Here is a 135647-nt window from a genome sequence, read left to right on the forward strand (position 1 = left end):
GCCGCGGCAGGCGGCGGGGTGGCGATGTGGCGCCGCTCGGGCGAGGCCCGCGCCAGCCGGATCCCGCATCCCGCCGCTGCCGTGCGCCAGTGAGCCGGGGGTCCCCGCTCGCCGCCGCCGCCGTGTGTGCGTGCGCGGGTACCGGGGGGGGCCGGGCCCGGTGCGGGCAGTGCGGAGCGGCCCCCGCACGAGGCTCGCGCTCCCTTTGTGCCGTTGCCTGGCAACCGGGCGGGGGATGGGAAGCGGGATCGGGGCATGGATGCGCGCGCGGCCGCACGCCGATGAGCAGCGCCCGTCGGGCGGCCGCCGCCCCCGCCCCCCGGGAGGCCCTGCCGCAGCCCCGGCCGGCCGCCGCCCCCCCCCCGCAGCCCTCGGCCGCCCCGGGCCCGTCCTGCCAAAAACGCTCCGCCGGGCTCTCTCTGCCCCGCTTCGCCCGGCCTTTGTGCCAGCGCCGGGGGCCCAGCGGTGCGGGGCGCGGCCGCGGAGGGGGCCGGGCCGGTTGCTCGCCCCGCGCCCGCGTCTCCTCCTCCCCCGTCCCACGCTGCCCACGGGTGGGTTGGGGGGTGCGGGGCGTGTGGGGTGTTTCGCGGGGAGGGGCGGCGGCGAGCGCGGAGCGGAGGGGCGGGGGAGGGGGCTCGTTCTGGGCCCTTCGGAAATGGGAGGTGGCTAAGGCGGGCAGCGGTGGGAGCGATGGGAGGGCGGCGGGGCGCTGGCGGAGGCGCCTGAGCGCGGCGGGAGAGGGGGCGACACAGCCGCGGGGCGGGGGGGCCCCGCTCCCCGCCGCACCCCCCCTCCCGGAGCCGCTGTCCCTGCCACCGACCGGTTATTCCGGAGCCGCGAGAGGAAACGAGGGAGCGCGGAAAAGGAGGAGGGAGGAAAGGGAAAAAAAAAAAAAAAAAAAAGAGAAAAAAAAAAAAGAGAAGGGGGGGCAGCGTTTAAATCCCTGCCCCCCGCTCCTCGCCGCCTCCATTCCTCCCTTCATTCGACCTCCCCTCAGGAGCCGCCGGTGAGTCCCTCGCCCGCTCGCAGCCGCTCCCGCCCCGCTTGTCATTGTCGCCCACTCGCTGCATTCTTTCGCGGCTGGATTTTAGCCCTCCGGTCCGTCTGTCGGGATGGGGAGCGAGGCGGCGCGGGGGGGGGAAGCACCAAACTTGGGGGGGGCAGGAGGGGCGAGAGTGCGATTAACCCCCGCGGCGCTGGGGAAGGGTCCCCGGCGGTCCCTGCCCCGGCGCGGATGCGCCGAGGGGCCGGCAAGGAGCCGGGACAGCGCCGCGGGGCACGGGGGCTCGGCGGGGCGGGGGTCCCGGCCGCGGCTGGGGGCGCTCCGCCATCGCCGGGGGGCGCTGCCCGCCCGGGGCTCGCCGCCCGCCCGGGCTGCGCTGCGCTGGAGCTGGACGGCGGCGCGGCGCCTTCCCTCCGGAACGGGGGGCGGGGGTCGCGCGGGGCTCCGCGCCCGCCGCGGGGGTCCCGGGGCGGGGACACCCCCCGCCGCGCGCCCGGCGTGACGTCAGCGCCCGCGGAGCCCCCCTTCCCTGCGGCGGGAAGTTCGGCGGGGGCAGGGCCCGGGGGGCGCGGGCGGCGGGAGCTGGGAGTTTGCGGCCCGGCGCCGTGCGGGGAGCGGGGCGGCACAGCGCCCGAGGGGACCGGCTCCCGCCCCGCCTGCCTTCGCGGGGGGCCCGTATTGTCCCCGCTTGCCCAGGTGCGGCCGGGGAGCGGGCAGGAGGAGCTGGGAATAACGTTTCCATCGCGGGACCGAAAAGAGCCTCGGCTCTCCCCGCCGTGGCTGCAGCGGGCGCGGGTGGGATTCGCCCCTTGCCGCTGCCCCTCCGTTGGCACGCCAGGGTGCCGCCCGAGGACCTGGGCGCTGGCCAGACCCCGTACGGCCGGGTGGCATCGCGGTGGCCGCTGCGCTCCGCTTGAACCGGCCCAGATCCTCGGTGTGTCCGGCTGGTTGTCCGTTTGTTATTCAGAATTCCTGGAGAGGTGGCATTCCCACGTCGCCCTTTTGGCTATGCCATGGAGCCCGTGGCTGTTCTGGCTTGCTGGCCTGTGGCCGGCCCGGCTGCTGTTGCCCAGCGAATTGCCGGCTGTATTTTGCCGAGTGGCCGCTGTGCTGTTGAAGTGGCAGCCATTTGGTCACCGTGGCATTACTTTGCACGCCGCCTTTGCTCGCCGTGGAGTTGTGCCCTGATAGCTATTGTACGTTCCCGAAGTTGCTTTCCAGATGGGCAGTGTCTTTCCTTGCGTTTGCCTCAGTGCCGTGGCTGCCTTGAGTTCCGCAGCCGATTCCTCGTTTGCCAGGATGGCTACTGTAAGAATTTGTAGGGCTTTTGTCTGCAGGGTCTGTTTTTTCTGGGCTGTGCCTTGAGAAGCAGCGTGTCCTTACCGAGCTCGGCGCCCAAATCTGTTGTCATTATTTCTGGTTGTACTGGGTGGATTGAATCGGAGCTGCTATGCTTTCCAGCCTTAAAAAAGTGAGGAGAAAGTGGTGGGCCATTATCCTGAGGTGTGCAGCAGGAGAGCGAAGGAGAAGTTGGAAATGCCGTTCATTTTGTGTCCACCTGAGTGCTGGAGCATGGTTACACACCCTTCAGGTGTGAGCTGCCTAAAGCTGCAGAGTTCAGCCTTGACCTCCCACTGGAGAATGCCACAGCTGTCTTGAGTTGAAAGCAGGACTCTCTTTTCTTCTAAGCCCCAGGGTGTTGTGAATCACTGCTGTGCTGCACACGCATTCCCAAGGGGTTGGAGCTCCACGGTCATTACCCATGGATGGGACACTTGTAAATGTGAATGATCAAATTGTTCATTTGGAATTGTTCTCGTTCTCTCTTGTCCTGTTTCTTGGCCAAGTTGTTAATGTTATTTTGTGTCTGTTGTTAGTGATGGCACAACCAATCATTTGTGTGTTTCCCCAACTTCTTAGGAATGACCTGATCTTTGAAACCAGACTTTCCCAGTTATGATTCACCATGGAGCTTTTCAAGCATGGCCAAAGAGTGAACTTGTAGTACCACGGTTCATGCTGGAAATTATAAAAACCTCCAAACATTTGAAAATTAAATGTGCAGTGAATCTTAATGAACAAGATGAACAGGTTTAACCTGCTGCAGTGACCTGCCTTTACCTCTCTTCATATGCATTTGCCTCCTCCTCTGGGTTTTGTACCCCTTGGATACCTCTGAAAGGTTCTTGCATTCTCACCTTTAGGTTTGCCTGAACAAGGAGTTATGATGACATTTCTTGTGGATGTACTTGTATTCCAAAATGATAATGGTCATGCAAGGAACTGTGATTCTATAGCATGGTGAGATTGCTGTACTAAAAGCAGCCTGATCTGTATTGTTCTTCAAGAGGAGGAGGAGCATCTAGTCCAGTCAGACCAGGTGATCATTGTAGGTCCCTTCCAACTGAAATATTCCATCCTGATTTATTTTGTGGGTGAAATACATCAGGCAGGCTTTTCTCCTCCCAAAGCTCAGCTCCTGTCACTCCTTGTACACCTTCCCGGTTTGTCCTGGAGCCTTCTCATGTTCATCAGTGTTTTTCTTGGGATGGAGGTGGAGTTGAGAGGAGCAGTCCATGTGGAATACAGAGCTGTGTAGGGAAGGTTTATTTATTTACCAGGTCTGGGGTGTAATAATGTTTGCAAATGCAATCTCTGGAATTGGTTTGTGCACATGTTCAGCTGTGCCCCTCCTTAAATACCTACCTGAATGTTAGGCCATCTTATATTTTTCCTCCTTGTGTAATCCCTTTTCTTTTGAGAACCTGGTTTTCTCTTCTGTCAGACTTTATCTTCCCCAATTCATTTATTTCTCCCAGTGTCTTTTGGACAGATAAACTATTTTCTTGCCTTCATTGGATTTTCTGGTCTCATTCTGCCTCCATTAGGAGATGCTTTGGAAGCATGACATATATATTTCTTGTGTTTATCACTTTATCTCTTCCATCTGTACTTCTTGAAGACTATGTCTAGTGAAGTACAAAATAGCATTGCTTTACAAACTTCTTAAAGGCTGAAGGAGAAGGCAACACAAGTTCTGACTGTTCAAAAGAGAAGGCATCTCTGAAGAAGTCATGCTCTTAACCAAGAGAGCACACCTAGGGTAGGTATTCTCTGCAGAACTAATTCCCGATATCCCTGCTGGAGTCTGGTCACAGCGGATGGTTTAACATGGACATGAGGTGCTCCCTCTCAGTGTCTTCCCTGACCTCCTGAGGCTCAGCAGTGCCCAGGCCTGTGTGGCCAGGCTGGCCAGGTGCATGTCCCACTGCTCTTTGTCCCGTTGAGATGAGCACTGGCGAATCTTTCTGTCCTTCAGTCACGTGTTGGGCAGTGGTGGGCCCACAGCCCGTGTTGTCCTTGAGGTGTGTATGGAGCATGGTGAAACACAAGGGGATGATTCCACTTCAAGTGGCTTGAGCTTCACCTCCCTACCAGTCTGGTTGGCTGTTTGGGCTTCAGATGTTTGGGGATAACTTGGCCAAGTTCAACAGAAGTCAACTTTGTGAGGAAGCAGTCCCTTCAGAAGCAGTGCCTGGCTTCCAGCTCTGATAATCCACCTGCAGAAGTTTCTGTCTGTTTTCTGTGTCTGTTGTGGCAGCAAACACTGATTTGTTGTTGTCTCCTCCTGTAAAAATATCAATGTTTGATTGATCGTTGTGGCAGTATTTTCACCTACAAACCAAAGGCTAACTGCAATATCTTCTCCAGGCAATTTCAGCCAATGATGGTCTGTCTGGGCTTGGCTGAAGAAGGGGAGCTGGTTGCTCTCAATCTTGCTTCATGTCTCTTGCCCTGGTGACATTCTTCATCACAGAGAATTTAGCTGGAAAATTTTAGTCTTGTACTTGCCTGCTGTACAGTGCACTTGGTGATAGCTTGTTTCTTACACAAGGTCTTTCTGCACTATAGATCACTTAAGTGAAGGTTGCATTTGAGCAACCTTCTTCTGTTTGGATAGTGAATTGGATTTACTTTATGTGTATATATATATTTATGTGTGTGTGTATATCACAATATATATGGTAGTTTGTATAATATAATATATCTTGTATAAAATATAATGTTATATAGTTATTAAATTTTATATTGATATATATAGCAGAGTGTATTGGATATAAAGTGTATCTATAGCACAATATTTTGGATATACTGCTGTTTTTTTCTTTCAGGCAGTGCAACAGATGAAGTGATTTACCTCAGAATTATTCAGGGTTTGCCAGACACATAAAGAGGGCCCGCCCTCCATGAAGAATGGTTTATCCAGTCATGGTTATCCATCAGGCTTTCCTCATACATTGCTAGACCATTGCCTTCAAAGTCCATTTTCACCAGAGCTACTAGAACCCATCACCTTTTGGCCAAATTCTATGACTACTAATGAGTTTAGTATTGAAAAACCTGTTCTCATCAACTGGATGGTCTGTGCAGAAAATATAAAGAGCATTTATTTTACAATAAAATAAAAGAAAACCCTTAAAAATTTCAGTGATACGCTACTTGCATTCCTATGCAAGTTTTTCAAGTGAATAATTTCTCCTGCTTTTCAAATTTTGCACCATTCCTCTGTTCGATTTGTCTGGGTTTATCCATTGGATATGGGGGTCTTTGTTGTGTAGGTTAAAGAGCTGTCAGAAATCTTCCTTTGTAGTGCTCATAGGCCATCTTCAAGTCTTTTAACATTTTCTGAAGTAAGCTATACTTATTTAGCTTAAGGTTATAAGGGGGAGGAGTTAATCACATTTCTCAATTTGTCAGCATCCTTTTTGGAGTACACAGGTAAAAATGGCATGCGCTACTCCCATAATTGCCTTACCAATCCTGGGTGCATTCAGGTGAAAATCACCTCTCTTTTCCTGCTCCTGAAAAATATTCCTTTCTCTGTGCACTGGTGAATTTCATTCATTGCAGAATAGCCTTCTTAGAAGTCTTTTCAGACTTCTGGGATGAGAGATGAGGGATGAGGGCAGGATCATCCCACTTGGCCGGTCCTTGGCAAGTAGACCAAGGAGAAGCTGTGGGATCCCAAGCCTGGGAGTGACTCGAAGTTTACCAGTGACTCATATCTGCTGTACTGCTGTTCCTCTGGCCATTTCCCTGTCCCTAGTTCACTTCTTTCCTTCTGGATGTGTCTGTCCATCTTCATCCTGTTGACATGCTTGCCCTTGGCACGCGTGGCTCTCGTGTTGTCTTTGCTGTCATTCATGAATCCCTGCAAACAGAGAATCTAAAGGGTGTCCCTTGGGTCAGTGGCTGCAAAGTCATGGAATCCTTAGGTTGGAAAAGACCTCCGGGATCATTGAGTCCAACCATTAATCTAATAATGTAATTTTCTAATCTTATCTAATCTAGTCCAATCCAATCCTGTGCCATTTTCCCCTGATACTCCTACAGCTTCCAGCTGTTTCTAGCTATCCAGAAAGTGCCAGTGATTCTCTCTTGAATGAAACTCTCCAGTCTCCCATCAAACACATAGAACCTTCTAGCACCCATGGTGTCCTTTAATTGGAAATTCTGTAGCTATTTGTTTGAAGAACTACTCTTTTTAGCTGTTTTTGAACATGTTTCTTTGTAGTGTTGTTTGAGGGTCATCAAATTTGTACTGGAAAAGACAGGAAAAAAATATTTTCTACCTAACCTCTAATTTTTATATATGGCTTTAGGTCCCCAGTCACGTCCTCACTTCAGTAATCTTTTCTCTGGACAGAGATGTCTAACCCACTCAGTTGTGCCTCTTCCTTGCCCCTTCTGGTTCCTATGGAAGAAGCAGAATTGCACAGACATTTCAAGATGTGGGAAAGCCATAGGTTTGTGTGGGGGCATAATGATGTTCTCCTCAGGAAATTCTAACATGCAGTTTGCTTTCTCGATGGCTGCTGGATGTCAAGGTGCCATTTCATGGATCCACCTCTTATGTCCAAAGGATATCACTTTATATCACTTGATATCCAAAGGGCATCACTGTGAGTTGCACTGGTCAGCTCAGAGTCTGGATGTCCCTTCCAGCTCTGGCATCCTCCTTTGAGTCTCTGGGCAACCATCCTGTGATGTCTCTGAGTAATTTGCTTTGCATTCTTAGCAAAGGGACCTCTGTGTATCAGAAGAGGGCTGTGAGGTGTTACACAGATCCTGGGCCCCTAACAGCTCCACAGGTAAGGTGTGCTCTCAGGTGCTGCAAATATAGAAGATGCTGCACTTCATAAAATAGTGAGTGTGGGGAATGTGATGTGTCCTTCCTCTGGAGCATGCATCTCTAGGCTCCATCCCACTTGCAGAAGGCAGAGCCCAGTGTGGTTTTTTTCCTGATCCAGCACTGGGCTCTGCCAGCCTGTATCTCTGAGAGATCTGGAAGCCCTCCTCTGGGGAGACAGAATGATTCTGCTGGGATTTTTAAGTAAATCTGTTACATACTTAACAGTCATTTTACTGTGCCCTCAGGAATTGTTTTACGATTAACATAACCTTCTTTAGTACATCTAACCTTCATTTAGTGAATCAAACTTTATTTTCAGTTGCTTTTGCAAAAATTAATATCTTCTTCTATGCTGTAAATTAAGCTATTGTTAAATGCATGAATATTTTTATTATTTATTACCTTGCTTTAGCTTTGTTATTTCAGTCTGTTAATCGTAATTTTTTTTTAACAGATACATTTTTATTTGAATGGAGATTCCAGAATTAGTTTTCATACTCAAAATAACATTCTTGCTCCTCATGGTTGTGCAAAATTAAGAAAACAAAACATTAATATAGGCTTAATAAAATGTAAACTAGCTTTATCTCCTAAGACTGCCAGTGCTCTGCACAGTTATTTTTAGTATTCTTATTTGGCACCCTTTCCTGAAACATGAGCATTTTAATTTTTATTTATTATTTTACTGCAGAGAAAGAGCACATAGGTAGCTTGACAAGTGAATTTGCCAACAAGTACATATAAGAAGGATTGAAGCTGTTGCCTCAAGATGAATCTTTTTTTTTGCATGGGAGGTGTTATTTAAAAATAATTTTAGGATATTTTATACAATGATGGACTGGTGTGGATTGAAAGGGGCCTTAAACATCATCCAGTTCCATCCCTCCTGCCATGGGCAAGGACACCTTCCACTGGACCAGGTTGTTCCTGGTCCCTTGCAACTTGGCCTTGAACACTTACAGAGTTGGAACATCCACAGCTTCTCTGGGAAACCTGTTCCTGTGTCTCACCACCCTCATAGAAAAGAGTTTCTTCCTCATACTCAATTTAAACCTGCCCTCTTTCAGTTTAAAGCCATTGCCCCTTGTCCTGTCACTGCAGGCTCTGGTAAAAATTGTCACTCTACCTTTCTTATAAGCCACCATGCTTAGAATCTCAGAATCACAGAACCGTTAAGGTTGGAAAAGACTTCCATGATCATCGAGTCCACCCATTGGCCAAACATCACCTTGTCAACTAAGCCATAGCACTGAGTGCCATGTCTGGTCATTTCTTGAACACATTCCACTGTTGCCCTGGGCAGCCCATTCCAAGGCCTCACCACCCCTTCAATAAAGAAATGCTTCCTGATGTCCAGCCTGAACCTCCCCTGGCACAGCTTGAGGCCATTTCCTCTTGTCCCATTACTTGTTGCCTGGGAGAAGAGGCTGATCCCCACCTGGCTACCCCCTCCTTTCAGGGAATTGTCCCAAATCCCTGTGCTTGCTGTGCTGGAGACCCCAGAGCTGGCTGCAGCACTCCAGCTGGGGTCTTGCCAGGGCAGAGCAAAGGGGCAGAATTCTCTCCCTCACCCTGCTGCCAGTGCTGTTTTTGATGCAGCTTAGGACATTTTTTTGTCCACCTCTATTGGAAGATTTTTGCCACAGGGCTGCTCTCAGCCTCTTCATTCCCCAGTCTATACTGATCCTGGTGATTGCCTTGACCCATGTGCAAGACCTGCACTTCACCTTGTTGAATTTCATGAGTGTCACATGCTTCCACTCCTCAATCCTGTCAAGGTCCCTCTGAATGGCATCTCTTTCCTTTAGCCTATCAACCACTTGACTTGGTGTCATCTGCAAGCTTGCAGAGAGTGCACTCTATCCCACCATCTGTGTCATTGATGAGGATATTAAATATATTGGTCGCAGATCCTTGGGGGACACCACTGGTTCAAGGTTTCCAGTTTGACATTCAGCTGTGGACTGTAACTCTGGATGGAGCCATCCATCCAGTTATCAAATATGATGGAGACTGGCTTGGCAACTATGTCAGCCAGCTCCCTCAAGACCCTGGGATGCATCTCATTGGGTCCCATGGAATTGTTCATGTTCAGTTTCCTCAGGTGATCTCAAACCTGACTTCTTAGGATGGGATTGTGAATCAGCTCTTAGATAGATAGATGTAAATTGAGAGAGTCCATTCAGCTTGTGTATTAAAAGTGTGTGTGATTCACCCTCTGGCACAGAGTGGAGTTTCTGAAAGCATACATTTACATTTTTTGTTAATATTTATTTTAACACATCACATAGCGACCCATTCTATGCTATTATATTTTGAAGACAGAAGAATCCAGTGAAATTCCAGTACACTGCCAGTATGAAATCCGTGTCTTTATGGAAAATAACAAAAATTGACAGCTGTCACTATTTTCATACTGGATTTATATTTTGACCTCTTGAGCAGTAGTCAGAGTTTGCACTTGTGTTGTAGGTGTTTCTGCCTGAGTTTGCCACATAACACTGAGCTGCCAAACCTGGCTGGCAGGGCAGATCTCAGCCCTTCCTGCCCGTGCCTGATGGCTGCTGGAGGTTGGATGTGCCTGTCCCAGCCCTTGTGGAGGGCTCTGCAGAGGACTGGGAGGCGTGTGCTCTGATCCTGGGGTCTCTGGGTGCAGTGAGCTGCATGAGAGTGCCCTGCAGGAGTCCTGTTCTTTGATTAATTCACTTCCCAGCCTGCGTTCACAGCCCCTGCATCCACCCAGTGTTGTAGTTACTTTGTAGGAGATAGGAAAATGCCTTTGTTTGAAAACTACCTTTCATTTGTATACCTTCGTGTATTTATTCTTAACAAGATTTACTGAATATAGATTTGCCAGTCATGGCAATATTCACACCCAGGATAATATTGGCCACAAATGTTTGCCATCTTGGTATTCAACCATTTTGGCACCCTAATCCCTTTGCTCACAGAGTCATTTTCTCTTTTACAGTAATGTCGTGCTACAGGTATGTATCAAAAGATGGTGACGTGCAACCTTAACCCTGGCCTGTTTTCTCGTTGCTGTCCAACACTGAACATGGTGCCCTTCCTCTTCCTTCCCTCTCTTTCTCCATCATGCCCCATAGTGAAATGCCAGGGTTCAAGCATGAAATCAGGTAATTAGCCATTGGGAAATGCAGTACTTCATCTTGTCTGATTGTAGTGTCTGGGACAAAACTTAATGTTTTCAAGATTGTGTGCAATCATTAAAACTGATTAGGTTTCTGGAAAAATTCCCTTCATTTTACAAAATGAGGCAGATTGAGACAGGAGTTAAAAATATTTGGGACTATCATTCCGTCATTCATTGAGCAGTCATATATATATACACACATACTACTCTTCTTCTTAGTGATCTTTACCCATCAAGAAGGATCCATCAGTTAACATTCCAGCTTATTTTCAGGACACTTTTCAGCATCTGCAATGTGTTAAAAAGCAGCTGTGGTCGTTTTGCCACCCTGGTTCCTCCCTCCAGTGCTAGTCCATCTCTTTGTAGAAGTGGGAAGAGAAAAAACAGGATGGGAACAGAGAGCTATTGAATTGCAGAGAAGCAGACTCAGTTTAATTCTCACATCCAACTTCTGAATCCCTGCCTTTGCATACCAAATACCTTGGATTTCACGTAGGATTTTGGATGTGATTCCTACATTTCAGAAAATGACTTAAAGAGTAGTCACTGTGTACTTTAAACAATTCCCAGATGAAGAAGACAAGAGGTTTGCACTTCAGAACATCTGTACTTAGGTTAAAGCAGGCATTCCACTGACTCCTTGCTCCAAACTTCCATGGACTAGCATCTACTTGCATGGACTAGCATCTAGTGGAAGCTGGCTTAGTCTGTAGTAAATAAACTAAAAAAGGGATAATGTTAGCTCTTTTTCTTAAATGACACTGATGCATGAGCCTTCATCTCTCCCTTCTGCTGGCACTGGCCTCAGAGAGGGCTAGCTGGACCTTGGCTGGTGTTTGATCTTCTCAAGCAGGCTGGAGCCCTGGACTTGGGCTGTGCATCCTGGGGCTTGCTCTGCCACTGAGCACCTGCTGAAGTGTGAAAACCCTTCATGGCTCTGGCAGCATCTCCCTGTCTTCCTGGTCTCGGTGGAAACGTGTCCTGGCTGCTGGAGATGTGATGGGTGCAGCCCCAGCATGTGCAGAGCTTTGGTTTGTCATTTACACTTCTGGCCAAGCCCTCAAATACCACCCCAGAAACTTGGTTCCCATTTCCTCTGTTTCTGTCGTAGTCCAGGAAAGTTTATTTCCTCAAAGCCACAGCCTAATGTGTAAATGCTCTCCTGAGCCAAGGACAAACATTCAGCCTGCTTTTACGAGGTAAAACCTGAGTGCTTCTCATTTGAGATGGACTTGTTTCCAGTTTGGTTACCTGGAAGAATTGCTCCACATGACAGCCTGGGAAGGAGAGAACCCATCTGTGTCCTTCAACAAAAGAAAAGCCGAACCTCGTATGCTTGTGGCTGGTGGTGCAGGACGGTCCAGGCTTTGGGAAGGAGAATTACTTGGAGCTGAGGAGGAGGAGGAGCAGGATCCATTTTGAATGCCACGTGGGGGATGCCTGTTGAGTGTGTGTTGCTCGCAGGAGACTTCACCAGGGCTTGCAGGAGAATATGGAGGGGTTTGGGCAATAAGCCAAGCCAAGCTGGGCTGTATGAAACACAAACAGAAAATTGCAATTTGCAATGCCTCATAACTCAGTTGAACCTGTGAAGGGCTTCACAGGGCCAGGGAAAGGTTAACCCTTCCACAGCAGGCCTGTCACGTCTCACCTCCTAACCAAAACCATGAAGCCCTAAGAACCCTTCAGAGACATTGCAGGGATCTTCAGTGATGGGAAGGGTGAGGTGTAACTTACTAGTTGTACAGGCTCGCATTGCAGGCTTTAATTTCATAGATGTTAAAATTAGAAGATAGATTTGTGATCCTCTCATCTGGCCATAACAGTTGCTATACTGCTATACTAATAATGTGTGCATCAGTTCTCTTACATATTTTAGTGAAGTCTTCACTGTCTAAGTGACAGAAACTTCTGCCTCAGTCAGTGGTTGATTATGTCTCTTGAAATACCACTGCTTGTTTCTGGCTTTGTTTCTTACTGCATATTCAGCGGTTGGAATAAGTACGGAGTGGGTATCCCTTTGAAAAAGGGAAGTTTCGTGTGGCTGGCTGCATGTTATTTCCCTGCTGACTGACTTCTCTGGGAAGAGGATGGTAATTGTCATTCCAGGGTTGCTGGAAAGCTGAAGCGAGACCTGTGTGCTGCATTATCACTCTGGCTTTGGTGTGGGAGGCGTGGGTGGCATCCCTGTGGAATGCAGGGAGCAGTGACACTGGTAGCCTGCTGCTGTGCCTTCAGACTGACTGCAGTTTGCCACCATGGCATGAGTCAAAGTTGAGTTAAGTTAGGATCACCTTAGGTATGACAGTCGTTTGTTTCACATAAGAAATGTTGATACTGGATGCTTATCTGAAACAGCATCAGTGTAACTGGCTGAATTAGCAACCAAAGGCCAAAGCGTGACAGAAACATGAGCCTGTAAAACAAGTCAGCGGGTGGGGATTGGGAGTGGGCTCTGCCTCCATTAGGTCAGTTACAAACCACCATCAGCTATTTTCCTATTAAAGAAGAGGTCTCAGTTAATGAATTGATGTGTGTGGGAATTAATGCTGGATGAGTCCCCCTGGGGCTCTTGTGATGAAGGTCAAATAAAATATTAATGGAATTAAAACAAACAATCCCCTGATTTTCCTAAGTACCTTCCGGATGGGTTTCTGTAAGCGTTGGTCAGGGAAGATGTGGAGCCCCAGAAGAGACAGGCCAGTGTCATTACTCCCATTTCATGGTCAGGCAGATGAAGACAGTGGAAAGCAGTGACCCTGGGGCCACACAGGGCTGCACAGGACATCTGAGAGTTCTCCTGTCAGGTGCTTTTGCTCTGATCCCTGTTTTCAGTTCCCTTCTCAGAGGAATAGAAGTCATCCAGATTGCTCCTGCACTGCTTGGCTGGAAGGTGATTTTTCCAGGTGTGGGATGGTCTTCAGGAGCCCCAAATCCATAGGCTTCTTATTCACAAAATTCCTCTGTGCTTCCAGATGAGAGAATAAAACCCAGTAGTTGTAGCTTTTTTCTGCTGGTGCCTCTTCCATGGGACACATTCCCTTGTTTTTCAGATTGTCCATTCCAGAGGCTGAGTATAGCAACTCAGATGACAGGCTTAGGAAGGATAAAGTCTTTTTGGTTATGTGTGTGCAGTGCAGAGCAGTGCAAAAGGTCTTTAGCTTGCTGGATTCAAGCAGGCTAACCTCAGGACCAGTATCCCTGAATAATTTCCTCCAGTTCCCAGACTAACACAAACATGGTACTTTCATATCCAGGGTAGGAACTGTGTGATACAACAGGGTGTTAAATTCTACAATAAAATGCTTTTGGACATGGCACAAAGCTGTAAATTGTTCTGGAGGGGTCTCAGAAATCTTCCTGCTGCTGCAAAGTGTAAGGATGTACTCTGCATCCCTCAGTGTGACTCGGTCTGGTACACAGAAACATCAAGTGTTGAGGAGGAGGAGACCCTGGCAGGCACGCCAGGCTAAACAGAGCTGGTGATGGTGTCGAGTAAAAGCAGAGCTAAATGTGTTTTCTCGCACCTATTTGTGTACCTCGGGCATGGAACAGCCCGAGCAAGACTTGTCACATTTCCTGCACAACGTGGTGGTGCATGAGTGCATGTGGATGTGCTCTGGAGAGGGCAGGGCTGTACAGTGCCCTTCAGCAAAGGCCACTTTGCTGAATGACAGATGACACAGGGCTAGCAGATGGCAGCACATGGCCAGGTAAGGGTGGTGGAACTTTCTGCACTGACAACAAGAGTGAAGATGACCTAACAAAGTCAGAAAAATTGTAATTTGGAACATATCAAAACACTTTCCTGTTATTTTTTGCCCAAGGAAAGGAAAATACTAACATTATTCCGGAAGACAGATAACATCATGATAACTGTTCTTTCTTGCATCCTCCAAAGCAGCATTATTGGGCCCCAAATCATAGAATGAGATAATCACAGAATGGCTTGGATTAAGAGGAGCCTTAAAGATCATCTACTCCCAACATCCCTGCCATGGACAGGGGTATCTTCCACAAGAGCAGGTTATTCAAAACTCCATCCAGACTGGCCTTGAACACTGCCAGGGCAGGGGGATCCCTGAGGCAACCTGTTCCAGTGCCTCATCACCCTCAGAGTAAAAGAGTTTCTTCCTAGAATCTAATTTAAATCTGCCTTCTTTCAGTTTGAAGCCATTAAAAATGAATACCTCGCATCGTGTACATATCACTCCTAGAAACTGGAAATTGAATATGGCAGTGGGCAAATCTTTTCCCACACTGATGGGAGAGTTTATTGCATTCTTGGTGAATAGACTCGAGTCTCTAAATATGGAAACAATAATAATTTTGTCATATTTCTATAGCAAACCATGAAAGAGTGTTCTATAGTTCACTCAGTCTGTCTCCCCCCTCATCTGCTTGTCTGCCTTTCAGGATCCAGAGGGATCTCATTGCCTGGCTGGTGTAATTCCCCCTTCCAGAAGAGCTGCCCATCTCCATCTCCTCGGAAACAGCCAAAGGGGGTTGTGGAGTCATAAAAATTTATGTTTTCATCAAACCGGGCCAAGGAGAATGGGGGTCCCACACCCAAAAGAATGAAGACACGACAGAACAAGGACTCAGTACGTGGGGTGGGACAGGGGGGCGGGACACGAGAGCCAGGCTGGAGATGTGGGTTGGAACTGAGGCTCCCTGCAGAGGTAGTGGCCATGAGTTTGGCACAGTGGAGTGCAAGGGGTTCAGGGGCTTTGGGAGGCTGGGCACAGAGCAGGGGCAGTGGGAGGTGCAAAGCAGGACTGACACAGTGATCCCTCTCTTAGATGTCAATGCGGAGTGGACGGAAGAAAGAGACTCCGGGGCCTCGAGAGGAGCTCAGGTCACGGGGCCGAGCTTCCCCCGGTGGTGTCAGCACCTCCAGCAGTGATGGCAAGGCTGAGAAATCCCGACAAGCGACAAAGGTAATACCAGCTGGAACACAAGTGTGGGTGGCCAAGGACTGCCCAGACTGGGTGGGATCCATTTGAGGATCCAGAGACACAGACCAAAAGAGATCCACAAGTAGCCCGTGCTGGGTTAGCTTTCTGAAATGGGCCGAATCCCTCTTTGCTCTCATCCTCACCATCTTGCACGTTCCCAAGAACTGGTGTCCAGCCTCACCAGACCCTTTCAGTGCTCATTTTTGCTGTATGCCGGGTCCGTGTTGGGCTGCTAGTGTCATTGACACATGTGCCATGGAGGCTGTGTCTCACCTGCAGTCTGTCAAGACCTGTGGGGTTGGAAGATTTCCCCACGACCCTCCACCTCTGTGTTCTCCTTGTCTCCTTGCAGAAAGGCCGGTTGGAGGAATCCTGCACCCCCAAGAGCAGCAAGCAGGGCCGAACAGAAGAGATCTCAGAGAGTGAAGGGGAGGACACCAACGCTCCCAAAAAAACCAAAACTGAGGTGAGCTCTCTCTGCTGGCATGTGCCCCGTCCAGAGCAAAGGAGTCAGCAGTTTCCTGTCTGTGCTGCTCGAGGTTCTGACTGCTTGGGAGCCCTGACACCTCGGGGGTTTTCCACTGCAGCTCTTCCAACCTAAATGGCATCTACAAAAACGGCACCAGGAGTGAGTGATGACTGAGCACATGGAGGCTCTCTGTCTCATTTGCCTTGTGTTCAGGGGGCTGCTATGCTGTTGGAGCTGGGGATGTGCCCTGCCTTTTCCAGCTTAGTGCTAAGAGCCTGGCTCCGTGCACAGCCGCAGGTTGGGCTGGAGTCAGTCCCTTCTGATCCCCAGCACAGTGTGACATGGAGGTGCTTAAGTCATGGTGGGTTCCAGGTGACAGTCATGCAACACCTGCTCATGCACACACAGAGCCGTGGCAGGGCTCTTCCAAATACTGACAGCACCAGGCTGGATTGGTGGTTGGGTGGTTGGAAGACTCAGCTCTTGTGCTTCTCCATTCCCTGTTAGCCTGTTCAGGGAACTGCCCTTAAAGGCCTGCAAACATGGGGATGCTTGCTTGTGTTAAGACGTTCTTATAATTCAACCACCTTGGTTCCACTTCTGTAATTTTTCCACGTGGACAGTCTGTTCAGCTCAGCAGTGGTATTTTTTCAGCTTAGTCTCCCTTGCTTAGAGTGGCACTTGTTAGTTCCCCTCACCCATGATGACTGCTAATCACCAGTGCACATTGTCTGAGGCAGCAGGTGGTGGAGAGGAGCAGGGCTTGGGAAGCACAGGGGGAACTCCTGGAAGTAAGGAGTGGAACAGTGAGAGGGGTCTGGGTGGGAGCTGGTCTCCGTGAGCAGGGAGAGCTCTGCAGGGGCAAGAAGAGCAATTCTGGGTCTGGGGTCTGTGCTGGCACAGCACACTGTGGCATGTGCGGCTCCATGCCACTGGTTATACCATGTCCTGGCCAACAGCCCATTGCCCAGGTTGTATCTGTTCCCTCTCAGCCTTGTGTGTAACAGTTCCTGCCCTCCCTCACTGCCTCTTTACACAAGGTACCCATTGTTACCTCCTTCCTGAACATGGAATGCTCATGAAGGACCTGAGAGCACTGGAAATGAGGCAGGAGGACTGCTGTTACGTGTACCTTGCCAGACAATGTCTCCTTTCCTCTGTGAGGTTTTCTAGTGCTGGGGTTGACAGAGAAAGGTCAGAAAACAAGTTCTCTGGGGACTTGAAGTGTGTCATTATGGTCTGGGAGGCCTCATAATGCCCCTTTCCTCCTCCTTCCTACTTCAGGAGTTGCCCTGTCCTCCATCCCCATCCGATGTTGACAGCCTTGACGGCCACAGCTTCAATGATGAGATGAGCAGCGACCCACGGGACATCGACCAGGATAACAGGAGCACCTCGCCCAGTGTCTACAGCCCTGGGAGCGTGGAGAACGACTCCGACTCCTCTTCCGTGCTGTCCCAGGGGCCGTCTCACTCCTACCACCACCCCCCGCTGTTCCCCGAGAGCCCGCCGGGAGCTGCCCCTCCCGACAGCCTGGCCCGCCCGCCAGAGCCCAGCTTTGGGCTCCCGGGTGAGGTGCACCCCCAGGGAGCCCCCGCAGGGAGTTACCATTCCCAGCTGGAGGGCCAGGCCTCACGCATTTTCCAGGCTCAGGCCCCACAGACACCTGCCTCCTCCTCCTCCTCTTCCTCCTCCTCTGCTGTTGCTGCCCCTTCCGCTCCGCCTTCCTCCTCCTCATCCTCTTCCTCTTCCTCCTCCTCTTCCTCCCACACTCCCCTTTATCCTGCGGCCAATGTGGTCCAGGTTGGGGCCAAAATTGCAGGTGGAGTGGGAGGGCTCCCAGCACCAGGAGCTCGTGAGCAGCCCCTCAGCGCCAAGCACAATCCACCCCCTACCACCCCAATCTCTCTGGCGTCGGTGGGAGGAGGGCTCCCCCCTCAAAAGACGCCCCCAGCCAACCCCCCGGCCGCCCCTCCGGCCTCGGCCCCTTCCTTCCCCCACGTCTCCTCCAACCTGCCTCCCCCGCCGGCCCTGCGCCCCCTCAACAACGCAGTGGCCGCCTCCAGCTCCCCAGGGATGGTGGGGCAGGCCCTGAGCGGCCACCTGCCCTCGCCCCACAGCATGGGGCAGGACAAGGCACCGGCCCTGGCCCCCTCCCGCTACCCGTACGCGCCGCCACCGCTGCCGCCCTCCAGCTCCTCTGCCCAGTACCCGCAGCCCTCGGCGGGCCAGCCCCTGCCCAGCTACAGCGCTTCCTACGGGCACTCCTTCCCCCCGCCTAGCGGCCTCTCCGTCTCCAGCCAGCCCCCCAAGTACACCCAGCCCTCCCTGCCCTCGCAGCCCGTCTGGAGCCAGGGGCCGCCCCCTTACAGTCGCCCGCTGGGCAATGCCGGCTCCCACCCCGCCGCGCCTTTCCCTGGCCAGTCCCCCCATCACCAGCAGCCTCCCCAGCAGCACCACCACGGTCACGGGAGCAGCGGGGGCGTCTCCCCAGCAGCCACAGCTCCTCCCCAGCCCCCCGGGGGCTACCCCCACGGCCTGGAGTCCAGCAGCCATCACCCTTCCCATCCCACCTACGGGCTGCGCCTCTACCCTCCCCACAGCCAGGCCGCCTACAGCCAGGCTCCCTCTGCCACCGCGGCCGCTGCCCCCTCTTCCTCCTCCTCGTCCTCATCCTCTTCCTCTTCCTCGTCCTCCTCTGCTGCCTCTTCCCAGGGAAGCTACCCCAGCATGTGCACGCACCCACCGGGGCAGAGTCCTGCCACCTACACGTTCCCCCCGCCGCCACCCCCGTCCCCTGCTCATGGGGCCGGCCCTCCGGTCACCTCTGCTGCCACCACCCTCTCCACCGTCATCGCCACCATGGCCTCCCCCTCTGCAGCCCCCTACAAGACGGTCTCGCCCCCGGTACCCCCCTCAGCTGTGGCCCCCTATGGGAAGCGGGCGGCCTCTCCTGTCCCCACTTTCCAGCCCCCAGCCCCCTACAAGCCGGGCTCGCCCCCCACTTCCTCGGCTGCCCCTTTCCGTGCAGCCACCCCTCCTGGCTACCGGGTGGCCTCTTCCCCTGTGGCGGGGGGCTACAAAGCCCCCTCACCCGCCCCCTCTGCCGCACCACCCTTGCCAGGGAGCATGGCTGCCCCGGCCCCGCCGCCACCCCCGCTGCCCCTCAGCGCTGCTCAGATCAAGCAGGAGCCGTCGGAGGAGTACGAGCCCCCGGAGAGCCCCGTGCCCCCTGCTCGCAGCCCCTCGCCGCCCCCCAAGGTGGTGGATGTGCCGAGCCATGCCAGCCAGTCAGCCAGGTGAGGGGAGACTGGTTTCTCCAAAGGATGGGGAGGGTCGTTTGGGGCAGGGAAGAGGAAATCACCCCAAGCCTGAAGTGCAGCTGTGCCCTTTTGCCTTTTTCATGATGCTCTTCAGATTCCCACAGTAGCTGTCCCTGGCTCACCAGCCCTGTCAGCACTGACAGGCTTCCCCTCTCATCCCCAGATTCAACAAACACCTGGACCGTGGCTTCAACTCCTGCTCCCGCACAGACCTGTACTTTGTGCCCCTTGACGGCTCCAAGCTGGCCAAGAAAAGAGCAGACTTGGTGGAGAAAGTGCGTCGAGAGGCCGAGCAGAAGGCCCGCGAAGAGAAGGAGCGGGAACGGGAACGGGAGCGGGAGAAGGAGCGGGAGCGGGAGAAGGAGCGGGAGCTGGAGAGGAGTGTGGTAGGTCTGGGAGCCCCACTGCCGCCGCTCAGCCAGGGCGGATGCTCGAGGGCCCCCTCGGCCGCTCCCCGCTGGGACCCTGAAGCCGGTCTCTCTGCTCTTTTGCAGAAGATGGTCCAGGAGGGCCGTCCGGTCGAGTGCTCCTCCCTCGGGCCGGTTCCCCACCGCCCCTCCTTCGAGCAGGGCAGTGCTGTAGCGACTGTTCCCCCATACCTGGGCCCTGACACCCCGGCTCTGCGCACCCTTAGCGAGTACGCCCGGCCCCACGTCATGTCCCCCAGCAACCGCAACCACCCTTTCTACGTGCCCCTGGGCGCCGTGGACCCGGGCCTGCTGGGCTACAACGTGCCAGCCATCTACAGCAGCGATCCGGCCACGCGGGAGCGGGAGCTGCGCGAGCGCGAGGCCCGCGAACGAGACCTGAGGGACCGGGACCTGCGCGAACGCCTCAAGCCTGGCTTTGAAGTCAAACCGGCCGAGTTGGAGCAGCTCCATGCCGTGCCCGCCGCTGCCATGGATCCCTTCCCACGCCACGGCGGGCTGAGTCTGCAGACGGCCCCCGGCCTTCATCCCGCTTTTCCCTTCCACCCAGGGCTGGGCCACTTGGAGCGGGAGAGGCTGGCGCTGGCAGCCGGCCCCACCCTTCGTCCCGACATGTCCTACGCCGAGCGCCTGGCGGCCGAACGCCAGCACGCCGAGCGGGTGGCCGCGCTCAGCAACGACCCTCTGGCCCGGCTGCAGATGCTCAATGTGACACCTCATCATCATCAGCATTCCCACATCCACTCCCACCTCCACCTGCACCAGCAGGATGCCATACACGCAGGTAAGGGCCGTGTGGTGCTGGTGCCCTGTGCAAAGCCCTGATTTCTGCCCTACTGTGCCTTCCTTGCGCTCCCTCCCCCTGGCCCTGGGGAACCCTAAAAGCTGACAAGATTAAACTTTGAGGCCATAGATCTTCAGCCAGAAGAGCCCAACATTTTGGTCATTCTTCCTTTTCCCCAGTCTCATCCCACCAAAGGCACTGACACTGCTGAACAGTGGCCAGCAAAATTGTTTGCACTGTCCTTTTGTTACGGATCTGTGGAGCCACAGTGCAAGTGCTGTAGTCCCACTGACTGCCTGGGTGGTGCTGCTGTGAACTGCATTCCTTACACTGGAGTCTGCAGAGGGAGGAGGAGCCCTGCTAGAACAGCTTTGGCAGTGTCCTTAGGACTAATGAAATGCTGGTTTTCAGTGGCTGCAGATAGTGGGATGGGATGGGATAGGAGGCGGGCTAATCATAAGGAACTGGAGGCTGCTGTTCTTCAGAATTGAATGGTGATCCCTTCCATTTCCACATCCTGCAGGAAAGCAGAGTAAAATGTTTAAAGATTAAAGTCTCAGGGAAGTAAAGCCCAAGTTACAGTGCAATAGGAAAAAAGTGTTGTGCCTGCTCAGGTGCTGTGAGCGGTCAGTAGAGTCTGGTGTCAGTCACAGATGCTGGCTCTGAGCAACTGCTCAGAGATGGCACAAGGTACAAGTGAGTGTCCATTTTCCCTACCATCCATGGCTGGGCACCTTAGTCTGGCTGGGAGTCCAAACCACTAGAAAGAGAATCTGTGCTGAATAAGACCTGGAAAAGAAAGCACCCAGTACAAATATGCACGTGAAGGGTGGTTGGGGGTGACAGATGGGCATGATATGGGGTGCAGATCTGATTGCAGAGCAGGTCCTTGCAGAACCCTGCTGAACTTCTAAAGGAACAGCATTTCTTCCTGAGGAGTGTAGGGACAGAGCTCTGCTAGACTAGTTCACATGCAGTTCGATGCAGGCAAAAAGAGTAACACTCAGAAGGAGATGACACTATGTTGTTTAGCTGTGAAATCATCCCATCCCTAACACACTCTGATCCTCCCTCCATATCTGTTTTGTGAGGCCTTGTGCCTGTCTCTGTGTTACTTGCTACAAAGCCTGAGACAATTATCTTGTGGTATCTTTTCTTCCCAGCCTCAGCCTCTGTTCACCCTCTAATCGACCCGCTTGCCTCGGGATCACACCTCACCCGGATACCATACCCAGCTGGAACCATCCCGAACCCTCTCCTGCCTCACCCTCTACATGAGAATGAAGTGCTGCGCCACCAGCTCTTTGGTAAGGAACTTCACAGGGACTGCTGTTCTCCTCCAGAGAGCATCAGCAGAGTTCCGAGGGGCAGGGGCGTCCTGGGGCATCACGGGACCAGACTAAGATCTGTTAAACAGGACAGGCCGGCGAGCAGGTCCTGCATGTGGGAATGGGGGTGCAGCAGGGTCTTGGCTGAGCTGTGGGGCCTTGGATGGAGCATTAACTGGGCTCTTCTCTGTGTCACTGTGGCTGCAGCCGCGCCCTACAGGGACCTGCCGGGCTCGCTGTCGGCGCCCATGTCGGCGGCGCACCAACTGCAGGCCATGCACGCGCAGTCGGCCGAGCTGCAGCGCCTGGCCCTGGAGCAGCAGCAGTGGCTCCACGCCCACCACCCCCTGCACGGCGTGCCGCTCCCCACGCAGGAGGACTACTACAGGTGCGTGCAGCTGCTCTCTCCTCACAGGAACACCTCCAGGCCCAGCCCTGGCGTGGGGCAGGCACAGGCAGCGGGAGCAGGGAAGCATTGCCCCTGGAGCGGGTGGCTGTGGCCAAGCCCACACCGGGAACAGGGACGCTTTGCCACGGGGCACAGCTGTGGCTGGCCACCAGGAAGGTCTGCTGGGCAAGTGGCTATTCAATCTCTTGGGAGATCTCAGCTCCTCCCCTCTGAGGGGGGAGATAACTTCTATGTGTTTTACACATGTTAATGCAGTTATGACTAACCGATACCCCTCCCAAAATACAAAACATTTATAAGAGTTTTGCCAAGATTAGGAATTCCCAAGTGCATGGGGAGGCACACTGGGAAAGAGAGAGGTGGAATGTTGTACCTTTTCAACAGTATCTCCTACTCCAAGGATCTACAAAACCTCCCAAGCCAGCAGTGTTGTGTGGGTCTGGATGAACAAAGGCAGGGAATGGTATAAATTGCCTTTTTTTCCTTTCCCTATCACCTTGTTCCTCTTTTTTGTCCTAGCCACCTGAAGAAGGAAAGTGACAAACCCCTTTAAATGGACTTCCACTGTCAGTGTGACATCATCATGTCTTTCTCTCAAGAGGAGCAATCAATCAACCAAATCCTGGGGGAGGGGAAGCTGCAAAGTGACACATCCTGATCCCACCATGCAGTAGAGTACAAGATGACAAAAAGTATGGGATGGCATCCTGGGAAAAGTGGAGGAGAGCAAATGGGAAGGGACTGACAGACCACTAATGAACCTGAAGCGATTGGTACGTGATTTCAGCTGAGCTCCGAAGAGAAGAGAATCAGTACTGCACAGAGCTCAGAAAGACAAAGACTGACATGAATTCAGGGTGGCAGGAGCTCCATCCTTTGTTTTGGGGGAACAGTTGCATTAAGTGCAGAGAGTTGCAGGACTTCATGTACAGGATGCTCCTGCCTTTTCTGCTTCTGCAGGAGGAGGTGCAGCCAAGAAATAACTGCAAACACAAAAGAGCCGTTTTTCAAGATTCCTCCTCAACACCCCACCCCTCTTTAAAGTGTAAGATACTGCTTAGCGATACAGAAAAGCAACGTGGAACTTTTTCAGATTAGCCAGAGCAGCTTCCCATTCTCCCAACATCCCTTCAGATGCAAACAGAGTGTTCCAGGTCCCTTGCTGAGCGGCCTCTCCTGCCTGCGGAGGGTCCGGTCCCAGCCATCGGGGTGCAAAGCACCGCAGGACTGTTTGCAGGACGGGGCTGTGCTGTCCCCAGCTGATGGGAAGGGGCACGGCCATGAGGTGCTAAGCACCAGCAGACTGTTTTGGACACTGCCATCAGCGCCGTGACCCCTCTGAGCCCCGTGGGGAGAGCTGGCATGGCGTGACACTGCGTCCTGGGACTGTCTGTAAGATGGTGGCTGCCCCTTTCCCCTCACCCCTCCTAATTGATGTACTTTAACTCATGCACATCCTATTAGACGTGGCAGTTTTATGTAGCAACTTGTGACTCCCTTGCCCCTGCGTGCGTGTTCTGATTTCACAGTTGTATCTCTCGATTGGTCCCCCATATATATATATATTTACTTAACCATTAAAGGAAAAAACAACCAACAACCCACCTATGGAAAAGAAAAAAAAAACAACCACCCAAAAGATGTTTCCCACGCACTCCCGAGCCCTGACACACATTCTAATAATTTATATATATAAATATATATATGAAGCTCTTAAAAAAGGAAAAAAAAAAGACAAAAAAACCCTTTCAGAAACGAGACTCTGGTGTGTTCATTTCTTTTCAGTGGGGCAGGGGGAGAAGGGCAGAAACACTCCCGGTGAAAAGTGGGAGAGGCTGGAAGTGGGCACCGCCTCGGGAAAGGCCTGCCGGAGCCCGGCAACAACGGGAGAGGCGGGGCGTGCGCACGGCGGGCCAATGAGAAGCGAGGAATTTGCATACGATCCGGGAGGCACGGCTGGCCCGTTTGGCGGCACCGGAGACCGCCGGGATCGGCTTTGAGCGGGGCAGACGGGCGGCACCGAGTCGGGGACCCGCAGGGGAAACGTCCCAGGAGAAGAGCGGCCCTCGCCCTCACCTCGGGGTGGGTCGGCCCGGAGGGGCTCCTCGCCCGTGCGCCGTTTCCGGCAGTGATTTCAGCTCTTTTAGAATTTGTCCAGCAGGTTTCCCGCGCCCGCGGGAAGCCGCTCCCACAGGCGGTGCAATGGCAGATCGGGGCGGGGAGGCGCAGGCGCGCTCGGGCGGGGCCGGGCTGGAGCCGGTGCTGATCGGTGTGGGGCCGCAGCCGCGGCCGCCCCGTGCCGCCCCATGGCGGCCTCCGCGCAGCCCCCGGTGCCGCCGGCGCTGAGCGCGGAGCAGGCGAAGGGTGAGTGCGGGCGGTGCCGTGTCCTGGGCGGGCCGGCGGCTGAGGGCCCGTGCCGCGCCGCTGCGTGCGGGAGGCCGGCGGACGGCTGAGTGCCCGTGTCCCGCAGCCGTGCTGGCGGAGGTGATCAAGGCGTTCGGGGCGCCCGAGAACGCGCAGCGCATGGAGGAGGCTCGGGACAACGCCTGCAACGACATGGGCAAGATGCTGCAGTTCCTGCTGCCCGTGGCCACCCAGATCCAGCAGGACGTGATCAAGGCCTACGGGTTCAGCAGCGACGGCGAAGGTGGGTTTTTCCCCCGCCGGGCGGGATGCTCCGGGCCCGCCCGGGCAGCGGGGCGTCCCGCCCACCCCATTCCCTTGCAGGCGTCCTGAAATTCGCCCGGCTGATCAAGTCCTACGAGTCGCAGGACCCGGAGATCGCTAGCATGTCCGGCAAGCTCAAGGCCATGTTCCTGCCGCCCATGACGCTGCCGCCGCACGGGGCCGGCACCGGCGGAGTTGCTGCCTCCTGAGCCCGTGGAGCCCTCCCGGTGCTCCGGCTGGTGCCCTGCTTCCAAGGTGCACGTCCTGTCAGCCCTGGGAATGGGGCATTGAACAAGCGAGACTCGGTCCTGGAAGGAATGGGATGCTCCGTGTCTGCTCGCGTGTCTGCTCGCGAATAAAGCGTGTGTTGAAAATGCCCGTGTTTCATGAATGGCCGTGAGCTCAGCAGTGCTGCTCCCTGGTGCAGAGGCAGGTACAGCAGCGCTCTCTGCATGACACTTGTGACGCTCTTTTGGGAGGCCCAGTAGGCACCATGTTCTGCAAAAAGGTTTGTGCAGAGCCTCGGTGTGAAGCCCTAGGATCTGGTATCAGAGAGCCAGGTGTTAAGCACTTTACAAGGGCAAGCATTTTCAGACGTGCTGTTTGAAGCATAATGTGTCCCTCAACACGATTAGTGCTGTTCAGCAAGTGTTGTAAATGCCATTGAGGCCCCTGTCGCAGCAGGGTCAGTGCTAATTTACTCCTGCTCCCTTGTTTTGTGGCTGAATGTGCAATCCAGCACATTATCCTTAGTGAAAAAGGCAGCGGAGAGATGCAGCAGGGAGCGGCCGAGCGTGGGAGGGCTGGGCTTGCCCCGTTTGGCTGCAGCCTGGATTACAACAATATAAACAACATAAAATTTTTATCTCACCTTTTTTTTTTTGGACTGCAGAGGGATCAACCTAGTGGTGCAGCCTTGCTCCTTTGCAATGTTTTCTTTGCAGTGTCATTAAGAGGGACATCAGGTATGTCTGCTTGTAGCCTCCTGCCCTCTGTCCCTGTTGTCCTTGGAAGAATTGAGGTCCTTGGCGACAGGAACAGGGGAAAAGGGCTGAGAGTGAAGGAGCCAGGCCTGGGAGAACAGGGAGCTGCGAGCCAGGTGTGAGGGAGCTGCGTCGGGCGTTCTGTGCTCCCAGTTACAAAGCGGGCAGGAATGCAGCCAGCGAGGGCGTGAGCTCAGTGGATGGGAGGCAGGAAGAGCAGTCGGTCCCTTCCGTCTCCATCTACCTCTCCGAGCCTGGCCTTGGCCTTCCCCCACCCCTTTGATTATTCATTAACTGCAGTCCAGGAAGTGCTTTGCAAATGGTGAAAATTAAGCCCGCGGCTTGAGGCCTGAGGTTTGCCTGACCTGGAGCTACCTCCTCCTTATTCCGCCTGGGAGCAGGCGGAGTTCGGGGCTTCGCCTGTGCGCATCGGGCTCAGGTGAGTCACGGGAGGTGCTGCACCCGCAGGCACGGCCAGCTGCTGCTCCAGCGCCCCGGCACTCACCGCCATGAGCATCCCGCCCCGCCGCCAGGGTGCCACGCCACCCCTCCTCTGTCCAGGTCTTTGATCTCCCTCCCAAATCCGTTTCAACGTCCTTTCTTGCTAATTCCAATATTGCTTTATTTTCTTTAGTAGGACCCCCCTGGTTGAGGGCTGTGGTACTTCCTCCACCAGCTCCTGTCAGTCCTCCATCAGTGGGGATCTGAGAGACAAGACCCTGATGCCATCCCGTGGGTGAGTGCTGTGAATGCTAGTTAGGGCAAGAAAACAAGAGTTGTTGGTGAGAAAAATAAAAATAGCAGCAGTAGGAATTAGGCACAGAAGGGAAAAACGCCCAGTTTCTAATAGGAGCTGCCTATTAGAGGTAGCCAGAGGATTGGAGCTCGCTGTGCTTTACATCATTACTGTTGCTTCTTCTCATTTTGATAAGGAGCAAGCAGGGTTTGTGATGCCCAGTCTGCTGCAGTTCCTCTGCCACCCTGCAGCTGCAGCATCTCTGAATGGTTTTGCAGAGAGAGATGTCAGCTACCTGGCCTTTTAAATGCTGGTTATTCCTTCATTTACTGCAGTCTTTCCTAGCCCTTTATGGAACAAAAAGTGGGACCTTCAATCCTCACAGTCAGTCTAAACAGGTATCCTGCTCTGGAAGGGTGTCAGGAAATGGGATTCACACTGGCATTACTCTCTGGTAAGAATTTGGGCAACCACAGTGGTCCAGCCCTGTGCTGGAGCCCCAAGGCCTGATGGAGAGCATGTGGCTTTGGCAGGTCACAGGAGGATGGTCCATCAGCCCACCCCCAGGCAGCCTTTGCTCTGCACTAATGACTGAACTACAGCAGACTTCTGTACAGAACAGCTAAACCGCCTGTCTGAAATCATCTCTGTGCTGAGATTTACAAGAAGAAGATTAACAAATGCAATGCTCATTCTCAAAAAGGGCTCCAAATTAGCTCCCCCCCAAATGTGAGAGAAGCATGGAACAATAAAGTCATTATCTGAACAGGAGGGTGCACAGTATAATGGGGAGAGCAATGAATGTGATACTAAAGGAAGTGCCAGCATCTGCTTTTGTAAAGGCAAATATGGTCCTGTAAAACTGGAGGGGTTTGAGGGACTTAGGAAACATATGGATAAGGCAGGTCTGGCCAGTACAGTTTGCTTGGATTTAAAGAATTTGGCAAAGACTGTCTCATCAAAGTCTTTAAATAAAGGCTGAAATCATGGGATAAAAAAAGAAGATAAAGATTTTCTTGAGTAAAGAAATACTAGAGAATAGTAAATGGAAGCTGGGAATTAACATCCCATTTTTACAGCAAAGGGAAGTCATCAGTGGTCAGATCACAGGGGCCTTATCTGAAATACAGGCTGTACCTGGGAATACTGGTGAGGTGAGAAAATTGGATGATGGTAGAAAGTTATTCAGGATAATAGGGTGGGAGTTGACTTGTGACTAATTTCGGAAAGACCTAATGGCAGTGAATGAGTGGGCAGTAGAACAACAGATGAAAAGGCTTATGTAAAACAGTGTTCATACAGAAAAATAATACAAAAATTGCATATAAAACAATGATTGTGAAATAATAGTAACCTCTCTTTGATTATAGAAGTCCATGCGGTTGTTAGCTTCATGCTTGGTTGTAGTGAACATCAGAAATCACCACTGTCCATGACTCACCAGCATTGTGAACACCACATTTCTGTGCCCACCTTCACTCTTATCTCCAAATCAAAATGCCAGAATTGGAAATATCTCTGAGAGAGACAGAAAAGGTGGTCAGAGGTGTAGAATAGTTCTGTACAAAAAGAACCCCTTAGTAGGGCTGGAGTCTTCAGCCTGAGGATGGATATGGATGTTTCAGGTCTGTTACCACAAATAGCTTGGAGCAGGGGGAGAGAAACGGGAACCACAGACTGATTTTCCTTTCTTTGCAACAACCAGGTGCTAAAAAAGAGGCAGGGAGCAGGTTATAAATGAGTCAAAGGAGGGGGTGTTTCTGTAACTGAGCAATGGAGCTCTTTGCCAAAGGGTGCAAAATTTGTTATGCATTTGACAGCTGACTACAAGTAGCTGCTAACAGAGGCTTAGGAAGTACAAAGGCAAAAGAAACTCTGTACACAATCTTTCTCTCTGCTCTTCCTTTGACAACCATTTTGACCTCTGCCCTGCCTAGTGCCACCCCTGCTGCCCCAAAACTGGCTCAGGGCCCCATTTGGCCAAGTCCTGACGCCTGCCAGGGTGGAGGCTCCTCCGCTGCGCTGGAGACCTGTGGCAAGTGCTGAACCCCCTTGGGGGGGAGCACGTGTGCAGTTTTTCCTGATACCTAATCAGAATTTCCCTTGCTGCAAGTCATGCCTGTTGCCTCTTGTCTTTTGGTTGTGTCCCACAAAAAAGAACCTGACTTATCAGCTCTAAACCCCCACGGCCCCTTTTAGCTTGTCTCAGACAAGTGTTAAATCCCTCCTTAAGCATCTTTTCTTCAAGTTGAATAAACCCAGCTTGCTCTCTGCTATGTTCCAGGCTCTTCACTGCATCAGTGGCATTATGCTGGATCCTTTCCAGTTTCTTTTTTTCTTGCAGCAATCCAGATGTGTGGTTTTTAATTAGCTATTTCATTTATCTTCTGCTGTAAATTTGTTACTGCGCTAGCTGTGGCCTGCTTCCACAAGGGATTTACAAGATGAGGTTCTAACACCTGTGTTGTACTGAAAGCCAAACAGTGTAAGAGTAGTCTCTTTGCTGAAATCTCTTGACCTCTTAATTATATTAAAAAGTGTTTTAGTGGCTCAATTATAGTCTTATTATATTTAGTGGCTCAGCTGTTCCATGCTGCAGCCATTTGGGAGAGCAGCCTCAAAGATACCGACTGATGGCTTCTCTGTGGTGACATTTCCCTCCCTTACTGGTAGTTTTTAATTGGATGGCCCAGATCAAAGACACCAGGGCAGCTGCATGCATCCACTCCTTTCCTAAAATGAAAGCAAGCAGAAACATAAACTCATCCTGTAAATTATGTGATATGGGGTTTTTGTCCACAAAAATACTGTCAAGAGATTACACTGCACCCTGTGGCTTGTCCTTCTGGAGGATGCTGAGTTACACGGGATAAATGCTCTCTCACCCTTTCTTATTCTGGTCTGGGCTCTTTGCTGCCTTGTTCTTTCCCTGTTCCCCTGTGTCCAGCTAATGTTCGGTTCCTCAGACAGATTTTCTCCTTCAGTGTAGGGTGCAGGGATGCCCAAGTTTTGTTTTTTCTCTGCCTTGGCTTCACATTTACTCAGCATACTCTAATATGCTTTTGATATCAGGAATTATTTTTTGGGACTTCTTTCTGGAAGTTCCTGCCTTTTCTCCCTTGGCAATAAACAACACTTGTTTCCTGTTCCCGCTAGACTGATTTAGGTGCTCTCTTTCTGGTGCAACTTCTACAACTTTGTGCAGAAGTTGTTCCCTTGAGTTGCTCCCGTGCATTTAAAATCTCCTTGGTTTTCAATATCAGTTCCAAGTCAGTACCTCTGGCTGCCTGCAGCTCACCACACCCCAGCTCACCATGTGCATGAAACCAGAAGCATTTCTAAGGAAGCTGCTGGAGGTGCCTGGGTTGCCTTTCTAGCAATGAAGTTTAGCTTCCCACTCGTCTCTCCTGTACTTCCCTTTGTTGCTGGTTTCTGTCTTGGCCACGAGTTTTTGTCTAAGTCTTAGCTAGCAGCCTGTTCATCTTTTTGCAGGATTTCCCAGTCTGGTGGTATGTGGGGAAGTCTGCAGCTGCTGCTGCTGCTTGAAATGAGCAAGGCTCTTGCTGTTACTGCTGCCCACACCGCACAGGGTAGCTGAGATGGCCCCAGGGAATAGCCAGGCTCCTTTGCCAGCTGGATTGCACTCTTAGGCCACGGCTTAGCTCCCATTCTTTCACCAGACCTGCAGACTTGAAGCCAGTACTGTGGGCAGGGCAGTCATGGGCCACAGCTGGAAGCAGCCAGGTGACTGGAATGGTTTTCCTTCTTCTTATACGTGGTTGTCCAGGTTGTCAGCTTTGGCCTCAGTGTGGGGTGCCGGGATTTTGAAGGTCCTTGGCTCAGCTCCCTCAGTGCTGTGTGGGCTCCCTGTAGCTGTTTGTCCTGGTCTCTGCCTCATTCCTCAGCAGCTTCACCACCCTCTCCCAACCTCCCGATCCCTTTTGAGCTACCACTGCCCATGTCAGTCCCATCCCGTGGCAGGCTGGTTTCAGGCAGGCACTGCTGTGCTCAGAGCACTGGCCTGGGCCTTGAAGTCTGCAGCTCTGGGTTCACATGGATTCCCCCCTGTGCCTGTACAGAGCATGTAGGACATTTGGGACCATTTGTGTTTCTCGTTGGACTTTTGGAGGAAAAGGGGAGCAGAGGACGAGCAGAACTGAGTTTTGTGAACACGGCCAGAACCCAAAATTAATGCGAAGAGTCAGCCCTTGGGTGCTGAAGACAGGGACCCAAAAATAATAGGGGCTATGGGGAGGAAAGACACAAAAGGAGAAGCAGAAGTGTATGCAAAGCAGCTCGGGGCTGCGGAGTGGATGGCTCAGAGCGCTTCCTGTTCCCGGAGCCGTGTGTGTGCCCCGCTGTGTTCGGGCTCGCGCCTGCCCCTGCCCAGCAGCGCTGCACATCGGGCCAGGGAGCAAGGCACCTGTGCAGGGAGAGGTGCATGGAGAGGGCCTGAATGGACTGACAGTCAGCTCCTGGAGAGATACATGGCCAGCTCCCAAGAGGCACAGGAACAGCGTGGCGTTGGGTGCCCCTGCACAGACCTCCGACTTCCCTTTCCCTTCCAGCGCAAACTGATTTTTCCTCTGTGTTTTTTGGGTTGCTTTGGTGGCAGCCACTTGGCCGCCTCGGCTTTCTCCCTCCACAATGGTGAGGTAAGAGGGTCTGAGAGGTCTGTGTGTGTGAGGAATGGGACCAGGGAAGTAGGATGGATGAGGTCAGGGATGGCCCTGGAAGCCGTATCTCTCATGGGAACCATCCATAGGCTGGGAGAGGCATCAGGCAGGAAGGGATGCTGCTGCTGCTGGCTTTCACCTAGGGATGCTGGCTGGGGACCATTCTGCACCCTGCAGATCTCCACAATAGTGCCTGGCTTTTTTATTCACTTGGTCTTGCTGTTATTTTCTCTGCTAGGTGGTTTCACCGTGACCTGAGTGGGCTGGAAGCTGAAGCCTTACTGAAGGGACGAGGTGTCCATGGGAGCTTCCTGGCCAGACCCAGTCGGAGGAATCAGGGGGATTTTTCCCTTTCAGTCCGGTCAGTAACTTGGACCCCAGCTTCTGTCTTTGCAGTGTTACATACACAGATTGCCTAGATCCTCACATGTCCTCTGGCATCTTCTTCATCCTGCCTCTGTCCCTCTGAGTTCTTCTCAAGCTGTAAAATGACCTCAGCTTCCCAGTGTCTTCTAGAGCCTCCCTCAAGTCATCCAAGGAGCTTCTCTTTCCAGTCATCTTCGTTCACAGAGATGGTTTGCTCTGGTTCCATGGTGGGAGGTAGTGCAGGACACCTTCCTGCCCCTTTCCCAACCACCTCAATTGGACTGCCTTGTGCTTTATTCCACAGGGTTGGTGATCAGGTAACCCACATCCGCATCCAGAATACTGGGGATTTCTATGACCTGTATGGAGGGGAGAAGTTTGCCACCTTGTCAGAATTGGTGGAGTACTACACACAGCAACAGGGCTCGCTGCAGGACAAAGATGGAACCATCATCGACTTGAGATACCCGCTCAACTGTTCTGACCCCACGACAGAGAGGTACAGGGACAGCACGGAGCTGCTGTGCCTGTGATTAAATGTTTCGTGGCCTCTTTCTGTCCTGCCAGCATCCCCAGAGCAAATCCTGCCAAAAATGCCTCCTGCCTTTCTTAACCTCCTCTGTGTCCATGGGGGCAGCATTCCTAGGAATAGCTGTGTGTACCTTGATCCATCACAGCAGACCTAGCAGGGATCTATTTTTACTTCTGGTTTCCGGTTGCCTTTGCTATTTATACACTGTTTTTGAAAGAAAAGGTTGCGGTGTCCGCTGTGGGTCTGCAGTGGGTCTGTGGAGGGACGTGTTGTGTGGAAACCCTCAGTTGTGCCCCAAACCTCCCTGGTTATTCTAGGCCTGGGTGACTCACGTAGCTGCGAGCAGGACCATGTTCCCCTGCTATTCCTGGCCTGCTTAGTCTCCTTCCTGTCCCCGCTTTGCATGTGTCTCTGACACCAAGTTCCTAAATCAAATCAGGTGGCTTTGCCCTTGCACTTTGCTTTCAGGCCCTTTGGTGCAGCTCAGGGGAGCTGTCATGCCCTGCTCGGGGGTGACAAGTCCTTCTTGCACAGGTCCTCCTTGGGCACCTGGAGGCAGCGAGCAGGGAGGCTGAAACATCGGGGTACACCCCAGCTTGCTCGGGGTCAGGCTGCAGAGGGGCAGGTCTGCTGCTGGCTGTCCTCTCCAGTCAAGGCCATTGCTTCGTGGCCCTGCAGTTTCCTCCCTTCCTCCTGCGGTTGGAAACTTACCCCCTCCCCCCTCGGGCTCTTACGAAAGCTCCTCTCACTCTCTCCCCAAGTGATTTTCCGTCACGTGGCTTTGAAGAGCTGGGGGAGGGAGGAGTGGGACCCATTAACCCCCTCCTCCCTGTGGGGAGGGGAGGCTGGCAGACCTCTTTGATGGGCAGGAGGCGCCAACCGATGCCAAGGTGGCACCTGAGCACATGGTTGCTGAACAGTTCTCTGAGAGGAGGTTCAGAAATTAATGACAGCTGTGCACTGTCACCAGCTGCTTCTTGCAGTGCATGAGGTGAGGGTCAGCAAAAGTTACTTGCTGAGCCCAGTAATAACTGTGTGAACCTCCTGCTGTACGTGGAGCAACCCTGTGCTCTGACTAGAGGCAGGGGAGAATGAATAAATGCCCCATCTGCCCCTGTGACTGGGCTGTGGCCTCCTGAACTCCATCTCAGTTCATGGGAACAAAGAGCCCCCTATCAATGTGAAGTTCACCAGGCCAGGCCTTCCCTGTTAGCTGCTCCGTGGAAGTAAATCCATTCCCACATCCCGATGGTGAGGCGGGGAACACCTTGGTCAAATGGGGATGCTCCCGACCTTGTGCTAGGAGGAGAAGGAGCTGCTGAGTGTTTGTATTGAGGACAGGAACGTGCACATGGATCAGCTCCTGGTGCTCACTCCCATGGCCAGGGTGATTGCTGCAGTGTGGTGTGCTCAGAGAATGGGAATTATCCTTTGAGTGAAGAGGTGACTGAGTTTCAAAAAGAGGAGTTGCTGGAATGATTCTTTAATGGATCTGATCTCAGCACAACCATCTGGGTGCTGCTAAATCTGATGGGAGAGTTTCTGACTCAGTGGGGGCTTATTTTTGTTTCCCTGGTGTTTGAGTTTCCAGAGCCCCTTGCAGCAGTAAGGCAAGAGTCCCAATAATACTGTTAGGTGCTGAAACACACAAACTGCCCTGTCCCAACTGGTGTTCCAGGCAGAAAGTATTACTTACCTGTGCTTTTGTGTGTATCACACAACGGGTCACACTTGGTGCTTTCCCACTGTGTCCTCCGGCACCAGCCTTCTGCTCCCTAGGTCCCTTCTGTCTCCACCTCATCCCTTGCACTTTCCTCCTCTGCCCGGCTCTCCACGTTCTGTCTCATTTGCTTTTCCCGAGATCCTGCTCCTCCTTCCTTCCTCTCTGTCTCCCCCTTCCTTTCTTCCTCCCTCACCCTTCCCCAGTGCTGCTGTTTTTCACTCATCAGCTCAAGGGCATCCACTTCCCGCATCCCACCCCTTTTTTAACCCTCTCTTGTTTTTCCTTAGGTGGTACCATGGGCATCTGTCAGGCCCTGCAGCCGAGTCCCTGCTCCAGGCCAAAGCTACCCCTTGGACCTTCTTGGTGCGGGAGAGCCTCAGCAAACCTGGGGACTTTGTCTTGTCTGTGCTCACTGACCAGCCTAAGCCCGGCTCTGATGCGGCAGCAGGGGCAGCCGGTGCCTCTGGGGCGCGGCTCAAAGTCACACACATCAAGATCATGTGTGAGGTGAGCAGCGGGAGGGCAGGAGGAGAGGCAGTGGTCTGGTGGGTGATACCAAAATGGCTGTGACAATTTCTCCTGTTTCTTTCACTCGGGATGATGAGATTCCATGGAGAGAAGGCAACTGGCCTTCAGTGGGATTGTCAGGCAATACACCTTCTCTGGGCTTTGATCCACTGAGAGCACAGTGCCATGAACTCCATGTGCTCAGGACAAACTCTCTGAACTCCCTGCCAGAGGAAGTGCTTTCCTAGGTGATGCAGGGTGGTGCCTATGGATCTGCACCCCAGGATTGCCTTTTTCCTTCCTTTCACCAGCTTTATTCATGGGACAGGTGGAGAGAGTGGGAGTTTGCAGCCTGGAGAAAGCTGTGGGGAGGTCTTACATCACCTTCCATAACCCAAAGGAGGCTCATGGGAAAGCTGGAGAGGGATGTTTTACAAGGGCATGGAGTGATAGAGCAAGGGGGAATGCCTTCAAAGTGAAATAGGGCAGGTTTAGATGGAATAAGAGGAAAAAAATACTGTGAGGTTGGTGAAGCACTGGCTCAGGTTTCCCAGAGAAACTGTGGATGTCCCATTCTTGGAAGTGTTTGAGGTGAGGCTGTAGGGGGCGCTGGGCAACCCAAGCTAGTGGAAGGTGTCCCTGCCCATGGCAGGGGGTTTGGAATTAGCAGCCCTTTATGATGCCTTCCAACCCAAACTATTCCAGGATTCTGAGTGTTATGAGTGAGACATTACACATTTTTCCTCTGTTTAGAATGGACGCTACACAATTGGAGGGGCTGAGATGTTTGACAGTCTGACAGATCTGGTGGAGCACTTCAAGAAGATTGGAATTGAGGAGATATCTGGTTCCTTTGTGTACCTGAAGCAGGTAAGTCCAGTTTCCTGTTTTTTAGACGCTCTTTGGGGGGGGACTGATTTGTTGTTTTTTTCTGCTTTATGTCCCTTTCCTTCTTTTTTCCATGGTGCACAGAGGACACTTTGCTCTCCAGCAGCATCTCTCTCTCTCTCACCTGTTGTGTTTCCCCATCCCCAGCCCTACTATGCTACAAGGGTGAATGCTGCTGACATTGAGAACAGAGTGCACGAACTGAACAAGAAGACAAGTCTGTCTGAGGAGACGTCCAAGGCTGGATTCTGGGAGGAATTTGATGTAAGCAACTGTTGGGGGACATTATTTGGCTTTTTGGGAATTCTGCATGCACCACCTCATTCTCCATCCTCGATTTCTTCCTGTACACAAATTTCTTGTGTCTTGTCAATTTATTTCTGAAAGAAGTGTCTGTTTGGAACCAGTTCCCCTGGGGAATGAGTCTCATCTTTAAGTGAAGCCAGTGATGTAGAAATGCGCTTTTTTATGGTTGGGAGAGTGAGTCACCACGACAGTAAGGGCACAAGCCTTAGACTTATCAAGTCTAGGTTTGGTTTTCACTTCTCTGCTCCCCAACAGCGTGCCCATGTGTCATCAGAGCCACCACCACTATGCCTCCTAGTGCCCACCTCCCCTGTCATACATTGTGACCTTGCCATGACTGTTCTTTCTTCTGCTCTCAGAGCCTGCAAAAACAGGAAGCCAAGCACCTGTTTGACCGTCATGAGGGCCAGAGACCTGAAAATAAGAGCAAGAACCGATACAAGAACATATTGCCCTGTGAGTCTTGCTTCTCCACTATAAAAAAAATAAATCGACAGATAGGTGATGAAGAGCTGTCCAAGCCTCTGTCCTCCCTCCAAGCCATCCCTGTCCTCCAGAGCAGGTTACAAGGTGTATGGCACTGAGGATTTAAGAGCTGATGAGGAAGGTCACAGCCTTTTCCTGTCTTTGAAGGAAGGAGGGAGGGTTGCATCAGACTCATTAGCTTCTATGGTCCATCACAGAGGCAGAGAGATGGGAGGATGGAGTGAGATTGGTCTGAACCCAGAGGAAGAGCTGAGGCTATGGGGCATCCCTGGGAATCATGACTGAGGTGGCACAGGGCAGTGAGGGAGCTCTGTGTGGCTGTGCATGGAGTATCTCATTGCACTGTTCATTCTTTCACTGCACCCCAGTTGATCACTCCAGAGTCATCCTCCAGGGAAGGGACCCAAATATACCCGGATCTGACTACATCAATGCCAACTATGTCAAGGTGAGATTCTTGAAAGATGGCTGTGTGCCTGTCCAGAACAGTGCCAAAGCAGGGCAAGGTCTGCTGCTCCTGCAGCCCTCCTGACCCTCCCCTGTCTGCACTCAGAACACCCTGATCAGCCCAGATGAGTGCACCAAGACCTACATCGCCAGCCAGGGCTGCCTGGACGCCACAGTCAATGACTTGTGGCAAATGGTGTGGCAGGAGAACACACGCATTATCGTGATGACAACACGGGAGGTGGAAAAAGGCCGGGTAAGTACCAGTCTGGAGGTGTCTCTCCTCCCTGTCAACCATTGCTCTGCTTTTTCTGTCTCTCCTGCCTTCTGCCCACCCTCACCCTGCCCTCTCTGCCCACATAGAACAAATGTGTGCCTTACTGGCCAGAGCTGGGCAGCACCAAGGAGTACGGTCCCTACCTTGTGCAGAACGCTGGGGAGCACGACGCGCTGGAGTACAAACTGCGGCACCTCTGCGTGTGCCCGAAGGATAACGTGAGTGTGTCTGACCAGGGGCCATCCAAGCCACCAAACACCTAAACCTAGGAACTCCTGGGTACTGTGTTGATGCTGCTGTTCCAACATTCTTGGGGGTGGTGTTCCCACCTGGTTTGGTCTGGAATCACACTGGTGGAATCACCAAGAAGTGGGCAGGAGACAGATTCTCTCTGGCTCCAGACTCACCTCTCCCTGGGACAGAGGCCTGGGGCAGGACTGGGTTGCAGTTTTACCAGTGGGGTGCTTTGCTCTTCTCAGGGCAAGGCTGTGCGTGAGATCTGGCAATACCAGTACCTGAGCTGGCCTGACCATGGCGTACCCAGCGAGCCGGGAGGAGTCCTCAGCTTCCTCGACCAGATAAACCAGAAGCAAGAGAGCATCCCCAACGCAGGGCCTATTCTGGTACACTGCAGGTTGGTACAGAGGCTGGAGTTTGAAGCATCCTCTATCCCTTATCTGGGCTGAGATACAAAAAATCTGTCCTGCTGCTTCCTGCTGTACCCCAGGATTTGTGAGTGAAGCATATGCCAGTCCCAATATTTGCTTTTTTCTTCTTCAGTGCCCCCACACCAAACTCTCTACCTGTTGAACCCGTGACTCTTTTGTGGCATTGCTGAAAGCTGCTACAAGAGGCACATCCTTCCCCAGAAGCAGCTGCATTTTGTTTCAGGAGCTGTCTTGCTCTGACCTCTGCTTGTCCTCTCCTTGCAGCGCTGGGATTGGCCGCACTGGGACCATCATCGTCATTGATATGATAGTGGAAACAATCTCCACCAAGGGTAAGAGGACTCAAAATGAACTGGGCTACCCAGTAGGGCTTTGCCTTTGAGTTCAGCTGCAGAGGGATGAAAACTATCAGCTGTCAGAGGGAGAAGATCCTGCCACAGCTTTAAGTTGTTCTGCTGGATCTCTGTACATATCCACTTCTTACAGCTTTAGCCTTCCCTGAGCTTTGGCTTTTCTTCCAAGGCCAGACATCAAATATACTGAGCGGGGGGAGAGATAGGAGCTTCATACAGGAATAAAGAGTATGGAAGGAGTGGAAACTTCTTGTCTGTCCTCTGCTGTGGCTGCTTTTGGTAGAGAGCTGGGGGAGGGGGCAGTGAATATGTCCGCAAGCTTTTCTGGTGCTCCTTGCTAGGGCTGGACTGCGACATTGACATCCAGAAGACCATCCAGATGGTGAGGGCCCAGCGATCTGGGATGGTGCAGACAGAGGCCCAGTACAAGTTCATCTACATGGCCATCTGCCAGTTCATAGAGGCAACCAAGAAAAAGCTGGAAATTATCCAGGTGAGAGCAAAGGGGCTCTGCTGCCCTGTCAGCCTAAGCCCTGCATGCTGCTGGCTCTGAGCTCAAGTGTTCTGTTTCAGAAGCTTTGAGCTAACACAGAGATTTACGCAGACTACAATGGTACAGTAAGAGCTGTGTCCCTGTTCCTCTCTTCTAAGATTTTTAAATTCAAGGGACAAGTTCATTAGCAGTTCAAGTACCAATCCCTTCTGAACTGCTGGACAGCAGTTAAATTTTAATGCAGTTACTTTAACTATGTTCTGAGTAATATCACCAAGTGCTGTTTTGTAACAAACTTTTTTTAGGACAAGCAAAGACCTTCCTTGCCTCTTCTTTCCTCTTTGTCTTTCACATCCTAGTTTTGCAGCTGCAAAATCTTTTCCTGCTATTTGATAAGTGGTGTCTTTTCTCTTTCCTTGTAGCTTCTGACACCCTGCTGTAGCTCCTGCTGTTTTAATATTCTTTAGCAGAAATTTGGGACTTTTAGGTGTTCTAGTGCCTCCAGAGATTTGCTGCCCCACTGTTGCCTCCTGTACAAAGGCTACATTTGCACCTGCTGCTCACCTCTGGCAGTGGCAGTGTGCTGAGCCCAGGCACTTCAGCAATCCACCAGCTTTCACTGAGATCCTGGCACAAAGTGGGCTTTAACAGCCAGAACTCTTCCATGGTGCCTCCAGATCACCCTCTTCTAAGCCTTTTTCCTCTCCTGCAGTCTCAGAAAGGCAAGCCAAACGAGTGTGAGTATGGGAACATCGCCTACCCCCCTGCAGTGAGGAATGCACATCCCAAGGTTTCCCGAAAACCTTCCAAGTAAGAGCTCACCCACAGCAGAGACCCAGCTCTGCCTGCCCCTGGCAAGTCTGCCTGCTGGCTTGGCTGGCTTTTTCCTCTTCCTTACTTTTTCCCTGGTCTTACAGGCAGAAAGAGGAGTCAACAGTGTATGAGAACTTGGGGAAAAAGGAGGAGAAGGTGCGGAAACAACGCTCCTCAGAGAAGAAGCTGAAAGGCTCACTAAAGAAAAAATAATCATTACGTTGCAGGTAGCCCCATGGGGGTTTGAACCTGGGCTGCAGGACTGGAGCTCACATCCAGCTGGCCTGTCTCGCATTCCTTGCTCTTGGACAGGAACAAAGCCTTCCCCTTCTTTCCTGTGCCAGCTTTCAGTGCCGTGACCCATGGAGACAGTATCTCAGCTGACCAACTCCATGGTCCCTTGCCTGTGCAGGCCAGCACAGCACTGCCCCCTCATCATCCATTAGCAGAAAAAGGTCACACCCCTCCTTCCCTTGCTCCCTGAGCACCAGGCCCAAACCCACCTCTGCTGTGTCAGCTTCAGAGGAATTCTCAGCCAAGAGCTAAGGAAGGTCACTCCAGGAGCCACATCTGTGCCCAGTGCTGTGAGTTAGAGTTTATCCCGTTTGTGTTCCCTGAAGCCTCAGCTTTTCAAGTATGAAGGTTTGGGCCTGTTTCAGCTCAGCTCCTCTGCAATTCAACAGGAGACTTCCCCCTTCCTTAATACCAACCTTCTGCCCCTCTTATCCTTTTGCTATCCCATCCTTCACCAGGATGCTGTAAATATACCAGAATTTGATGTGATGGCCATGTTTTCTGTTTTGTTTGTAAATAAACTTGTGTTTGTTTGGCTACCAGGTCCCAAAAGGTGTTCTTCTCCGAGTTTTAGCTGTACTTCTGATTTTACCTGCAGACCTGAAAAGACTCACAAGGATGGCTCCAGCTTAGTTTTTCTGATTTCATGTTGCCTTCAGGCTTCTGAACAGAAGCTGTGACCAATTATGGTGGCCTCTTGCTGTGAGGCTCAAGTGTTGGTGGTCAGCAGGGAAGCCTGAGCACGGAAAGTCAGGTGTGACAAACTCTGACATAGCTTTTATATCTAAATTCTACTTGTGGGTTTTCAAAATGTGAACAGACAAAGCCACAGTTGCTCTGACCTCGTGCTGCTAACACTGCCACTTCCAGCAGCAGCCTGGTTCAAAGGCTTCCAGGGCCCCTTCCCACCAGGATTTATACACAATGCATTGGGAGGAAGGACACTGCTTGCTGTCATTTGATATGGCAAGAAAGTTGGTTGGAAGCATTTGGAAAGCAGAAGAGACCTTGTGAGCAGAGCCTCTTTCTGTGTGCCAGCCTTCAGCTTCCCTTAGCCTGTGAGCCCGTAGGCCTGTGTGTGCATTTCCCAGCTGGCTCTCCCATTCCATTGCCACTAGAGAAAGAAACAGGAAAGGGGCAGTGGGGGAAATAAGGGGCAGAAGTAAAAATGGGTGGAGTGACACGCTGTGTTTCACAATGCCAGATACCCTCTTTTAAGTAATGGGGAGGGGCTAAAGTCCTGGCCTAAGGGAACATCTACCTTTGCCTGAGACCCCTGGGTAGCTTCAAAGGACAGGACCCACTGTCTTCCTTCTTAAACAGCTGCCACAGCCTAAAGCAAGGCATACCAAGGGTTAGCTTAAACTCTACCTGAAGTCTGAAAATAAAGACATCGTGTGGAACAAGCTCAGGTTACTGAGAACCTTCTTTGTGTTCAAATCCTGAGCTTGATGTGCCCATAATGTCCAGTCTACAAAAATTTTAGACTGAACAAGGACTTTCCTGACTGCACATCAAGAAATACAGCACTGTCATAAGCAGTTTACTCTCCTTTACATAGGATCTGTTACACACAAATACTTTGGGGCAACTATTTGAGAATGACTTTTCAAAGTTGGTTCAAAGAATTTGTGCTTCTGTGACGCTGCAAGTCCAAATATATAGGTATTAGTTATGGCTTGGATTGCCAGTAAGCTTCAAACTAGGAATCCATAGATTTTATCTGTTCCTTTAAAGATCTCGTGCTCTGCTTCACCATGGTAAGAAGTCCCTAAAGGCCTCTTTTCTTCCCTGGAGAGCTCAAGTTGGAGTTGTTTGTAAAAAGAGATGCTTGGTTGTAAACAGACATGGTCTCTGGGGTGGCTGTCTTGATCATCATGATCATGAAACAGCTGAGTTGAAAATCCTAGAGATAGGAGAAAAACTGTAAGTAAAGCTACTGCCCTGGACCTGGGGAGAGCAGACTTTAGGCTGCAGGGAAGCAGTTGGTAAGGTCCCCATGGAACTGCTTTAGAGGACAGTGGGGTACATAAAAGCTGCCCACTTTTTACAGGGCCCCTTTCCAGGAGCACAGCAACAGGCAGTTACAATGTGTCAGAAGTCCAGCCAGGGAGGCTGAGGGCTGGCTTGGCTGAGCAAGGAGCTCCTTCTGCAACTCAGCAGAAAGTGCATGGACTTTGGAAAGGACAGATTATGCAGGGGGACAGACATGGTCCTTGCCACTCTAGGGAAAAAAGGCCCAAGCTCGAGTTGAAGCTGGCTGGTACTATGATGAGTAAAAATAGGCATTTTAAAGTATGTTAAGAGCAGAAGGAAGAGTAAAAGTTTGTCACTTGATGAGGTGGGTCACCTCATCCCCAAATAGTGACAAAGCAGAGACATTTAATGCTGTTTTTGCTTCTTCCTCTGACACTGGTGACAAGGGGGTGTCTGGAGCCCTGAGCTGGATGGCCATGGCTGGGGGAATGATGAACTCCCAGCTGACTTGGAACTTGTATGGGATTTGCTGCTGCAACTGAATGCACCCAAGTCTATGGGGCCCAGTGGGATTCCTCCCAGGGTACTGAAGAGGTGGTCATGTAACTGTGAGACCTCTCTCAGTTATTAATCAGCAGCCTTGGAAATCTGTGTAAGTTGACATGGAGGCTGGCAAATGCTGTCCCAGTTTTCAAGAAGGGGAAAAAAGAAGATCTTGGTAATTACAAGTCAATCAGTTTCACTTTGGTGCCTGGTAAAACTGTGGAGAAAATTAGTCTGGAAGCTATCAAGAAAAAGACTTGAAAGGCAATGCAGTCATTGATCAAAGTGTGCATGAGTTCTTGAAGGGAAAGTCCTGCCTTACAAATGTAATGACCTTTCACAACAAGGCTACCCACCTAGCAGTCAAAAGGAAGGCAGATGTGGGGTGTTTTTTTTTGTTTTGGCAAAGCTTTAGATAGTGTCACCATATCCCTCTGGACAGCATTCAGCACACAGCCACAATTTCATCCACGCAAAACTGAACAAGAGCAAATGCCAGATTCTGCACCCAGAATGCTGCAATCCTGGATGTGAACACAGACTGAAGGATGAGACTGGGGTGCAGCCCTGCAGAAAAGACTCTGGGCATTCTGAGTGACGGCAGGCCCTGCAGGTGCGTTATGCTGGGCTGTGGCTAGCACAGAACAGTTAGCTGGCCAAAGAAGTGAGGTCCCACTGCACTCAGCTCCAGCCTCACCATCACTGGGTGCAGCTTCAAGCTCCACAATGCAAGGAGGATATAAAAATAATTATAATGTGTCCAAAGGAGAGCAACAAAGACAGCAAGGAAATGTGTCACTTACAAGGAGCAGCTGAGGATACAAAGTTAATTCAGCTTGGAGAAGACCAAGGGCTGACCTAACGCCTCATCAGGGGCAGCAGAAGGGGGGTGCTGATCTCTTTTCTTTGGTGTCCAGCAACAGGACACAGGGAATGGCTCAAGCTGCACAGGGGGAAGTCCAGGTTGGGTGTCAAAAAAAGGGTAATTTACAGGGTGGCCAAGCTCCCCAGGGGAGCAGCCATAACCTTGAGTCTGTCTCTGTTCAAGTTGTGTTTAGACAATGCTCTCACCTGAAGTTTAACTTCTAGGTTGCCCCAGACTTGATCTTTGTGAGACCCTTCCAACTCAGGACATTTATGAATCTATGCTGCTTTGATAACCTCAAAGCCCTAAATCTTAGTACAGGGCAGCCCAGAAACAGCAAGAAGCTCCCCCTAAAGGACACAAGATCTTGCTGTTGAAACGCAAGCAAAGGAGTTTAGTCAGTTGAGGAAGATTTCTCCTCCTCTTTTCAGCCAGAAAAACAGAGAGGGGAAAAAGCCCAAGGTGTAACAATGGAGGGCAGGACACAGCAGAGATGCTGCTGTGACCTGGAAAAGCAGGAAAACCTATCCTCATCTGCAGCCCTTCCTCACAGGCAGCTAAGGAACCAGCCTGGTCACCCACACAGCTCGATGAGCATCCAAACATCTCTCCTCTCCCCCCACACTTTGATGATCTGCCAGTGACCCTGAGTGAATTTCTTTCTTTTGTTCCTTTCCCTTCCTCATCCTCATTCCAATTTCAACCAAATAAAATCTCTGTTCCACCTCTCACTACATAAAATAACCACTTTTTTCCCCATGCACTAAGCAGACTTAGACACAATAAAAATTTGGTTGTTTTTTTTTTCTTTAATTTTTACAAATATCTGAAAGCATCACTGAGCAGACAGTGACACAAGTAAGATATTCCAGCAGTGACAGGCACCCAATGAATGGCATTGTCCTGAATTCAGTCCCAGGTTCTCTTGGGATCAAGAGTGAGAGAGAATCAAAATTGACTAGAAAAAAAAGCCTGGTGCTGATGGCAGAAGAACTCCCTCACTTGGCCAAAAAATAATTTGATATCCTACAGAAATCTAAATATTAATGAAGATTAGAGGCAAATATCCACGTGGTTTAATACCAGTAAGCCCCTTTGCCCCCTCTCCAAATTTAACTGGTGGGATGAGGAAGGAATTGCAGCTGCCTAGAGGCAGAGCTCGTTCCTGTAACTGAATCACCACAGATGGAGCAGAGGCATGGGGACAAAATCTGGCTACTGGATTAAAAACTTCATAGTGAGGACAAACAATACTAGTGGAGGGAGTTCAAAGATCCTCACTCTTATCTTCTGCTGGTCAGCAATGCTGGTTCTAGGAATCTTCAGCTTCTTTCATTTCTTGCCTTTGGGTAGGAGACTGTCACTGAAAGGGAGACAGAAGAGAGTCATCAGTACAAGTCACCAGAAAGGACAAGCAAAGCTGTACCAGCCCTCAATATGGATTCTGAGGTATGGGTCACACCCAAAGGATCTGAACTTCCAAGTCCTTCCTATTAGGCAGGTGTTTTTTTTTCTTTTCCAAAGCCCCTTAAATCTTCTGGAACAAATGTAACAGAATCTGGGCAGAAGTGAGGAAAAAAGGATGTTATAATCAAAGATCCCAGAGAAAAGAAACCAACTCTGGTTTCCCTTCTCAGTTCTGAGAAATCTAAGCTTTCAGCTGCATCCTGCTAGCTCAGCTGGCACTGCCTTTTTCAGTAAACACCAAATTCCCTGACAGCTCTGAAAGCAGGAGATGGAGTGGTCTCACATGAACTAGAAAGCTTCTGGACAATAACAAAAGCATCTTCCCCAGAGATCATCAGCCCAAACCACCACAAATTCCCAAGATCATCTGCCTGCCTCCTTCTAGCCCTGTCTGCCATAACCACAGGATGCCCTGTACATGTGGTAGCTCAGAGAAGGCTCCACAGTTACTGCTGCCTTTCCCATGCAAGGCTCCCTACGAGGCACACATGGAGCTCCAATTACTGCACACTCCATGTACGTGTTTGTGTGGTTCTCTTTACGAGAAAGCTTCAAGTTTCACATCACAGATGGGAATTGAGGTGGGGACTGGAATAAACTTGCTGGGGCCAAAATGGCCCAGGCCAGAAACATGCCAGGCACCAGGAAACAGCAACAGCCTGGTTCCAGTACTAACAAAAGGATCAAAACGTGCAGTGCCTTACCTTCCTCTGTGTCAGCAGATGCAGTAAGGGGTGCAGGGTGGGAAAGAAAAAAAACCAAGAGTAAATTGATGAGATTAAACAAAAAAACCCATTCCCGCAGTAGGAGAGGCTGCTCCCTACTTGGCTATATCCTCTGACATCGGGGTCCTCTCAGAAAAAGATCCTGAGAGAGCTCCAGCAAGGGGAGCAGCTTCCCAGGCAGGGTGCAGACAAACCCAGGCACTCAGCCCCTTTACCTGGTGAAGGCCTCATCCTGCAGGTTCAGTACCAAGTTATCTGCTGTGAGATACACACGGTTTTGTGAGGCAGCAATCTGAAAAAGAAATACATTACAGACATGGCATCCAGGACTAAAAATGCACATGGAGGAACAGCACTAGGAACCCTTCTCCCCCTTCAGATACAGCATTCTTGTTAATTACTTAAGATCTCATTTAAATCAATGCAATTCCCCAAAACAACTCCCTCCTTCCTGAGTTCCCATCCCAGAGCCATCAGACTTTCTAAAAGAAGTGTTCATTCTGTCTCTCTGTCACAAAGACCTTTGATCCCACATTTATCTGTCCCCCTTTCTCAGCTGCAGCTAACCAGAAGCTTTAGGGGGCTGCAGCAGAGGGTGGGTGATGGAATCTGATGTGGATCTGACCATGTCACATGAAGGGCATGAACTCTGAGCTTCACATCTAATTGCAGATCCTTGCTAAGTCTTAAGCTCTAATTGAGCAGAGAAGGGCTGGGCAGGAACAAAGATCAGGACAGGGCAGATCACATTCGCCTTAAATTCATCATGTGGCCACTGGGCTGGGGGGACACAAAGACTGCAAAAGGACAAAGGGAATTCTGTGCCCAAATGCTCACCGTTTTTGAGATGTTTTGAGCAGCTCGGATCTTGCGTAGCTTGATGTAGCCTGGATTCCTGCTGAGAGCTTCCCCGAGGTACAAGGGAACCAAAGTTAAGGAAAATCCCACAAACAGAAGCCGCTTACCCTCAAGGAATTCTTCCTAAGCCATACTCAAGAACATCTCAGTGGGTAAAAAGCAATCTCTTTCCCAGTAACATGAGCCTTTGGGTAGGCATATTTTCACCTGCCCAGATATGGACATTATGGATTATGGTCACACACAGCAAATGAAAGTTAAACTTTACAACAAGGAGCGCAGGTCCATGGCCTGTAACCTCAGACAAACCTCGCTCCAGCCGACTGCAGGAAGGGAAAAAAGAACAGTGACCTACTTGAGCTATCATCAGATCCCACTCTCCTAAGCATGAGCCCAGTGTGACAGATCCTCAGCACTGCCAAGCTCATAAGCCACATCCCACAAAATCTCCTGAAGCAGGATATCATCTTGGCAGCTGTCGCTTCTCCTTCAGCCTGAACTATCTTCTGCTTCTGCTCCTGCTTGGCCTTCTCCACCAGGAACTGGGCACGCTGTGCCTCCTGCTGGGCTGCAGGGAGAAGGGACACAGGCATTGGAAACACATTGTCTCTTCTAACAGAACCTGACAGCTGAGACCAGGGGCTCTGCTTCCCAAAGAACCAGTAACATTCTGGGACCACATCCAAGTACAAAACATACCTGAGAGCACTTTACCTTCTCTTGAGTAAAACCCACAGCACCCAGAGCCTCCACATGTACCCCCCACAGTGAGTGACAGAGTCCCAGTCTGAAGAGAAACCTTAGTTTTGGGAACTCAGTCCCTCCTGTGGTCTATCCCATTAGCTATGGCTTTCTGGTAACACTTGCAAAATAAACCTGTTCAGCTCTGTTACTAAGGAGGCTTAGAGATTTGTAACCCTGTGCCTGAACTTATACAGTGACACAGCAGTGACACACTAGCCCAAATTCCACCTCCTTGTTTAACAGCTCAGTGAAAAGGCAAAGGCAATCCACCCTTGTCAGGCACCAGTGGAACTCACCCACTTGCTTAGCCTCCACAGCAGCTGTGTATTCACGGCTGAAACTGAGCTCTGTGATAGCCACATCATCCAGGATGAGGCTGAAATCCTTGGCTCTCTCTGTCAGCTCTCTCCTAATGAGCAGAGACACCTGAAACACACACACAGCAACAAGAGTAGTCCCAAGCACAGCGTGCTCTCACTTTCTGAGCACTCCAAAAGCAAAGCACAGCTGCTCCTCACAGCGTTGGGAGAGACATTCCCCAACCCCAGCTCCAAACCATGGACATCAACACCACCTCTGAGTAACATATCCACAGCCACAAAAACCATTTTCAAAACTCTACTACAGCTCATTTATAGTTACTACTAAACTGCTCTATGCAAGTAACACTATGAAAGTAAAAAACCTTGAAAGCATCTTTTACTTTCACATCCTGCTACATCCAGTTCCATAGTTCCCACAGTTTTGGCAATAAACATTTCTTTATCCACCCTGGTTTTGCCACTGTTTGCAGGCTGTGCTTTCATAACTGTACTCCAACACAAAAAAAGAAATGACCACATAATTTTTTTAACCTGTATCGCATCTCTTAATACAGTAGCTACTTGTCTCGTGTAGCTACTCCGCTTTTTGTGGCTGCTTTGGCTGGGTTTTGCTGTTAGATACTTTGATTTATTCTACTCTTACTTCCCAGCATCTTTTTCAGGCAGCCTGACAAGTCCTGTACCAAATATTTACTTAAACAGAAACTTTTGCTACAGTATCACATGCTTGGCCAGCAGACCATTTGCTTTTACTTTTACTGCAGCGGTTTCTGAGCAGAACTCTAAAGAGTGGCAGAAACCTTTCCTGAGGGAGCTGTGAGTGCACAATTACATGAAATCACTGATTTTTTTTCTATCAATCCCTTCAATACCACATAACTTTATAATAAAAAGCACTGGATGGATACATAACAAAAAGACAAATGTAATTCAGTTTGTTCCAAAATTTCAGAGATCAAAGAATGATTCTCATCTGAGATCACAGATGCTTAACAGCTTTTGCTTCCAGCACAGCCGAAACCCTCACAGATATTCCTTGCTGTCCCATCCTCTCCGTGCATTCTCTTTCTACATGAAAACCAACAAATCCCTGCAGTGCACTCCATGTGGATGAGCACAAAAAGCCAAAGCCCCTCACCAGGGGAATGCAGATAATTTCTTACAACAAAACCTAAGGATACTCAGTTCTACTCTTTGGTTCTTTTGACATGGATGAGCGATGTGGTCTCTGATAGCTGAGAGATGCTTTGTATTTCATCTAACAACTTTTCCTCTTCAGCACTGTCCTGGTCCTGCAGGACCTCCTCTAACACCTTTTACAACAAGGCCAGCACCCCCTCTCTGCACCAGCTCTAAAGGGATGAGAGCTCTCAGAATCCCTGGCAAACTATTACAGTACAAACTTTCACAACAGGCATTTTAAAGCTAGATGTTTCTATTATTTTGCAACACTCCCCCAGAGAACAGTCCAAGCCTTTTCTAATCAGTGCCTGCAGGGAGGGTGCCAAGACAACTGAGCCAGGCTTTTCTCAGTGATGTCAAACAATAACACAAGAGGCAATGGGCAGAAACCAGGACACAAGAAGCTCCACCTGAATATAAGAAATAATTTCTTTACTGTGCAGGTGACAGAGCACTGTAACAGGCTGCCCAAGGAGCTTGTGGAGTCTCCCTCACTACACACATTCCAGGACCATCTGGATGCAATCCTGTGCCATGTGCTCTGGAATGACCTTGCTTGAGCAGGGAGGCTGGACCAGATGACCCACTGTGGTTCCCTTCCAACCTGACCCTTTCTGTGATTGTGAACAGAAGTTATCTGTGACCTTCTGAAGCATCCATCACTGACAGGTTAACTGTTTGTTAACTGCTCATTCCCATTGTTTTTCAGATCTTTCGAAACTGCTTAATTTGCTCTGACAGTCATTCCAAGATCTGTATTTTAAAAGGCTGTTCCACTGACACCTGTGGACAATTAAGCAAACCGGCTTCTTCTCCCCTAATGTTACATTCTGGTGTACTCTGTGCACCAACACACCCAGTTTCCCCCTGGGAAGCTGTCAACACAGTATTTATACCTGCACTGGAATCAAACTGTGCATGGGACACTCTTCCCATGAGGATGCACTCCCCAGCTGAGCACAGCCACCCTTTCCTCCCCTGCCAGCAGGCTCCCCCCGAGGCTGCCGGGCCGGGCTCACCTGGGCCCTCTGCGTGATGAGCTGCGAGGCGTTGAACTTGGCCACGACGCTCTTGAGCACCTCGTTGACGATGGAGGGCAGCACTCGCTCCTCGTAGTCCAGCCCCAGGCGCTGGTACATGCTGGGCAGCTCGGCCGCGTTGGGCCGCGTCAGCACCCGCAGGGAGATGTTCACCATCTGCAGGTCTGCGGGCACAGCCGGGTCAGGGCTGGGGCACAGCGAGAGCCCCCGCAGCCCTCAGCCGGGATGGGACAAGGACAAGGACAAGGAGCAGCGGCATCCACGGGGAGAGGGGCGTTCTGGTTGGAATTAGGAGGAAATCCTTTACGGAGAGGGTGGTGAGGCACTGGCACGGGCTGTGCAGGGAAGCTGTGGATGGCCCAGCCCTGGAGCTGCTCATGACCAGGTCGGACGGGGCTTTGAGCAACCTGGTCTGGTGCAAGGAGTCACTATGCGCGGCACGAGATTGTGACTAGACGATTTTTAAGATCTATTCCAAGCCCTCAGCATTCCATAATTGTGTGAGGAGCGCCAGCACTATGGCGGAATTCCAGTCCCGTGCCTCCCCCCTCGCGGCCCCTGTGTCTCACCTTTGGAACCAGTGGGGGAGGAGATTTTCCGCGGCCGCGCTCGGATGTCGTAGATGATGGGATACTGGAACCAGGGGATCCTGCGGGAGCGGAGCCGCGTTAGGGGCGAGGGCCCCGCCGGGCCCGGAAGGGGGCCGGGGGGGCCGGGCCCTACCTGAAGTGCAGCCCCTCGGCCAGGATGGTGTCCTGCTGCACGCCGCCGATGCGGTTGAAGAAGATGGCGCGCTGGCCGCCCTCCACTGCGGGGAGAGAGCGGAGGCTTGGTCAGCACGGATAGCGGGCATGAAGGATCCGAGGGGTTAGGGGGAACTCCACTCACCAATAAAGACTGACTCTCGCACGCCATAGGCCAGGGCACCGGCGCCCAGCAGCAGCTTAAGCGCGGTGCCGACGCCGCGGGGCCCGGTCGGCAGCCGCCCCGCCAGGTCCTTCAGGTTCTGCGCCATGGCCGCCCCGCCGCCGCCCCCGCCGGGAAGGACACCGGAAGGAGCGACCGCCGTGCCGCTCCGGCGGGAAACCGCGGCGCCAGGAGCGCCCCGGCTGCCCCTTCCCTCCCCCAGCACTCGCCTTCCGGCGCGGCGGCCGAGGCGCTCCGGAAGCGGGTCCGGCCGGAGCCAGATAGAGGGCGCGCCCCGGCGCCATCTTGGGTGGCCGCGGCGGGAAGGGCGGGGCCGGGGCGGGGCCGGAGGGGCCGCGTGACAAAATGGCGGCGCCCAGGCGGGCACGTGGGGATGCGCGGGAGGAGGATGAGGAGGATGAAGGGCGCTCGGTGGGGGCCAAACGGCCCCGCGGGCAGCGCCGGCTCCTGGTCGTGCTGGAGGGGGCGAGCCTGGAGACCGTGAAGGTGCGGGCGGCGACCGATCGGGGCGGGTCCGGCCGGGCCGCGCTGGGGATGCTCTCGCTCCCTGCTGAACTGTCGGTGCTTTGCCCGTAGGTGGGGAAGACGTTCGAGCTGCTCAATTGCGACAAGCACAAGGCGCTGCTGCTGCGGAACGGCCGGGACCCCGGGGAGGTGCGGCCCGACATCACGCACCAGGTACCCGCGGGGTGCGGCGCGCCTCTGGCGGCCCGGGCTGCACGGGGTACCCGGCACGGCGGCTCCGGGCCATCGTCCCGAGGGTCCGCGAGTCCACTTGTGCCCCTGGAGCTCGGGGGCGAGTTTGGCCTCCCCCGCTATGCTGGTGGAGTCACTGTTTGGGTCTGGGCTTAGTTTCTTACCTTTATAGCGTTACCTCCCATAGTGGGATGAGCTTTCAGCCTCGAGACCGGTCCCTTCTGCATTTGTGGGGGCTAACGGTCAATTTTCCCTAGATTCTCTCTCCTGTGCCTTTCTACTACCGTGTGCTTTTGGCTTTCAGAGCCTCCTGATGCTGATGGACAGCCCCCTGAATCGGGCTGGGCTCCTGCAGGTTTACATCCACACCAAGAAGAATGTTCTCATTGAAGTCAATCCCCAAACCAGAATCCCAAGAACTTTTGATCGATTCTGTGGTCTTATGGGTAAGAGATCCAAACTGTACACCAGCTATAGAATAATACAGGAAGGTGGCCAGGACTGGGGGAACTTTGGGAAAAGTCAAAAACTGGCACTAGCCATAAAATGTGAAAGTGAGAGAAGAGCACAGAAGTGAAAACATCTCTCTGGGATGTTGCAGGATGCATACCCCAACCGTGTGCTCCTTAGCACAGTGGGGAGTGCCAGCAGGAGGCTGTGCTGTCAGCAAAATAAGTGTTTTCAGACTGTGATAGGAACTCTAGAGGTGGGCTTTTTGCGTAGCTCGGCTCAGGCAGAGCATGGGATTCGTGCAGCAAATCCCCACACAGCTTAAGTGATTTTTTTTCTTGTTTTCTCTTTGGCAGTTCAGCTGCTGCATAAGCTCAGTGTTAGAGCAGCTGATGGGCCTCAGAAACTGCTGAAGGTAAATACTCTGTAACTGTTCACAGCTAATGTTGCAACGTTCTAATGGCAATGCAGGAGGGATTTTTTTGTGGGGGAGGTGGTTTTTTTTTTTCGGTTGTGGGTGTGGCTGCAATTCCTTGCTAGGGGTGCTATCCCATCCTTGCAAGGGGCGCTGGTTCCAGGGGGGCTCTCCCACGTGCTACCTGGTTAGGAGCTGCTGCTGCAGGAAGGAAACCCCAAACACACCTGTCTTTGGAGCTGAGGGATCTGTTTCCTCAAGTGAGCCTGACTGCCACACCTGGACATTGACACTTTTTGGGTATAGCTTTCAAAAAGGCAGAGAGAGGTGGAAATGAAGATGTAATTAACTGGAATGGCTTCTGCAGTCACAGAGAGGAAGACTGGATTAACCACAGGGACAAAGGATTAATCATGATATCAGATTTCTCAGATGAAGAACTACCCTTGGTGCTGGAAATGCCAGAAAAGCAGCAGCCTGAGGAAGCTGATGGTGATGACACCTTGGCAGAGAGGGCTTGGCCCTAGCCAGTGCATCTGCCCAAAGACAAGGGTCAGCATGCAGGTCAGCAACACTCCCAGAAGCAAAGAAGAACTAACCATAAATTAAATGTGTGTTGTAACTTTCTTGTGAAAAATCTGGACTCCAAAGAAAGAGAGTGGTTTTAAATCCCAGCAGCAGCCTGCTTGCCAGCCAAGATGAGACAGAGTTGCCTCAAGGGAACTATAGGTCCTCCATGCCATCCCTCTGTGCCTGTTTCAAGAACATCTTCCAGCTACACACTGAGACTGGCAACACTTGGGCACACCTGCTGGGGTTTGTTCTGTCCCTGTGCCTGGGGATCCTGACCCTGCTGCCCAATGAGTCCTTCATGGCTTTTTTTGCAGGAGAAGGTGGTGTTTGGGATGCTCTTCTGGGAGCAGTGCTGTGCCTCAGCTTCTCCTGGCTATTCTATATTACCTACTGTCACTTGGAGAAGGTCTTGTGGACTTTTTTGATTTTGGATTACTCAGGAATTGCACTGCTGCTCATGGGGAGCTCTGCTACTCATTCTACTGCTCTCCACAGCCAAGGCTCATCTACCTCTACATCACCTGCATTCTGGGCATACCTCAACCCATCTGGGATTGGTTTTGCCCAAGGACCTGGGTGTACTTGGTGGGTAATCAGGGGGACAGGAAAACAGGATGTTTACCTCAAGGGGATTTGATTTTTTGGGCGAGGGCAGTCTGTGATGTTGAACTGCGTACACAGTGTTGGCTGTGGAATGACAGCACCACCAAGGACAATGAGGATGGAGTGCTCCAGATGCACCAGTCATGAGCTCCTGATGCAGCCTGCAACCAGCTGATGAATCTTCTGTTTGTTTGTTGCTTTTAGCAAACAATAGATCTAGCTATGTGTCAGGGTCTGTTACCTCTACACCCCTATTAATTTTCTGCTTTCTGCAGGTGATTAAAAACCCAGTGACTGACCATCTGCCCGTGGGCTGTATGAAGATTGGCACCTCTTTTGCAGCATCACAGGTGTCAGATCTGCGTGAGCTGGTTCCTGCAGCCGATCCAGTTGTCATCGTGGTGGGAGCCTTTGCCCACGGCTCGGTAAGTGTGTGTATCCCTCACCTGGGGCTGTGAAAAGGTTTCTGTCTTGTTCTGAATATGGAGGTTTTATCTGCCCTTTTTGGCTTGGTTTCCCCTCTACCTAGCCCCCTATTTTCCCCTGTATGCTTGTCAAAAAAGGCCCAAAACTGCAACACTTGGGACTGTTGTCCCTCCCAAGGGAAGGCTGGCAGTTTCCCTGCTGAGGAAATACTGTGCCTCTGTAGTTGTTAGTGTTGAAAGAGATCTCTCGAGATCATCTAGTCCAACCCCCTACCAAGGCAGGGTCACCTGGATCAGGTGACAGAGGAACACATCTAGGTGGATTTTGAATGTCCCCAGAGGGGGAGACTCCACAGCCTCCCTGGGCAGCCTGTTCAGTGCTCTGCCGCCCTCAGAGTAAAGAAGTTCTTCTTCATGTTGTGGTGAAACTTCTTGTGTTTTAGTTTATGGCCACTGCTCCTTGTCCTGTTGCTGGGCACCAGAGGAAAGAGTCTGGCACCACCCTCTAGGCACCCACCCTTGAGATATTTATGTGCATTAACGAGATCTCCGTTCAATCTTCCCTTCCCTAGACAAACCAGGCCCTGCAGTCTCTCCTCATAAAGATGGTTCCATGTCCCAATAATCTGTCTAGCCTCTGCTGGACCCTCTCCAGTGGCTCCTTGTCTTTCTTGTACTAATGGAGATGGGGCTCAGTGAAAACTTTTTGCAACTTGGTAATTTTTTGTTTTGTTCTATTTTCCCCTCCTCTTCTCCCAGGTCAATGTTGACTATACAGAAAAGATGGTCTCCATCAGCAACTATCCACTTTCTGCTGCCCTGACGTGTGCTAAAATTACTACTGCCTTTGAGGAAGTGTGGGGAATAGTATGAGCTGCTGCTACCGCTGTCATGACGGACTTGTATACAGTGACTTCACATTCTGGAAGGGCTCTTTGACTTGGGTGTGGACCTGGTGCATCTTTGGGCTCCTGGAAAACAATTCAACTTTGTCCTTGTAGCTTCTGAAGCAATGAGACTTTAAACAGACTGCCCCACTGACCCTTTTTCCTCCTATTAAAGGTACCTTTTTTGAGTAAAAAGCGCTCGTGAATTTTACTTTCTCATTTTTCATATGTGGGCAGGCTGGATCCCCTTATAGCAGGGGCTTGGCCCAAATTTGTCACACAGAAGTGGAATTCTTAGCTGTGCCCTGCTCACCCTGGTGTCACTCGGTCCTGTAGAATCGCCTTGCTCGGCGGCATGTGACAGTTCACACTCCCACACCGAGGCGCCCGAGAGGAAAGGAGCTGAAGCCGATGTTAAAAAGACCAGGAGCAATTTTTATCTTAGATGACAAACGTAGAAAAGTCAGAAGGTGGCTCCAATCCAACGCAGCACCTGCCGTGAGTGTGGTACAATCATGGGGTGTCAGCGGAGAGTCGAGCGCCGGCCGCGGGGCGGCAGAGATAAGGCAACGGACAGAAGGTGGAGGGGCTCAAGGAGGCTCGCTCGCATCCCCTCCTTTCGGGTCTCTGACCCTGTGCTTTCTCCTTCCCCCTCCTTGCGTTGAAAAATAGTCAGACTTCAACACAGCAAACTTGGCAGGTGATGCTTTGCTTCCGGAGTGTCAGATCAACTCCTACGAATGCACAGGTGGTACAATCTGAAAAACAGAGGTGCCCTATATTTGCTTTGGTTGATTCCATGTTTGCCTTTCACCTTGGGCTGCAGCATTGCTGCCCCACTTTACCTCCTGGTCTCTACCTCATACAGCCTTACCTTTTGGCTGTTATTCTGCTCTTTTTAGCTTTTCTTTCCGTGGCACGATTGATCTGCGAATGTAAGGCAACACCAGCAGCAAGGTGAAGAACAACACGTGGCCGAAGAAATAAATAGACCTGTACACCTGTGAAGAGAAAGGCAGGGTTGGGGATCAGCAACCAGCTTTGAGCCAAGAACCCAGGGGAGAGGATGGAGGGACCAGCGTTGACCACGTGGGGTCGTCTGTTTGTGGCTTCTAAATACCTTCATCCATTTGTCCCAGGTGAAAAGGCAGAATGGCACCAGGGAGTAACCCATGAACATCCAGTGGTTAGTCTGCTGCAGCACGTAGAAGATGGGCCGCAAGACAGTGATGGAGGCCAAAGTGCTTAGGGCAGGACTGTCCCGAACAAGGTCCATGGCCTAATTTAAAGAGAAAAACCAGAATTCTCAACAGTTGGATGTCCTGTGGCTGTATATGCAGGCTCTGGGGCCAAAGTTCTCTATCCAGCCGTGTAAAATGTGTTTTAGTAAGCAGGTAGTCCAAAAAAGTAGCTAAATCCCCTGTCCTGGCCAAAGTTTTAATTAAGAAAATACATTTTAATAAGGAATATTGTTCCTGCAGTACTAGGAGATTTAACAGAGGCATTCAGCTCATGTGTTTGTCCTCCAGTCTTTCCAGCTGCCAAGCACTTCAGCCGCCCTCTGCTCACATGCCAAGTTTTCCAGTTCTCTCCCTGTCAGCTTTTGCAAAATATTTATGGTTTGCTCACGCAGAAGGCAGCAACCTACTAAACTTGAAAACTAAACCCTGCCATGCTTGAAAATCAATTCCAAAGTAAGCAGCTGTTTTTCATATTTGATGCAAATAAAGCCTTCAGCATGGCACTTTCCAGACCCAGGGACAGAGGCTAACACAGGCCCCCCTGTTCTGGTAAGTCAGACAAAAAGCACACCTGTCTTTCCACGATGACTATCAGCAGCTCCATCTGAAAGCACACCAGGTAGCCAGAGTGCAGCCCGTGCCAGATGGCCAGGAAGAACAGGGCCAGGGCCTGTGACAGCAGTTTGTTGCCCAGGAACTTCAGGCGCTTGAAGATGTAGCTAGAGCAGAAAAGAAACAAAGTGCTTGCAGGTTATCCTCTGCCCTCCCCTGCTGTGTCAGGGATGAAGGGCCCAGGGGACCCAATGCCTTTGCACGCCCCATGCTGGCAGGAACAGCATGACCCGGGCAAAACCTACATCCAAACAGTCTTAAAGAAATCCCAGCTATAAGGGAGAGGGGGTGTCAGGACATACAACTTAGCTGTGGGTCCCAGCAAGCGCTGAACCAAAACCCATCTGAGTTTGGAGTGGGGAGCACCAAGAGCTATGATGCAGGAAGCAGCTCTGTGGCTGGCTGAGCAGGCAGGCAGCCCCAAGGGCTTGCAGTAGTCCCATTCTAGTCTCTGCTGCCATCAGCTGCTTGCCTTTATTAATGAACTGCCATTCCAGGTGAATTAATAGAGCTCTCTGACCCAGCACCCCAATAACCTGTTTCTAAGGGCACAGCAGCAAAACATGGGAAAAGGTGCACAAACTGAAAACTGGCAGATTGTTCCTCTAGTGCTCCTGCTTAGCCTAAGGTCTTGGTTCTGCTGGCAGAACAGAATTGACACATTATAGAAGGAGAATTTTGTCCTGCTCACCGGGCCACCCAAGCATTGGTGTTGATGTTGAAAGAAGCAATGGTCCCTGTGAACAAAGGTGTTGTCTCATACAGCCAGACCTTCATGTTGGCACAGGCATTCCACAAAGGTTTTCCATTCTGGTCTTTCCCATTGTACCCCAGACCAACAAGGATGCAGACACCTTCCTGTCAGAAAATGCATAAGAAAGACAAGATGAAAATATTGCCCTATTTTTGCTGGAGAAGCAGAGCTGAGGAAGTGCTGACTATCACTGTGTTCAGAGCATCACTACAGATGGAACATATGGATTAAGAACTGCCTTTTGGTTAGCTAGCCTTTGCTAACTTAAAGCAAGCTGAACTGACTGCAATGATTTCCAGATATTTGGATTTCTTCCATTTAGTGCTAAGTCTAAGAGGCTTGGACCTTTATTCATTTGTCTTTTGCTTCTGGAACGACATCTAGACTCACCGTAACAAGCCAGCAAGTTACGTATTTGTAGAGTATAATTTTGCCCCAGATCAATATGTAACCACAACGGAACCAGAAAGGCTTCTCCTGCAGAGATAAGAGAGAAACAGAGTAAAAATAAAACCTGGAGTTGAGTGGCCATTATGACACAAGGTATTTCATCACCGTCTTTTGTTTAATCTGTGTTAAGACATACGGGCTGGGCTGCCAGGCTTATGCAAACTTAACACATCATTCTCTTTCCTTTGGTAATATTTTGCTATACTGAAATAGGTAGAGTTTGGGAAGACTCTGGGATTAGCATAATCAAAATGCTTGCTTATAATCTGCCAGTAGGAATTATTTGTTAGGAGCTTTCCAAGAACGTCAAAGATTATGGTAAGCCTTACGAGTTACTCTAGTGAAATTCTTTGCACATAATGGTTAAATGGAAAGTCATTAAAAGGTCATAAAATACATATGAAAACCAACAGCAGCATTTAAGATCAATTATCTATTTGTAAAAGCTTTCATTTGTTTCAGTTCTGCTCAACAGATTCCTGTTCTGCATCAGGTGGAATCATCACAACAGGCAGTAAAGCCAAATTAGCTGTGGAAAATCTTATCACTATTTGCTGACTTATTTTTAAATTGAGGCAAAAATAAAAACAAAGCAATAAAAAAAATAATTCCACTCTTGTAGATGCAGTGCCCACCAGAGAAGCAGAATTCTTCCCCACCCCACAAGGCCAAGTGAATACATACCATATAGTCATCTGAGGTGAGGTACTCGTCAGAGATGTATGGGCTCGACAAGGTGTAGGTTACCAGAAACAAGAGACCCAGGCTCAGGCGCTTGAGAGCAGGCACAAAACTGAGAAAGAAAAATACCAAGGTCAAGGAAATGCCTTGGAAAGAGACCATCAAACTCATAGTTTTAAAAACAAGAGGTGGAGAGGAGGAGGTGGGGGAAACAGCGACAGGGAGTCACGACATTCCACTGCAGCAGCTGCCTCCATTTGGAAGCTGGGATGCAAACATCACCAGGTTGGAACTGAGTCTGTACTAAAGATGTCAAATGGTTGTTGATGTTCATGCCCTGGAACAATGCTGGGACGTTAAGCAGAGTTACGAGAGACTTTTGAAAGACTGCCTTGTCTCATAGATCACTCCTGGCCACAGTAGTTCTGTGTCCAGGTAAGAAGGCAGTCTGCTGCAGGGAATGTGGAGGAGTCGGCATTCTAGGATCATAGGAAAGGGAGAAGCCAAGCAGCTTTGTATTACCTATTGGGTCTCTGGCCTGGAACGTCAGTCATCTCACCCCTTGCCAGTTTCTGATAGTCTGTCATGGAGAACTGAGGCCCAACCATGAAGGCACCATAGAAATAGGAGAATCCTGAGACCTCCAGCAAGGTAGGAACCCCCCGAACAGCAAATCGCCGCTGCTCAGGGGTCAGGAACTCCTGCACCAAAGGGAGTGGCATTAACATCATCCCAGGGGTTTCATCCAGCTCTGGATATTATGTCCTCACCCTGCCTCCTTACTGGTTTTCAGTTTCTTTTTTGTTTCAGTTCTTGCTCCCCATGGACATGGAACTTTACACTTTGTACTTCATGTCCATTCCTCTCCCCAGCCCCTCTCTATGCCCACTCCCTCCAAACAGCAACAAGATCCAATGGTTGAAACCAGTTGCACAGGTCTCTATTCCCAAATAAGCTCCCAGCATGGAAGGGATCCGCTGACATGCATCCCTGGCAGCAGAGTAGGCACAGTAGGAGCACTGCAGTATCTGACCTATTCCAGTCCCTGGCTGCAATTCCATGTACTCTCCCAAGATCTTATTGTGCTACAAATCCTACTTCTTGATGGCAAAATTGTTTTTAAATACTTGAAGCTTCAGCTCAGGAAGTTTCATCTTGACCTCATTTTCCTGCAGTCAGCGGTGATTCCATGGATGCTACAGACTTGGTCAGGCCTCAAACAGGAGATGGGGAATGCAGGTACTTGGAGCAGGATTTGAGGGACTGTAGCATGTGTAGTGCCCTCTCCCACATACTGTGCTGTGCAATTCTCTGTTTCTCTGAGCTTAAAAACGGGGTCCTAACAAATGGTAAAGGGCAACCGTTGACAAGCACATGGTAAAGACTAATCAAAGGAAAGGAAGATGGGAACTGAGATCCGGTACTGATTGTCTGCAAGTTAAAGCTATGCTACCCACAAGACACAAAGCATCAGGGATTGGGAATCTAAAGCAATAGATTTGGGGGAAGGAGATGGTGGGAAATTTGGAAGGGTACAGAGTAATATTCTGACATAACTGGAACAACTTCTGTCCATCTCTAATCACTACTGTCTCTGTTCCAGTCTAGAATTCAGTGCCCTCAAACACTCCCAGGGGCTCCCCTCTCAGCTGTGGCTTTTACCTAACACTGCAGCTTGCTAACTCACATCCTTTGAACTTGATTTTCTGATCTCTAGCTCACTGGGACAGCATGGAATGATGGAGAAATGGTGTCTAACTCACCGGATCTTTTCCTCCATCATAGTAATCAATGGCCAGACCTAGAGGTGAGAAACAGTGAAAACTTGAAGCCCTGGGATGGGCACAGGTTGCAGAGTGTAAGAAAGAGAAGAGAGGTGTCACTCACCAATCAACTTAAGTGTCAAAACACAATGTGGCATTGTCCACTTGATGTCATAATGCTCTGTGGCTGTGAAGTAATATCCAGCCATAAGGTATGTCTGAAAGAAACCATTGTTTGGGTTATTCAAACTAATTCCTCCAGCTGGTTTTGATCTGCCTCCACTTTTCCACCCACAGTTGCTACTGAAGTGCTAAACTGAGCAGAGGCCTCCCTTCTACAAACCCAGGGACTAAAAAAGGAGGGTTTACCATCTGAAAGAGAAAGGTGGTGATGACGGCAGTGATTGTGCGACCCATTAGTCTCAGGATCAGGAACTGGATTAGGACACATATCAGGGAGTGAAAAAACTGCGTCCCTGTGGGCAGGAAAAAGAAAGAGAGAGATGAGAAATAGAAATTAGATCTATAGGTGCTCCCTCCCAAATTGCAGCATGCCCTGGGCCAGGCAGCTCTCTCTTCCCAACCTCAGCTTACCAAAATTGAAGTAAGCAATTGAGAGTCCTGTGAACACGTTGTAGAGGTGAACGAGGTAGGTCTCCTTCTGGAAGAGGAAGTAGCGCTGGAACAAGGCAAAAGGATATCCTGAGAGAAAAAAATAAAAGGAAGAGTTGTAAATAAGCTTAGACAAGTATTTGTCATGAACCAAACTACAGTTTTTCTGAACATGTACTTTGCATCACACATTATCAACACAGGGCATAGTGTTAATTCCTGATACTGCATTTGCATCTTGGGAGACAGACTCCAGATGAATTACTCTGTACAGAAGAAAATACTTTAATGGGAACATAATTATAGCAAAACTGACATTGAAGTGCAAAAAATTACAGGATTACATTTTCTGGCCTCATTCAATATATGAGATGGATAATGCTTAAATACATGAATCACACTTTAGCCTGTGATTCATTTCCAAATTATGTGACAAACACAATGAACATGGCAAGAAGCTAGATTAAAAAAAAAAAAAAAAAAAGGGAGGAGGAAGAGAAAAACTTTATGGTTAATACCATTACAATGTCCAAAAAACCTCAGTCCTACTCCCACCTCAATGAGTTCTTTCAGCTTTAATTTCAGATCTCCTCAGGTGACCTCCAGTAAGATACTCTCGGTTTTCTAACTCTGCAACTTTGGATTTGCATCTGATTTGTGAACTACTGGGTACACAAAGCTGTAACTAAAATCACTGGTACTACTCATGTGGTATTTTTGGAAAAAAAAAATCAGTCAGAAGCATTTCATATGGAGCAGCTAAGAAAAGTGGAAGGGTTTTTTTCCTTGCATTTTCTGTGAGGTAACTCCTAGTCTAAGTTAGGAATGCCTCCAGATTATTCATCTGTGGCTCGAGTGAGAAGTAAATATTTGTGAAGCACTCTGGTAGTACAGTGAGAAGCGTCACACAGAACACCACAATTCAATTAAATTCTGTTGTCTAGGTGAGTTTCATGAAGCATGCAATAAGCACTGCCACATAGCAGACAGTAAATATAATAAGTCTTAATGCACAGTGGCACAGGAAGTGTTGCAATTCCCTTTTCTAAAGGCATGTGCAGAAGGCACTGAACTGGGATACAAGAAGCCACTTTAATTCTGGCATCTTGTAACTTTATTGCTCTGCTTTGCAGGCGTGTCCTCTTATGCTGCTAAGAAAAAGGGGAAATTCATCACGTCCCACAATACTGGCATCCACACTACTCATCATCCTGGCTGAGATCAGGAGCAGTGGATGGAGCTCTGCTACCTGCACTAATGGAGCAGCAGTAGCAGGAGGTGGTCATGTTTTATAGGGAGCAGTAATAAAAGGTGATGAAATGCACATTCTGCCGAGAAGTGTATGATGGATGGAAGGCTTCCAACAAGCAAGGCCAAGTCTAGTCACTACCGTGAGAGGAAATGAGAAACTCTGTCATGTTATTTAAGTACATGTCTGGCAGTGCTCACAGGCTGGAGCCATTTTAAGGCCCTCTCCAACCCCACAAATCCCTTGGGAGGGAGCCCTGCAGTTGGGGACTTTGGGGCTCTTTTCTAGATCCTTTTGTGCTCATGTTCTGCTGCATCCAGGTGTGTACCTGCCGCCTCCTGAAACCGAGCTGCTGCTCCCCATTTCCTCAGCCTCCTGCCACCCCTCTTTTGGTTTTCCCTGCCTCCTTGTTGCTATTCCTTCCTCCTTTTGTGTCCCATGCCGGTTTCCACACCACAGGCTGCTTTCTGGCCAGCCCCACATACCACGGCTCTCTGCTCCCAGAGCCTGGCAACCTCCCTCCTGCACATCCAGCCTGCTCTCCCTTCCAAAGCAGCAGCTCCAAACTCCCCTACAAAATGCCTTACCCTGACCATGCCTCTCCCTTCCCGCTCTTCCATGCTTTTTACACAGCCCACTTCTGTCCCGTTCCACCCCCACTGCTGGCCTGAACACTAGCTGAGGGGGAAAGAGGGAATTGGCAAAGAGAGTTCATCACACGGGCTCTCTGGGGATACAGGAGTAACTCAAAGAATTAGAGCAATTCACATGATTAAGGAAAAAAAAAAGAAAAAAAGTAGTATTTTCTACTGGCCTTTTACTCAGAAACATACAAATGGGGATTCTTTGTTCATGAGCCAATCTTCCTGCTGAAGTTTAAAAAAACATAGGAAGAATTGGCTTTGAGAAATAGAAAGTGGTAAAAAATATGAAGTTTTATTAGATCAAAAGTTTAAAAGCTGAGGTTTAGTGTGGAAAAATGTTTCCCCCTTCTGAGCAAAGGGGAGAAAAAATCAGAAATACAGGCAAAGCACAATTGACTGCTGTTCATCAATATGCATGGTTTAAAACCTTCCTTTTAAAGAGTCTCCCACTCTCTTAAAAACCACTAATATTTTGCAAACCAGTCAATTTCTACCATTTTTTTCCCTCTAGCCATTTCTATAGACATAATTAAAGTATGACTGAATACTATAATGTAACTAGTGTTCCTACTCTTTCTGAGACCTGTCTCATTTGTCAGCTGTGCTCCTTTTTAGCTCTAACCAGGAGATCATGTCATGGTTTGGGTAATGCTGCTCTGAAGGAAAAAGAATGATGAACCCTTGCAAATAGAGAGTTACTAATAATACACACTGCATCCATGGTTTTAGAAACTATAAACTTTAACCCTGGTCTTGCACTACGTGGCTGCTGTTCCAGTCCAAAGTCACAACATCAGCCTAAATTCTTCTGATATGTAGAGTAACTTGTCAGCACTCTGGACTGCAGTTTACCTACAGTTTTGTTGCATGGGATAATTTTCTCAGTTTTACAACTGGGCCAGTTGCATGCTGCTGATACAAACTTTAACCTCCAAACAGCAGTGGGTAGCAATGGTCATCCTGATGTAGCCCGTGCCCTTCTGAACACTGATAAACTATCTGTTAAACAACAAACAATTCCTGCTGATAACAACACCAGTACTCCTGCCCTACTACCATGTCCCTGAAGCAGCCTGAATTAGCAGAGCAGCTTTTGGAGCTGTGGTTGCCTTCTGGCAAGCTGGATGGCACCTTTGGATATGCCAGCAGCAGGAAACGCTGCGCTGCTTTGCTTCTGCCATTCAGAGCAACAGGACAAGAGTCCCTGCTCCCTGCTGCCAGGAGGCTCTGCCCAGCAGCTCCCACTCTGCCAAACTCCCCTTTCACGGCTCCCTAAGCAGAGTGGATGAAGCAGAGTGGGAAAGTGGCTGTAAAACTCCTGGAGAAAACAGCAGGGAACCTCTGATCCAAACTCATTCTTCCCTATGCACCACAGAGCTGAAAAACAGCCTGCACACAGCGCTGGGTTTTCCCTCTAGACACACACTTTCTATAGAATGGAATTAGCAACTGAGATTATTTTTATTGTTTTACTTGACAGGAAGAAGAGGATGATCTCTGGTTAAGAGAACCATGGAGACAGAAGGAAAGGACAAGCTCAGCTTCTTGGCCATGGCCATTTGGGAGAGCAATGGGCCACTGCACAAAGCCCAGCTTGTCCACAAATGCAAGAATCTAATTGAGCAAAAGAAGTTAAATCATCAAGAAGGTGGATTAGGCAGGAGAAAAGTTCCACTAATCTCAAGCAAAAATAGTACTGTCAAGTTTGCCATCTTCTGGACTGGGTGATTAAGATGCTTCTCTTTTTCCAGAGATAAAGCTGCAAATAAGAACAGCAGAAAGATTCTTTTCATCTCTGCTCCCTTTATTTCCCCTTTGATATGCTCTATCTCATCTTCAAGCTTTCCTCTTCTCCCTTTTTTGCTGAACATTTAACTCCTCCTTTGTTAACATCCAACAAGGCAATTGTCTCCATTTTTTTATAAGAATGCTAAAACTAAAAGGAATGGGACAACAGGGAAAAAAAGTGTTGAAATATCAGCCTTACCTAATATTTTAACTCCAAAGCTATTCCTTTCTGTTTCTAACACTGCAGAAGTGCCACACCTTGTTAAACACTAGGTGCATAAACATGAGTATTTTAATTCAGCTCAGGAGTTTACCTTGAAAGTCCACTTCTGGTGCTTTAGTTTGCATAACAAAACATGTCTCAAAGCATGTGAACAGGGCTCTCTTCACACGAACTGAACTGAAAACACACTGTGACAGGGCTGGTTTTATGGGAGGACATTGCTGCCTCTTAAAACTTTTCCCATCCTTTACCCATCAGAATCAGTTGCTCACAGGGCCTTGCAGAAAGGTTCCTGCTTGGCTGAGCAGCTGGGAATTTGATTTGGGATACGTCAGCAGCTTTGGGTGGCCACAAGAATTTCACTGAGCCTAAAAACCTTCAGGATGCAGGGAGCACGAAGCAGAGTATGTAAAAAAAATGATGAGAGGTAGAAGAGGGGGAGAGAAGACAACTTGCAAGTGAAGCAGCAGGTTTCTGGCACCCATTGGGTAAGAATGTGTTACTTTCTGCAGGTCCCTGCTATGTCCATGGAATGAAAGAACACTTTCTCAGTGCTTTTCCTGGCAGGTCTGGGCAAACCAGCAGGGTCATTTCTGGCTCAGGGCTGTAAACAGCATGTTGGCTTCCCTCCATATTATGCAGGTAGCTCACAAGGCACTGTGTAATATTATGTTAAGATAAATAGCTTTAATTCTTTGGGATTGTACAGCCATGCAAGAAACATGAGCAACATAAAGTATTAAATACGCAGTGCCATAAGGCCTCCTGCACCTGGCTTTTGCTTTGAGCAGTGCCAGCAGGAGAGAAATGTGTCCCCTCTCATGTGAGGGCAGGAGCAGCAGCACAGAAACCCTGTTATCTCCTTCACACCACTGGAGCAGCTCCAGTGGGAACACTGGGACCTACTGAAGAGTGCAAGCTGGAGTTCATCTCTCAAAGACATTCTCGCACGACTGACAGATATAAGTGTACTGATATATCACTATTTTTATTGTGGCAGGGTCCAGAATTGTGCTTCAGGTATTCCTGCTGCTGGTACTGCTGCCAAATTGCAAATTACTTTCTTCAAAGGTTGTCTATGCAAATTTTTACGTGGGGAAGTCTGCAGTAAGTTCTTCATCTTGTACAATCCAGGTAAGGGACTCTATTCTAGCTGTAGTCTCTACTTCAAAATTGCAACATGCATAAACCTGTCTCTGATTTAAATACAAAACTGTGACTAAAATCCCCATAATTTGCTCAGCAATGTGCTGTTACTTGTTCACTGAAACAACGTGGTGCTCTTTAGGACTACTCTAGTTTTAGTTCTTGAATGTTTTTTCTCCTTCTCTTGTTCTCTCCTGTATTTAATTTTTTTTCAGTCATGTCAGAATGCCAACAGCTTTAAATGACCTCTTTTGGTTATTTCAGATCATTACTAAGCAAACACTTATCCTGAATCAAGAGACTAAATTCAGACTATTTTTTCAACAATAATTCAGCTTTCTTCAGAAATCAATGTAAGAAGTTGAAAAGTCCTTTGTGATTCTTCCTCTTTTTCAGAAGACTATTTTTACCCGTTTGTGGTGATCCTCTGAAAGTGAAACCCTAGAAACTGTTGTCACAGTAAAACTGCACAGTGTAGATGGGAAACTGCATCACAGAGGAAGAAATAGGCAACGACTTTTTAGTCCATCTTTGGAACTATGCTTCACCCTCATGGCCTTGTCCTGAAATAATTCAGCAGTATTAACTGCAGCCAACAAAAATAGTTTTCTTCCTGAATCTTTGTAAACACCTGAAATGGAGGAAGCGAAGGAAAAGCCATACTTAACGTCCTAATGCCACTTCCAGCTTCTAGAAATGCCTTTCATTTATACCCCATGCCATCCTCTGAAGTGGTCATCAGCACTAGCTGCATTACCAGTGAGATTAAAAGGATTGTAAACTAAGCTGCAATTAAATGAACATTTCTTTGTGCGGGGCTAAGGAACTCCTCTCACTCTCCTCTCATGTTGCTCTGGAGTGGTGTTTGGCCCTTCCTTTTAAAGTCATGGTACAGGTATAATGCTTTCCCACCCAGTGCTCACCCATCCATTAAACAGGAGAGCTGGAGTCAGTCCCCTCTGCCTGAGTGGTTCAACCTACATGACCTGCAGGAGTGCCAAACTGCAGGCAAGGCTGTTTTGCATGCCCTGAAGCCCTCTGTCTGAAGTTATGCCTGCCACTGCATCTAATTAAAAGATACTGAGCTAGGGAGGAAGGACAGGGGAAAGTGCAGCTCAAGCCTCCTGCTTTGGTTTATCCATTTGAGGCATGCAGGGCAGAGATGTGAGCGGTCCTCTGGACCCTGCTTCCCAGAATTTTAATACAAATTCTAAAGATCCACTGAGGCTATGTAAAACAGATAGTGGTCTACCTTGGGAAGAGACACTGTGGCATCCCAGTGGCTCACTGTCGACACTGCACACGGAACATTTGTAACAGCACACAGGAGTCTCACGCTTCCTTAATCTGCTGACTGCAGCAGGCAGCTCTTATCATCATCAGGACAGTAATTATCTGCTGTTCATTTCAAAGAACTGGTGCTGCACACCCACAAGACGCTGAGCAGGAAACACCCTCCCAAATGTTGTGTCCCCAGCTTACTGCTAGCAAGAAGCAACTCTGAGAGTACGGTGGTGGTGCATTCTGCAGAGCCACCTCTGCTGCTGTGGCTGCCTCCACACACACTTTCTAGGACCTTTTCTGCATCAGCACTCGTTAGACTGGTCCCTTGGTTGATCCGGGTGACTAACCTCGCAGCGAGGTATCTGCCTTTTCTGGTTTAGGTTTCTGCCAAACACGTAAATTCAATCAGAGCGCAATTAAAGGACCAGAGGGAGACGTGGGAGAAAGGAAAGCAGGACTTTTCTCGTTTGGAGGTGGGGAGCTGCTAGACTAATTAACGCTAACTTGTATGCATGTCCTGTGTGTTTCCTAATTCTTCATTTTTTCTTGGTAGAAGTTTGGTTTAACAAACTTCTACGTTGAGTTCTAAACGATAACCAGTTTGGTCTCCTGTATCGACCCTTCATGGGAAGAATGTTTGGGTCAGTTTGATCTCACACATCATAAACTAAATCAGGCAGAAATAAGTCTGGTGCAGACCATGGTTATGAAGTGACACAGTTTTTCTTGCTTGCGTTTCCTTTAAAAATATTGCACTTCTAGTTAGCCAAAGCAACTTTATTGTGACAAATTACACAGTCGTGGCTGTATCACTTCGAATACACTTTCAGGTTCAGAGGAAAGCTTGTATTTCTTTCCTGCTAGGTGACTACACCACCAAATGCTTTCACAACCCAAAGTTTCCCTGAGCATCTGCAGAGATTTACACAGATAGCATGTATACACACACTTGAATTAATGTTTTGGGAGCTACAACCTCCCCCTCAATCGCCAGCCCACATCACAACTCCAGCCCTGCCTTAACCATTTCGCACGGAACTCAAGCATCTCGTGTTTACATAAGCGCAGGCACCCTGTGTTTTGCAACACGCCTCGCGCTGCAGGTGGAGCGCAGGACATCACCCCAGTTCTCCTGGCACGGAGCTGGAAGGTTTTGCCAGCCTGCCCGGTAGTGCCCCGGTGACACGCCTCTCCCTCACGGTGCCACCACCGCCGCACACACGGGTGATGTCCCCGGACAGCGATGTCCCTGCACTCGGACAGGGCAGCACTGATGGGCAGCGGAGAGCCCGGAGCGGACAGCCCTGCGGACACCCGCGCACGGGGCACGGGATGCACACGCATCACCGGCCACTCACGGGACAATCCCAAACAAAGTTCCTGCGCCCGGGACACGGACCCAAATCGGGGTCTCTCGCAGGCTCCTCCTCGCCCCGCGTCCACAGGCGGCCTGCCAGGACCGCACCCCGACCTCCCGCGGGGAAACCCAGCGGGGTCCCTGCGCGCCGGGCGGGCGGGGGCTGGCGGGGCGGCCGCAGCGGGGGCACTTCGCGGGCTGCCGGCCGGGACGGGCGGTGCCGATGCCCGCGGCATCCCGCCCGCCGGTTCGGCGAGCACACGTGGCCTGGCGCGGCGGCGCTGGCACAGGTGCGGCTCCGTGCGGGCGAAGCCATGCCCGGTCCCGGCCCCCGCGCAGCACGGCACGGCGGCGGCGGGGTCGCCCGTTCCCCCGGCGGGCGAGGAGCCCCGCCCGGAGCGCCAGCCCCGTCTCCCCCCGCCTTGCCTTACCCATGAGGATGGAGAGGATGAGGCGCAGCGCCTGCTCCGAGGAGCCCAGGGCCTCGGCCAGCCCCGCCAGGCTCCAGCCGGACCCCGCCACCGCCATCTTCGCCACCGGCCGCCCCGCCGGCCGGTCGCGCCCCGAACCCGGCAGCGGCACCAGCCACCGCGGCCCCCGCACCGCGCGCGGCCCCCTGCGCGCCCATTGGCTGCGGCGCGCCCGGCCCCGCCCCGCCGCGCCTGCCATTGGGCAGCGGTGGCAGCGGGGCAGGGCCCTGCGCGCACTAAGGCAAAGGTTACCCGCGAGTGGGCGGTGACGCGAGCTGGCCTCGTCGGCCAATGATTGGGGGAACGGCGGCCGGGGGCGGGGCCGGGGGCCCGGCGGGGCGGGGCCGGGAGGGCGGGGCGGGGCGCGGCTCCCGATTGGCTGCGGCGGGACAGGAGAGCGGCGGGGCGGGTCGGGGGTTATTCGCGGACACGAGGCGCGCGCGAGGAGGGCGGGAGCGGCAGCGGCGCGTGGGCCACGCTCGGGGCCCTCAGCCAGGGTCTGGGTCTGGGTCCGGGTCCGGGTCCGGGTCCGGGTCCGTGCCTGGGCCCGGGTCCATGCCTGGGCCCGAGCCTAACTCTGGGTCCTGGTGTAAGCCCAAGCCCGGCTCTGGGTCTGGGTGTAAGCTGAGCTTAGCTCTGGGTCTGGGTGTGAGCCCGAGACCAGCTCTGGGTCTGGGTGTGAGTCCGAGTCCGGCTCTGAGTCTGGGTGTAAACCTGAGCCTAACTCTGAGTCTGGGTTTAAGCCTGAGCCTAACTCTGAGTCTAGCTCTGCTGCATGGCTCTGGCTCCTGAGTACTGGCTGTGGCTTTGGCCCCGACCTCAGTCGTGGCCTTGGCCACAGCCCCGTCCCTGTCCTTGGCCTCAGCCTCTGCCTCAGCTTCATCTTCAGCGCTGCTGAAGCTCCCCGACCCTGCCAGGTCCCGCTGCCCCAGGGGCTCCCACAGGACACATCCCCGCCCCTTGGCTCCCATGGCCCAGCAGGACCTGCTTCCCTCGCAGGCATTATGGCAGCAGCCGTGCTGTGCCCTGTGTCTCAGGGTGCCACAGCAGCAGGCACCGTGTCAGTGGTGCTCAGCGGCCATGAACTAAACCACAAAAAGTTCCACCTCCATGATGGAGAACTTCTTTACACTGAGGGTGGCAGAGCGTTGAATGTGCTGCCCAGGGAGGTTGTGGAGTCTCCCTCTCTGGAGACCTTCAAAGCCTGCGTGGATGCATTCCTATGTCAAGTGACCCTGACTGAGGTTCCTCCCAGCCCTAGCAATTCTGGGATTCTGTGACTCTCTGGTCACTCAGCAGCTGGGCCCACACAGACTCCCCATAACTCAGCTGCTGGATGGCCTTTTCTGAGGTGTGTCCCCTCATGCTGCCCATGTGTGCACCCCAAGTTCTCCCCAGCTGAAGTTTCAGGTGCAATGGATCCCTTGCTTGTGCTCCCATTTTCCTGCTGGGTCACTTGGGTGTACAAATTCAGCTCAGGGGCAAACACAGGCTCGCACAAAGGTTTGCATGAAAAGAGATCTCTGGAGTTCTCTGATCCAAACTGCAGCTCGCAAGCAGGACTCAAGGCTGGAGCCATTTGCTCAGGGCAGTGCCTGGGTAATTGCTGTACATTTTCATGGTTGGAAAGCTCCCAGCCTTTCTGGGCTCCTGAACCAATGCTGAATCATCCTCTTTATCCTGGTCTATTCTCCTTATCACCACCCTTTAGGTAGCAGCACCAGCACCTGCTAGATGCCATTTCTTATCAAATCTGGCTGGGAAAGGGACTGACTGGCAGCACGGCCACATAGACCTCATTTACTCAGGAGACCAGGCTAAAGACCTTGCCTCTCCTTGCCCTTCTCTTTTCCAGGCTAACCAAATCCAGGTTTCTGAATACCGAAGTTCTAGTCACCTATCCCCTGGGCTCTTTCCATTTGGTTCACACCTCTCTTGCACTGGGGACTGAGGAAGTGTGTGAAGAAGGGGAGAGCCTGGTCTTCTCCTCCAGAAGTCCCCTGAAGGCAGAGTAAGGTGCAGAGTAGCAGGACAAGATGAATAGCAAGGGTTTAAAAACCCTCCTGGGTAGCTGACTCCATCAGGTTAGACTCTACAAACAGGTTGCTGTATTTGTCCACCCTAACTAGTGGACAAATTTGCCAAATTTTTTGCAAAGCCTGAGGACTGGCTTGTCAAGGCATGTCTGTCTCTCACTTCCACACTCAGTTTTGTGTTTATGGTGTTTAGGCCACTTTCCCAAGTAAATCAGTTCTATGTGAGTGTGACAGCTGTCTGACCCTGCTCAAGGCACGTTTGACAAGAAATGATCTGCCTAGTCCTGTAATTTACTGTTGTCAAAGAAGAGTTTCAGAAGCAGCATCTGTTCCTGAGGTTGCCCAACAATTTCCATTGCAAGATTGTTTCCAGTTGCCTGAAATGTTGTTATATTTGACCTGTTTAGATTAAACTCTTGATAGTCACTCGGAGGCAGAGCACAGTAGCTCTGAGAGTAGGTTTTAAGTGTCAGAACACGATGAGTGCACCAGTACTTTTCAGCAGTGTTATTATTATTATTATTTTAATAATCAGGGCAGTGTTGTCCTTGGGAGGAGGGGTTGCAGCCATAACTCTTGATTTACTGTCCTTTAGATATACCATAATTTTGTAACATGACACGGGCATTAATGTGAAGCTCGAGGTTCACATGAGCTCCATGAGGCACAGTGGGAATGCAGCTGCTGAAGCTTCTGCAAATCCAGTTCCATTGACTGTGTTCCAGTGGCTCTATGCAGCTTTCCCATGCACCAGAGCCACAAGACCCCAGATGCTTCTTCAAGACTTCCTTTCCAGGACCATTTCTTCCTTCCAGGAGCATTTTTTGTGTGGTGAGGAGCAGGAACAGGAATGTTGTGCCCTGTCTTGACAGTGCCTCTTCTCCCAGCATTCACAGGAGCCTATCCTGATCAAAACAGCCATGGGAGAGGAGCTGATTACTTGGGGCAAGGTGTCTGTGTGGGCAGTGGGATTAGGGTTGAACACTGATGGGGAGGAGGAAGATGCTGGAAAAGCCAGAGTCAGAATAAAATTAAATATGACAGAAGTCTGCTGTTGTCAACAACCACGTCAAGGGAAAAGCACAGAGAGGGTGGGGAGAGCAATAACCACTAGGAAGAGATGAAGTATAGAGGGAGAAGAGATACTCCTTGGAATAACAGGCAGGGAAGGACATGAAAATAAGTTTTCATTAGAAGGATGGAATTGGAATTGGTGGCCGTGGAGCCAGAGGGGGAAAAAAGCTAGGAACGGGTGAATGACAAACCAGAGAGATGGAGAAACTGGAATTTGGTGGATGTTGGAGGCAGGAAAGGAATAGTATGCTTGAAATCATACCACCTTTTCAGTGTGAAGATTACTGAACAAATAAATCATAGAATCATTAGGGCTGGAGAAAGCCTCTAGGAACATTGAGTCCAGCCATTAACCTGTCACTGCCAGGTGCACTGCTAAACCATGTCCCTAAGCACCACACCTGCACATTTTCTGCACATTTCCAGGGATGGTGATCCCAGTATTTCCCTGGGCAGCCTGTTCCAATGCTCGATCACTCTTTCAGAGAAGAAATTCCTCCTAGTATCCAGCCTAAACCTTGGCGAGCCTGAGGCAACCTTCTCTTGTCCTGTGCGCCGCCAGACCCCGTTTCTCGGGCGCCGCGGGCTCCGTTCCCCAGCCCCGCTCCGCGGAGCCGCCGGTCGTGGCCCCGGTGGCGGCGGGTGGGCTCGGACACTCCGTGCCGGGACCAGGATTTGTCACCCAGGGCGGGTCCGGGGAATCACCCCCGACACCCGTTCTGCGGCCGGGCGGGGCACTCCGGGGCCGGGACTCCGCGGGGCCCTCCGGTCTCTGCTGCCGCCTCTCGGTGCAGCCGGGACCGGCGAGGCGGGATTCAGTCCGGGAGAACCGGCGTCTTCTCCTGCCTCGGGAATGTCGCCACGGCAGTGCGCAGTCAAGCGGTATCGAGGCTGAGAGAATTGAGGTTGCCCAGCCTGAAGAAGAGAAGGGTCCTTCCTCGCCATAGTACCTTACAGCCCCTAAATAGGCTACAGGGGAGCTGGAAAGGGCAAATAGTGATAGCGCGAGGTGGAATGGCCTTAACCTGAACAAAAATAGGTTTAGAATGGATATTAGGAGACAATTCTTTACTGTGACAATAGTGAGGCACTGGCACAGGTTGCCCAGAGAAGCTGTGGATGCCCCATCCCTGGGAGTGCTCAAGGGTACGCTGGATGGAGCTCTGACCCTCTCCGTGGTCCATGGAAATATCCCTGCCTATAGCAGGGGGGTTGGAACTAGATGACCTTGAAGGTCACCTCCAATCCAAACCATTTCATAATTCAGTGAAAGAAAGCACAACTATTTAGGAATATTTTACTGTAATGGATGAAACACCCAGGGGTGTAGAGGAAGGAAGTCAGAAGGCAGCAGGCATCTCAGTGCGCTGAGCAAAGTGTTCCCAAGCCCCAGATTTTACTGGGAGATGGTGGAAGCTTTGCAATGAGACTCAGTGATGGAGGGAATAAAAGAGGTGAACAGACTCTGGTGAAAATCCCCTGGTACAATTTGCAGAAGTGGAAATCAGGGAATTGTATTGAATGGTTCAGAACACACCTGCACTGCCACGTTTTCCTAGGGTTTATCAAAGGCTCCCAATTTAATGACTGGCAAAAATGCCGGCCTGGGTCACAAGAGCGAGGTGGCAAGTGCAGGCTGCAGGAAACCCACAGAACTCTCTTATTGCCAGAATGGGAAACAGGCAAATTACTGCTAAGGTTTTGGTAAAATGAGGGTATTTTACCTCTTACTTCTATATCCTTGATTCCCTGCCACTTATATTCCCTCGGTTCACTTAGTTAGTGTTGTTTTCTCTTTTGATGTTTATGCCCTTTTTTTCAATGCTCTGACTCAGTGTTTCCAGATGGAGATGTGTGGCTTTTCTTAAGAACTTGGGAAAAAAAGTTTTTCCCCAACTTCCTGGGGGAAGACAAGCCAGTCAAGCCCGTTTTAAATGGTAATTTTATGAAACCTGGAACACTGCTGTGCTTCATAACATCTGGCAGAAAGGTTATAGCTCCACAACTTTGAGTCATTTTAAGGAAAGGGTTGTCTTATGCAATTTGGGAAAAGTGGTACATGGTCATGTAATTTAGGAATTTAAGAGAATGTGTGTGCCTCTGAGCAGAGTTATATTGCATTGATGAATTTAATGTTATCACTTATTAACCTTAATGACATGACTTTGCCTCCTTTAAACTGTTATCTGATATAGCTGTAGCAAATTGTGAAATATATTACCTAACTCTTTCATCTTAAAGAGTTAAAAAAATACAGATTTAAGAAAATGCAATCAAATGTTGTATATATATTCAGTGTAAATATATCAATATTACCAGTCTTCTGCACAAATAGTTAGCATTATACAGATATGTGACCAGATAAAATGCAGCTACTTTTTTATTTAACTATCTTCAGGAATCTTTTTCTTAATTAATAGAAATTAATTGGTTAATAATACATATCTCAATTAATTTCTAAAGAATTATGAATATTCATACACATATGAATCAACGACTGCTACAGATTAGTTGAGTCAGATTTATATGAAAATACAGAATTCCCTTGTGATAAATGACATGCATAATATATCAGTTCACACTCATTTTATTTCCACCATGCCCTTTTTCAAATGTGATTGTGCTTGAAGAGTCACTCACAGGGTTTTTACGAGCTCAGAGGAGAAAACATCTGCCTGAGATTTATTGTGTATCTTTCATCCCTGTTTTCCTGTTCTCAAAATTCCAGTTCAAAACATTGAGTTGTGCTCCCAAGAGACATCAGAAGGGAGATGACACTCTCTTTTCTTTCTCTTTCCATTCTAATTTTGACAAAGAAAACAGACTAGGCATGTTCTTCCAGCAAAGCCTTTATCCTGACTACAATGAAGTCATTTATGATTCATCTGGAGGTGTTTCTCTCCCTTGACATTAAAAAGGACTCTTTCAGATAGGCTGTGCTAATGCACTTTGCCTATGGCCTGTTGAAACTTGAAGCACTTTTTTTTTTTTCCTCTCTAAAACAAGCTCTGGAGTGCGCTGTGCTGGCAGTAAAGGATAGAGGCTGTAATGGAATTTTAGATTTTCATTTATAGTCCAGTCCCTGTGCAGCTGGTTTGGGAGGAGGGGCTTTCTAGAGTACTAGTGACAGATATTTTTGCTTGCATTTTGGCCTTGGCCTGTGGGCAGTGGCTGGGCTGGTCCTACCTGGTGTAAGTCTTTGAACTCCTTTCTGCAAGTGTCTTGCATCTAACTTGCTGCAGGGCATGTCTGATGAACATGAACATGATGAACGTGCTCTTTCTTACACAAAGCTCACTTGGAAAACAAAAATGTAGTTATGTGTTCCTAGTCCTAAATGCGTCCCCATACTGAACCCAGCAAAACCATATGTCCTCCTGCTGGTAGCCTCAGAGAGGCACAGCGTTGAATAGGCCACTACTTTGTCCTTATTTTTTCCCTAAAAAGGGATCTCTGAAGCATCCCATGAGGAGCAATAGCAGCAGCCCTGTGGCCATCAGGTTGCAGTAAGACTGAATTGCACCAGTCTCTGGACATGATGATCAAACAGGGTTTTCTGTGCAGAAACATTGGACTCTCCCTTTTATACACCCTTTGGATGTTGTTCACAACTTTAAAAAAGGGAGGGGAACGAAGAGGAGAGGGAAGGCAGTCGAAAACTCTATTCCCCTCCCTTTTCCCCAAAGTCACCTGATTTCCCGAAAATACAGCCAGACTGGTGCGCTCCCTACGGCAACTTCAGCCAAGAGGATTGTGCAAGTCTTTCTGGAAATTCCCCTTCCTGCTGAGAGCTTTCAAAGCCAGCATCTCACGCTAGAGGGAGGGCTGGGAAGCCGCATCCCACAGATAGAGGGTGCTGCGATATTGAGAATTAGAGCTCCCTTCCCAAAACTCGGGTTTGGGTGCTTTTGGAGGAGGGTGCGCACAGGAAGAAAAAGCAGAGAAAGAAAAGAGAAGAGACAAGGAAACCAGACGTGAACTATGGAGAAAAGGTAAATTTTGCAGGCATTATAAATGAGAGAGGAGGATATTCCCCAGTGTCGTTTTCTGACAGCTAGAAGAGTGAGGACAAGGTTCTTCCAAGGTCTTAGCATGATTTTTGAGGTGCTGGGAAGAACGGACTGGGTGCTCCTGGGGGGATGTGTTCTCTGTCTTAACTTGCTCTGCACCAGCGTGCTATCTGGATTCACTGGTGGTCACAATGAGAGAGCACTGGTGAGTATCAAGACAGAGATTTTGTCCTTGTGGATCTCAGCCTCCCTTCTTGATGCTTGGGTTTGCTCTGTGCAGGAAGGGCCAGAGATATAAAGTTGCTTTTCAGGCAAAACCTTAACCTAGTCTCTCCAGGGTGGGGGTTTAGAGTTTTCAACCTGCTTAGCAGACACACAAACATACAGGCAACATTAACCAATCACAGTTTTTTGTCCCAGAGCATAACTCCAAAGTTCAATTCCTGAAGGTTTTCAGAAAGGAAGAACTGCTTTTCCAAGATGTGGTGAGTTATTAAACCTCAAGGTTTATTAGTAATTTTATTCTATAAATCATGTATTTGCCCTGTAAGACTCTACTGATTTTCAAATCTTAATGTATCTATAGTGCAAATAACCTCCAGAAAAGCTGCAGGAGAAGGACAAGCCCCATACAGCCACAGCACTGGCCTTTGAAACTCAGGAGCCAGGAGCTCTGCTGCATGCCATGTGCAGCCAAAGTCTGACTGTTCACTGGGGCTCTGCACACATGAAAATGGAGAACACTGCTACCATGTCACCTTCGCTTCTCTTTCCTCAGGTCCCTGATCCTCTTCTGTCTCCCTGTCTGGGCTGAGGCAGCCTCTATGTATGGAGAGATCTTGTCACCCAATTATCCTCAGGCGTATCCCAATTATGCCAACGAAACCTGGCACATCCAGGTGCCTTTGGGATATGGCATTCACCTCTATTTCACACATCTGGATCTCGAACCATCACAGGACTGCGAATATGACTTTGTGAAGGTACTGTCTGTGTCCTTGAGTGAGAAAAAGACAAGAAGGCAGCTTAGAGCACAGAACAGCAAAGCTGTGCACACAGCTCAGAGCTGGGAGAGGAGTTATGCACAGCCTTCCTGTTCTGAGCTCCAAGAAGTCCAAATGGCTGGTTGTGTCTCCACTAGCAGCCATGAAATCAGCTCAGGTTTGTTTTATAACCTCATAAGTGTTGGCTGCCAATTGAGTGTCCCATTTCTGCCCCCCATCCCATGTTTCTCCATATTCTTAGGAAAAGTCTTCTTAGCCATCACTGACACATCTCTGTGTGGCAGTGCATATTCTTGCCATTGAAGTGTAGGTGTAAAAAGACCATTTTCTTAGGGCAATAGTTGTCTGTGCCAGAAATTATTTGAAATTAATCAATGAATGGATGCAGATGATTTATTGCAAACAGAAATCAATGAGTGGACATAGATGACTTATTGCAAACAGAAATTGATTGGAAAGGATGAAGGTTAAAAACAATCTATCTGTGTAGGGATAGTGGCCACTCAGATGAGGTGCTGTGGTCCCTTGCACCACAGTTTTTTTATGATCCATGTACCACAGATTTCTTGGAGCCAGCTGTGCTCTATGTTGTCCCACAAGGCACAAAAGATCAAGCACTTCCACACAAACAGACAGAAACACGACCATCCTGTCCTGCCTTAGCTCTGTGTGAACAGGGGCGGTAAGGTCAAGTGCAGCACCAGGACACCTTTGAGGAGGACCAAGGTGGGACAGGAGGATGAGTGTGCTCTGTAGTAACCTGTGTCCTTTTGCACCAAACCAATGAGCCTGTTAGGCTGCTCTGTGGACTGTCATGGTTGGTTTTACTGCTTTGAAATAGCGTTTTGGTGATTTTTTTTGGACAGAAAAAGGGGGCCTGAAGAAAGGATGTTAACAGCAAACACTGTGGATTAATTTGTATCTGAGAAGTTAAGGCAAGTATTTCACTAGGAAGACAGTAGGAGGAACACTCTTCAAGTGTCTTATGAACATCATGAAACTGGCTGTCCAGGGGCTCCACTTGGCTGCACCTGAGCACTAAAAGCTGAAAGACTCAAGTGCTGGTAATTCCAGATGTTGCAGTAGTGAGGTGAGCTGTCTCTGAATTCTTCTGCAGATCCTGTCTGGTGGCTATGTCGAAGGCGTGCTTTGTGGGCAGAAGAAACCTCATGCCCCTGGCTCCAGGATTGTGGAGGAATTTCGTGTCCCTTACAACAGCCTCACTATGAGATTCCAATCAGACTTTTCCAATGAGGAGCGTTTCACTGGTTTTGCTGCCTACTATGTGGCAGTGGGTAAGGTTAAAACAGCCTCCTCTGAATCTCTGTAGTTTCCAGGCTGGGAGGAAAGGTGACAGGAAGGGTTTTTCTTACAGAAATGCCTTATTTAAAGAGATCCTAGCAGAGAGAGCTGCATTCCAGTATGGCCAGTATAAATACTTTTCCTTGTTGTCCACTAGTGTTTGCTTCAATATCTCCTTCCCTCAGGCCCCTCTCCTAATTTGGCTGATTCATCTTTTCACACTTGCAGACTTGGATGAATGCATGGATTTTGTGGATGAACCCTGCAGTCATTACTGTAATAATTATATTGGAGGTTACTTCTGCAGCTGTCCACCAGATTATTTCCTCTATGAAGATAACAAAACTTGTGGAGGTAAGAGATGTGCAAGACCTGTGATCAACATCAAGAATTCATTTAGACCAAGTGAGATATTGTGCTTGGAAGACTTTATCAATCTTCTCAGCCATTTGTGACAGGTATATTTTGGGAGAAAAAACCCATCCCAGTGCAAATCTGAGCTGCAGTAGACAGTGGTTTGAGGAATTTCTATTAATGTATTCTTAACAATTCTATTTCTGTGTCAGGAGAAATAAGAAACTACTGAACAACCTTCTTTAAAGACTATGATGGAAACCCTTCTTAGCATACTGCTATCTGTGAATCTTTAAATATCTGACAAAACAGGGAAGTTCCATAAGGACAAAAAAATCACCAAGGGCCTGCTTGGCTTGAACCAAAAAGCTGCAAGATCACAAACGGTGCATGTTGAAAGGAGTGTAATATGAGAACCTGAGAATGAGGAAAGGAAACCTAAATCTCAGGAGGAGGGTAAAAAGGAATTAAAGTCCGTGGCTAACTGGATAGAGAGTGGCCCTAGCTTCAGTTCCTGGGGAAGATACAATGTTGCGCCATGGTTATTGCAAGTTATTGCAGCTGGGCAGACTGGGAATGTGGTGGAAGAGGGAGAGCTTGTCATGTGCACACATGGACCATTTCCTTTCTGAATCCTACTTGTGTTCCTTCCTCAATCCTAGTGAACTGCAGTGGGAATGTCTTCACTGAGCCAACAGGGGAGATTGCCAGCCCCAACTATCCCAGCGAGTACCCGGAGAACTCTCGCTGTGACTACCGAGTGGCTCTGAGCCCGGGCTACTCCGTGGTGCTGAGCATTCGCAGCGGCAACTTTGACCTGGAGCCCCCCGACTCCAACGGGATCTGCCACGACAGCCTCACTGTAGGTGTGCAGCCCAGGGAGCTTAGGGGTCAGGGTGCTCTGAGTCTCCCATCCATCTCCTCATATTCAGAACACTTTGGTGCTGCTTAACTTTATTTTCAGTTATGTTGTCTTTTGGAGATTGTGGGAATACCTTTGAATATATATGCATTGAGTGTGTGTTTTAATTGCTCTCTCAGTACATTTGGCATTTCTCATTTAATCTTGTTTGGCATTTTCACAGATTGTCTCTGGAAAACAGCGTTTTGGTCCCTATTGTGGCAGCAAATTCCCAGGTCCTTCTGAAATCAAAACCAGCAACAACATTCTTGACATAATCTTCCAGACAGACCAGGGCATACAACACAGAGGCTGGAAAATACGCTACTATGGGGACCGTGAGTATACCCTTGGGAATGTGGTCACTGCTGATGAGTTAGGGACAGAATTTGTCCCAGGTCACATTTGTGGCACAACAACATGTTAACATGTTCACAGCTACTGGTACTGAGTAAGGGTATGCCTGCTTACTGGGGAAGAACATCACTGGGGAGAAAGAGCTTGGGAGCTGGAAAGAGAGTGAATCTTGAACCAGTTCACCACTGATTTCCATCTATCTTTTCAAAGCTGTAACCTGTCCCATGAGTGTCATCTCCAACTCTGTACTTGAACCAAAGAAGGACAGATATATCTTAAAGGACATTGTGAAGGTGACCTGTGTGGAAGGCTACGAAATTGTGACTGTAAGTGAAATAAAAAAACCATGTGTCCTCTCTGGCCTGCTCAGCAACATCTAGAGGCCATTCCCATCAGGGGTCCTGAGTACTTTTGGGAACCCAAGGTTTTCAACATAGCAGTAATAATAGGAATCCTCTTCCAGCCACTGCAGCATTTTGAGTCCCCTCCACTGGAGCACCTGTGTCAGATGTATTTCATGTCCAGAAACTTACATGGATCATATGTTTTATTTCCTAGCAACGAGATAGCATCACAAGTTTTGTCTCCAGCTGTGAGGAAAATGGTGAATGGAGCAACTCGCACTTGAGCTGTGTTCGTAAGTGACCTGTGTCTGTATTGTGCGAAGGGAATTGGAATGAGTGTTTAGGCCCTAGATCCACTGTATCTTCGGATTAGGAGGATGCTGAAATACTGGGATGTGAGCATGCTGAAGGAACAGAGAAAATGAGCTCCCATGACTGTACAGGGATTAGAGAAGCTGAGTAGTTCCCTGTCATACAAAATAATCACATTGTTGAGTGAGGGTGCTCCTTTGGTTGTGTTTGATCCTTTTTGTTCTCTACAGCTGTGAACTGTGGTGATCCTCCCAATGTTGACAACGCCCAAGCCTCATACATCTCTGAGCTCCAGGAGCCTCTGTACACAGCTGCTGTCCGCTATGAGTGTGAGGCACCCTACTACACCCTGGAAAACAAAGGGCATGGTGAGCATTGCCTCTGCTGCACAGTCATATTCCTTGGGTTAAAGGCCCAAGAAGTGCTTCTGGCACCGCCATGGGGCTGGGATTTTGTGCTATCAGGTCAAGACTGGTGTGGGGTTGCAGGCAGTAGTTTAGTGTTGCCTCTGTGTTTAATATACTCCAATAATGTCTGGGCTGTTGACCTTAAATTCATTAGCAAGTCCTCTCTCTGTTCGCCTTGTGAGTAAACCATGCAGGCTTTTGTCACGTGTAACACAGAGTTCTGGTAGAAAAGTAAAAGACTCAAGAAATCTGTTGAATGAGGCTTCTCCCAAAAAGGCATAGAAGCACCCTGGTAGGGAGATAACAGCAATGTTTACCAAGCTGTGCTTGCTTTGCAAATAAGAATGTTGATATATCATGTACATTAGTGTTATTTACCCTGTGTTTATCTTGACTGTGTCCTTATGGAATTCTTTTTTTCTCTCTTGTTTTCCCAGCGGTATATCGGTGCTCAGCCAGTGGAGAATGGGTCAATGAAGGGATGGGAACAAAGCTACCAAAATGTGTCCCAGGTACTACCAAATACTCTACGTGCATGCAGCATATGAAGAACACTGCTTCTTTCACCTCTGTATGTTTCTTTTCTTAACTTCTAGCTGATAGAGAGAATTTTAAACCCTGTGTACTGCTCAGTTTACCCTCATAGAAAAGGCAGCATGACTTGCCCTTGCTGTACATGATGACTGTTCACCCCTTCAAAGCCCCAGATCCTCATTGGCAAAGTATAAGATCCAGGTGGAGGAGATTCAACTCTCTTAAAAGTCCAGTCACAGCTTAGACAGTGGTTTGGATTATACAAGTACACAGTAAGAAAGGCAAACTGAAAGATAAAGCTCAGGGAATTTACTACCCAAGAGGAGGCAACAAAGAACATGAAGCGAAATTCTTCTCAGTGGGACACAGCAATAAAAGGCAATGACAGGCTCAGGTTGCAATAAAGAAAATTCTGATTGTATCTAAGGAAAAATGCTCCCCCAGAGCACTGGAACTGCTGTCCAGAGAGGCTGGCTAATCACTACCCTGGGAGATGAGCAGAAGTTACCTGTCAAAGCCCCTGAGTAGCCTGACTCTGGAGTTAGAAGGCAGGGGGAGGGCAGTTAGGGAAGAATAGGTTGAGCTAAATGCACTGAGAAGTACCTTCCAGCATAAATCTTCCCATGATTATGTGAAATTCTTTAACAAATTCTGCTTCATGCAAATTAGAAGCTATCTGCTGGCTATAGTTCCTTAATCTGTGATTTTCTGACTAAGGATTCAATGCAAACAAGACAGTGTGATAAGAAATCAGCTTCCTAACAATGTCAGAATGACCAGTCTTATTTATATCCTCATTACTAACATTCTCCAAAATGTTACTGAGCATTTTGCTCAAAAAAGCATGGAGCATCTTTGCACTCAGAAGACCCCCAGATAAGATCCCCTACTGCTTAAGATTTTACATACTTATAGAATGGAGAGGCAAAATGGTAAAACATCAGTGACAAACCTTAACCCTTAACCTGAGAGTATCTGGAGTTCACAGAAAGCAAAACCAAAATGAAAACAAATCAAACAAAAAAAGACAACAAAAAACCACCACCACCAAAAAACCCCAACCATACAAAAAAGATATATATTTAAAGAGCAGTGTCATATTTATAAGAAGTAAGTATTTTTTCAAAGACTTCATCTAAAGAGCATAATTCAGCAAAGAAAAAAACCTAGAAGGTGAATAAATTGTGAGCTTTGATATACCTAACACTGTCAAGGTGACAGCTGCTTTCCAGAAAACTGAATTTGAGAATGATCATTTTAAATCTAAATTGAGTGCTGATGGTATTTCTTCTAGAATTTTCTTTGATTTCTCCGGTAAATACTATTTGCAAGGTCTGTGGCATAAAATATAAACATGGTTACTCAGATTCCAAAGTTATTTAGAGGACGCAGGAAGGAGGGGACTGTGGGCTTTTTAGCAGTACTAAAGAACCCCCAGTTTGTAACTGCCAATTCTCCCATCTTGTCTTTCTCCTGTTTTTCTTTCTCTTCTTTCTAGTCTGTGGGGTGCCTAGCAATCCCATCCGAGACACAGGGAGGATTTTCGGAGGCACTCGTGCAGAAAAGGGGAACTTTCCGTGGCAGGTGTATTTCAATAACCCCAGAGCCAGTGGAGTGCTCATCTCTGACAGATGGGTGATGACTGCAGCTCACGTGCTGGAGGGGTACGACAAGCCCACCATGTATGCTGGGGTAATCAATGTTCGTAGAGATTTCCTGACACAGGAAGCTGAAAAGCTTATCCCAGAAGCTTCTTTCATCCATCCTGGTTGGAAGGAGGAGCCTGCAGAAAGCAGGGTCGATTTTGATAATGATATTGCGCTGCTGAAGCTGAGGAATCCCGTGAAAATGGGTCCAGACATCTCACCCATCTGCCTTCCTGGTAAATCTCCTGAATACGAGCTGGAAGAAGGGACTCTGGGCTACATTGCTGGATGGGGCAGGAAGGAGAAAGGAAAGCTCCCTGCTGATCTTTTGAAGGCCCAGATTCCCGTGGTGAGCATGGACAAGTGCCGGTCTGTGAAACCAGACGGCTTCGATGGCTCCGTCGTTTACGTATTCACGGACAATATGATCTGTGCTGGCGGTGGCAAGGACAGCTGCCAGGGGGACAGTGGTGGGGCCTATGCCATCCAGGACCCTCTGAATGCCACCCGGTACTACGTGGCAGGGCTCATCTCCTGGGGGCCAAAGTGTGGCACCTTCGGCCTCTACACCAAGGTGGTGCGGTACCTGGACTGGATCACAGAGACCATGCGCCAGCACGAGGGCGAGGAAGCCTGGCAGGAATAGCTGCTGGTGCTCTCAGCACCGTCACCCTTTCCAAATGTGAGGGCTGCATGTCTGGGCTGGCTGTGACGCTGTGCACTCTGTGTATCCAATGGGCAATATGTAACACATTGTAACTCGTCCTGTCTAGGCTGAGCGGAGAGCCAGGGGTATGGACCTACTTCTCCCACTGTCATCACGTCTGGGAAGGGAAATTCTCCTTCTTCCACTCATAGTAGTGTAAAAAGAAGACATTATTCTGAATAAAAGAGACTTCTTCTGCTTCCTTTCATTTTTTTCTGTCCTATTTTTTCTCACTTGGAAAAGACCTAGCTGTGCCCCATTGAAACCTGACAGGGAGGTTTCAATGAACACAAGAGAGAATAATGGTTGGTTCCCATGGAAGGTTCAGAGCCTGGTTTCTGTTTTTTATATTTCCTGACCAGTTCAGAATATCTAATAGCATTAAAGAATGTCCAAACTGACTTTTGTGCAATGTGCTATTGTGTCTGTAATGCCTTTCTTCTTCTCAGTCTAGACCTGGTTCTCCTTGAAACTCCCTAAATCAAATGTCTAATCATATTCTGACACTGCTAGCTTTCATCAAGCTCGAACTTGTAGTACCTCACTCTCTACCACAGTCTTTATAAAATTCTTCTGAGGTGGTTTCATCTCACTCATCAACCATTACCAGCAATGAGGATTCAGACTTCTGAATTAAGCTGCAGAGAACAAACATTCAAAAGAATTTCATTCACCTGTTCTCAGGCTTTTTTAAATTTTCTTTTTTAATTTAGAAAATAAATAAAGCTTGATTTTTCTCCCAAAACACTGCATTCTCTTGATTTAGGGAACAAATATTTCCTGACATGTGTTGGAGGTATTTTCTGCTCTGAAAAGTCCTATATCATTCACAGACTCCTTCTACTGAGCTGATCAGGGACCTGGTACAGATGGCACATACTGAAAGACTGGGTTTGTTCAGCTTGAGGAGGAGAAAGCTAAGAGGGATTATCTAACTGCTGTATTCAGATACTTTAATTTCCAGCTAGGCTTTTTCCTAGCATGTGGGTCAGCACTGGAAAGGTGCCACAAACAGACAGTCCCCAGATCGCAAAAATTTTCCCTGAAGCTCTGAAGTTAGGCCCACTGTCAGCAGTGGAGTGAACAGAGACATCTTCTTCCCGCCTAAGTTTTCATAGGAGTTTAAGAAATGGTGAGGAGGATGTGTACAGCTCTTGGGAGATTTCATATGGAATACTGCACCCAGCTGAAGCGTCCTGGATTGCCAAGCAAATTGTATTCTATTTGCCATCTGTGTGGCAATGGCCTTCTGTTCAGTGGGCAGTTTTCTCTTCCACACCCAATCCTCTCTCAGGGGAGACATCTGCTGATAATGGCTATTGATTGTTACTGCATGACTGATAAGAACTACAGCATCCCATTGTGAGATGCTCTGCCTGGAGGGAGGAGCCAAGCATTCCTACCCAGATATAATCCTGAGATTCTGGAACACCAGCACAGCTCCTCCACTGGATTTCCCAGAGGAACAGCTGCCTCTTCCACTGGATCTTCAGAGGAAGACTACATCCTTTCTACAGGATCCCTGCTCCAACAGAACCACACCTGACACTCCAGGAGAGCTGCAGCCACAATTCCAATGGGACTGCTACCAACACCCTGACCAAGAGAGTGTCAGGTTGTGTTCTGACTCTGTCAGTGTTGTTTTAGTTTACTGCAATGTTTATTTTATCTTTTTATTTTCTTCCCTAGTAAAGAATTGTTATTCTGCTCCCATATTTTTTGCCTGAGAGCCCCTAAATTTAAAATTTTGTAGCAACTCGGAGGGAGGGGGTTTACACTTTCCATTTTAGAGGAGCTCCTGCCTTCCTTAGCAGACACCTGTCTTTAAACCAAGACATAAAGCACCTTCAGTTTTGTGCAACAAGAAAAACATTATTGGATTGTTGGACTAGTAACCAGGTATCTTATAACTTGTTTCTCTCAGTGACTCATAAGAACACAGTAGGGTATTTTGCAGTAGAAAAGCTAGTTAAGAAGACAGATCCAGAGAATACCCACAACACAAGAGAGGTTGGCTTTTCTCTGAGTAAGCATCATTTTAGAGATGCTGTCCTGCAGCTATAGCTTTATTTCATATAGTATAAAAAAAAAAACAACTCCATCCTCAGCTTCTGATCAGTAAAGTTTCCTGAGCTCCCTTCTCCATGAGATTGGTTGTTGCCTTCCCTGGTTTTGGAATGTGGCATCACACAGGCAAGTTATTTTTGCCTCCCTTGAAGCCACCTGGGATTTCAGGCCGTGTAATCTAATGATAGTTTTGGGACAGATAAGCAGCTGCTATATGCCATTGCAGAACTGGAAACACTTTAGTGGTAGGTAAAGCAACCCCTATACAAAGTCCAAAAGTCCAGGTCAATCTTACACAAAAGTTGCTACCAGTGCTGAAAAGTATTCAGTTGTTAAAACATAGACAAAAAAAACCGTGAAACACCTGGTTTATTCAGCAAGTATTTTAATATTCAGACTCATACTGACGCCAATGGGCTTACGCACACTGTACTCAGCAGAAACTACCCCCTCCTTCAAGGAAGTCTTCTTGCCTGCAACCTTCCCACAAAAGAGAGTACAAAAGTAGACTGCAGTAGTCTCATGATATCATCAGCATTTCAAACCTTAACATGTTTGCTGCCATGAGATTTCCTGAGACAATTAAGGCTTCATCCGGTTATATGATTTGTATGAGACAGAACACCCACAAAGGCATCTCCCAAGCTGCCAACCAAACAGGATGGCAGCTTTCAGAAGTGCTTGTGATGGAGATTACATGCTTTGCACGTTCAAAAAATCTTTGGGACATCATGAAAAGCTTTGGCTATGACTTGCTGTGTCTGGAAATTGATATGCTAGTGGTGCTCAGGTAGTAGGACAGCAATACCTAGGGCCTGTCCTCCTTTACTATCCCATTGATCCAGTCCAGATAGTTGAGGATCTTGGTGTAGAAGCCGTAGCCCGTGCCACAGCCGATTCCCCACGAAACGATGCCGGTAGCCACCCAGCGACCGCTTTCCCTGTCCAACACCGTGAGGACGCTCCCGCTATCCCCCTGGCAAGTATCCTTCTTGCCTTCCAGGAAGCCAGCACAGAACATGTTCTCAGAGAAAACCATTGGGATACCTTTCTTGTTACTGTCTAGCCAACTCTGACACTTCTCTTGAGCCACTGCTGGTAGGCTCACATACTTCAAATCGCTTGAGATGCGGTTCTTGTCCACACCAAAGCCACTCACGTAGCCCATGTGCCCGTGGGCGTAGAACGAGGTGTTGGTGGCATCTGGGAGACAGATGGGCAGCAGTGTAGGGCCCAGGGTTACTGGGTTTTTCAGCTCCAGCAGGGCTATGTCCCCGTTGAAGTTGTGCTCATCTTTAGGGTTGAAATCCGGGTGGATAAAGATCCTGCGCACAGGGTGGTTACCCATCTTGTGGAGCTCGTCTACGTTGGTGTGGCCGAGGAAAATGTCAGCCTCCTCTGCCAGCTGCTCCAGGCTCACATTGTTCTGTACTGCTCCTTTGGGGAAGATGGTGTGGGCAGCAGTCAGGATCCAGCGATCGCCCAGGAGGGCACCACCCCCTCGTCCATTGATGCCAGTCAGAGCCTGCCAAGGAAAATTGCCTCTCTTTGCTGCTTTGCCACCCAAGATCCTCTGGACTTCAAAAACGGGATGGACTGGCTTCCCACACACTGTGGAGAAACACAAGAACATGACACCTATCCTCTGTTGTCCTGGCTTTTCTCTCTCTTTCCTCACTATCACTGTTTGATTTCACTTTATTTTGGCTTTCTGGACAGTTTTACCTTTTCCCTCCCAGATATAGCTATTCTCACACCCCTACCTGTATGCTGTCCCACTTTTGTACTGATTGTAAGCATGAGTCAGAAAATACCAGGTGAAGTCAGAGTTTTTACTGACCTGGCAAGCAGGATGGAATTCTCTTCTGGCCATCTTGATCCAGCCAGGTTCCCTCAGAAGAACAGGTGAATCTTTCTGTAGGATGAGAGGGAAGGGAATGAGACCCAGGCCTGCAGGCATGGGGTGAGAAAATAGAATGGAATGGAATGGAATGGAATGGAATGGAATGGAATAGAATAGAATAGAATAGAATAGAATAGAATAGAATAGAATAGAATAGAATAGAATAGAATAGAATAGAATAGAATAGAATAGAATAGAATAGAATAGAATAGAATAGAATAGAATAGAATATTTTCAAGAGGTTCCGTAGCCCTTCCATCCCAAAGCATCTTTCCTGGGAGAAGCTGCCTGTGGTAGAGTGTGAGATGTTTCTGTCCGTACATTTTGAAGCAGGACCTCAGTTCCAGGGGAGCAGTAAAGCTGCAGTAAAGCAGGCACTATAGAAGAAAAGGTTGAAGGGCCATCTGCGTGAAGTCTTATCTTCACTGGGTCCACAGGTGTACAGAGCACTGTTTGACCTTATTTAGCTCAAAGAAGAGAGAGAAGTAGTAAAAGCATGGATTTTAGATTCAAACTTCTGGTGTTGGTAGTTTGCAGGGAGTAGGACAAGGTGGTTTGTCCCAGAAATGGGAACCAGATGAGTCAGGTGCTGTACATGATAAGTATCTATTTCTGAGCCTAAGTTGCAGGTCAGCTAAACTTGACTGTCACCTCTCAACACAAACTCTACTACCTCCAACACTCTTGCTTTTCTTAGAAAGTTTGTGCTGGCGACTAAAAATAAATTTTGTACAATTTGTCTTAATGCTGAAGTAAATGCTTCTGAGAAAGTGTTTGCTGTTGTCTTTTAAAATGGATTAAATTAGGATGACTCCACACCAGAATTTGGCTGCAGCTGATATTTGCTTGCTCCTGATTTTTCTTCTGATGAGACTGATCTCTGAATTTATATGAAGGAGTTAAACTCAGATGCAAGAATAATCAAGTTCAACATTAATACCAACTTAACTCTTGAGTAGCATGTCACCTCTCTCCAGCACAACCGTGCATCTATGCTGGTAACTGTATCCAGGAACTGATTCAGATTAATTTTTTTTCCTTGTGGAGGCTAAATGAGCAACCAAGGCAAGGAAATAATGAACTCCTTATGCTGTTCTTGGGATCAAAGGTCCTGCGTCATCAAGCAATGTCTCAGGTGTAAAAAGAACAAATGTGAATGGTTTGGAATGATGACTTAAGTTTTCTGAGGTGCTGCATTAAAATAGCTTTTTCTGCAAGTATGTTATTTAGCTGTTAGATATCTCTGCAGCTGAACAATATTCCAAAGAGCTAAACCGCACTGCACTGGACCAGAGGGTGTGTTTATTTATTTGCCTCTGTAGCAACTCAGACTGATGCAGTGAGTTTTGTGGATTTTGGTGATTCCCAGACACCATGCCTCAAATTTCAGTGAAAGAATGCAATCCACCAGAAAAGAATGAAATCTGCTAGGAAAGAAAAAAAAAAGAATTGCAACTCTAGCTGAGAGAATATGACCTTTGGCAAAAGTTAAGGGGAGCATGGAAGAGGGATGTGATGGGCTCTGGGAATGAAGCAAGGTGGGAATAGGCTGAGACAAAAAGACTCCAGCAATATGCTGCAGGGTCAAGAAAAGACTGGAGTCTTCACAGGAGGCAAGCATGAGCCCTAAGCCTGGGAAGAAGAGCTGATTCTAATTGAAACGTGGGAGGGCTTTCCAGGCCCAGGTGTATTACAGCAACACAGGTGTCCGTGTGTGATCAGGACTCACCGCCGCCCGTCCCTGTGACGATGTGATAATAGGGCTCATTGCACCGGTATGCAATCACCGACTGGTACTCATTGTTTGCAGGCTCCTTAAGGTAGCTGAATGCACCATTGGTCACGTTTTTGGGGCTGCCACAGTTCACAACTACAAGAAAAGGGAAAAAATAAAACATGAATCAACAGCAGACTGACTGCAAGTCTGGGCATTGGGGCCAGGATGTGAAGGACCAGTTAGGACAGTGGGCAAAGAGAGGTTGTCCCAAAAGAGATCCCAGATTAGGATCTTTTGCTTTAAGATATTGCAATATCATAGTAATTTGGGAGTGATATTTAGGTATTTTTGTAAGGGAGGAAAAACATTTGAATTTTTTGCAAGAAGAAAAATGTGAATCAATGTTGGACCTCCATAGGTTCTTCAGACAGCACATCCATGAGGCTATGGACTAAGTGAGTCAGAGAGGCTGAATTTCCCACATTCCAGGAGCAGGAAAGCCACAGCAGAGGATGTTATTCCCGTTCTCAGATCACTCACCTTCACAGCGGGGCATGGGTTGATGCCATGTGCCATCAGCCTGGCAGACAGCCGTGAAGGACATCAGCTTTTTGTCACCCTACATGGGAGAGAAAAACATCTGTTGGTTGTACAGAGTCCCTAATTCCTTCCCCACATTTAAATATTATTCTGTGTGCCCATCTTTTCACTGCTGTCCAATATTTGCCCCTCTGCAGTCTGTTCCAGTTGCTGTCTCCTCTTTTCCCTGTATCCTGTAATTGCCACGGGCTACACATTCTTCATAGCAGGCCAAGATGCAGCCAGCAGGTATAAACCCACAATGAGTCAGAGATGCTACCCAGCCCTAGCAATAGAATGGCAAGGGAGGCAGGTAACATCTGCTTTCATCTTCTGGTTTCATATCCTTCCAAAGAGATGTTCTTGTCTACCTTGTCTAACTTTTCCTGGGATCTTTGTCTTTAATCTTCTACCAGGGCTTCATGAAAGAGTAACTGCATAAGGAAGAGAGCTAAGAAAAGAGAAACCACTGGAAAAAGCTGAGAGAAGCAAAGTAGAAACAGAAAGGACAAGAGGTTGCCATGAGTGAAATCTCCAGAGAAGTTCAACCAAAAGTGAAAGGCACGAAGAGAAGACAAAAGAGAATACGGCTGAAGGGAGTGGAGAAGGGATCTCACCTCCATCAGGTGATACCCAGTCTTGCAGCTGACAACAACATAGTCCTGAAATTGGTACACAGGCTGCAGGTCTCTGATGATGGTGAACTGATCCCGTGGGACAGGCTGTGGGCACCGTATTTCTGCGAGACAGTGGGACAGGTTAGGCTGGCATTAGCAAACAGTGTCAGTGGGCTGTAGTAGCCTCTGTGGGAGAAATCCCTTACTCTCTGAGGTGTAGTGGATCTTCCAGCCACGGCTGAACCCTGAGTCATCAGTGAGGAAGAGTATGTCCACCTCATTGCTGTTGGTTTCAATGATGCCAGGTGGTTTCCTGCCACAGAATTCACCAATCTCTCTCCCTCGGGCTTGGATCTGATGAGGAAAACAAGTATCACAGGGAGAGAAACAGAAACACACATGCCTCTCTGCCTCAGAATGCCTGTTTCGACCCAGAGCAAATTTACCAGAGTGCCTGTGATGGTGAATAGGGCTGGTTGTCAGACCCACCTTTGCTGATGCCTTCACTAACAGATCAGAACTACAGACTGACCCAGCACAAGCTCTGCTTCTCCCTTCTCTGGGAATCAGAGATATCAGTCCCTGAGATTAAATCAAAAGGAAATTAAACTGGAAGAAGGATGGGTTCTTTTCCTTCACTCACAGGGGCCTATGACCCAGAGCCTCTGACCTCAGGACAGTGGTAATTAAATGCACTGAGGGAGAGACAGTGCTGGGGCATTCGTGCTGGGGCATTCTGCTTGTGCTGATCCCATATTTCTCGTCTTAGTGGTGTCCCCACGACTCCTGTCCGGGTCTGGCAGCAGGGTTGGGAGGAGAATTTGCGAATCTCAGTACCTTGAGCTGGTCATAAGGACAGTGGACTTGCTGGTGATCATCAATCTCAAAGGGTTCCAAGAACCTGAGGGCGATGGACAGGCCCTCCTGCAGACGGATGCTGTAGTTACACCGGAGGTACTCGGGGTAGGGCTGCGGGTACTCGGGGCTGCTCAGGTACCCAGAGGTCTCCGTGAACAACTCACTGCTGCACTCCACTGTGAAGAGGAGGAAAAGATAGGTCACATCGTGGGGATGTGCCTCCTGCAGCCCCACCATCTGCTTCCTAAGTCACTTCTCCCAAACTGCCTGCTCCTCTGATCTTTTAAAATTTCTCTTTACCTTTGCAGGAGTGCTGGTCACTCTGAAGCTGGTAGCCAATCCGGCAAGAACAGAAGTAGCCACCCACATAGTTGTGACAGAAGTGCTGGCATTGAGGCCTTTCATTGTTCTCGGCAGCATTGTTAGGATCACATTCATCCAGATCTGAAGACACAGGAAGTCAAGGGGCAAGGGGAAGAAAGTGTTAAACCTCCCTGCTCTACACTGACAGTACTTAGAGATCCGTATCCTTGCCTGAAGCTTCTCTATTTGCCTGGCAAGGAGGGAAATTGGTTGGAGCCACATAGGCTTTTCCTTCTGCATGCCGAGGGTATTTCCTACTCACCCACAGCTCTGTAGGATGCCAGGAAGCCCCTGTAGGGAATCACTGTGCCGTTGTCTTCATTGGAGAAATCAGAGTGAAATTCCAGGTGCATCTTTCTCCCCTTAGATACAAACTCCTTTCTTCCCGGGTGATTGCCTGTGGTCGACCCAAGCCTGCCACAATATCTGCCCAAGTCCTTCTTGTCTGCTTTGATCTGTCAGAGTTAAGGTGAAATCAGTGCAGGCTCAAAAAATTGAGCCTGCTCCACACACTGATATTACCCAACCATGAGTTGTCAGTGTTTGCTCCTCCCATTTCTATCTTTAACTCCTTCCCTTTCCTTCATGGGAAGCATCACAGGAGGAGTCCTGGTGGATGGGGAGCCATTGCACTTGGTGGCCCCTGGGCTGCCATCTCCAGGCACCCCCTGGCCCAGGAGTCTGTGCACGTACCTTAACATAGTCGTAGAAGCAGGACTCAGATGGCTCCAGGTCAAAGTATTTGAAGGTCAGCTTCACCACATAGCCTTTTGGGACCTGGATATCCCAGCTGCTGGTGTTATCGTTGGGATATGGCTTGGGATAACTGGGGGATCTGATCTCCCCAAAAAGGGGAGAACCTCTTGGGACAGGACTGGAACCAATCACTCCAAAAAAGAGGAAGGCCCATGGGAGACAAGGAACATGCCTGTGAACACGACAAATAAACGATGACATTGCACAAAATTAGGTCATTCAAAATCAGGAGAGACTTCACAACTGATTTGTGCACTGTCCAGAGGAATGCAAACACAGGAAGCCTGGTTGCAGAACCAGCTCCTGGCTTGGATCACTCAGGAACAAGAAGGGCAGCTGAAATGAAGACACCAGCACTAACAAGGTTCCAGCAAGCCACTGTACTAGCCTCTACAGAGAAATTCATTAACCCAGGAAGCAGTGTGGAGGAGCATGGGTGAATTCCCTGAGTAAGGTCTGCATGTCCCCAGAAGCTGTAGGGCTGATTCTTATAGAACCAGGAGAAGGTTGGTCCCCCTTGATCCCGGGCCAGTGAGTTGTTTTGGGTTATCACTAGTTTAGGATCCTTGGCCAGGATCTCAAGATCTCAAGCTCCGTTTGCTGTGGAGCAATTCTCTAGTGTCTCCTGGGCAGCCCTCTCGCCACTCATGCCTCCAAAAGTTGGCACTCACATTTTTTATCTCTCATTCTGCGCATCTCCCCCCTCGCCCTCCGTGTTCCTCCGGAACAAGCTCACTGCCCAGCGCACCAGCTCAGCCCCGTTGTGCTACTCTCCTCCCTGGAAAAGTCTGAGCCCCAGGACCCCCACCCTCCCCCAGGGCTGTGCCCCTGCCCGGAGCCCGACTCACATCTCCGTGCGCTCCCGCTGCCCGTGCAGCCCGGCGGAGCTCGGAGCGGCGGCCGGCGGGGAGCCGGGGCGGGACCGGGGCAGGAGGAGGAGGAGGGAGCTCGGGAGGCAGGAGCGGGGAACAGAAAGCGGGACTGCGAGCAGCCTGGCCCCGGACCAGGCCGGTCCCAGCGCCGGCTCTGCTGCCCTCTGCTGCCGAGCGCCCCGGGCCCGGCCCGCCAGCACTGAGCCGGGGGAGCCCCGGGGGAGTCCCGGCCTGGCCACGCATGCAGAGCCAAGAGACCTATCCTGGCCCTGGAAGCAGGAAAACCATTGCCTGAGACCCCTCCGAGGGCTTAGTCTGCTATCCAGGATCTGCTCCGAGTTTGTTCCCGCCGAAAATGTCCTCCTCCAAAGACACCCCCCAGTCCCCCCGGGCTCTTTTCTGGTTTAGAAAGATGAGAAAATTTATAGTCTTCACAAGTTAGTTCAAACTTTAAAAAAATCAAGCTGAAATGAAGCTGTCAAAAAAGATAAGTTTTCTCAATTCTGACCTGCTGAAGAGCACTTATGAGATTTCTGGGGGGTGGGAACTGGGATGACCCTCAAGGAAAGCAAGAAGCCTCAGGCACTTGAGTTAAAAAGATATTAAGAAAAATGAAAGTCTACAGAATTAAAGGCATTCTGAGAACAAATCCCTTTTCAAGGACCCCTCTTGATGTTTCTTCTGCAAGCATTTTTAGGAGAACCAAGATAGATAGATAAGGCCCTCTATTTAATGGGGAAATGAGAAAATATAGCAGCTTGAAAACCCCTTTCAGGCTTTTAACAACATAGTGCCCAAGACATGTATTTATGTCCCCAGTTTTATGAAGTTTAAAATTTCTTGGCTTTCAAGCTTTGGTGGAAGAGATAAAACACCATTTTAGTGTTTTTCCTTGGAATTATGAGTGGCTTCCGAGAGGTTAGGAAGTGTCTTGCATTGAAATCAGAGGAAGTAATTCACAGCCACAAAAACATGTTGAATGAAGATGAAAATAGTGTTAAAAAGAATGAAGAAAGCAGCTTTGGGATATTTATGGAAGTGTACAAGAGAACCTGTTCATCAAATATCTTTGAATTATTTTCCCAAAAAGATGACATAAACACATAATTAATGCCACTGCTATAATACCATATGACCCCACATATCAGATTTAAGATTAAAGAGGGAACATTATCCCAGTACTTCCTGATGTCCTCTGCATGATGAACATACTTGGGCAGGCTCACTGCTGTGCTGTGCCATGCTGGAGCGGTTTCTTACTCAGAAACCACACCTGGAAAGCAGTGGGAAGAGTGTTCTCTGGGAAAGTACGGACAGACAGACAGCCCTGGGGATCCTTTGTGGAAATGGATAATTTCGCTGTGTCCTTGACAAGCAATCCTCTATCCAGGGGGCACTTACTGGGAGTGTCCTGTGGCACTTTCAAAGCACATCTGCCGTGTCCTCAATGCCTTTTACCGTCCCGACAGCACCATTTGGGATGACAGGAGACGAGTTCAGCCGGTGAAGCAGGGGGGTTGGCTGGGGACACATCCAGCCCGAGCAGCGCTCCCCTGACACACATCCTAGAGCCCGCCTGGCTGGGAGAGCACAGCGGCACCCTCAGGGCAGCTCCAGAGCTCCCACTGCTGGCCTGCCCTGCTCCGGGCAACCCTCTTCCTCCTGCTGGGCTGGGGCCAAGAAATAGCGTGGTTTTTTCCTTGGAAGGACATATGTGCCCATCTTTGCTTAGGGGCAGAATTCCTGTAGGACCACGGAATATATGTAGGACCACAGAATGCCAAAACTGGCCCCTGTTTGCTGCCTGTGGGCCTCAGCTGCATCACAAGTGCTCTGGACAATAAATACAGACAATATCAGAGAAAAGTAAAAAAACTGTAGATCTTCAGCACGGTCAAAGATCGTGCTCTATAAGATCCTCTTATAGAGCAAGAACCCTGCTTTGAATACAGTGTCTTGCAGGAGGTCGTTGGAAAGAAATCTGCTTTACAGACTCAGAAACCATGAAAATATCTTCTGGCATGTGGACTAGATCCTCTTGTCCACAGTGAACAAGGAGCTGGGTATTTTATCCTCAAGCCTGAGTCAAGGAGGACAGAGAATTACCTCTGTTTGGTCTCTTGCAGCTATACCACCTACCCTAGAGCACAGCAGGGCTGCACACCCAGTCTCACCTCACTGAGCTGCTTCCCCAGGGCACTCTACATTCAACCCTGTTGATCTGACTACTCAAAGTACCCAAAGGCTTGGCTGGAGCCCTCTGGGGACACTGCCATTGGGCTTGGCCTTCACACAGCCAGGCCTGTGAGAGAGTGGCTCTTTCAGACAAATCATGCTGCTTCTGCAGCTCTGGCTGGTAGGGAGAGGATGACCAAGACCAAAAGAAGGTTCAGAACTCAAACAGAGGATCTTTCCCCTGATATGAGATGGTGAGCAGCAGAAACAGCACCTTGGCAGTCTATTTCTGTGTCTTCTAAATCAAGGAGCAGAACCAAGTGTAATACCCTGAGGGGTACACAGTTCTGCAGCACCAGCCACTCACCAATATCACACCTCCTCCCACCTGAGTCCTCCCAATATCACAACTTTCCCCTGCTTTACAGTGGCATCCTCACTTCCCATAGCCTCATGTCTCAGCAATGCAGTTCTGTGGGGTAAAGTCACCATCTGACTTAGGCATCACACCTTTCATGATTATGAAAGGAAAAACTGAATTATTAATGCTGGTAGTTACTACCTGAAGGCCTAGAATATGTTGCAGTACTATCCCCTATGATTATCATTAGTGTGGGGACCACATCAAGTGAGTAATGACTCTTATCTCTGGTTCTGGCCCAATCAGATGATTCCTGAAGAAGAGAGGCTGTCATGGATACATGATGTCTGGCAATGAGTCAGAAGTAATCTACTTGGCCTATCACCTCACAGGAAAATTACATGGATGGCAGAAGAGTCTGGCTAATCACCTGAAGGCAATAGTGTCTGCCATCCAACCAGAATGAAGGCTCAGAAGAGGAGAGTTTGTACCAGCTTGTGTTGCAGGGCCTGGAATGAGCAGATTAGTTGTTGGTCACACAGTCTGGAAGATGCCAGCCTGGACATGGTGAGGTGGGCTCAGTGCTGAGCATCAGGAGCAGCTCTGAGGGCGTTCTTGTGGCATGGAAGAGTGCAAAGAGGGCAGCAGTGGAAGCAGCTCCAGCTGCTGTCTGCCTTCTGCAGCTTCATGGTACAACAAAGGTCATGTAGAGGTTCCCTGTGGTAGAAGGAGTGATGGGCTGAGGAGGTCTGCACACAGCAGGCATGCTGGATGGCCTGGCTCTGGCTGCTCACCAGCTTTGATTGTGGTGCCCAAATTGTGGATTGTGGATACTGACAGGGTGCTCCTGCCTCACATGTCCCCAGATACAACCATAAAGAGTCAGAGGTTGACACTGTAGGCACAGCTGCAGCTCCCCAAGCCCTTGCCCATCACATGTTCTGAAGTAATGCTTTTCTCATGGCACTCATCTTCGCAGTTTCCTGAAAAGAAGCTCTCCAGAAAACACTATTTTTAAATGATTGCCGGCAGAAAAAATAAAGGCCTTATATTTTAAAAATCTGCCAATCTCTTGGCTCTTTGTGGTGTCAGTAGTTGCACATCTTTGTATACCCTGTCTTTCAACCTTCTGTTGGGGGGCAACAGAAGGTTATTTTCCAGGAATAACTGCCTGTGGACTTGCGCCCAACCCATAAAGTGTCATAATTAAAGAACAGCCCTCTTTGTGGCATGGGTCTGGGTTTTCAGGGGACCTCACCTCCTCTGGTTGTGCCCCTTGGTCTCCAGCTGCAGATAGCTGTGGACCAGAGGATGGTTGTGAGGAGACCCCGCCAAGAACGCCAGAAGGAATGCTGGGGCTAGAGAGGGGGCTGTGGTTTCTGACCCCACGAAGAGATCCTGACCCTTCCTCACCCACGGGACCTTTTCAGGAAGGTGGTGAACATGGGGCTGAGTACTCCAGCCAGCCCTCCCCCTTCACACCATCAAGTGAGAATCCTAGACTCTGAAGGACAAGTTCTGATCCTACCCATCCTGCTTGAGGATCCCAAGAAGCTGTGGCTGCCCCATCCCTGGAAGTGCTCAAGGTCAGACTGGATGAGGCTTTAAGCCACATGATCTAAATGAAATGTCACACAATCACAGAATCATTTAGGTTGGAAAAGACCTCCAAGAGCATCAAATTTAACATTTGATCGATCGTCAACCTTTTCAAAGAGACCATGGCAGCAAGAGCCACATCCAATCATTTTGTGAACACTTCTGGAGATGGTGACTCCACCACCTCCTTGGGTAGTCCATTTCAATGAAGAAAAATTTCTTCTGAATTCTAGGGGAGGCCTGGAACTAAATGATCTTTAACATCCTTACAACCCAAGCCATTCCATGGTTCTATGATCCTACGATCCCAGGGAGAACGCAGCATCCCCAGAGGACCAGAGAAGACGGCAGGTGATGCCTGCAGAAGCAGCCTGAGCTACCCCTGCCCACTCGGGCACCGACCCCCCAGTCCCGGCGGGCACGGCGGGGTCCGGCCGCGGTGGAGCGGCGGGAGGAGCGCGGGAGCTGCGGGGCCGGGCCGGTGCCGGGGCAGCCCCCGCCCCGCTCCTCCCCGAGCGCTCTTATTCTGAAAGGAGCCTCCGCGCCGCCGGCGGCCCAGCGCTCCCGCCCCGGCCCGTCCCGCTGCCCGCCTCCCGCTGCCGCCGGCCCGGCCCAGCCGTGACCCCCGGCCGGCCCGGCCGCCGCTGGCCGGTGGGCGAGGCTCAAGAAAACACGCTGCTACGGGGGGGCTCGGCTCGATCGGGTCGTGTTTCTTTTTCTTTCTCGCACTGGGGAGCGCGGGTCCCGCCCGGGCATCTCTGCGGGAAGCGTTCACTTCACCTTCTGGAAAACCTGGACGCAGACCTCGTCTTCGGCAGTCATGCGCTGGGAAAGGGGAGGCAAGAGAGGAGTTCAGGTTGGATCCCCTCCTGCCTCTCCCCAGTTCTGCCAGCCCTCCCGCTGCTGGCTGGAGCCCTCCCAAAGCCCCTGCGGGTCTGGCTGCAGGGCAGGGAAGGGACATCGCCTTTGTGGAGCTGTTGAACTTTTGTGTTTAACTTTTAAACCCTGGAGGCGGATGTTTGTGTGCAGCGGTGGCTGCCCCCCGCAGAGCCGGGGACGAGGTCTCAGAGAAGGGGGAAGGAAACTGCAGGGCCGGCTCAGAGCCAACAGCGCCCACACTGTGTCCCCCCACTCGCTGTGACCGGGATTTTGCAAGCTGCAGCGGACCCCTCCTCACCAGATGGAGCTGGTCCCCCTCCAACCAGTGCCTCCAGCCGCGGTTCCTCTTCTCTCCGAGCTGCTCGCACACCAGCTGATCCCCCTCCCAGGACACGGTTGTCTGAAGGGAAGGAGACGGGAGACATGGTCCTGAACAAATGGATCAGTGTGATACCTGTTTCCAGCGCTGACACTGGCTGTTCCTCTCCGACACAATGTCAAATGCAGTCCCTGATCTGGTGTCTCTTTAGTGGCTCCTTGGGACAGATGGTCTTTGTTGGAGGTGAATGACCCTCTGGCTTCCAAGTGCAACAACAGAGTTCTGCCAAGTGGCCCGACAATCTATCTTTTCAGGGCTTTGCTCCAGAGGATAATATTCTCTGGATCCCAGAGAACTGGTTTCTGGCTCTCTGCTGCTCATTCTCTTGGCAGTGAGTGATTTACTCATAGAACCACTTACTTCTGGACCTGCAGAGGCATGCCAGCTCTGAGCTCTGGGCTTGGTTCTCACCTGGGTATTGAGTCAAAAAGCTGAGCAAGTCCCTGAACTCTTTAGCACACCCCCGTCCCCTGTGAAACTGCACTGCTTGGCTTTCTCACCTGGCACTTGCGTCCATCCACGGGTCCCAGGTCTTCCTCAAACTGGACTCCCACGTCGAAATCCATAACATAGTCCCGCAGGGAGGTGATGGTGCGGATGACCATGTGATCTCCCGTGTGGATAATCTCTTTGTCCGGCTTCAGTAGGCAGACCAGCTTTCGCAGGACCACGTTGATATCTAGAGGATGAGAAAGAGGGGAGATGTGCAGAAGACCCGGGCCCCTCCTCCAGCAGAGCTCCTCCACTTTTTTAGCCAAGGAGCATCAGCCATAGTACCTCTTTTCCTCTCCTACCACAGCGCAAAAGTGGTGGTAGGAGACGAAGGACCAGAAGGTTCCCAGTTCCCTTCCTCTTTCCCCTTTCCGACTCTTAACTTTTTGGAGATACGGAACTAAAGAGGAGGAGGGAGCGCGATGGGGAGGGGAGCGTTACCTAAAGCGCGCAGGTAATTGTCCATGTTCTCTTGGGAGACGAAGCGGTAATAGCCGGTGAGGTTGGGAGGCATACCGGGGCACAGGGACGCGGCGGACGGTGCGGAGGAAGGAGCGCAAGCAGCCGGGCAGCAGCGGGGCCGGGGCCAGGCTGGCTCTCCGGGCGGGCCGGTGGCTGTCCCGCGGCGCGGAGCGGCCCGGTCCCCGCGCCCCCCGCCGCAGTAAGAGTCTCCGCTCCGGGGGGCGCGGAAAGGCCCGGGACGGCCCCTGCTCCAGCATCTCCGCCTCGCCTGGGCAGGACGTAGGGACGGCGGGTTACCTCCTCACCCTCCGCCCTCCTCCGGGGCTGCCCGTGTTAAACTCTGGACTTCCAACCAGCGGCAAGGAGCCCGCCCTCTCCGGCCCCTCCACACACCGTGGCGCCGGTGGATGCGAGCTTCGTCGGAGCAGTGCCCCGGCCTGCGCTCCCCACGGTGCGGACACCCCGTCGAGGAGAGGCGGCGGCGGCAGCTCCGCACTCCCCAGCCCGAGCCGGGGCTCCGGGTGCGCTCTGCAGCCCCTTGCCCCCGCATCCCCCCCGACCTCCACGCCCTCCTCGTCCCGGTGTCGAAGCTTCCCCCTTCCGCGGGCAGGCGCCCGCAGCCGTCGCCGCGCTCCACGGACAGCCCGGCCCGCAGTGGCGAGACGAGGAGCGGCCGGCGCGCCCCGCCTGCATCCCGATCCCGCATCCTGGTCCCGCATCCCGATCCCGCATCTCGGTCCCGCATCTCGGTCCTGTATCCCTATCCCGCATCCCCATCCCGTATCCCAGTCCCGCATCCCGATCCCGCATCCCGGTCCCGCATCCCCATCCCGTATCCCAGTCCCGCATCCCGGTCCCGCGGCACCTGGCGGGCGGCCGCGCGCATTGGCTGCGCCCCCCGCCGCCCGTGACGTCATGCTGCAGTGCGGGGCGGGGCCGGGCGGGGCGCGGAGCCGCTGCCGGAGGTGCCGCCGTCCCTGCGCGCCGCCGCCGCCGCGGGAGCGAGGGCGTGGGTCCTGCCGGGACCCGCCGCCGCCGCCGCCATGGGCGACCCTCGGCCCCGCGCCGCCGTCCTCCTCCCTCTGCTCTGCCTCTGCGCCGCGCTGCCCGGCAGCTCCTCCAACAAAGGTGAGCGGCGGAGCGCCGCGGGCACGGTCCGGGCGGCGGCGGGCGCTCCGCTGGGACCCACCGGCAGCCCCCGCCGAGGGGCTCTGGAGGGACACGCTGGCCGGGGCACGTCCATCCGCCCCCGCGGTGGCGGTGCGGCTCCGCGCTGCCCGCCGCCTTCGCCCGACACGTTTTTGTCGGGGCATCTCCGCGGTCCCCGGCGGCCCCGGCTTTCTTCGCCCCTTCGAGCGCTCTCATGCCCATCTCCATTCTCTACTTTGTCCATCTGTCATCGTACCACCGCTTTTTTCTCCATTCTTTCGTCTCCTGGCGCTCCCCTCGCGTTTTCCCCTTTTCCACCCACTTGTCATGCTTTTGTTTAGTTATCACTGGGTGGATTTAGATTCCCATCCCTTCCCTAGCATGCTGAGAGAGAGTATGTTGTTTCTCCACAAACCCCTGCAGTTCATAAAACACATTCCCCGGCTCCATCTTCCAGTCTTAGTTCATCCATCTACAATCTGTCAGTAGGAACTGTTTATGCATAGTTATGCGTTAGCGATGCAGACTGATGTTATGTATTTCATGTGATAAAGATGAAAGACCCCCAAAGCACCCCAGTGCTACAGCTGTAACCTTCTGAATGCAGATGTTCTTTGGGCACACAGAGTGATGGAGAAAGGTGTAGGTTTCTGGTAGATACAAGCCTAGGAGATTCATCCGAGGGCAGTCAGCGTGTTGGTAATCTCACAGGGTGGGAAAATCTGTGAACATTTGAGGGACGCTGGGCTCATCGGGGAATGTGACACCTTAGGGTGCTTTCCGTGCCTTGGAAGAGTCAGGGCTACGGGCGGGTGCGCCGCAGAGCTGTGTGCACCCTGACATTGGCAGGGGCATTTGTTTGTTCTGCTCTGCTTCCATGGGGCTCGGTGGCAAGGAAAGGCCCCTCACGCTGGATTCTCCCTCTCCTTTGTGAATTTGCACTCGGAAACACCTACTCACCTTTGGCAAATTATATTAGATTGACGGGAGCTTTCTTGAAGCTGGTAGGAGTCTGTATCCTGGTAGGAGTCTGTATCCTAAAAATATTCCTAAAATGTTTTTCTGTTCTCTAACAACTCATTTCCCGAGAAATCAGATTGGTGATCCCCAAGTTGCAGGTGGATGCAGCAAAGGATTTATCTCTGTACCATCAGCTTGTTACCCCAGCAACAGGGCACATTTGGCATTTATAGCTCTGGATCCCCACCTCAGTGGTGTGGCGCATGGATAGAGCCGGAGCAGAATGGAATCCGGTGGGGACAATGGGCGGGCAGGGGGAGCCGCGGGCACTTGCACACAGGGAGGATTCCACCTGCATACTGAGCAGGATGGATGTTGCTCTGGGTTTCCTACGCAATGCTTTATAATCTCAGTCGATACTGTGGTGGAGAAGTGCCAACCCACGCTCTTCGCTGCCACTCCAGGCTGGATCTGCCCTGCTGGGACATCCCCTTGCTGACCTGTCACCCTGCCTGCTGCCTCCCAGCCACCCCTGGCAGCCCCCCTGGCCCCAAAATGCACAAGTGCTTGGTTGGTTGCACAGGATGCTGCCCTTTTTGAGCCAACACACGAGGCCATGCCAGTATGGCCTTTCAGAGGACACTGCTGCAGAGGATGGATTCAACATATTGGAAGTAGTGCCCTTGAGGGGGATGGCTCTGTATCCTACTCCCCACCAGCTCTGAGCCATGCTGTGCTCAAAGTGTTGCTGGTTGTAATAAATCTTGGTCTCCAGGGGGTGGGAGAGTGGGGGATTATCTGGGAATTGGGGTTGTAACTAGGCCATGTAATATAATCTCCGAGGCCCATTTGGCAGGGAGTGGGCATGGGGGAGGGGTTTGTAATTTGTAATGATTTTTTTTCCTCTCTCCCCTCCGATCCCCTCCCCTTCCCTCCCCCCCACCCCTTTTTTTCTCCCTTTCCCTGCCCCGGAGCCTGTGTGATAAAGATTAATTTGCTATTTCTGGGCCTGTGACATTTTTCAGAGCCTCCTGCTGGCTGCTGCCTCCATGCCAAGCCTGGCTGGGCTCCAGCCAACAGGATTAGCAAGGAGGGCCCAAAGGAATATGGTGCTCACCATGGAGTGGGGAAGGAAAGAGCAAGGGGCTCTCAGAATAGGTTGCTATTTGCATAGGATGGCTGACTGAAGGTGTACCTGGGCATGTCTGTGTAGGTCCTGGGCCTTAGTCTAGAGGATGCTAGGCAGAAGTGATAATGGCTGCATTGTCCCCTGGGGTTGCTCCAAGGGAAGATGAAGGCTGGGTCCTTCCATTATGGCTTCATTGAGCTTAAAAGATGTAGTATTTGGAATCTGTCTCCAGGCTGAGGCTGCTTCTGCCTCTTGACTTCACTTTTTTTTTAGCTGCTCCAGCTTTTCTGGGCACCCAGGTGTCTCTCCACCTATTTCTAATAAGATAGTAATGAGGACACAAGAAGGAACACATTGTTTCTGAAGAGGTCTCCCATGAGTAGAACTAAATAAAGATAACTTTTTTCTCCCAGCCTATTTTAGATGTCTTTATTTCTAGAGAAGAAGGTGGTTGTTACTTGCCAGGGGATGAAATTCTTCTCTTTTCCTACTGAATCTGCAGTTGGTGGCTAATACATTCCTGTCCTCCAATCCCTTCCCCCAAATCTGCCTCAGCAAACAAGCACAAACCATGGATTGAAGCCGAGTACCAGGGCATCGTCATGGAGAATGACAACACCGTCCTGCTTAACCCGCCGCTGTTTGCTCTGGACAAAGATGCCCCACTGCGCTATGCAGGTAGGTGGGGAACAGCTCTGGCAAGGGTGCAAGGCAGGGACACACCTATGGAGAGGCAGGGACACAGTGACATTCATCCCTATACTGGATCCTACCCCTCTTCAGGAAACAGTCACCTCCAAACCTTGTTCCAGAGGAGGTCCCTAGTGAAGTCTGGAGGCAATTTGGGCACAGCTTGATTTAGGATGCTGTGAGCTGTTTCCTCGGGGAGAGGAACTGAGGGTGGAGCCAGCTACTTTTTGACGCAGTTCTGCTATTTCCAAAGATCACATGCACAGTGCTGAGTCTGTGAGCCCTGGAGAAAGCTGGTAGGGCACCCTTCCTTGGCAGTGCTACATCCCCTCACAGTGAGCACAAATCCCGGGAGCAACAGTCCAGGCTCTCAGTGGTTGTATTCCTAGTGCTTGCTTAGGCCACACCTGGGGTTTCCTTACACGTTCTTCCTCAGCTTTGGGAGAGTAAATGTGGTCCCTGGGAACTGAATTTTAGGGTTTAGGTGACCCTATCTGCAGTTCCCTGCGGTACTCTGCGCATCCTGCCCGTGTGGGTGGATGAGACATCGTGGATCTTCGTGCTCTGGCTATCTGCAGTGTCTGGCCTGTTTTGCCTCCCTGAGGGATGCAGAGGAGAAATAAGGTGCTCCCCCAGGGCCGTGTAGCACTAATAAATGTAGCTTGAGCCTTGTAACCTTCAATCTTTCCTGATGCTGGCCAGGACTCCTTGCCGTGGGAGTATTCTCCAGTAGATGGCAATCTGCACCGTTAATGGCTGTAAGGGATAGCAGGAGGAAATCCTAGGGAGCCAAAAACTGCTCAAGATGAAGGATGATAATGGAGGAGAACAGAAAGTGTAAGTTAGAAAGGAAGAAAATATGGGAAAGGAAAGAAAGGGATTTAATATGCTCTCCTCAGTCCTTTTCTTTCTCCCCTTCCTCTCTGTTTTTGTGTGTACCAGGTGAAATCTGTGGGTTCAGGATCCATGGGTCAGGGGTACCTTTTGAAGCTGTGATCCTGGACAAAGCTACAGGAGAGGGGCTGATCCGGGCCAAGGAACCAGTGGATTGTGAAGCGCATAAGGAGCACACATTTACCATCCAGGCCTATGACTGTGGAGAGGGACCTGATGGAGCAAATACCAAAAAATCACACAAGTAAGTTCATGCAGACATTGCTGCATGGTACAAAATGTGATCTGTGACAAAAATGCACAGGAAAGTTGCTGTGGAAACACTTCCTTTAGCCAGAAGTATTTTTCTCTAGCCATGACATTGTAACTCAACATGCTGAGAAGACCCAAAGAGAAATGTTCGCTTGCTGTCACATGAGTGAATGCAGAAAGGAGGGCTGTTTGACAGCAGCTTCTAAAAGTGCTGTTTTACATTGCTGCATATTGGTAGGAGGTCCAGATTGCATTATTATTACTTTTGCTCTTTCTGAGTGCTTGGAAACCATTGTCCAAGCACCTGTGTGATGGCATTGCTGCACTGAAATCAAGGTGTCTTTCCTTGTCCTTGCTTTTGGCAGCTGGGAATCAGAGTGGTACATTTTAAAAGAATGACTTACTCTGAAATTTAGGTGGTGCGTGGCTCGTAATCAGCCCATCAGTTCTTACCGATGTCTCTCTGCATCAGGGCCACAGTGCACGTCCGAGTGAACGACGTGAATGAGTTTGCCCCAGTCTTTGTGGAGAAGCTGTACCGCGTGGCAGTGACCGAGGGAAAGCTGTATGACCGCATCTTGCGTGTGGAGGCCATCGACGGCGACTGCTCCCCGCAGTACAGCCAGATCTGCTACTACGAGATCCTCACCCCCAATATTCCCTTCCTCATTGACAACGATGGTAAGAATCCACACCCACCACAGGCACATCACTCCTGTTCTCCTGCTCTGCTCCTTCTCTGCCAGCCCCATCTGAAGGCAGAGCTGTGCTATATAAATTTTCCAGTGATGCTGATCTAGCCTGGTGAGAGCAGCAGCTTGTGGGATGCTATAACTTTTTACAAAGTGACACTGGGCAGACTGACTCAACTCTTTTTTGGTTGTTTTTGTCATTGATCAAAGATATGAGTGATTTTTAGAAGGAACGTCTTTGAGGAGACTACGTGTCCTCTACCTTGATCTCTTTGTGTTGCAAACCAGGGAACATCGAGAACACGGAGAAGCTGCAGTACAGTGCGGATCGTGTCTACAAATTCACAGTGACAGCCTATGACTGTGGAAAGAAGAGGGCTTCTGATGATGCTGAAGTGGAAATCCAGGTGAAACCCACCTGCAAGCCCAGCTGGCAGGGTATGAAACCTCCAAACACATTTATCTCTTCTCTTCGCTTTTCCTCAGCTACTACTCAGTCCTGCTTATCACAAATATTTGTATATAAAATATAAATTTGTGTGCCCACATATATGGTTCAGTTCTGGCACCAGCTCATCTCCATCAGGGGACACAGTAGATGTCTAAGTCTGTTGCAAAGCCACTGGAAAATTTGGATTACTGTGAGCTGCCATGTGTTTGATAAGGCTCATAGACTGTATTTAGCAAAGATTGTTTTTGGGGCTGCTCTTCTGGAAGATATTTGTCTTTGCCAGGGGTGGCGTGTTCCTGCAGGTTCACCTTAGTCTATTAGAATTAAGGGGAAATCAACACAGCTAAACACCTGCTCTGCCTGATAAGAGAGACTGACCAACCACAGAGTGATGACACACCAGTATTAACTGTGGAAGCTGGGGCCTGGGACTCTGTGATTCTAGGAAATCTTCCCATGCGTTGATGCCAGCTGCGTAAAGCTGTGTTTCCAATGTGGAAAGGGCCAAAAATTTGGACTAATCCATAGATGCCACTTGTGTGTATGCCAAGTGTTCTGGCCCTGTGTCCTTGGCAGATCCTAATCCCTCACTTTCACTCCTTTCCATTAGGCTGGAACAAGAGGATTGAGTACACCCCCGGTGCAGGCAGCCTGGCACTATTCCCCACCATTCACCTGGAGACCTGTGATGAGCCTCTGTGGAACATCCAGGCCACGGTGGAGCTGCAGACCAACCATGTGGCCAAGGGCTGTGACCGGGACAACTACTCGGAGAAGTCCCTGCGCAAACTCTGTGGTGAATTGGTTCTTTCCTGGGCTGAGGGAGGCTGTGGCACAGCACCCTGCCCCTCACACAGCAGAGGTGCTGGGGAACACATTCCTCATGTCTGCTTGTGTATTGCACTGAGGGGCAATGAGTGTTCCTGTCCATATCATGTGGAATTGTGGAATGGTTTGGAATGGAAGGAACCTTAAAGATCCTCTAGTTCCATCATCCCTGCCAGAGACAGGGAGACCTTGCACAAGGCCAGGTTGCTCAAAGTCTCATCCAACCTGGCACTGAACACTTCCACAACTTTCTAGTTTTATAAGGGACTACCTGTGCTTTCCTTGCTGGGAATCCAGAGATTTCTGTGCATTTTCCTAGTATGCAGAGTCTGTGGGACTTCCCTCAGCACCGAACAGAAAGTTACCATTCTTCTCCAGACAGGAAAACGCCTTTAGGGAACTCCTCATCTCCCTGTGCACTGAGACATTACAGTGAGGTTTCCAGTGCCCACTTAATCTGATCCCCAGTTCTCAAGCTCCTTATTCTCCCATGCCAACATTCCTGACTCCCTCCGTTCTCGGTAGGTGCTGCCTCAGGAGAGATTGACCTGCTGCCAGTGCCTAGCCCCACAGCAAACTGGACGGCGCGGCTCTCGGTGCACTACAGTCAGGACAGCAGCCTCATCTACTGGTTCAATGGCAGCCAGGCTGCCCAGGTGCCTGTGGTGAACGGCCCAAATGGCCACGAGGGGCTGAGTGACCACTTCACCCTGTCCCTGTGGATGAAGCATGCCGTGGTGCCCAGCAAAGGCAGGCGGGAAGAGGAGACGGTGATCTGCAGTACAGTGCGGAGCGGTGAGACTTCTCCTGGGCTGGTGACACTTCTGCCTGCTGCCTCTAAGCTCCTTAGAAGACATTGTCCCTGCAGGGGTGAATCTCTGCTGTTCCAGAGCAGGACTGGGGCAGGGGTTCCTCCTTAGGAACATGGCTTCTTTAGGTGTCCCTTTTCCTCAGAGCGCTCAAGTGTCTTTTGAGCACATGGTGCTGAGTGCCAGTCATGCATGGTGGTGTGGGATTCTGGGTTCTGGCTAGTGGGACTGCTTGGAGTGTGACACGTAATCCCTGTGCTTGTCCCTGGCAGAGGACGGCTACTCTCACTACTCTCTGGCTGTGCATGGCTGCCGGATTTCTTTCCTCTACTGGCCGTTGCTGGAAAGCGCGAGGCCTGTGAAATTCCTCTGGAAGCTTGAGCAGGTGAGGAAGTGTTTGCATCCTCCCCACGTCCCTTCTCCTTCTGCCCTTTGCCGATGCCGTGCTCTGCTGTCTGCCTCAGGTCTGCGACGACGAGTGGCACCACTACGCCCTCAACCTGGAGTTCCCCACGGTGACGCTGTACGTCGATGGCGTCTCCTACGACCCTGCCCTGATCCACGACAACGGCCTCATCCACCCGCCGCGGCCTGAGCCTTCCCTCATGATCGGGGCCTGCTGGGCCGGTGAGTGCCCGCTCCCCAGGCCATGCCTCTCCCATGAGGGAAAAAGGGGTGGAGGGAGACCCAGGAGAGGGGAGAGAAACACCACCCAGTACTAAATGATGCAGACCACGCTGCAGCCATCTTGCCTGCTTGGCACCAAAGCTAGTGTGGCTCCTTCCTTCCTCATGGACCAAGGTAGTAACAGCTCAGGGGAAAGTGTCACTGGCAGCTTCCTGGACAACAGGCACAGAATATGCAATGGATAAGCAGCTTTCAGGGAGAGGAGAGTTGAAATCTGTACCTCATTCAGGCACTGGCATTTCTATCAGTGCTTTCACAAGGCAGTACTATTTGTTGCTGATTGTGTTGATGGGGATTTCTCTGTCTTAAGGGTCTATATGAAAAAGTCATAAATCCTTCTGTACAGGAATTGGGTTGAAAGACAAAAATCGGGTAAGGAACCAAGTTAGATCGCTACTAGATTAAAACCTGTTCTATGGAGTGCGAGGCTGCGCTTCTCAGATCCTTCAGTTCTCCTGCTAGACTGAAGCAGGACAGAACTAAAGGAATTTTCCCACTGCTTGCCTTCACTCCAGTGGAAGTTTCTAGCAAGATCAAATCTTTGCTGTACTGCTGCTTCTCTGAGGTCAGAGATCTTCCCGCAGCTCTGTGCTCTCTTGACTGGTGTTTTGCAAACAACCAATATTGATTAGCTTGGGACCATTTCCTGGAGCTATCTGTGTCTCTAAGGAATATTGAGAACATAGGTGGCTGTGAACATGGCTAATTTCAAAAAGAGATAACATTGGGAAAGGACTGAAAAACTGCAAACATTGTAGTTTATCCATTAAGTCAGTTACTTGTCCTATGGTGTCACTATCAGCGTCATGAGAGGAACTCTGCCCTCTGTCATCTGTAATGTGCTGCCTCTAGGGCTGAAGGGCACAGTGCCTGGCACAGAGCTGTTCCTGGGGACTGGCCAATACAGGCCCTTGTAGAGATACTTGCCTGACCCTGTAACTACCATCTTCCAATGCCTTATTGCTCACCCAGATGTTCTCCTTTTGCAGAGGAGAAAACCAAAGAGAAAACCAAAGGAAGTGAAAACACCACTGATTCTGTGCAAGGTAGGGAAAAGAAAGAAGATGGATCTCTTCCCCTCTTGACTGTGCATGACTATCACTTCTTGCATGGTGCCTTCCTCATACAGCTTCCCCAGTCCTGTCCTGCCACCTCCCTCCACTGTGGGAGGAAACCCCTTATTTGACAGATTGGTCCCTGACACCTTGGTACCTGTGGAGCATGAAAAGGCTGATGGAAGGACTGCAGCCTGCTTTGAGAGTTGGAGAATGCTTTTTGTGTGGATAAAGGGTACTCATGCCTGATCATTAAAGCTGGTCTCTGAAGAACACAATAGCCATTAGAGACATCAGGAGATGTCACCTCATCCCTAACTATCTGTGGAATGTGTAGTTTCTTTTACAAGCCCTCACAGGAAGCAGAGTGAGAAGGGGACAAGAAATTGTTTCCATCTGGCATTCAGCAGTTTGACAGAAACTTCTCTATGCTACCCACCATTCACTGTCCTTGTCTTTTTGTTAGTCTGTTTTTCTTGCCTTCCCCCATCTGGAATTTCAAAAATGTTCATCTTCTTTCTTCAGCATTCCCTGTCTTCTCGTTGTCTTTGCTTTCCCATATCCTGTTCAATCCTCTGTCCCTCTCTACCTCCATTAACATCTTATGTCCCTCACATTGTTGCTTTTGTTGTCTGGGCTTTTCCATGCCCGATGCCACCCTGTGTATCCCTCCATGTCCCTTAGCGCTGCATGGCCCTCACACTGTTGCTGCTGTGGTTTTGCTCTCTTCCTCGCCATGTCTCTCACACCCTCCGCCTGCCATGTTTCCCTCAGGAGATCCTCTGTCGATCCACCACTACTTCCATGGTTACTTGGCTGGCTTCACTGTGCGCCCTGGTAGCTTGGAGAGCCGGGAGGTTATTGAATGCCTGTATGCCTGCCGTGAGGGGCTTGATTACAGTGACTTCGACAGTCTGGGCAAAGGGATGAAGGTATGCCCATCTGCCCAGCTTGCATGGGTCTCCTCCACTCTCCTCCCCAGCCTTGCTTCCCAGGACTTTGCCTGCTCCCCCACCTCAGACAGCTCCCCACCTTTCTCCTATGTGTCTCTCTCAGCCTGGATTCCTGTCATTTGCCAAGGAGCCATGAGTATTTTCTTTTCTTCCACCTCTAGGTTCATGTGAACCCCTCTCAGTCCCTGCTCACCTTGGAGGGTGATGATGTGGAAACCTTCAACCACGCGATCCAGCACGTGGCTTACATGAATTCACTGCGCTTTGCTACCCCTGGGGTCCGACCACTCAGGCTCACCACTGCTGTCAAGTGAGTGGGCAAACCAGCACCTCTGGCTCAGTTCAGCAAGCGGGTTGCCTCTCTTTTGACTTAAGTAACATGGACTCACTTTGTATTTTAAAATCATTGTATTTTAAGATGGTCTCCAAATGGGTAAAAATCTTCCTGAAAATACATGATCAATTTTCCAGTATCCAAATGGATACTGTAGTACTGGTTCCTGGTCCCTATGCAGAACTTCGGCCTCTGCTCTCAGTGTTCCAGGCATGTGGACTGGCTTTAATTTTCTCTGTGTTTGTCGATGTGACCAAGTTACCAGATCCCAGTGGTGTCACTCCTATCACACGTCCATGCCTTGCTCAGCAGGCTGTAGGGAAGCTTTAGGAGGACTGCTGGAAAAAGGATATTCCCTTGCCTGGAAGTGATGGGCAGGAGGTGATCTTTTATAATGTTGTTGTTGGAAGCTTAGGGCACTGATGTTTTCTACTGCTCTCCTGCAGGTGTTTCAGTGAGGAGTCCTGTGTCTCCATTCCTGATGTGGAAGGCTATGTTGTGGTGCTACAGCCTGATGCCCCCCAGATCCTGCTGAGTGGCACGGCCCACTTTGCTCATCCTGCGTCAGACCTTGAGGCTCCAGAAGGAATTCCCCTGTTCCCCAACCTCCAGATCACCTGCTCTATTTCTCACCAGGTGGAGGCCAAGAAGGATGAGAACTGGCATGGCACCGGTGAGTGGAGCACAGGGCAAGGTGTAAGAGACAAGAGTTGCAGTCCTGCAGAGGAAGTAGAGCCCCTGTAATTACACCCAAAAGCGAGAGTTTACAAATTTAGAAGCAAGGCACATTGTCTGTCAATATGTAGGCTAATCGGCTCTTATCCTTTTCTGCTCCTCCCTGTACTTTTTCTATCCACTCAATTTCTTTGCTTCACTCTCTCCTAATTCTTTCCCAGGCTGCTCATTCCTAATCCCTTTTACATTTTACCTACATTCCCCTTTATTGAATCCAGTGCTGGATGGATGTCCTGCCCGTTGCTCGCTCTACTCCTGCACCAGCTTAGTCTCATCCCACTTCCTTCTCTCCTGCTTTCTTTTTTACTTCTTGCTCCCTTCCTTCTCTTCCTGCCTCACTTTTTCCTGTGAATTCCCAGCCAGTTTCCTCACACCCTACAGTATCCTGTCTTTCAATTTCTTTCCATCATGCTCAGATAATTTCTCTGCAGTCTGTGCTCTGTGTCCATTCACTTCTTTCATATCTCTTCTGGTAATAGGATTTTTTGCTCCTACTTTTCTGTTTAGAAGCTTTGCTTTTCCTCACACAATGATGAGTTCCTTGACTTGAGAGCAGATTTTTCTCAATCCTGCTGAAAGCAGTTAGTTATTGAATGTGGTTGCCATTTTAAAGAAGATAAGATCTCAACCATGGTAACCAACAGTGTGAGACAGGGAAAAGCTTTCCAAAGCATGCAGGGCCTGGAAATGTGTGAATGTTGTTTCTAATTTGCACACTGTCATTGTCAACAAAGGCCTTACAGCCAAGATTTGTTATCATGAACTAGACTGATAATAGTATGTTTTTCGAAAATAGAGTGACTTTATTATGTGCATAGATAATGTCATTAGAACCATCCTGAAACAAGTAATTAGACTGACAGCGATTTTACTTAAGGTCAGTGCTAGGTGGAGAAGGAGAAGTAATTACATATGATGTGAGCACTCTTAGGTAAGCAGGTTCCCATCTGAGTAACTCCTTCCTTCTCTGATGGTTGTCTGGCTTTCTGGCCACATCTCCTTTCTGTCTGCATCTCAGTGACAGACACACGAATGTCAGATGAGATTGTGCACAACCTGGATGGCTGCGAGATCTCATTGGTGGGAGATGACTTGGACCCAGAGAGGGAGTACCTGCTCCTGGATGGGGCCCTGCTGCAGCAGCGGGGCCTGGAGCTCGTTAACACCTCTGCCTACCTGACCATCACAGGTACGTCCTCTCCATGGTCACAGCTGCCTAGCTATGCCTCTGTCACCAACTGTTAGGCATCACTGGGAGAAGCACTTGAACTTAGGATGTCTTGGTGTACTTTGTGACACTGAGATGTCACCGTTTCTTGAACTCCTGGCTTTTGGAAGTTGCAGACCATTTCCTTGGGGAGATGGCTTTTCCTCCAGTATAAAGTGCTGGAACATGGTTATCAGCTCTCACCCAGGCTTGTATCACTCCTCCTGACTTACTCCTTGGGGTTCGGTGTTCTCAGGTGTCAGCAGCATTTTGCATGACATGACAGGGACATATCCCACAACTTGTGGACTGGTACAACACTTTTGTACTCTCCAGAACAGGGCTATTGCTCTCAATCCTTCCTTCCCTTCCACTTGTTTTAGTGATGCAAGCAGGGATTCCATCTGGTCCTCCTCAGTCAGCTGCATCTCTGAGCCCTTCCCAAAATTAACGAACCCAGCACTCCCTTAGATCCCTCTGCAGCCTCTAGCTGCTGCAGGGTTAGGATGCCAGGTGACTTTGGAGCAGGAGCTTGCTCACCCCACCCCTCTCTTGCTGCCTCAGGCGTGGAGAGCATTGCGGTTTACGAGGAGATCCTACGCCAGGTCTCCTACCACATCAACCACGGTGCTGCCCTCTATGAAAGGAAGTTTCACCTGTCCTGCACTGAGATGAATGGACGCTACTCCAGCAACGAGTTCACTGTCGAGGTATGAGACTGATACATGCACAGAGATTCTTCTGCATGTGTGGGGAGGACATGGTGCATGGGAATGCATAGAATGTGCCATGGACACAGGGCTGAGTCCCCTCACTCTGGTCTTTCTGCAGGTGAATGTTCTCCACAACATCAACCGAGCTGCTCATCCCAACCATATCATGAGCTCCCAGCAGTTTGTGCACCGAGGCCATCATTTACCTGCAGAGCTGTCTGGGCACAGTTTGGCAAGCACCCACAACAACCCAAGTATGTAACACTATCTTTTGGGTTTATTCCTTTAGATCAGGATGCTCATTTTCTGACATCCTGGCAGAACCTATAGTGGAGGATTCCTCTCAGGCTCCCTACACCCATTATCATTATTCTCCTTATGTCGTCGTGTTCCACTCATTGTTAGCCAGTGGACTGCAGTCTTTGTCAGATTGCATTTTAGAGCATGCTGCAACAATCCTCTTATGGGATATTATGTTCTTGATGTAGAAGCCGACTGAATTCTACACCTCAGAGGGTCTAAAAAGAGTAACTGTAAGCTGACTTCATTCATGCACCTTGCAAAGGTGCTGTGTGGGCTTGTGTAAAGTAATTTCAGAAAGAAGCTTCAACAGCAGGAGAGAAAAGTGAGTCAAGACTGCCACTGCTCTAAAGAAAGAAATGGGAGTAGGTGGTGGTCAGCAAGGCAGGAAAATACAGGACATGGCACCACACAGACAAGAGGAAAATTCTTGCCCCCACAACAGAGGAGAGAGAAGCTTGAAAGCTAGACTAGATGTATGTTTGTGCTGTTAGCCCTGTGCCTCGAGCATGACCACACTCCAATCGATTCCTCCTGGGCTGTGAAAGCTCTGGACTTTACAGACATTTTGGTCCCCTATCGTAGGGAACAAGCAAGGCACCTTTGAGCTAGCTTTTGCTGCAGCTTGCAAAGTAGCTGACCCCAAGCTGTTCCAGTCCTGCAGCTGGCACTGCAGGGGCAGCCTGTGCATGTGCCAGCCTTTGCCTCTCCCTTCCCCAGCTCTGCCTGACGGCAGCAGCAAACTTTCCCTGCTGAACAGAGCCACAAACAAATTTGTGGAGGGCCTAGATAGATTTTGCAGGGAAGGTGGTTATCTTGGGAGTTGAGGGTCAGTCTACAGGCCTAAAACAAACATGTAGGAGTTGGGCTAAGGGTCTTAGACGAACTTCAGGTTTTCTCCTGTGGAGAAGCCATGCTTTTGCCACAGCACTTATTAGAAATCTATAATAGAATTTACATGTGCTCCATGTGCAACGAAGGCATCTTTTGGCTTCTTGCTTTCTCTACTGCTTGCACAGAAGTCACACTCTGAAAATCATCCTCAAGCCCTTAGAGGCTGTCCCCAGCACACATTTCTCCTTCCCAAGAGCAGGATACAGATATATGCGATGCAACATATTCTGGCAAATTCTGCAGATAGATGTGCAAAGTCTCCACAGAGTCTACATCACAGGAACTGCCTGTGCCCAGGGGCACAGACAAGTCAGCCTGTTTTCCTGCATAGACCAAAAACCCAGGCTCTGCCCAGGGATCTCAGTTCCTGCATGTCAGGTTGGAGATGCATGTTTCTGTGAGAGACTCTGGACACAACTTCTTGCTTTCTTTCTCCAAAGTGGTCCCCAGTGCTGCCACTGTCATCATCGTGGTGTGTGTGGGCTTCCTGGCACTTATGGTGATCCTCGGCATCCTGCGCATCCACTCGCTGCACCGCCGGGGAATGGGGCAAGAGGTCCCTGGGGCTGCTGAGTCGGGGCACAGCAGCACTGGGGGCAAGGAGAGCGACATGTTCTGGGACGACTCGGCCCTCACCATCATCGTCAACCCCATGGAGGTGAGGAGCGGCCACAGCGGCCGGGGCTGGGCGGGCAGCTGGCTTGTCACACCCTGCCCCTCACCCCGTATGTTGCCTCCCCAGTCCTACCAGAGCTGTCAGGAGAGGGCAGCGGGCAGTGTGGAGGGCAGAACTGGCGAGGGCATGGAGGATGATGACGACAGCACCGACTCGGAGACACCCGACTCCCCGGACAGCAGTGACATGAATGACCGGCACATCATCGGCAAAGGTGACGTCTCTCACCGCTACTAGGAGCTTTAAAACACCTGCCCAGTGGATCCCCCAGAACATATGGCAGGAAGGAGGAGGTGTCTTACTTTCAACTTCTTTCCTCCCCCACCGTGTACACATGTGCTCCTCTCCCATTGATCATTTCTGCCTCCCATGTTCCTCCATCTTCTGCCATTCTCATTGTGGACATTCCCCACATGATTGACCCCCCATGTGGCTCTCCAGAAACATGTGTTAGGGCACTTACACATGATAGTGGCACGGTTCAAACTGGGATGCAGGTGTTGGAAAGAATGGAAATCCGAAAGGCAGAGCCAGCCATAGGGCTCAGAGTGGGGTTTCTCACAGCCCCTCCCCAGATATTATATATATATATTGTATATTTTTTCAATGTTGTCATTTGAGGTTTATTCTCGTTTCATGCAAAAAAAAAAAAAAAGAAAAAAACAACCAACAAACCACTGCAGCTTTGTGTCGCTTTGTAAAATTGTCAATACTCCTAATACTAAATGAATGAAGGTAAGAAAGATGAGGAAACAAAGTGGATTTTAAAATAAATGGATTTCAAATAAAACATTCAGGACTTCTGCAGTTTTTCACTACAGCCAGGGAAAGAAATAGTGTAGGCTCTAATGTGAAACTGGAGCTTGTCCAGAGCATGTATTTACTGAAATTACTACCTTATCTCGGGGAAGGGTTACAATTTTTAGCATATGTGATGAAGCAAGAAAAACACATCACTCACGACCCTACCCTGAGCTTTTCTGAGAATCAAAATGCTCTGTAAACACAATGTAGCCTTCCCCAGGACTCAGAGCTAGGGACCCACAAATGAACAGAAGGCACTCAAGCCTGTCGCAGGCAAATGTAGCACATGCAGCAAACTGAATTCTTGAACACAGGAAAATAAATAAGTCTCTTTTCATACACTTAGTGTATCAACAGAAACAGGCCAAATCTCCTTAGCTTCATCCATCTTGTCACATGATCTGCTTTTTTTATCAGTATGATAAGAGTATTTTTTATACCAGGGGTTCCAGTTGTAGAACAGCCCCAGCACTTCTGGGGGAAGGAGGCATCTTCCTCTTTCTGCTGAGCATGGAGGGGATGGAAATACAACAAATACTAGCACAGCATGGCTCTGAGCCCAGCAGTAGCATGAGTTGTTAGGATAGTGCTTCAGAGCAGGTTGTGCTTCTTCCCTGGATCTACTTGGTCTGGTTTTTCAGACCCTGCAAGACAAAAAGGGGCTGTCAGCTGATTGACACATCTTGGGGCAATGGCTGCAACATGTGAGGGACCCAGAGGAAAATTCTGCAATTTGTTGGCAGCCAAGGTTGAGAAATCCTCCTTAGGGGCAAGAAGGCAGTACAGTAGGTGAGAGTGGACGAGCCCCTCTGAGGGCAAAGGTTGCAGCACAAGATCTCTGCTTGCTGCAGTTCTCTCAGAAGTTTCAGCTCTAGCCTGTCTTCATGCCCAACTGTGCCCATGTATGGTTGTTACTGGGTCCAAAAGAAGTGAACGTGCTGGGATAAAACACTCTTAAACTTTTCTGCTTTGTCTCATTCCCAGTAAATTCTATGCCTTTGTTTCATCAAGGGAGTTTACAACAGGAACTGTCAAACCAATACCCTGACATCTTGAAGCACTAGAATAATTCAAGTGTCCAGAAGGAAAAAAAAAAGGCTACACTGTGCACATTGGAGCAAAAAACTTGGCACAAAATAGCCGTTGCGTCCTGAGAATGCCTGACTCAGATCTGATCTGTGACAAAAAGCACCACCTCTCAGAGCCCTGCAAAGGACCAGGTCTTGGGAGCACGATGTCCCTGTACCTCCACAGCAGCCTCAGCCAAGTGCTACAGCTTACAAGGTGGGAGAGGCCAAATGAACGATGAGTTCGTAGGTGGCCATCATGATGGCGGCGTTTGGGATCTGGCGGATCAGGTGCGCCAGGAGCCCCCGGTACAAAGCCAAGGGTCCCTCTTCACGGACCACCAGCTGCAGAGTCTGTGCCAAGGAACGGTACCGGGAGCCCTCCTCTCGCAACCGCGTCCGAATGACCTCTGGGGAGACAAGAGGGGAAGCCACATATGAGCAGGTGGATCCTGCAGGCATGGCATCTCCCACCATGGGGAGCAGCAGCAAGGAGAGAGGAGCCACTGACCGTGTGGATATGCAATGCACGTAGCGCATGTTTTGGAGACAGCGGCAGCGCTCATTAGTCCGAAGAAATCGTTGTTGTTTTGTGGAAGTGTGAGTGATGGGGAATGGGAATGCTGGCTGTTTCTCAGCTCCTTTTTCAGTGCTTCATAGATGACAAAGTGTATGATGGTCTCTGACACTCCGGCATAGGAGGCAGTGATCCCACGGTAAAATCCACGCAGGCCTTCTGTGCGGTACACGTGCATGGCACACTGGAGAGCGCTGCTGGCTGTCTCCCCCTTCACCCTTGGAAAGAGGGGAGAGGGTGAGGACAGCACACTGCATCCCTGACCTGCAGGGCTGTTGTGAACACAGCCATAAGCCTCTTGCCCAGCCTATGACCTGCCATGTTCTGATGAGAAATCACAGACCTCTCTGCCCACCAAGCCCCAAACCAATCCTGATGTGACATGGAGTGTCTCTGCACTGCAGGCCTGCCTTACCTGGCTTCCAGCTGCATCCTCGTTTTCACTAGCCAGATGGGGTTGGTGAGTGTGGCTGAGCTAATGCCTGGGGAACAGAACAGGAAGACAGCCATGAGTGCCAGGATCATGCTGACAGTTTGTGAAGAGGTGCTGATCTATCAGCTCTCAGAGCTCTGCTTGGCAAGCTGCAGGCATTTGCAATTTGAGAATGACCTTGAGAAGAGATATTTAGGGCAGACTATTTGATTCTCCTCCTCCCCTATTCCAGCCTTTGTCTAGTGGCAATTAGCTCCTCTGCCTCCAACAAAATCCCACTACAGGCCCGGGTGTTACAAAGAGGCAGGAAACAGAATGCTAATTTTTCAAGAGTAGAGGATTTTGTTAGAGAACTGGAATATATCAAGAGGAATGGTTCTGTGAGTGGTCTAAATTACACACTGCCTTCTCCCTCTCACAGCAGAATAGAGCTCATGATAGCAGCTGAAGGGGTAAAGACAAGACTTCAAGAGATGAGACTAAGAAGAAGAAGAGTGAGAAAACATTTGGGTTACCCAAAGAACTCACTTCTCCACATGTGGAGGGAGAAAACTTCAGAGCAGCAATGGAGAAGGAATGAAACACATAGGCATTTCCAGACAGAAGGACCTCTTGGCTTTGATTTGAGACAGAAAAGGCTCACCTGCACAGGCTGCTGCTAATATGTGTACTTCCTTAGACTCCGGCACCAGGACAGTATTAAGCCTCTCCTTAGTAGCAGAATAGGCAGCAAAATATATAGCCCTGATTGGAAAAAAATACAGAAGAGGTTACAGCTCCCCTATGAGGAGCAGAGACACTACTGTACAGGCTCACTCCAACTTTCCACACTTCCATCACAGTTCTGTCTAACATGACATCAGATACCATTTTTACCTGGTCCTGCAGCAATCATCTTAACACTATGATCAGAAGCTCCAGAAGATGTCTGTGTGAAGGGGTCCTGTGGCACGTGAGCACAAGACCCAGACTGCTTTCAGGAAGTGGGGTGACAGCTATGACACAGCCACATTTAGGAAGTGTGCAGCATGAGGCCCTGCCATGGAGCAGAACTCACCGGGAAGGAGCAACCCCAGCGAGGTTTGGACCCAGACCTCGGAACAGGGACCGTTTGCCTTCCTTCTCAAGGATGGCCCTACAGAAGGAAATGAACAGAGAAATCAGCAGAGTAACTAGGCTGAGGACTCTCCTGTTCCTCCTCCTTCTTTGCTCTTTAGTATTTCTCGTAGCACCCCCTCCCCACCTCTCATGTTATCCTTTTTCTGCCCTGCTCTCATTTTCTCTCCAATCACTTCTCCTCTCTTCTTCAGTCATAGAATCATGGAACCCCTTGGGTTGGAAATGACCTTAAAGATCATCTAGTTCCAACTACCCTGCCACAGGTCACTAGTCATTGCATCTTATTCTTGATAATGCCATCCCTCTGGGTTGGATCCAATCACTAGCTGAGAAATTTCTCCCAGCCCCCTAAGCTGCCTTGCAGAGCACAGATCACTAGTGAGAAGCAGATGTAGCTGTGCTCTGATCAAACTTTCTATAGCACTTGTGGCTTCCAGAGCCTCAGCCTAACTTTCTTTCTCTCTTCCCCCAAACCATCACCTCCCTGGTGCTAACAGGCACACTGCCCTGTCCTGCTCACCTCAGCAACTTGAGCACTCCAGGAGATGGTGGGGTGGGATTCATTAGCCTCACACTCATCCCTGGCAGCTGAATCTCTGGGAGGCACAGAGGCCGCAGTGCCAGCTGGGATGACTGCAGACGTGTCTTCACCACTTCCAGGGGACACGTCAGGATGGCTCCAGCAGTTCCACCACATCTAGGGCACAGCAGCACATGTAAGAATGACCTCTGGGCCATAATAGGGCAATAATTCTGACCCTGCTTGTCCACAACCTCTCCCCTCTGGGAGAGGACGCTAGGTACCCCAGTCTGTGTCACACATGACCTCCTGCTCTGACACTGATTAACGTAACAGCTCAGCTTGGGACATCATCTGGCAGCCTGGCTCTGAAGCCCTACTCAGTGTTTGAGACAAAGAGTCCCAAGTCCATGGGGACTTAGCAGTCCCCCAGAGCAAACATTTCTGCTGCCCACCCTCACTGCAAAGCCTTCTGCTGAGGTCACCAGGCACCGTGGCCCACACTTCACCACAGCCACACTGGCTCACAGAGGGGCAGCACAGAACTCTGCCACCTCTCAGCCTGCCCGTGTCTTTAATCCACAGTTACATCAGACCCACATTGGCAAGGCCCTGTAAGCAAGATCTGTAGTTTCTGCCAACAGCCAGGCTCTCTCCAAGCCTGGCTTGCTTAATGAAAGAGGACTCTGACCTTCAGCAGGCAAAACCTATTTTTGGAACTCATGAACCATCTCCATCAATGGCTCTTGTCACACTTCAGGAATGCTGAAAGGACACATATCCCCTTTTTCCCTTTCCACAACCCAGGGACAAGCCATAACTGACACATTTGCTACTAAGCTCCTGTCCGTCTAAATCCTTTGACTGATAACTCTGCTCTTCTAGATAATGCTCAGTATCTGAAAGAGCATTTTGAGATGAATTTGCATGCAAGCCGTGCAAGAGGCTTTGACAAACGGACGATCATTCACATCTGCAGCCAAAGTTGCTTTGTTTCACAAGAGATGGAGGCTTAATAAAAAGCTCACTCTGCTCCAGAGAAAGAAAAGCCAACCAAAGAACTACAAGATATCAGGGAAGAGTCAGGTATATAATCAGAATTACATATAGAATGCAGGATAGCAAACAGTTAAGAGTTCTGAGGAATTATTTTGAAAAAGTCTATACAGCTCAGTAAACATATACTGTATTCTCACAGCCTTTGCTCCTAGGCCTTCATTATCATTGCCAAGAGGAAGAGGGGTTTAAAAAAAAAAAAGAAAAAAAAAAAAAGATGCCTGGATGCCTGGATGTCTATTGGACATCCAAGAGTTGAAGCTATGGCAGCTAGGAGATTATGCAGCTAATGAGGCCCACAACTAGCTATGCTGTTCCATAACACTCCTGTGGCTTTGTCAAGCCCTTGGCAGATGTACACAGTGGTGGTGACGACTTGCAGAGCAGTCCATCAGCAGCAATTTCCCTCAGGAGGTGTATGATGAGTGGTGGGAGTCTGGCAACATCCTGACTCCTGAATTTAGCTCCAGCTCAGAAGGGAGCACATGGCAAAGCAGTGAACAGCCTGGCTCAGGTTCTCTGGGTCAACAAGCTGACCAAGCACAGACTCCAACACACAGCCTACGAAGCAATCCAGAGTTGCATGAGGCAGGGTCTGCTTTCACAAAGGCCATGTTGATTCTTCCCATACAGACCATATTCCCTCAGGAGTACAACAGTCATGTTCTTTACCTTAGATTCTATTAATTTGTCTTATACAGGCTCCAGACTTGCATGTCTGTTGTTTCTTTGGCCAGAAGTACAGTCTCCAGTTCAGGAGAAGATTGAGTACAGTGGTGACAGAGCAAGGTCTAAAAGGTCCAAATAGGGCAATTTCAACTCCTTATCAAAAAGCTGAGCAAACAATACATCAGGAAAACACTGAGAGAAGAAATTGCTGGGTAAACTAATAATTCTTCTCTTTTATAGTGCATAAGGAAGCAAAAGTTTATGTAATTTTCTCTTAATATATAATTTCTTCAAGAACTCCCCACCTGCAATGGTCAGGATTTGAATTTGAACACACACTTCCAGTATACATAAAAGTTTCCTGAGGTCCTGTTCCTGAAGCTTCTGATACATACAGAAAACAAAAAAGTATTACAAAAGAAATAATAACAATTAAAGAAATTGTTGCTCCTTAGCATAGTGGCCATTTAATCAGCAGAAAGAGAGTGTGAGATGAAGGGCCGCTAAGAGCCACTGTGCCTCAATGCAAGATTACAAAGGCAAAAGAACACCCATTATTTAAAGCTAAGGAAATGAGGTGTACCAGTTGTTCAAAACTAGAAGAAATCTCAACTGTGATGTATTATCATGCATTAGATGATGATACAGCTGCTTGCACTCTATGGAAGACATAGGTCTGCAAAATTCTTCTGTTCCAGGAGAAATGGAAAATTATGTGTCATTACTCTAGAAGCAGGAACTAAAGCAATTTCTGCAAGATAGGATGAAGAGCAGCAGTGAAAATGAGTACAACATGTACTGTCAGAGGAAAGCCCCAGCAAAAAGTGCTAATTGAAGAAGGCGGGTAATTTTACCTCAGAAAATGGTACTTGCCTCTAGATCTTGCTTTCACATTTTAAAGGGAAAACCGACAAGTTTGAGGTAACTGAGAAAGAGGATTAGTTGAGAAATACAAAAGACACTGGTAACATTTTTAAGTTATCTAAAAAGTGTATAAGCACATGCACAGAGGTGACAAGGTTTACTGGTAATTCATGTTAGCTCTTACTTAGGCTAGTTAAAAATTAAGATGGCTTGAAGATCTTCATTTAAGAATAGCAGTGCTGGGTCAGATAAACCTGCAGTTAAACCAGGTTTCTGCCTAGGACACAGACAAATAAAAGTCACCTAGAGAAGAGGAGGAGAAATACCTCCAGAACACTCTCCCAGACTCCCAATTTTCAGTTCAGGGATTTCCTCAGCCAGAAATGTTGCCTTGCTTTTAGTAGCCTTCAACACATTCTTTTTCATTCATCTTTTAAAAATGCTTCCTGGACACATAAGAAGCCTTTACCTTCTACTATCCTGTTGCCAGGAGTCCCACAGTTTAACTGCACACTGTGGGAAGAACTGTGTTCTTGCATTAGTTCTGAACAAACCTCTCACAAGTTTCTTTGGCTGCTGCCTGGTTCTTTTACTGGAAAATCAAATGGAGAACTGCTCCTTCATGAATTAGACCCTGTTTTGTTTCATTACACAAACCAGTAATATTAAATATAGTGCGGAAATAAACCGAACTTCTCTTTCATCTCTTACTTACGTTATTAGCCCCAGGGTTTTAATTAGCTGTAATTCAGGAGTATTGCTTAATGGATGAGGACGAGATACAGACTGACAAAGTTCCCATGAGTGACATTCTTGTCACAAGCCAAATTCTCAGTTTTTTGGGGACCATGGTGGAAAAAGATGAAGAAAAGCTTAAGAAGAAAGCTAAGAAAGATAAATCTATTAAGAAAGTCTAAGATACAATGAATATATATAGTTCAAAGGATAAATTAATGTAAGAGAATAACATATACAAAATAACAATGGGAACAGAGAGGATGGGTACGCATATGCTAAGATTGACATAGCACAAGAACTGAATTAGCTGCAGAAAACTGGAAATCTACTAATTAAAAGCAATTAAATTGTGTGCGTTATTGTGCATGGTGTATCACAGGCCTCACTGTCACACAGACTCAGCAGGTTGGTGGGATTTGGAAAAGGATTAGATGGATGCCTAAGCAGGACTCGTGCAGTTACTCAGCAAAGTCTGGAGGACCATATTATTTTCTGTTTTAGGGCACCATAAACTTGAAGCTGATTGTTTTCAGACTTTAAAAGAGGAAGGGGGAAAAGCCACAGGACAAATTACTTGCTCAGGGGCACGGTGGGATCCAAACACCTGACTCACCAGAATCAGCTGCACTATTTAAAGGCAGAAAAGTGACACAGGAATCTCAGCCATGCGCTGATGGAGAGAGTTGGGCGCCCTCCCGAACGCATGGATGCCTCGTGGCTCTCTCGTTCAAGGGAAACACCCCGCTTCCCTTGCCCCGCATCCCCGGCAAGCTCCGGCTGGACCAAACTCCGTGTCCCACAGGGAGGCTCTCCGCCTTCCCAAGCCGCGGAGCCGGGCATTCCCCGCGGCGCTGCGGGGCTGCTCCGCGCCCCGAGCCCCGATCGGGACCGGCACAGCCGCGACCGCGCGGGACGGCACGGCGGAGCCGCGGGGGCTCCTCTGCCCGCCGGGGGCCGCTCTGCCCCAACGGGAGCTGCTCTGCCCGTGGGGGGCTGCCCTGCCCCGGCTCGGGCCGCTCTGCCCCAACGGGAGCCGCCCTGCCGGGCTCGGGCCGCTCTGCCCGGCGGGAGCTGCTCTGCCCGGGGGGGGGCTGCCCTGCCCCGGCTGCCCGGCGGCGGCTGCGGAACCCGCGGCCCGAATCCCGCCCCCGGGCGCCCTCCTGCCCCCGAATCCCGCCTCCCGGGGCACTCACCCTCCGGCGAGCAGGTGGAGCAGCGTGCTGTGCTGCGACATGGCCCCGCCGCTGCCGCCCGGCCCCGGCCCCGGCCCGGGCCAGGCCGCCGCAGGAGGAGGCGCCCGGGCGGTGGCGGGAGGGGCGGGCGGAGCGCGGCGAGGGGAGCGAGGGCTGCTCCGTGCAGAGGTACGGGTGATCATTCGCACAGCTCCTCTGGCCCGGCCACTCAAAGCTCTTCCATTAAAAACAACGAACAGCCGTCCCCAAGCCTTCAAACCGACCCTCAAACAAACTTGTCTTTGTTTTACATGTAGGGGAGCCAAGGCAAACTGATGTTTTCCACTACGGGAAAGCAATAGGTCCAAGAGCAGAGCCAAGTGGTTCCTGACGCTCGTCCTCCCTCACGGGACCCATGAGTTATTCCCCTCTGCAGATTCACTTCCTACATTTTTCTCTGTTGTAGCAGCAGTGTACCCAAACTGGACATTCAGTCAGTCCTGCGTCACTCAGTGCTATAAGTGAAGTCATAGCAGTACAGAATGTGATATAAATACAGAAAGATGCTCCTTCGGATGTTTGGGTTTATATAAAAATGGGCCAATGCTTTCTACAAAACCCTCCCAATCTTCTGAATAAATTAGACCCATGACTTTGAAGTTCGGAGAATAAGTGTGAGAAAGACAGGGAATATCAGAGGCAAAAGATGCTCTGTTGCTTTTTCAAATGCACAGTTTCAGAGGGCATCAGAGTTCATTGAATATCATCTTCCTTAAAAAAAGCAGAATGTACATCAACATGATGCTGTTGCCACAAAGGCACACATCAGATCAGTTTATGTGTTTAGGAGGATAGCCTGTGGGTCAGATAAAAGGAGCTGTCAGAACAACTCTGTACTGCTGTGACTTCACTCACAGCACTGAGTGACACAGGACTGACTGAGTGTCCAGTTTGGGAACAGTGCTGCTACAACAGAGACAAATGTAGGAAGTGAATCCACAGAAGGGAATAACTACCTTGGCCACTCAAGCAGAAGGACTGAAAAAAATTTGCAGCTTTTAGTCTGGAGGAGAAGGAATTAAGGGAGACACGGCAACTGAGTCCAATTCAGTACAAGGATACTTTGAAAAGGAAATGAGTACCTTATGTGTGGTGGAAAAGAACAGAACTATCAGCTCATCAATAGTGCCTGGGCAATGATGGGAAGACCAGTAAAAAGACTGGCTTTCTGGTCAGTGAAATTGGAAACTGGCCAAAGATACCTAGAAGCTCCAAGCATTTTTTACTTGTCTTCACTGTGGTGGTGGCTAGGTGAAAATCTTAAATAGCACCAGCTGCAAGTGGGGAAAAAGTTATTCTAGATTTCTAAGCACTTAAGCAAAGTCAAGGTTTTCAGACCGATTAGGGCTGATGAACTTCATGCTGTGATGAGAAATGGATAACTGGAGAATGGCCAACTGGCCATTATCTTTGAGTTATCTAGGCAGTGGAGAGGTTCAGAAAACTGGAAAAGGCCAAATATATTTGCCATCAAAAAAAAAAAAGAAAATCTGATTAATTACAGGCCAGCCAGCATAATTTTACTGCCTTCCCCTGTGACACTGGAACAAATAAAAATTATGTAGACAACTCACATTTTCCATTTGCAAATAGAAGAGATCAAGTTAAACCAATCTTTCATGGCAGACTTGTCCTTGTGGTCAAGGAAGTAACAATAGATATTAAATTTTTTATTTCAGTAGGATTTTTACTCTGTGTCATCTGACAGTCATTAGGAAACACGGGAAACTGGATCTACTGAAATCACTGTTGGGAGCATCTGATGCCAATTGGAAAATTCTAAGATTAGTTTTTGGTGTTATGCTGTGTGTCTGGAAAAACATATCAAGGAGTCCTGCAGACATCTGTTTTCAGTGTGCTATCAGTGTGGTTTTTTTCCCAGTAATTTATACAGTGGACCAGAAAATTCTGTCTATTAAAATCTGCAGACAACATTTACCTGAGAGGGGTTGCAAAGGAGTTGGTAGAAAAAATCATATACAAATGTTCTTGATCAATGGTAGAAATAGCCTGAAAGTGTAGAGCACCATTTAATAAAAACATGTGCTAAGTTTTGCACTTGGAAAGAAATAATGAATTTCACGAAGTTAGGATGGGGAACAGTTAGACAGAGACCTCCATTTGTCACTGGTTTCCATCAGGCCCAGGACCTTCAGCAGAGTATTGGTATTGAGAACAGCTGAAGGATGCAGAGCCTGGAATAGTCTTTTCAGGTACTGTACTGTTTGCCTTTCTCATATCGCCAAGAGTTTTTGGGGCCCCCCTGATATTTTAGCTCTTGCTGCCAAATTATTTTCACTTCACTTGCAGGGGTGCATTCACTGTGCTTCTTTTCCTGTTGACTTTTAGATCAGACCCTTTGCTTTCTGCCTGCAAGCAGAAATAGTTGTGGCTTCAGCAGAATACTTATCTATCAACAGCCATAGCTGTGGTTGTCCTGGATGCTCCGCCACAACCGCCACTTCCTGTCCTTCCAGTTGCATCAAAGCCTTTTGGGATTCTAAGGGATTAAGGGCCATCCAGCCTTTCAGAAGGAAGGCTGTGGGGGCTATTTTTTACAGAGCAGTGTTTCCCTGTCCCTGTCCTGAGCCAGAAGGCCAAGCTGGTATCATGGGCTGGTGTCATGGGCATACCCCAAAACCTTGTTGCAAATATTTACAAATCAAAACTACTTCATGTCTTCCTCCTTGCCAAGTCTGTGATGGTTTTTGGATTTCTGTCCACGCCTTATCTCAGTGCCTACACTCTCCTTCTCCATGTCTTTGTGCTGTCTATTGGTTTTCCTTAGGAGCAGCGTTGCCCCTCTCTTCTTCTTGAAAGCCTTTTGGGATTCTGCCCCATAGCATTCTTCATGCCTCTCTCTTCAAGTGCTCTTGCTAAACCCTGATCACACCGAGCATACATAGGATTTGGTAATAGCAGGTGAGTCTTATTTTAACCTTCCAGGATGCCAGAAGTGTGCTTTCAAAATGAATCTTACAGTAATCCCTCTTTGCTGGGCTGGGGTTTGTCCTGCAGGACAGCCTGGGTGTGCAAATGAAATTCCTTTTTGGTGCTGCTAAGCTGCACAGAGGGCACATCAACCACTAATTGGTGTGCCTCCACAGGGCCAGGGGAGACATGGTCCAGAGTAAAGGTCCCCAAGCATGTTTGGTGTGGATGTTGTATTTCCAGCCCCAGTTCTTATAACTTTAAGAAGTCTGCTCCTGTTGAGCCACACATACTACCTGCTAGCACAGAACTGGCTGTAGATGCCATGTGAATTTCAAAGCTGTAGGGAGAGCAGGCAGGAAGACCAACTGTCAAAGCATTGTGTCTAAAACCACACCAGATGTCACATTTTGGACAGATGAAGTGATCCTGACAAATCTGGAGAGGACCCTGCAGAAGAGCATATTCCTTTGAAAAGAAGAAGATGGGATTTGATTCTGAAAACAATCTATTTCTAGCAACCTAATGTCACGGGAGTCAGCACACATTGTGCAACCCCCTCTTGGTGCTTTTCCCATTCTTTTAGAGGCTACACACAAATGACCTCTGATTTTCCAGGTGGCTTGTCCTTTGGAACCATGAATGTAGGAGGATCAAGGCTGGGAAGGAGTTGTCATTTCTGTGGCTTATCTGAAGGTATCACATACTTTTCAGCTAAATGTGTGCACTCTCAACCTGTGGCTGCCAGCTGCAACATTTTAGCGATCCCAGAGCAAACAGTAAAATATCTGTCCATCAGCTGGACAAATGGACATATACTGATACAGTATATGCTCATCTATGCATATGTACCATACACATCTCGTTGAATATATATATGAACATATATATTTATGTATATTCACAAATAAAATGAGATTTGCATGGGGCATACATGTATGTATCTCTTGTATGTACATAAACATACATACATACTGTGAAAAATGCCAATCACTTGTTTTTAAAAATTTTAAAGTTTAATAGTAATAAACTGGTTATAAAAATAGCAATATAATTAGAGTAATAAAAATTTTGGACAATTTGGATTAGGACAATATGAGACAACAGAAACAAAGAGCTACGGACATCCAGGTACCTTCTTCTATGCAGCATAAGCCTGAAAAAGGACACACGTTAACAGAGGATTAATCCTTCAAAACAGCACCCTGTTGCATATTCATACATCTCATACATGATGCATAAATTCCATTCAAACACATGATTCTGTCTGGTCATCGTCAACTTCTTTTTTCTTAATCCTAATGGTGTCTTCATAGCTGAGCGAGGCGGGAAGAAGTTAGTTTCTTCTGATAAGAGGGCAATAAATTCTTTTTCTCTGAAAGATTTAGGTGTCCTGTGGCTGCTATCTCGTTGTGAGTCCTTTCTTTAAAAAAAGTATCTTGGATAGCGAAGTTTCTATTTTAACATTTTGTTATAACCTAAAACTATATTTAACACACTACTTAAGAGAATTAATACAGCATAACTTTCTAACATAACACATGTAATCTTAATTTCAATATTTGTGAAAAGCCAATCATAAAATATGCATTTTTCACACATACCGTGCACATTGACTATATATATGTGTATATTTATGCAGATATATATGCATATACATATATGTTTATGTATATTTGCATTTTTCACACAAACCATACACATTGACTATATATATATATGCATTTATATACGTATTTATGTATATTTGCAAATACAATGGGATGTGTTTAGAGCACACCATAGACATGCACACACCGTTTCACGGCCGGCAGACGGGCACACCCCTCGGGAGCCGGCTCCGGAGCTGCGGGAGCGGTGCGCAGCGAGGGGACCCACCGGGCGGACGGGTTCCGGAGCGGCCGGTGCGGCGGTGCCCGGGTGACCCTGGCGCTCAGGCCCTTTAAGGCGCTCCGGCGCCTGTCCCTTTAAGGCTGGCCCCGCCCCGCCGCGCCAGCCCAGCGCGCCCCGGCGGCCCCAGGTACGGAGCGCCGGGGGAGCCCCGCGGCCCCTCCGGGCGGCGCCGGGCGGAGCGCGCCGGGGGACGGGGGACGGGCACGGCCGGGGGCGCGGGGCTCGGGCCGGGGGCCGCGGCCTTACTGTCCCGGCGGGCGGGCGGGCGGGTGTCCGTGCTCTGCCGGGCCGGGCTGGGCCCGCGGGGGAGGCGGCGCTGGCGGGTGGCAGCCGGGTCGGGGTCAGGCGGTCGCTCCGCCCGGCGCTCACCCGCTGTCTGTGCCGCCCCGGTGCCAGGTGCAGGCGCGGCGGGATCGGCGCCGAGCCTCTCTCCCTCCGTGCCCGGCGCCATGGCCATGAGGGAGCTGGTGGAGCCGGAGTGCGGGGGCTCCAACCCCCTGATGAAGCTGGCGGGACACTTCACCCAGGACAAGGCCCTGCGGCAGGAAGGACTGCAGGGCCCGCTGGCCTGGCCCCCCGGGACGCCCGAAGCCGCGGCCGTGAGTATCGCGCTGCTCGCCGGGCTGGCTCTGGGGGATCTCGGTGCAGCCGGTGTCGTGTGGTGGTTTCTTGGGGAAAAGGCCCAGGGGCACCCGAAGCAGGGTTGTAGGGTGAGGGCACGTTTGTGGACGCTCAGGGGATGTTGGCGGCTGTGGTGAGCTGTGTGCCTTGCTGTCACAGGCCCTAAGCCAGACAGTAGTGGGAGGGGGTTGGACAGGATCCCTCAAAGTGTTGCTGCTCCCTTGGCTGGCAGCTAGTGCAAGAAAAATGTTGACAGGCTAAGCTCAAGGAAGAGGAAGATACAATCTAATTGGGTCACACTGTCTGTGTAGAGAGGGGCATGGGATCAATGTTGACACAATTGCCCACTATCCCCTGCAGGTATCCAAACCATTGGGAGTAGCCACTGAAGATGAGGTAAGAACAGATTTATTGGTCTCCTTGTAGCTTTTGATTAATCTTCTTAAAGTTTTTCTCGTCCACACTGTTTGTTATTTTACCCCTTACCTGATGCTAATATTTTTTTCTGACAAGCCCTTTTCTCACACTCCCTGGCTCTGCCTGTTCATCTTCTGTGCAATGTTTGCAATCCATCTCTGTCTTTGGCAGCTGGTTGGAGAGTTTCTGCAAGCTCAGAATGCCCCTTTGCTGTCCCGTGCACCCCAGACCTTTAAGATGGATGACCTCTTGGCTGAGATGCAAGAGATTGAACAGTCAAGCTTCCGACAGGCCCCTCAGCGAGGTGAGGGGAGCTGAAGCAGGTGGAGAGCTGGAAAAGATCTTCATGTTTATGGCTAGGCTTCTAGCAGCGTGATTCCTATCTATTGATCTTTTCTGAGATTGTATCTGGGCTATTGTTTCTGGATTTGGGCTTCCCAGTACACTGATCTGGTGGAACAAGTTCATTGAGGATCAATAAAGTACTCAAGGGACAGGAATCCGTGTTGTAAGAGGAAAGGCTGAGGGGTCTGGACATTTTAACCTGGGGAAGAGGAGTCTGGGGAGCAGGGGGTGGAGTGTTTTGTTGCTGTCTTCAGCAGCCATGGTCAGGATCTTCACAGCAATAGTCAGGAGAAGGACAAGGGGTAATGGACGCAATTTGTGGAAAGGGGAGCTGACTAGGTGTGTGGAAACATTTCTTCCTTTGGAGGAGGCAGTTCAGTGCTGGAACAGGTATCTAGGGAGGCTGGGGAATTGGCAGCCATGGACAAATTCAGAAGTTACCTCATAAATGCCCTGAACAACCTCATCTCTAACTTTCATGTTAATCCGCTGTGAGAACTCTAACAACTTCCAGAGACTCCTTCCAAATGAAATATTTCTGTGATTTTATTCTAACAAAGAGAAAGATCAGAGGTGATTAGGGCTAGCCTAGAACACATAAATGATGCCTTTGAGTGCTCCAGCCCTCACTTCTGGTTTTTTTCCCCTCATGTAGCTCCAGGTGTGGCAGCCTTGGCGCTGTCTGAAAACTGGACCCAGGAATTCTTGGCTGCAGCAGATAATGCTGGTGATGTCTCTTCAGATTACAATGAGGCTGACTGGTCACAGGAGTTCATTGCTGAAGTGACAGGTGAAGTGTCCTTTTTTGGAGTTACTGTCAAGGTGATGTCCAGTCACATGCCTGTGGGAAGCGAAGAGCTCCTGACTGTGAAATTGGAGTATTGCTTTGGGCCCAGCAGGCAGTGTTTCCTGTAGCAGCCCTAATGGGGTGGGGGATAGGAAAGCTGCTTTGTGATGGTTTTATGGTTAAGTCAAATTATGAACAATGATGTGTGGAAGCTTTTATTTAGGTGCAAGGGTCTTTTGCTGTTAACTTAGGTTATGTAGGGAATTTTGGAGAAGTGTGCTGTTCAAACTGCTTTTTTAAAAGTGATGATTTAACTGATGCAAGTTGGAGATGGCCTTGTACTGCTTCTTAATTACATGTTTTCTAATTCCCTCTTGTAAGGCTAAATTTGCCTTTGGTACAAAGGTAAATTCTCTTTAGTGTGCTTTGGTCAAATATTTTGTGTCAGTTGTATGAAGGTGGAGGGATGTTACAGTCTGGAAATGTGCAAAGTGAGTGTTTCTGGCCCAAAGGTTAAGCTTTATTCGAAAAGCCATCCTGTGTTGATTATAGATCTGGCTCTGGAATAGAGTCCTGTTACCACACGTGCCCTAATCTGGAAATTATGGAAAAGAAACAAGTATATGCTATTTTCCAGGAGTGGCCACTGTAGAATGCTGGGTAGTTCCACTCTTTGACCTTCACTCTTTACATTTCTGAAAATATAAATTAGAGTTACAAAGGTCTTTGAGAAAGTTCTGATGAAAACCTAGTGCTTGTAGGCTGTGCTTTTGACAGAGACTTGTAATGCATTGCTAATTTTCTTGACCTACATAGTATCCCACAGGGAGCAGATTAATAAGTTGTGATATTGAAGTAGAAAATCACACATTTATCATCACCACAGTGGCATCTGTATTAATTCACTGTCTGAACCAAAGGCTTGATTTTTAAATCAGCATAAACAAAAGTAGAAGAAGCAAGCATAAACAAAGGTGTGCTGGTCTGCCTGTCTTAATTTTCTCCCTGTTTTTCCTTTGCAGATCCACTGTCTGTGTCTCCTGCCAAGTGGGCAGAAGAATACCTAGAGCAGTCAGAGGAGAAACTGTGGCTTGGGGAGTCAGAAGATCAGTCTTTGGCAGATAAATGGTGAGTGTGACTTCTCAAGGCAAGCTGTTGCTGCTAGGCACTTGGGTGGGTGAAGCTTGGAAAGGTGATAGAAATCTGCTGTGGCCTGACTTTGACTGGTGTTCTCAGGCCTTTGGTGTCACAAAAAGGCAGAAACAATGCTTGCAAACTGAAGTTTTTAGGAGTGTAGCTTTTCTGTTCTCTAGTTCCAGGAACACACATTGATCATGTAGGCTAAATTATCTCATGCCTGATGCAAAGCTCCTTAAAGTAACTTCAGGAGTGAGTTCAGGAACTTTTTTCCTGCAACAGATGCTTTTTACTAGACTGTACTAGTTGTAAACTTTGATCATGTAATTCTTCCTATCTGACAAACCACTTGCAGCCTTTCTCTGACATATTTATGGGTTCAGCCTTCTTCATATTATTTTAATGTGGTTTTTTGTGGTAGGTTAAAGATGGATCATCCCTTTGTAGGTACTTGTTGGGTACAATCAAGTTTTTCAGTTAAAGAAGCAAAACACACACAAGCAATTTGGGCTTCTAAGATCTTTCCTTACAAAAATTTTGTATATTTGGACTCTCATTGCACCTGGCTCTTGGCTTCTCTGATAACTTTCTGCAAATAATGGACATTCCTGAGTTACTGCCACCAGTTCCACAACTTCCCCAAGATTTGGAGGTAGTGGTACCACTTCAAAGTGGTCCTATCCTGCTGTAAGCCAGGCAAGACATATTGAGTTGTGTCATTGCTGTAAGCCCTCGATCCTCTGCAGAGCTGATGCTTTTCCAAGGCACTTTTCCTCTTCAGCGGGCATGACCTACTTTCTTTGTTCCTGGATATATGACCTTGTTTCTGGTAGTGCTAAAACTTGCAATGTCTGATGGCATGTGAGCTTGGCAAGGAATCCAGACTGCTCTGCAGAACTGTGCTGACTCTGTAATTGTTTAATTCTGCTGCTGTTTGTGTTAGTCGCTGCACAGCTAACATAGTAGTAATTTTGAACTTTTACGGATGGATAATGGTAGTGAATCACTTAGGAGAAGCCCAGAATCTTTGAGGAGGGGCTGTATCCCTCAACACTGTTGTCTGCCCCGTTGTGTAGACTCTTGTTAGTGAAAGAGTTTGCTATTGCCTGGTATCAGACTATCTTTTTCCCTTTTACTGCCTTGGAACACAGGTATGAGGAATACCAACCTGAGGATGATCTTAAGAAAACTGTTACTGATTTCCTCTCCAAAGTGGATGATCCGAAACTCAAGAATACTGAGGTGAGAAATCTGACTGGGGCCGAGATTAATTATTACTGTGAATTAGTAATTAGGTAATTAGTAGTAATTATATTACTATGAATAAAGGGTGTGGGGAATTGAGATGGCTGAAGATAGTGAAGGAGTAAAGCCTCCTGTTGTCCCATGTTTCCATTTCTTCCCTGATTCCTGCGAGTTGAGCTCTACAATCCACTTTAGATGTTATCCATCTCCACTCTTGTGAAGTCTGGTCCTTCCCACCTTTCTGGGCCTTTTGTGCTCACTCTGCAGAGAGAAGCCCTCTTAGTGAAGGAGGGGGGCATGGGCTGAGGGCTTGTGGGCACAACATCTGCCCGGCTCCACCCTTGTTTCATTTCTCTGCCGCAGTTCCTAAAGTTTGTCCGCCAGATCGGAGATGGGAGGGTATCGATCGAAGCTAATCAGGTGACCCACAGAGACCAAGATCAGGCAGAGCAATGGGCAGCTGAGTTTATGCAGCAGCAGGTAGGAGCCCCAGGCCTGTATGCTTTGAAGGAAGAAAGCATTTTGCCACAGTGCACAGTCTGGGAGCAAAGGAAAATGGCAAGTCCAGCTCTCAGCAGTGCTGAGGGAGACAAGGGAGGGGCTGTTGGGCTCTTAGCAGAGTCTAGCCAGAAGATGGGAATGTATCTGGACAGTTTGAGTTTTCTCATCTCCCACAGCATCTGTGAGGAAAAGGAGATTCAGATGAATTCGTTTCCACTTCATAGGCCATCAGTACTTACTGATGGGGAGGAAGGGTCACTACAGACCCTCCTGCTGTTTTGGGATGTGCCCTGAGGTTGCCAAATTCTAAAAAGAAAGGTGTGTTTCTGTTTCCAAACTCCCAGGGGGCATCCGATGCCTGGGTGGATCAATTTGCGCGATCTGGGAACATGTCAACTCTTGATACGGAATTTGAGCAGGCAAAGGCTGCTGTGGAGGTAAAGCTGGCTGAGAAGGAGGGCTGGGGTGCCAACTGAGAGCCTATGGTAGGGTTACCTCTCTCCTTTGCATGCTCTGAGGAGGGCTGGAAACATCCAGGAGGGAGTTCTCTGGCATGTCTATAGATGTGAGTTTATGGCCGAGGTACTCCAGTCACACTTTGTTCTCCCTTCAGTCAGATGTGGAGTTCTGGGACAAACTCCAGGCAGAATGTGAGGAGATGGCCAAGAGAGATGCAGAGGCTCACCCTTGGCTCTCTGAATATGAAGACCTCAGCTCCTCATCATACGACAAGGTAGGGGAGAACAGGGTCTCTCAGCCCTTGCACTGTGATGGGCTGCCCTGGGGAGACTGGCAGTGCATCTGCCTCGCTCTGAGCTCCACAGACTCCAAATGCTGCTGGGATTTATTCTCACACTGATGCTTTGCTGTCACACCCTTGTCCCAGATCATCTATGGGTTAAAAACTGTTTTCACTTGGGCTTGTCTGCAAATGCTTTCTGGTTCTTGTCCAGCACCAAATACCAGTGAATAGAGGGATTCTTTGAGTTCAAGTGTTGTGTCCCCTGGCCCCATCCCTGCCCCCCATCTGGCCCCATTCCCCTCCAAGCTAATAAGATACATACTAAATGTATGTATCGTATAAATACATACTAAATACTTTTGTTTCTCTATCAACTTACTCCAGGTTTGGTTTGGGGGATTTTTCCAGCACAGAACAGGCAGGAGGAACCACCTTTGTTCTCTGATCTGCTACAAATTAGCAATGAGGATGAGGTGCTGGCTAGTCTGCATCTGGAGTGTTCCTGATGCAGCAAGACTAGACTGAGCTGTGCTGTAGAGTGCTCTTCTCTCTAAGCCTGTCTCCTAGCTTTAGTCCCTGTGTGTCCGTCTGTCCTGCTAGGGTTACCAGTTTGAGGAAGACAATCCCATGAGGGATCACCCGGATGCATTTGAAGAGGGTCGGAAGCGCTTGGAGCAAGGTGACCTCCCCAATGCTGTGCTGCTCTTTGAGGCTGCAGTGCAACAGAAGCCAGATCACATGGAGGTGAGTGGCTCAGAGATAACAGGCTGAGCTGTCAGGACAGCTGTCCCTGCTGTGTTAGGACTTGTGCAGGGTGTATGAAAACACCTCATTTTTCTGAGGCCCTGGGCTTGTAGCTGATCTGTGTGAATCCTCAGGGAGCCTCTGAGGGAGGAGGTTTTCAACTTAAGGTTAGTTACAGGAAGCACAAAGTCGTCTGGCTCAGAGCTATGTAAAATATTTGGAGCGCATGAGGCTGTGCATGGAGCCAAGGCAAGGAGTTCTCATCTCTCAAGTTGCTTCTGTGAAAGTCTTTATTGGCATTGTAAGTTTGGAGGAGCTTATGGTGGATCAGTGCTTTCTGTATCCGTATTAAAATCTAATTCTGAGAAGCTCATTAGACTCTTAAGTCTTTCATCTAGGTGCTAGGAAAAGATGTGACCCAAAAAGATTGGGTGTTTTCAACAGTCTTAATTGAAGTTGTGGGCCAAAGAAGAATTTTTACTCTAAAGACAGA

The 135647-nt window shown here is 49.6% G+C and overlaps 12 protein-coding genes and 1 non-coding gene across 23 annotated transcripts in view; 8 read left to right on the top strand and 5 right to left on the bottom strand.

Annotated features, from left to right (window-relative positions):
- The first annotated feature begins 367 nt into the window (after nt 1-367).
- Nucleotides 368-23807, top strand: ATN1 (atrophin 1). Of its 3 annotated transcripts, none has more exons than XM_064723666.1 (10): nt 368-551; nt 14767-14954; nt 15153-15290; nt 15661-15774; nt 17062-19076; nt 19264-19486; nt 19595-20312; nt 21476-21619; nt 21848-22028; nt 22569-23807. In XM_064723666.1, the coding sequence occupies exons 2-10, from the start codon at nt 14877-14879 to the stop codon at nt 22600-22602; spliced, it is 3645 nt and encodes a 1214-aa protein (XP_064579736.1). In that variant the 5' UTR covers nt 368-551; nt 14767-14876; the 3' UTR covers nt 22603-23807. The 3 variants fall into 3 exon arrangements, with proteins under 3 accessions (XP_064579736.1, XP_064579725.1, XP_064579747.1); XM_064723655.1 differs by lacking the exon at nt 368-551 and adding an exon at nt 686-1006; XM_064723677.1 differs by lacking the exon at nt 368-551 and having other exon boundaries at nt 14913-14954.
- Nucleotides 23808-24175: 368 nt separating this feature from the next.
- On the top strand, nt 24176-24236 carry LOC135455979 (U7 small nuclear RNA). The gene has a single exon (XR_010442443.1). It is a non-coding gene; the product is annotated as a U7 small nuclear RNA (small nuclear RNA).
- Nucleotides 24237-24266: 30 nt separating this feature from the next.
- C1H12orf57 (chromosome 1 C12orf57 homolog) lies at nt 24267-25092 on the top strand. Its single transcript, XM_064723750.1, has 3 exons — nt 24267-24413; nt 24520-24696; nt 24777-25092. Exons 1-3 carry the CDS (start codon nt 24356-24358, stop codon nt 24923-24925), a joined length of 384 nt encoding a protein of 127 aa, XP_064579820.1. The 5' UTR covers nt 24267-24355; the 3' UTR covers nt 24926-25092.
- PTPN6 (protein tyrosine phosphatase non-receptor type 6) lies at nt 25019-39814 on the top strand. Of its 6 annotated transcripts, none has more exons than XM_064723692.1 (16): nt 25019-25149; nt 26334-26435; nt 31350-31472; nt 31782-31976; nt 34020-34239; nt 34993-35109; nt 35275-35391; nt 35793-35889; nt 36288-36367; nt 36473-36622; nt 36730-36861; nt 37123-37277; nt 37576-37643; nt 38006-38157; nt 38870-38967; nt 39075-39801. In XM_064723692.1, the coding sequence occupies exons 1-16, from the start codon at nt 25103-25105 to the stop codon at nt 39181-39183; spliced, it is 1962 nt and encodes a 653-aa protein (XP_064579762.1). In that variant the 5' UTR covers nt 25019-25102; the 3' UTR covers nt 39184-39801. The 6 variants fall into 6 exon arrangements, with proteins under 6 accessions (XP_064579762.1, XP_064579772.1, XP_064579798.1 ...); XM_064723702.1 differs by having other exon boundaries at nt 25103-25149; nt 26337-26435; XM_064723728.1 differs by having other exon boundaries at nt 25144-25224.
- Nucleotides 39815-43438: 3624 nt separating this feature from the next.
- On the bottom strand, nt 43439-50097 carry PHB2 (prohibitin 2). The gene is made up of 9 exons (XM_064723777.1): nt 49877-50097; nt 49712-49796; nt 49558-49637; nt 48968-49152; nt 46740-46869; nt 46164-46267; nt 45679-45756; nt 44821-45133; nt 43439-44012 (listed from the first exon to the last, which is right to left on the bottom strand). The coding sequence occupies exons 1-8, from the start codon at nt 50001-50003 to the stop codon at nt 45053-45055; spliced, it is 870 nt and encodes a 289-aa protein (XP_064579847.1). The 5' UTR covers nt 50004-50097; the 3' UTR covers nt 43439-44012; nt 44821-45052.
- A 140-nt stretch (nt 50098-50237) lies between these two features.
- Nucleotides 50238-54159, top strand: EMG1 (EMG1 N1-specific pseudouridine methyltransferase). The gene is made up of 6 exons (XM_064723793.1): nt 50238-50401; nt 50492-50593; nt 50916-51057; nt 51418-51476; nt 52928-53077; nt 53837-54159. Exons 1-6 carry the CDS (start codon nt 50261-50263, stop codon nt 53948-53950), a joined length of 708 nt encoding a protein of 235 aa, XP_064579863.1. The 5' UTR covers nt 50238-50260; the 3' UTR covers nt 53951-54159.
- Nucleotides 54160-54378: 219 nt separating this feature from the next.
- LPCAT3 (lysophosphatidylcholine acyltransferase 3) lies at nt 54379-68396 on the bottom strand. Its single transcript, XM_064723764.1, is given in 14 exon segments — nt 54379-54722; nt 54839-54965; nt 55085-55243; nt 55777-55924; nt 56509-56675; nt 56962-57048; nt 57706-57814; nt 58225-58403; nt 59466-59503; nt 59590-59683; nt 59835-59941; nt 60060-60167; nt 68200-68353; nt 68355-68396. Coding segments are annotated over 13 exon segments (1509 nt in total). The 3' UTR covers nt 54379-54722; nt 54839-54848.
- Nucleotides 68397-75137: 6741 nt separating this feature from the next.
- On the top strand, nt 75138-83626 carry C1S (complement C1s). 2 transcript variants are annotated; one of them, XM_064723813.1, is made up of 12 exons: nt 75171-75340; nt 75779-75843; nt 76137-76341; nt 77480-77657; nt 77893-78018; nt 78681-78880; nt 79104-79257; nt 79487-79602; nt 79835-79913; nt 80163-80300; nt 80777-80851; nt 82372-83626. In XM_064723813.1, exons 2-12 carry the CDS (start codon nt 75839-75841, stop codon nt 83163-83165), a joined length of 2070 nt encoding a protein of 689 aa, XP_064579883.1. In that variant the 5' UTR covers nt 75171-75340; nt 75779-75838; the 3' UTR covers nt 83166-83626. The 2 variants fall into 2 exon arrangements, with proteins under 2 accessions (XP_064579874.1, XP_064579883.1); XM_064723804.1 differs by lacking the exon at nt 75779-75843 and having other exon boundaries at nt 75138-75340.
- Nucleotides 83627-85643: 2017 nt separating this feature from the next.
- Nucleotides 85644-93069, bottom strand: C1R (complement C1r). Its single transcript, XM_064723825.1, has 11 exons — nt 92934-93069; nt 92023-92257; nt 91592-91784; nt 91267-91410; nt 90946-91142; nt 90315-90462; nt 90109-90230; nt 89453-89531; nt 88925-89065; nt 87133-87207; nt 85644-86903 (listed from the first exon to the last, which is right to left on the bottom strand). Coding segments are annotated over exons 1-11 (2139 nt in total). The 5' UTR covers nt 92936-93069; the 3' UTR covers nt 85644-86100.
- Nucleotides 93070-97782: 4713 nt separating this feature from the next.
- Nucleotides 97783-99945, bottom strand: RBP5 (retinol binding protein 5). Its single transcript, XM_064723862.1, has 4 exons — nt 99284-99945; nt 98851-99029; nt 98270-98371; nt 97783-97917 (listed from the first exon to the last, which is right to left on the bottom strand). Exons 1-4 carry the CDS (start codon nt 99354-99356, stop codon nt 97864-97866), a joined length of 408 nt encoding a protein of 135 aa, XP_064579932.1. The 5' UTR covers nt 99357-99945; the 3' UTR covers nt 97783-97863.
- Nucleotides 99946-100219: 274 nt separating this feature from the next.
- On the top strand, nt 100220-115502 carry CLSTN3 (calsyntenin 3). The gene is given in 19 exon segments (XM_064723835.1): nt 100220-100255; nt 100258-100432; nt 103098-103220; nt 104175-104370; nt 104851-105059; nt 105359-105508; nt 106132-106317; nt 106875-107144; nt 107431-107543; nt 107623-107785; nt 108835-108891; nt 109675-109832; nt 110015-110163; nt 110634-110860; nt 111941-112111; nt 112694-112839; nt 112961-113096; nt 114477-114694; nt 114779-115502. Coding segments are annotated over 19 exon segments (3054 nt in total). The 3' UTR covers nt 114950-115502.
- Nucleotides 115503-115599: 97 nt separating this feature from the next.
- Nucleotides 115600-123864, bottom strand: LOC135453133 (solute carrier family 25 member 33-like). The gene is made up of 7 exons (XM_064723848.1): nt 123753-123864; nt 119233-119409; nt 118651-118728; nt 118237-118337; nt 117576-117642; nt 117095-117378; nt 115600-116993 (listed from the first exon to the last, which is right to left on the bottom strand). The coding sequence occupies exons 1-7, from the start codon at nt 123791-123793 to the stop codon at nt 116794-116796; spliced, it is 948 nt and encodes a 315-aa protein (XP_064579918.1). The 5' UTR covers nt 123794-123864; the 3' UTR covers nt 115600-116793.
- Nucleotides 123865-128621: 4757 nt separating this feature from the next.
- Nucleotides 128622-135647, top strand: part of PEX5 (peroxisomal biogenesis factor 5) — an 11639-nt gene continuing 4613 nt past the window's right edge. Inside the window, exons 1-11 of one of the 3 annotated variants that reach the window (XM_064723890.1) lie at nt 128622-128742; nt 129012-129214; nt 129597-129632; nt 129825-129957; nt 130654-130788; nt 131808-131913; nt 133074-133164; nt 133531-133647; nt 134013-134105; nt 134282-134401; nt 135011-135154. In XM_064723890.1, coding sequence (XP_064579960.1) covers nt 129065-129214; nt 129597-129632; nt 129825-129957; nt 130654-130788; nt 131808-131913; nt 133074-133164; nt 133531-133647; nt 134013-134105; nt 134282-134401; nt 135011-135154 — 1125 coding nt within the window. In that variant the 5' untranslated portion in view covers nt 128622-128742; nt 129012-129064. Of the gene's footprint in view, nt 128743-129011; nt 129215-129596; nt 129633-129824; nt 129958-130653; nt 130789-131807; nt 131914-133073; nt 133165-133530; nt 133648-134012; nt 134106-134281; nt 134402-135010; nt 135155-135647 lie in introns of those variants that run through there. The other 2 variants (XM_064723876.1, XM_064723883.1) reach the window with 2 other exon arrangements.

The sequence above is a fragment of the Zonotrichia leucophrys genome, chromosome 1, assembly GCF_028769735.1.
Source record: "Zonotrichia leucophrys gambelii isolate GWCS_2022_RI chromosome 1, RI_Zleu_2.0, whole genome shotgun sequence".
Taxonomy (NCBI): domain Eukaryota; kingdom Metazoa; phylum Chordata; class Aves; order Passeriformes; family Passerellidae; genus Zonotrichia; species Zonotrichia leucophrys.

Excerpts from the sequence above, each read along its gene's own strand:
- RBP5 (XM_064723862.1), bottom strand. The coding sequence starts at position 99,356 with ATGCCTCCCAACCTCACCGGCTATTACCGCTTCGTCTCCCAAGAGAAC. Across the intron at positions 99,030-99,283 it reads CAATTACCTGCGCGCTTTAG|ATATCAACGTGGTCCTGCGA; the intron begins GTAACGCTCCCC and ends CTCATCCTCTAG. Across the intron at positions 98,372-98,850 it reads TGGATGGACGCAAGTGCCAG|ACAACCGTGTCCTGGGAGGG; the intron begins GTGAGAAAGCCA and ends CCTTCCCTTCAG.
- PHB2 (XM_064723777.1), bottom strand. The coding sequence starts at position 50,003 with ATGGCGCAGAACCTGAAGGACCTGGCGGGGCGGCTGCCGACCGGGCCC. Across the intron at positions 49,153-49,557 it reads CTCCCCCACTGGTTCCAAAG|ACCTGCAGATGGTGAACATC; the intron begins GTGAGACACAGG and ends CTGTGCCCGCAG. Across the intron at positions 46,870-48,967 it reads TCATCACGCAGAGGGCCCAG|GTGTCTCTGCTCATTAGGAG; the intron begins GTGAGCCCGGCC and ends TGTGTGTTTCAG.
- PTPN6 (XM_064723692.1), top strand. The coding sequence starts at position 25,103 with ATGAATGGCCGTGAGCTCAGCAGTGCTGCTCCCTGGTGCAGAGGCAG. Across the intron at positions 36,862-37,122 it reads GCGTGTGCCCGAAGGATAAC|GGCAAGGCTGTGCGTGAGAT; the intron begins GTGAGTGTGTCT and ends TGCTCTTCTCAG. Across the intron at positions 38,968-39,074 it reads GTTTCCCGAAAACCTTCCAA|GCAGAAAGAGGAGTCAACAG; the intron begins GTAAGAGCTCAC and ends CTGGTCTTACAG.
- C1R (XM_064723825.1), bottom strand. Across the intron at positions 90,463-90,945 it reads GTCCTTATGACCAGCTCAAG|ATCCAAGCCCGAGGGAGAGA; the intron begins GTACTGAGATTC and ends TTTCCTCATCAG. Across the intron at positions 86,904-87,132 it reads AATTCCATCCTGCTTGCCAG|TGTGTGGGAAGCCAGTCCAT; the intron begins GTCAGTAAAAAC and ends GTTTCTCCACAG.
- ATN1 (XM_064723666.1), top strand. The coding sequence starts at position 14,877 with ATGTTTTCATCAAACCGGGCCAAGGAGAATGGGGGTCCCACACCCAAA. Across the intron at positions 21,620-21,847 it reads GCTGCGCCACCAGCTCTTTG|CCGCGCCCTACAGGGACCTG; the intron begins GTAAGGAACTTC and ends CTGTGGCTGCAG. Across the intron at positions 22,029-22,568 it reads ACGCAGGAGGACTACTACAG|CCACCTGAAGAAGGAAAGTG; the intron begins GTGCGTGCAGCT and ends TTTTTGTCCTAG.
- EMG1 (XM_064723793.1), top strand. The coding sequence starts at position 50,261 with ATGGCGGCGCCCAGGCGGGCACGTGGGGATGCGCGGGAGGAGGATGAG. Across the intron at positions 51,058-51,417 it reads TCGATTCTGTGGTCTTATGG|TTCAGCTGCTGCATAAGCTC; the intron begins GTAAGAGATCCA and ends TCTCTTTGGCAG. Across the intron at positions 51,477-52,927 it reads GGCCTCAGAAACTGCTGAAG|GTGATTAAAAACCCAGTGAC; the intron begins GTAAATACTCTG and ends TGCTTTCTGCAG.
- C1H12orf57 (XM_064723750.1), top strand. The coding sequence starts at position 24,356 with ATGGCGGCCTCCGCGCAGCCCCCGGTGCCGCCGGCGCTGAGCGCGGAG. Across the intron at positions 24,414-24,519 it reads GAGCGCGGAGCAGGCGAAGG|CCGTGCTGGCGGAGGTGATC; the intron begins GTGAGTGCGGGC and ends CGTGTCCCGCAG. Across the intron at positions 24,697-24,776 it reads GTTCAGCAGCGACGGCGAAG|GCGTCCTGAAATTCGCCCGG; the intron begins GTGGGTTTTTCC and ends ATTCCCTTGCAG.
- LOC135453133 (XM_064723848.1), bottom strand. The coding sequence starts at position 123,793 with ATGTCGCAGCACAGCACGCTGCTCCACCTGCTCGCCGGAGG. Across the intron at positions 117,643-118,236 it reads ATTAGCAGCAGCCTGTGCAG|GCATTAGCTCAGCCACACTC; the intron begins GTGAGCCTTTTC and ends TCTGTTCCCCAG. Across the intron at positions 116,994-117,094 it reads GTGCATTGCATATCCACACG|AGGTCATTCGGACGCGGTTG; the intron begins GTCAGTGGCTCC and ends TTGTCTCCCCAG.
- C1S (XM_064723804.1), top strand. Across the intron at positions 77,658-77,892 it reads TGCCTACTATGTGGCAGTGG|ACTTGGATGAATGCATGGAT; the intron begins GTAAGGTTAAAA and ends TCACACTTGCAG. Across the intron at positions 80,301-80,776 it reads CCTGGAAAACAAAGGGCATG|CGGTATATCGGTGCTCAGCC; the intron begins GTGAGCATTGCC and ends TTGTTTTCCCAG.